The following is a 144,179-nucleotide window of genomic DNA, read 5'->3' as shown; positions in this document are numbered from 1 at the left end:
TAACAGACATCCCTGCCAAAGGAGATGCAACACCAGACCCGTTATTCACCAGTACAAGTGATCTAATCGGTGACATCAAGACTGGAGTCAGCCTGGGCTGTAGTGATCCTGCATTGGTGGAGATCACAGTCCTCAGGAATATGGGTCAGGCAGAGTAAAGTCAGGCCACTGAATTTTAGGAAAGCAAAATTCCTAAGTTTTGCTTTCTAAGTTCAGTAAGGCCCCCTGGAAAATGCCCTTGGGGACAAGGGGGCAGAGCAGAGCTGGCAGGTCTTCAAGAATGCTTTCCACAGAGCACAAGAATTCTCAATCCCCACACATGAGAAATCAGAAAGGTCTTGACTCATGGATGAGTCAAGACCTGGTAGTCAAAGTAAAAGGGCAAGAAGGAAATGCACAGTCAGTGCATTTCTGAAACAAGGAGAGGTATCCTGGGAAGAATAGAGGGATATTGCTTGTATGTGTAGAGATGGGGTCAGCAAGGCCAAGGTGTAGCTGGAGCTGACCTTGGCAAGGGACCCAAAGAATACTAAGGGCTTCCACAGGTCTATCTACCAGAAAAGAATGTAAAAAAATGTACTACTTCTGATGAACATGACTGGCAAACTGGGAACAATAGACAAGGTGCTCCATTTTTTGCCTCATCACTCTTCCCACACCTCTTGAGTGGGGCAAGGCAGGGACTGAAGGAGCAAAGTCCCTCCCACTGTAAGAGAGGATCAGGTTTGAGACCACCTGAGGAACCAGCTGAAACATGCCTAAGTCTATGGGACCTGACAAGATGCGTCCGAAAGTCCCAAGGGGCTTGTCAAGCCACTTCCCATGATATTTGAAAAGTCATGGCAGTCGGGTGAAAAAGGGAAAAAGGAAACAGCATCCATCACAGAAAAGGGTAGAAAGGGAGATCCTGTGAAGTACTGACCTGTCAGCCTCACCTCTGCGCCTGTGAAGATCACGGAACAGATCCTTCTAGGGCTCAGAGCAACCTGATGTTGATGAAGATGCCCCCTGCTCAATGCAGGGGCATTGGACTTTATGATCTTTAAAAGGTCCCTTTCAACACAAATAATTCTATGATCAGATACTGGGCATATTCTGGACCTTACAGTTTTCCTCCACCCATCTTCATCTGATAATAAAAGTACATGTCAAAAAGACAGTATTTGCCTAACACAAATACACATGAGGCAGGATTTTTGACAAAATAATACAGCAGGCACACACAGGCACAGGAACATGAAGCTGAAACACCATTCAGGAGATCAGAACTTACGCACAAGAATTTATGAAAGGCTCATAGTTGTACTAATGAAGTATCAGCATGGCCTCAATCCAAGTAAAATAAAGAATGCATGATGTTCTGCTTAGAAAACAGAAGGATTAATGTTTCATTACTTGTTGGACTTCTATGAGATGAAAACAATTGTTTCAGCCAATGCAGCAGAACAGTCTGCTGGCAAGGAGGATGTGACTGAATTAATGTCTTCATCCTCTTCACTCAAGAGCCAAGTGGGGTCTTCACAAGGAACTTCTATCAGCTCTATCTTCAGTTTACTGACTTCACTTCAGAAACAGGCTAGCCTTGAAATTAACTTTGCTATACTGATTTTCACAACTCTCCACTACACACACATCCACCATTTCTGAGATATTTTTGCTGCTCTCTTCCCTGAGGGATTTTATAAAACAAGCATTTTAACTCCTCAATGTGGCTGGTAAATTGGAATAAGATCTGACGGAGAGAGCAGAGATGGTTGGGGTAAATTCAGGCCATAAGAAAACAATTTAGAAACCAAATTATGAAACTTAAGCCAAACTGAAACATGACAGTGGTTACCTGTTGTAATCAGGGGAAGCAAGGAATGAGCTGACACAACAGCACAGGCTGCTCCACAGGTTGTTCAACCATATGCAAGAAGAAATACTGTAGATGCAAAATCTCTGAAATCACTCAGAGGAGTATTTGATGCTGACAGTAGTGAAATGTAGTGAAACAGGAAAGCAAGCAAGGAAATTGGTAGAGAAGGAGCAAACTATAAAGTCTCAGAGTCTTAGGAGAAGAAAAAGTGGGAAGTATAGTAAAAGCAACCCAATGAGTTCTGAACTCCCATGATTTCAGAAGGCTAATTAATTACTTTATTATACTATATTATACTATAGCTATATTACACTAACAAGAACTATCACTAACCAAAAAACCCGTGACTCTCTCCTGAGGTCCCAACACAGCTGTGGATCCAATTGGTCAGTGAATCCAAAACACCCATCACCAAAATCCAATCAAGCAATCACCTTGGGTAAACAATCTCCATACCACATTCCACATGGGCACAAATACAGGCACAGATAAGAATTGTTTTTTCGTCTTCTCTCTGTGCTTCTCCAGGAAAAAGCCCTGAGAGAGAGAATTATGTCTCTCTGTTCAGAGAATGTGAATGCCACAGGGAAGAGCAAAATAAGTTGTTGAAGATGAAATCAAATGAAAATTATTCAGCTTCTGTGAGGTAAAAATTTCATAAGAGCCTCCAGTCCTTAAACAAAGCACATCTAACTCACAAACTGTGCTAATGTATAAATGGCATGGACAAAGAGACTAAATCTTATGGTTCTTCAGCAACCTCCTCCACAGAGAGGAAGCATGTAAATTCTGGAAAAAGAGATAAAAATTACAAGCAGTGATGGTACAGATGTACAGAGATGAAAATCAGAGAGGCCATGGCAGAAAGTAACATACAACTAACAGAGAAAAAACCATGTTAAAGCTTGCATTTGTACAATATTAGCAAAAGGAAAACAAGTGATAAACAGATCTCTTAAGAGGCATTGAAAGCTTTTATTAAACATCACTAAGCAAGGAAGTGTTTAATGATTTTTTTTGCTTCAGCATCTATTAAAAAAACTGCTACAGATCAGGCAGTCAACAAAATTAATACCAGAAATATCAGTAATATTTAACCTCAGGTTAGAATTAATAAAGAATAAAATAGATAACCTATATAGTTTTTAGTTGGATGAAATTAATCCAGAGGAATTTAGAAGAACCCTTAGTGTCATCAGAAGTGGTATCTGACAGTTTGTACAGGACCAGGATGCTTCCAGAAGAGTTGTAAAGGCAATGATCATCTCAGAAAAGGGGAAAGGGAGGAGTCAGAATTATGGGTTGCTTTGTTAAACTTCAACTCTAAGAAAAAACAAAACTGACAAACCATGTGGGAGCATCTACCCAGTATTTGGGAGGTAGTTAAAATCCCACCCACATCTGACACGAACAGATCCAATGAAGTGTGTTTCTTTCTATGACAAAGACCTTGTAGACACACCAGGCAAGCACAGAAAACCACATACACTGACTCTGCTGAGGGGTTTAACAGTGTTTCATGTGACCTTGGCAAAAATAAGCTAGGAAAAATATGGCCTTGATGAAAATATTACAGAGTAACTGGGGTATTCATTGTAAAAACTGCATCAGTAGCTGCAGTGTCCAGCAGTACTGGCAGCCCAAAGGAAGGAGGACTGAGAGGAGAGGTAAGAACAGTATTAGCTGCTGTAAAGAGGAAAAGAATAACCTACCCTCCGTGCCCTTGGTGAATACCTCAAATACAGACATCAAATCACAGCAAGATGGGGGCCTGGGGTTTAGATGAGGAATAATATTACAGTGTTACACATTCCAATCCTTTCTATTTTCTCCTCATTTGCTGTGTAAGCCTTGGGAAAAAAAATCAACAGATGTCAACATTAGTTGCCATGAAATAGTCTAGTCGAAGCATATTTTTTGGCATTTTTAATCATGCTTGTGCATAAACCTTCACCACTCAGTGAAAGGAGAACCCACAGGTCTGAGAGGCTGGAGAGTTATATTCTGATTGTATTCTCAGTTCAGCACCTGATCTGCTGAATAACTTTTATATGTGCTTTGGTTTTCCCACCTATAAAAAGATGGGAATTAATCTTGCTGCAATCTCTGAAATGCACTCAATTCTACCAGTGAAGCCCACTACAGAACAGCTACACACAGGTTCCATCAGTTCCTCTCATGAAAATCAGCCTGTCTTTACCTTTTATGCACTAAAGGAATTTCATGATGCACTGCCAGCTCATAGGAATGGGCAGAGTGGGCAATAGTGCTTTGCTCTATGCAGTCTGTGCCACAAGACAAGCCATGCTGACGTCTGCTGCTATTGTGAGAAGACACCATAACTCAGGAAGTACCCAAAACCAAATGGCAATAAAGAGAAAAACACAACAGGGAATAAGATTCTTAGCAGTTGGGCAATAACAAGCCAAAGTGGAAAGTTCCAAGTGGCTACTTGCAAAAAAAGACCTTGCATTTTATCTGCTAAGCCTAAAATAAAAAATTTAAAAAAAAAAAAAAAAAAAAAAAATCAACCTCAAGAAGGCATGCCAGGGAAAAAAGCATCTATGAAGGGGCATAATGTCTGAGAGCATTAGAACATGTAGGTTGTAACAGGTTATTAAGCAGCTTGGCATTGAGAAAAGCCAAATGTTTGTTTCCAGACCTCTAAAAACTGCAGGCTGAAATATGACCATGTGTCTACTTACTATAGAATATGAGGACTCCCAGGGTTTGAACTAAAAGGTATGTCTTAGTCTGTGAATAATTTGAAATGAGAAGATGGCAAGTGATGGGTAAATCTGTGGCAGTTAACTTAAGCAAGAAGCTGTGAAAAGAACCCAGAGTAGTGCTGCTTGGTCAAAGGGGGAAAACAGGCAAGCATGGGGAAATCTGCCTGTGCCTCCTCTCTGAAGTGCCTGTACTTGGAACATGAAGGTTTTGTTCCCAAAGGACCAGAGAGGCAGAAACGAGAAGCCACATCCTGTGGCATTTCAGCTGCCTAGGAAGCAGAAGCCAGACCTACTCTTCTTTGCAAGTATTGCAGACTGGGGAGCCAAAAGGAAGAGAGGTCTAGAGAAGTAACATCCAGGCTCAAGTGAGCTGTGCTTTATCACCACCTTCTCCTCTGCTACCGTGGCTGGCACATCCTCTGCACTGTTTGCAAAAGCAAGGACATGATACCCATTTTCTTACCTTGTACTCCAGCCCAAAGTGAATCTGAATGTAAAACGTAGAATACTTGTTCCCATTTCTCACCTTTATTTTTAGCCCTTCTAAGTGATTAATAATGATGATTTGGAACCTAGGGGGGAAAAAAGAAAGGTTGAAAGAAAAAGGATGGGGAAAAAGAGAGAGGAAAGAAAGAGGTCACCTGAGCAGACTTTTTTTGTTATGGCAGAAATGAAAAAGCTAAAGGTCTTAGCATTCAAATTTCTGAGAAACCCGTGATGTTACAGAGGCAGTCTGTGCTCATCAGCCTTTGCTAAAATATTCACTTTGGCTCCATGGCTCCCCTGACCCAGGCTCTTGGCACCATGATAGCACCATAAGGATCCACCAGCTGACCCCTGGTAGGAGAGGTGGTCATCAGGCTGGTTTTCTGGCACTGACCTGGCTTATCCACTGGCTACCCTGCTCCCCATTATCACAGCAGTGTGCCCACAGGGAGCAGAACAGCTTTTGGCTCTGACCTTATTTCCCTGCTGTCTGCCCTAGGAACTCTCCTTTATTTGCTCTGTAACAATAAGTAAGTATGCAAAAGGATTTTGGCAGAGCTTAGAAATGGTAGGCACAATCCACTCTGGAAGAGATGGGAGCAAACAGTGTTCAATAACATGATGATGTTGGGATATTATCATTGCTAAGAGTGTCACTTCAAGAAGTGGCAAGAGTCATTCACCCCTTCTGTCTAAATAGGAGGACAATTAGGAAAAGTGAAATATCCTAATATCTTACACAAACAATCCTAGAAGCATCATGGCCCTCTTAAATGGCCATAAGTGCTCAGAAACAGAACTGTATATTCAATTTACATGACAGGGCTCAACCTGTGCCTGTTTGCTACCCATAATTTTCTTTTTCCTCGTGAAATATTTTAAAACTCTGTCATTCTTTACAGAAGAAGTGAGGGCTCAAAGATACCAAATGTGCAGGAGTTCATAGAAATAGTTGCTTTGTATTCCCATAAAGAGGAAGAGAGAGGCAGGACCTAAACTCTTCTTAGACACCAGAGAATCTCTAGCAGTCAAGACCCTTTACTGGACTGCCGTGTCCAGGTAACTTTTCAAATCAGATCTTCTCTCTCATTAGGCACTGAAGGCTCCAGCTGATCCATAGGAGAGCAGATTAATTCTGATACCTGCCCAGGCAGCTACCAGCAAAATCTCTTACAAACCCCCAGCTATGAGTTGAACAAGCAATGTTCAGAAATGCTTCAGCATTCACTTTTGAGAACAGGTACTTAAATTAGACAGGCAGTCAGAGAAGCATCAAAATAAAGGGCTGAATATCTTAAACACCAGAGTGCACTAAGTATGGACAGATTGGTCCTGGGCATCACACTTGAGAAATGTGAGCCCAGCTGCTTTGCATTCGTAACATCAGGACAGCTGACCCCACTCCACCTGGGCACAGGGAAGTGTCCCCTTTTCCCCTGGGGAAGGTCCTTCCAATAGCCAAAGCAGCCCAGGCCTGCTGAGGTGAGCATGGCTCACATCTGGGTTACTACTGAAATCCAGTGAAGCAGCTGCACAGGAGCTCATCCAAGAGGTCCCATCCAGGAGGAAATGCACAGCACAGTTAGAGAATGTCTCAGTCTCAGTCCTGCTGAACTGCTTTGTTCCAACACTAGGACAATGCACTGAGAGTTTTCCTCAAAAGTGAGACTAGAACATCCTGTGACTTATTTCTGGTGCCCCAGACCCTCCCTTTGCCAAACTCATCGCTCATATAGGACCAAACCTTCTCAGTACTCTGGAAGGGGAGGAAAAAAAGGATGAAGGTCTATCTCTCTTCTGTTTTCATTTCAAATTGCATTCAGTTTACATGAACACATCCTGCAGAAAAAGAAGCTGATGCTGCACGTGGAAGAGCAGGAAATGACTAGAACAGCTTATCCAGAGCAGTGCAGAGTCCAGCAGGAAGGGCTGAGATGTGGCTGCACTGCTCATGCTTTGACTGCAGCCTGTTGCCTGACCCTGGACATGTTATTTCACACCTCTGCCTCCTGTGAGCAGCAGGTGATAGTGCGTGCCTGTGTGCTGGCATGTTTCTAGACTGAACTCATAGAGCTCTCTCACACGTCCCTCAACTCCCCTTTTACCCTCTACTCCCTCTGGCAGAAATCTTAATGGAAACCCAGCAAAGCAGCCATAAATACCAGCACTTCTTCCACAGTACAAGCTCAAGCTGGCCTGAGAGCAGAATTTAGAATAAAATTTAAAAGGCAAGCATCACATTCTTAAACACAGCCCATGAAAAACAAGTGCCCAGCCCCTGGCACAGCTGGGAACTGCACTGCAGTTACTGCCAGGTGAGGTCAGTAACTTGTTATTTCAGTGGAGATGGGGAAGAAAGGGTAAACTTATGCCAAATTGATTCAGGTGTCACCTGGACTTAAGAGATTTCCAGTGTCCTCCAGGCTTCCTCCACACTCATCTCTGCCTACTTTCCTGCATCTTCTACAGCAGCTCCACCATAGTAAACAAGGTTTCCTTGTCACCAAGTCCTCCTCTTGCTCTCTTATAATGAAAAACAGCTGTGGCAGGCATGTCCAAAACAAAGCTTTACACATTCCTGGTGGAACTGCCTCCTCACCACCAAAACCCCCAGACTTTATATTTACTACAGAAAATTCAAAACATAACCACTTTTCGTCCTCCAAGCTGTAATTTCCTCCTTGACAAGCCTGTCAAATTTAAGATTTCACTTACTATTCTTATCTCAAGTATCTGCTTCCCCCCACCTCACCACTTAGAAAAGCTGACAGCTCTCCAGTACCATGAACATTGCTATAAGTAGCTTCTGTGGAGCGGAGTAGGATATTTTCCCTTCTCTGAAAAAGACTGTAGAGGGTTGTTTGAAGTAGAGATAGGGAAATCACCATGACACAAGAACCCTTCTGAACTGTACTAGACCTTCTCAGCAGCTGGACCCCTGTTTAGAACCAGGCAGGTGGTAAACACCTCTCCTCTCTCGAGTTTTATTTTGCATTCTGTTTTCTGATAGCTTTTCCCAGAAACTAGTGTGGCAAAATTCAGAGGGAAAGCCTGGAATTTGGATATTTCAGGCCCGATTCTGCAAGGAGAAGCAGTCTGGGTAATTTAGCTTAGGATTCAATACAAAGAAAAGAGATAGGGGCCATACTGTGAACCAATGAACATTTTACCCCTTTGGTTTGACTTCAAAAAGCCAGGCCTTGAACTTGGCCTTTGCACACACAAAAGCAATTAACTTGATTTTTGTAGATTGCACTCTGAAAAACACGAGGACAAACATGCAAGGACCTGAATGACTCTACAAACCCCACTGAGTGATCATCTGTAAATCTTGCTACTCACAAGAGGGAAAAAAACACTATATGCCAGCCACTGACATAGCCAAGACATACAGGATGAGTTCAGGCATGAGCAGTGCCTGTTGATGTGTTCTGTTGTAATGAAGTGGCTTTAAGAACCACAGTGATCTCTGAGTGAACTAGATCGAGTCCCACACAGCCCTCAGCTGCCACACAGGGGTTTCAGACAGGTCCTCTGATACCCAGTGGGGTATCTTTCCACAGATGATTACTGGTACCCACACCACCATTCTGCTCCTCTTCCTCCCCCTCCAGCTCTTCTCAGTCACTGTCAACAGCCTCAGATGAGGCTGTTGATGGAGCTTAGTAGAAGCCTCTCATGAGCAGGATCCCACTCCACCAGTCACAGATTGCAGTCTGCAAATGGTGAGGGGAGCACAGGGATGTATCTTGGCACAGTCTGTGCAGCCTTTTGCAGAGAAGGTTTCTTATTCAGGCTGTGCTCACCCCTTAGTCTGGCCTGAGCTTTAATACATACTCCTGCAAATTGCTCCTGCGGTCTTGTCTGCCTTTTGCTGCTCAATTCTCTTCCTACCCAGCAACCTTTGTTACAAGAACAAGGGCAATCTGAGCTGCCAATGGCCTCAGTGATAAGGAGAAGGAGTGGTCACCAGCCAGGTGAAAGCAGTAGCACTTCTTTCCTGACCTTTTTTGCCAGTTGATTGAGCTCCAAGCCAGCAATTTAAGTTATCAAAGTTTGATCCAATGTTATTCAAACAAGCAAGGGAAAGTCTGAAATCAAAGGCAAGCAAAGGAAGGTCAAAAAGCAGCCTCTTCTCCCATCAGACATTTAAGATCATTATTTCTTGAATAGCCAGGATGTTTTAAGACTACCACCACAAGGCTTGCCCTCCTTCAAGCTATCTTCAGGCAACAATTTCCATAACACTGGAATTCTAGAGGCTTAGAAAATCTTCTGTCAGCCTGACAGCCAAAAGTCAAGTTTTCCTGTCTTTTAACTCCTACCTGGTTCTCCTTCTCAGTCCAGCTACTTTGCTACACAGGCAGCATGATAGATCACGTACTATGGAGAGATCATTCCTCCTTGCTCCAGGTGATCCAAAAAATCACTCAGATAACCCAGGAAGCTCCATCTCACCAGAGTACCTAGAGGCCATTAGTAGCAAACACCAGCCTTCATGGGACTCTCTAGAGGTTGTACCTGCAGCTTTTTGTTAAGCAGGGAAATCCCAGTAACATCCACAACCATCTCAAATTCCACCTCCCAATGGGGTCCTTGGCCAATTTACTGCAGTGAGTTGATGAGTCTGTTGATGAGGGGTGATTTGGAAACACTTGCTCCTACCCACCCTCACAACAGATTTTCACAAACTACTGGCAAACCCTGATATCTGCATCCTTCCAGCAGAAAGAGGTAAATCAATATACCCAACTCTTTAGTGCCACAGCATTCCTAATTTCTTACCTAATACAAATCTACCAGTAAGAAGGAATCAGCCCATTCTGTGTTGGCAGGAGATGCTCACTTGACCTTTGGCTAGAGTATTGCTGTGGCCACAACCAGTCTGGCTGCTCCAATGCCTCTGAGCCACCAGTGGGCCAAGGTGGGTGGCCTTAGGGAAGAACTGAATCAGAGGCAGCTTCTGGCCACCAGTTGGCAATCAAAGCCAATCTTGGCAAAATCTACATAGGATGTGGTTGCTAATATTTTGGCTATGATTTCTTGTCTTACACACAACTTTATTACCTTTCAGTATAGATGCAGGGCCGCTGTATGATTTCTACACCACCCTACACTTACCAGCTCCAGCAACCAGCTGCACTCTCTGGAAGATTCCTCATAATTTTCCTGAGTAAACTATGGAGAATAAATAGGAAAAGGAAGAGAAGAAAAACATTTTCATGTTATCTATAGACACATCTGTACAGCAATTCCCTTTTTACTTACTCAGACCTATAACATTACTGAAGCAGAACAATCAGGGTGGATCTCTTTGGGAGGAAAGTGTGTGGGACACTTTCTGTGCAGGAAAAAAGTTTTAGATTAGGTCAAGGAATAGTCAAGACAGGGGGAAAAAAAGACTGCTTTGGTGATTTCAAACTATAATCATAATATGTTTCTTGATCTTTCATTACCCTCAAGAATTAAAAAATAAATGTGCAACCTCTTTTCTAAAACTTCATAAAACCCTATAATATATATTTACTGTGCTCTTCCAAAACCAGTCCATGAAGCAGGACTTGTCATGGCACAGAATGCTGTAGTGCTTCAGCAGTGTTAAACCTGCAGGTCACTTCAGTCCAGCCACAGTCCTGCAGAGCCATCCCTGCTCACACTTGGACCAGGTCTTGCCATTCTGCTGTTTTGGAAAAGTGTATGTATTAAATACATGCAAATAAGAGTGAGTGTTAACACACATAAAGAGCAGGAAAGATCCACTATTTTCAGGAAGAAAAGGGGAAAAGAGGTTATTACACTTCTCTTACCAGCAGCCATGTTGCTTTGCTGAGATGCAAGAAGCCGCTTTTACAAAGTGCTAGAGGTTATATAGTCACACCCAAAGCCATTAATTCAGGTCATGCTTGGAAGAGAGGCAAGAGATTATGGTAACCTTTGCTGAGGACCTTGTGGAGCTGTAAGAGTTTTAGGTCATCTAGCTTTAGAAATTGACACGTCCAAATACACACACACATGCAGTACCTGCAGCAGAACCCCTCCATCCTTGGAGCACCACGCAGGGGCAGTCCTCAGCCTACAGCAGTGGCCTGGAAAGTTTGCAGACAAGCAGGAGATCCCCAGTGAGATCCACCAAGAAATTTTCCCTCCATCTTCCTCTGGTGGCACAGCATAACACAGGGACACCAAGGCTGAGGGTGCTACCAGAAGACAGATTATCATCCAACTCCCAGCCAGCTGCTGCAACCCATCAGACCATATGCCAAGGAGTCACCGGCTCCTGTGAGACCCTGCAAAGAAGGATTTAAGTGATTTACAATGCACTACTAAAAATCAAATTTTTGCATTACCTCCTCCCTAAGCTTTCAAGAAATCAAAAATTTCCAACAATTGTTTTAGTTGTTATGGGTCATATTTCCCATACTCACCCTTAAATTTTTAGATGAAAGTTTTGATCCTTAAGTGATCATCTTCTTTGTTTAGCTAGGTGGAACTGTTAAGGTGAAGAATTGGCAGGCTAATTTGGCCAAGGATCAGCATTTAATATTTACTTTCTCTTGTAGAACTATGAAACAAAGGTTGAAAGAGGTTCTTGGTGTAGCCTAGTAGAGGCAGTAATAACTTCTCACAGTTCATGGCCCATGTGACAGGAATGTGCAGTAACTGTCCACAAGCGTGCTCTCATTCCCTGCCACAGATGAAGTGAGTCTGTTTAGACCCTTAGTGAAGGCAGGCTGCTGCTTCTGTTACAACAAAGATATAGGACAACTCCAAGCAGAAGTGGACAATAACAAAGCAAACTTTTGGTTGCATATCTTGTGAGATGAGAGCCAGGAGTGCTGGCCAATTGTCATAATTTCTCTAGAGAAGGTCCATTTTATTCTAGGATTTCAGGAGTGATATACATTTGTTTCTCAAAAAAAGCCAGTGCTGCCACAGGTTCATGCAAACATGCATGATATGGAGGACACTTGCTATTTCTCAGAATGCAAGAGCTGATGGGGAATAAAAGGGGTGGGAGCAGTGGTTAAGCTGCCAGGCAAACACATCTGAGACAAGCTGTGGGAAATATGTTTTTCGTGTGGATAGCACGTAAATTGAGAAACTCAGTGTCACCAGATGCTTTGAAGATTAACCATAAAATTTGTCTAATCTCTTTTCCAGTCAATTGAATTAGCCCATCAGGGTCTATTAAATGTGGTGATAGAAATGCAACCTCCAGTTCAGGAAGTTTTCAAACCACTGATTGCTGAAAGCTGAGTGTGCCTTATGGAGGAAGCATATCCCAATTTTTAAATTTTCCCTATTCATATGAGACACCCAATAGTGTTCTGTGTGAGTTGGTATTAAAGGGTCTTTCTACAATTATAGACCTCTAACTTAGCAGAATTTTAACCTCTCTCAAATCTCTCTCACTCAAAATGTGATCTAGCTAAAGGAAAATTAACAATATTGATAGCCAAGGAATTATGACCAAGAAAAAAGTTAGAAAGAACACACTTGTTTTGGCTCACAGGAAGAAAAATAGGACTATATGGTAAAACACTAACTACAAACTTTTAAAACTCAATTACATTATTCAAGTTGTTCTCTGCCTGAAGAAGAATATAAAAGACTACATTTATAAAAAGCAGTACTTCAGTTAATAACTCCAATAAAACTTATTAATTGTAAAGTTAGTTAAGCATTATAGTAGAAACAGATATAGAATCCTCTTCCTGTAGGATCTTCAGGAACAGGTGTAAACAAATCATTGTCAAGATGTCTTGATAAGGTCGACAGGGTGGTCCAGGTATGTTGATGCCACCTCTGCTCATAGGCAGAATTGCATGATTTATCATGTCTTTTCCAGCCTATGTGTCTAGGACACACATGGATTCATGATGCCAAGACTGAAATTAGCAAAGACTAAAGAATGATAAGTACAGACGAGACAATACACAAGGGGACTCAGAGCTGCCCTTAGAAAATGTTACATTTTATCATGTTGGCATTTCTAAAGCCTTGTGAGAATGTTCAAAAGAACTGCTATACCTCATTTGATAAACACTCAGCAATAGGAGAGGAGGGAAATCTGCACTGATGATGATAAGCTGCTCTGATAAGAGCAGAAATGATGCAACTCTTTTTACAGCAATATATGCCCAGTGTTCACTGTGATACTTTCAGTTAAAAATCCTTCACCTCCCCTGTTTCATGCCCACCAGGCAAAAAATACTGCTTTGCTGCTAGTTGAGAGTTGTGTGTAGGTTGATCATCTGTCTAGCACATGTGCTAGGCTGGCCAGCCCACATCGTGTTTGTTTGGCAAAGCAGATCCTGGGGCAGTGTCACAGCTGAGTCCTGCTGGCCTCCTCCCCGCTCAGGGCACAAACCTGTGCTCCTTGCTTCTGCCCACCCAGGAGATTCACTGAATTTACAGATACTCAACTACTCCCCCCATTACAAGTCCTCTGCCTAATTTGTCATGAGTGGGCATCACTGGAATCATCCTAGGAAATCAATTATTCAAGTAGTGATTGGTTCACCTACAGGTTTCAGTGGGATCCAGCTTTCCTCTAAGATGTTAAATGGAAGATTAAGGGGTGATATGACAATAGTTTAGATGAACCTACTTTTCAAAACAGAGGGCTTGTCATTACCACTGACAAATATAATATACTAATACCACAATAATAAATATATAATAAACACAAGTTGTCACATACTAGTATCTTAGAATTATTTGGGTATGCCTTAATAATCTAGATTGAACACCTCTGTCATGTGCAGGGACACCTTCTACTACACCAGGTTGCTTAAAACCACATCCAACTTGGCCTTGAACACTGCCTGGGATGGGGCTTCTCTGAGCAACCTCCTCCAGTGTCTCATCACCTTTACAGTAAAGAATTTTTTTCCCAAATATCTAATTTAAAACCTACCTTCTCTTTTAGTTTAAAACCACTACTCTTTGTCCTGTTGCAACAGTCTGTCCCCATCTCTCTTATAAGCCCCCTTTTAATATTGAAAGGCCACAATAAGGTCTCCCTGGAGCCTTCTCTTCTCCAGGCTGAACAACCCCAAATCTCTCAGCCTTCCCTGATAGGAGAGGTGCTCCAGCCCTCTTGTCATTTTTGTGGCCCTCCTCTGGACTGACTCTAGCAGGTTGGTCCTATTTGGGGGCCCCAGATGCCATATCCTGATGCAGTAACCTGACTAGCAAAGGAGTGCACATTTTTAACTTTATCCCAGGACTTTTTATATCATCATTTCTCTCTTGCTCTCACTGCAAATTGCCTTCAAAGAAATATGCACCAGACTCATGTGGACATTCTCCCTGTCCTCCAGCCATCTCCAGTTTCCCAACATCAGAAATGTCTCATTTCTGGCACAGGTTTCTTCCCCATGTTGGCAACAGTGGTGCTTGCAGGTAATAATCTATTAGCTATAATTAAATAATAGGTGCTGCCTTGGGAATTGGCTGCTATAATCTACTGTATTAAAAGGATGAAAACATCATTTTGGTCAGACAGTTTACAGGAGATAACATGATTTACAGGACAACAGATTCAATTATGTGCAATTAAATAGCTGGATTAAGTCTCAGGGCTTGATCCAGAATGTAAAACACTGAAGGTAAAACAGACAAGCAGGCAAGAAAGAAACCTTGTCATGGTCCTTCTCTCTGCACAATCTGCCATCTCCACTTGAGGCTGAGATGCACATAGATTCTGGCTCATCAGAAAGGAAGATGCCAAAAATTGCCAGCATTGCTGTGGGCAGCAGCACTCTAGCCACTTACAACAAAGCCAAATGACAGGCAGCTTCAGTTATTAATGGCTGCAAACACCGACCCTCGCACCACTGCTGTGCTTGCTTCAAATCTGTATCATCCTCTGCCTCCTTTACTGAGTGCAGGAAGGATGTGGTTCACCAAGAATCATTTACCAAATTCATTCCAATTGCTCTATTAATTATCCTTTAGCTTCAACATGAGGAAACAGTTTCTACCTTCTGCAGCAGGTCTATTTTTAGTGAAGCATCAATTTGCCTGTTTTGTTATCCCTCACTGTTAATCCTGCCCACACAACAAATCTGGCATTGATCACTTGTGGTAGACAAATATTTTTGGCTTAGGCTATGAAAGAGTCATAAGGAAGGTTGTACAGAAAAGGAGTCTTAATAACCAGAAAGAGTATCATTAGAAACCAGAATTCATATGGAGAAAGCAAAGTTAGCAGAAAGAAAACAAAAAGGAAGGGTGGGGCAGAATGTGTTCTTAGTATGTGTTTCTGAATATAAATCTACAAAAGTGACAAGAATCCCTTAGCTTCTGCAAGTGCAAATTCACATCAGGAAATTCAAGTTCATGAAAGAAGGTTTCAGTGTTGGATAGCATTCCTGGTGTTTCAAAGACAGCCCTGCCTGCTACCCAAGACCATCCCTTCCTACGAAACCATGGACCTAGCTCAACAGAGGAGAGCAAAATGATCTGTCAGTCTTGACAAGAAAATAGTGATGGTCCTGCTACTTGAAAGGGGAAAAGGACAGGGCAAAAGAAAACATCCTCCTTGTCTGTATTCATCTTGTAGTCTCAGTCCCTAATTCTGTGTTCTGTCCCTCACCCAGCCTATCTGACCAGACCTGCTTTCCTTAGAAAAGGTCTGAAGGTGAATCCAGAGCTGGACTAGATGCAACTGATGAAGCAGCATAAACTGTCCACACCATAGTGCTTCTGTTCCATCATCAGGATTTAATCATTAAATAATAGAATTGTTCTGTTTGGAAAAAACTTTTAAAATCATTGAGTCCAACTAAAATCTTCACAACTCGCCTTGTAATCTAGATCATCTTTGAGATTGCCCAAGCTGGGGAAGGTGAAAAAAAGCAGCATGGCCAGTTCTCTTTGACTTATATTCTCTATAATGGTGAAGGACAAAAGACATAGAAAAATGATAAGACTAACTGGAAACTTTATCTAAACCTCTACGTTTGTGAGCTCAGCCTGCTTTACAGAAGCCCATCCACAGCACTGACTCTCTGCTATGGGCTGTTAAGGGTTTAAGAGCCCTGGAGCACCCTGAGGTTACCGCTGTCTCTAAACCCCAGCCTGTGAGAAGCAAGGGGCCTCTCAAAATTAGGCAAACCAAAGAAAACCTGAAACTTGATGACTGTAGTTTATTGGACTCAGGACAGCAAGAAGCAGACTTGCCTCTGCCTGAAAATATCATTACAGGTCCTGTTATAGACTGAGGAATCCATAGCACAGTAGAAGGCAAAGACAGAGGCACCGGGAAAGGCAGAAGGGACAAAACTATTCATAACTGATTATTGCTGTGTGCATACATGCCTAACACTTTTATCCTTCAGTCATTATTTTGATCTATGCTAGCCTGGCATATGCTCTCCAGCCATGGTGTGTGCAAGAAAGGAAAATAATCCTCCTTTGATCAGGAAATCGCATATTCCTGACTGTGACTGCTGAAAGAACTCTCAGACAGGCCAGGTATTTAAATAGCTTGGAACTGGAATTTACTAGCAGCTTAGCAGTTAAACTGAAACACAGTTTAGCAGTTGGTAAACTTGGACATCTGCCAGTGCCCTAGAATATTAACCATTCCTGTAAGTCCATTGCATTTTTGTCATCTTGTTCTGGAAAACTGAGGAGCTTGAACCAGACAGACAAACAAGAGAAACTAAATCTCAAAGATGCCTATAATCTGTCCAAATACACCAGCTGTCTACAGCTATGAGTGTGTCCACCCCTTCAAATATAAACCTGAGAGAGGGAAGCTAAACCTTGTGGCAAGACATTTATCTTAGTGCTATGGTCCAAAAGATTCTTCAGGAAAGAAGCGCAGTTTGGGAGGCAAATTAGTAACCCAGAACAGCTCCTAAGACTGCTGTCAGTAACTAGGAGGAGCAGGAAAGGAAGGTTATGAGGCTCCACCTAGAAGTTTGCCCCAGAGCCCCAGGCCAAATGCTGCTGCCTCCTATCCACTCCTGAAGGTGTGGCTAAACCCAGCGTAATCACCGCGCCCTCGCCAGCTCTGTGCAAGGTTCATGGGCACTCCTGGAGTCCTCTCCCATCATCCTTTCCTCTGCATCAGCAAACAAAAGACTTGAGATAATACTGGCACAATTTTCTTCTGGATTCCCAAATCCATAAACACTAATTTAGCTGGCTTTTTTTTGTTGTTGTTGAGTTTAAGCAGAGAAAAACCGGCCTGTTCTTCCTGCAAAGAAGAGCTGAAACTAGTGGCAAGTTAGAGCAGAGAACTGTCACATACAGAGGATAAGCCAGGCCTCTCAGTACAGAGGTAGCGCCTGCTGTTTAAGGGAGGTTGCTCAGAGGCCTTCAGTTGAGTGTTCAGTTATGGTCTCCCTAAGTCATCATAGGTATGTCATCAGTTCTTGCATCCTATTTTTCCTCATCTGTGAAACAGGAGTAGAAAAATCTCTTATTTCTTTACATCTTTTTTTTTTTCCTGGTCAGATACCATATCCTAGAGAAGTTCAGGTGTGATTGTGGTCTTAGTTAAGATTTGAGGTCATGAGTTCACAGTAGAGCTCAGCTTAACCCAACACCAAGCGAGGCACACAGAGATCCCTTCCCATCTTCAGATTTTCATTTCTCCTCTTCCCAAGGAGCAGATACATCCATTCCCACTGTGCTATCACTGCTAGGAGGAGGGAAGCTTTCTGGAAATGCTCTCCTTCTACTTCAACAGAGCAGAGACATTTAGTCTTTGCTTCCTCCACAAGCACCACACCTAAACTATAAATCATATTTCAGAAGGGGGAGGATTTTTTTGGAGTTCTTTTCCCCCCATTTTAACCTTTTGCTAGGGTGTGGAAAGTGAATAATCCCAACTGAGCATTCCTTACTTAACAAATTTACAGTTGGCTGCTTAATTAGGAATTTAATAAATGTGACTTAATTATCTCTTAATTAGATTGCCTTATTAATGCCCATGGCCATAAGCCCTTAGGGCTCTCAATCTTGTTAGATCTCAAAAGCTAGGCTGAGTCAACACTTGAATAAACAGCTGCCAATAAAATACCTTGTGCTGCCAAAGGTGGCATTTGAATTTTACCTGATGATTCCCTTCCCAGGTTGAACTCTGTGCCTTTGCACAGTGCCAGCTAATCTCTGCTCTCAGAGGTTTCTTTTCTGTGTGAGATGCAAAGTAGAGAATAGACCACTTTTGACAGAGCTCACAGCAAGCAAAGTTTTAAAAATCTTACTGGACAGGCCATATTCCAGGTGCAGTAATCACAGTTCCCTTACTTAATTTTCACAAGAAACCTGTTTTCTCCACTCCTGAAGAGCTGTTGTGCAATGTTGTCTTACACTGACAAGGCCTGTCAAGAACAGATTTTTGGCACTTTCTTAGGTAGGTGAAGTACCTATAAAATGCTCCTTGACCATCTAGGACTCTCATTACTGTTAATATTAGAAGAGAAGCACATATGGACAGCTCTCACTTTTATTCCCAACTGGGTCTTTTCAGTTATAAGCAACTTCAACCTTTTCAGGTGGAATTTTGCCCTTCTGGTTTCTGCCAGAAAATTTTTTTGAAAGTTTGGTTCAGCTGTTTTTTTAGTTTTAAGACAGTGAGTAGGTGGGGGAAAATACAACTGTTGCTACAATTTAAAAGTTAAAATAAATATTCTGTCATCTTGTCTTGAGCAATCACTCACTTCACCAAGAAAAGGGAACCTTAAAGTTGGCTCACAGATGCACTCGTTAGTTTTCCAATGAAAACACATCTCAAATTAGCTGAATCACATCAATGCCTGCTGAGCTAACCTACCCAGAATCTGCTACTTAAAATCCAGGAACAAATCCAGAGATAAGTGTCTTAGGCAATAACTACTCAATAGCAGCAATGGTGATAGAGGTCATGGGCCTTGAATGCTAGAAAAGACTCTCTATTTTTCAGAGCCTGTTCTTGAGGTCAAAGGAAGGTGATTTGAAGAAAATATTACATCCAGCTCCTGAAGAGGGGAAGATGATGCTGGAAAAAAATCCTGTTCCTGATTATGGTTCAAAAAAGTAAAAAAGCAATCAGCATCTGCCCCCAAAAAATACAGCTGTTAATTCAGTACCGAGTAGAGCAGCAGAAACAGCTGAATCAGTGCACTGCAGATGAGGCAGCAACACCTGGGAACAAACACATGATGAGGTGACAGCTCAAAAAGGGTCTGTAGATGACAGAACAGCAGCATGAAGCCACAGGTTCAACACAAGGCTCTTATCTAGCTAGCAGAAGGAGAGGGCATATCAGACAATGAAAAGTCCCCTGCTTTTGCAATGGCTACCCCACTCCAGAAAAGGTTAGAAACAGATCTTTATGAAAATCCATGGATTTTAAGTTCTTGTACTCAGCAGACCATCTCTTCCCTTTTCAAGGCATACTGAGACTCGGTACCATGTTTTCTCTCCTGCAATGGGAAGTATCCATTGTTTCTTACAATGCAAAACCACTGCAGCCCTGTACACATTTTTGCCTGGCCTGGCAATAAATAAAGATGTGTTTCCTGGCAGGCAGTTTGTTTCTCTTCCAAGCCACCCTGAGTGGCTTTATAGCCAACATGGACTGCTGTGGCACAGCACACTGAGCAAACATCCTGAACAGCTTTGTTTGGGGTTGACATCTCTGACGGGAGCCAGTGCCCTGTGGAAAGCTGCAATGCCAGACTAACACTACCTTTAGAGCAGGACAGCTTCTGTTTTCCTTCCCCTTTATGACAGAGCCTTCTTGTGTTAAAACAGGAGAAGCTGTATTGTCAGGGATGGGGTGGGAAGCAGGAACTGGACATGAGAAGCCCAGCCACTTCTCTTGACTTCACCACTCTCCTCCTCTGCCTAAGTTAGTTGCCACTCCTCCACATTCCCTCTCTGTTGTACCCCAAAGCTGTCTAGGCTGTACAAGTCATGAGCTCTTTAATCCATGCAGCATCTCAATATATGTATGCTTTCAGCCTTATGCAATGGGGACCATTGCTAAAATATTTTAAATAATTAAACATCAAATAATAACCCCCATATTGTATAGGAGGGGCTGGTCAGCTTTTCTTCTTTCTATGTACTTGAAGGGTAAATGCTTTGTAGCACAATTCCGTGCCAGGGAAGTGCAACATTAAGGAAGCATCTCTTACTTCTTTGTCCCCAGATGTAAAATACCTCTGGCCTTCGTTGTAACAGCCACAGAAGGATGGAGGACACACCCCACCAGTAAGGTGTTTCAGAGCATGGCTGGCTCTTGTCACTGGAATTCATGTTCCTCATTTTCAGACACCTGTATCTGGGAGGAACAAGGTACAGCCACTCACCCCTCCATGCTCTCACCCATCCCACAGCTGCTGCTTTGCCAGCTATCCAGGCCCACATCTCCAGGCAGTCTCACAAGCAAGAGAACCTGGTGCTCTTTGTCAGCCTGTCCATGCAAGGACTGCTCTTCCTGAGTGGGCAGCCAAAATTCAACAGATGGGGTGCTTGACACAAAACTTCAAGGACCTGTCTCCTCTTCCTTCTGTTCCCTACTTCAACACAGCTTGTTCTACATAGCTTGCTGAACACTCCCCTTCTCTGCCCTCCCTGACTCTGGTGAATAAAGCTATGAGAGCCACAGAAATAGAACAGCCACCCCTCAGCTTATTTTCAGTTCTCCTGGCCCCTTCTCTTCTGAGTCAACATGGGAAGCCTCCCCTGACACCAAATACCAGTGACCCCCTTTTGCTGCCTGCACACACAGATCCCCCAGAAAGCAGTGCCAAGGACAGCCAGTAGCTCTCGCCCCACAAGTGCCAGGCCACCAGTACACACACAGGGAAGAGGAAGTTGTTATCAGGCCCCAGTAACACAAAACAGCTGTGCTTGGGTAGGGCAGCTACTGCTCACCCCTGCTGGGGGCTGAGCAGCAGCTGTGCTCCAGAAACCTTCTGCTTTAGCTTGTGCTCCAGATCCTGTGAATAAGGAGGCACCTCAGGAGGCCCCAATGAAATTAGCACCCAAAATCTTCATTTGCCTGAGCTGTTTCAGCAAATCAGCCCACAGACCGTACTAGCAGGGTCTTTTTCTGAAGACACCTCTTTCTCTTTGAGTTTTGCTGGCTCAAAAAGGGGATGCTGCAGCACTTCCCAGTAAGTGACAGCTGTAGATAAAATGTATTGGGCAGGCACATTGGAAACCTGGGAAAAAAAAAAAAAAACAAAACAAAAAAAACAAAACAAAAACAAAAAAAAAAAAAAAAAAAAAAAAAAAAAAAACCAAAAAAAAAACACCAAACCACAAACCTGTCCATCTCAGCCTTCCACTGACCTGCCTTGGCACCTCCACCCCACCTCAACTTGCAGCACAGGTTGCTCTGTCTGTCCCACACCCTTGCTCAGCTCCAGCAGTGCAATTCAAAGCCAGCTGCTAATGGTAAGGGTCTCTTGTGAAGCCTACATAAGCACCCAAATGAGGGATCTGCACTGGGAAAAAAGCCTTCAACAAGGCTGTTCTAGCTAGGTAATGAGCAGAAGACAAGGTAAAGTGATTTAGAACGCACCATCCCCAGAGGTACTGCTGTCTTCTACCCAGTGACTGTCAGGAGCATGGGAAGCTTGCAAAAGGACCCATGCAAAAGCACTTATGCAGTCTCCTCTCTCCCAGAGTACATAGGTGGCCCAAGCCAAAAGGTTGTACAGAAAATAATTTTCTCAATGTCAGCTGCTAAATGTATCTGTGTAAATATTATAGTAGTAGGTTAACAACACAGGCTGCATCCCCACCCAGCCCACATAGTATCAGCAGGCAGGCAGGTCAGCTCCAGCCCAGGTTTCAATTAAAGAGCACATTGCAGTTAAAATTGTCCCTGCTTGCTTTACTTTGGGGTTTAAAGGTCCTCCACAATGCAGCTGCTTTTAGTGCAGGTTTTTTATTAGTCTCATCTACATTATGGCCTCCTCAACCCACTAGAATGACCAGGAAACCCATGGAGAGAGAACAAACAGACACCACATGGCAGTCCTAGAAAAAGGTACATGGCTATTTGATAAGTGGAGCTTAGACTTAATTAGCAGTGCTAAAGGATTTGTAGCGTAATAAATCTCAGAATAAGAATTAGCGTCCCTCTGGCACTTTGCTGGTCATTTTTGGCAGGAAATGACAAGACATGAAGGAATATTAAACCTCACAGCTCAGGACTGGAGCCAGATTCAGAGATGTGGAGGAGACATCTCAGATTACTTTTTTTTTAAACAGGAGAGATCTTGCATTTTCCTTTGAAAAGAGCCGTGACATCTGTGTTGGCAACAGGTGAAGAATATATACTTCAAAGTTGTTGTGGGACAATTCCTAGACCAAGACATGCCCACATGAACACACATGTTGAGGGTGGGAAGGAACAGCCACAGTGGGCATCCACACACCATAGTGGGGACATGAGGCAACCTCACCTCACTGCTGCAGCACTCTCTCCTTAGTGACAGGCATCAGAATAGCTTTAAACCTAGGTTAAGTAAAGGACATGGCAATGTAGCAAATCTTTATCCAGTCCTGTGGGTGACTCTGTCACATGGATCTGCTCAGCACAGTGTTTTCAGCCAGCAACTCAATGGGGAAACAATTGACTTGAGCACAAATATAACATACCTCAAAGAATGTTTCTGTTCTGGTTTTTAATTCCCTCTGAAGACAGTTCTGTACAAATGCATTCAAAGGAATATCTTGCTTTTATCTGGCCAGCAATCATGTACACCCAGAAGCATGAAGAATAATAGCCAAGTCCAGTTATGGAAGGACTGTTCTTCACAGAAATGCCTGATCTTCCTTTACCTTTAGCATGCACACAGATCTCTGCAGCTCACATCATTCATTACTTCGTCACAGAAGAGTTCTCAGGTCATTCTTTCATTGCCAGGATTTTTCCTATGCTACATTAAGTCTGTAACAATTTGAACTCCTGTAGGGATGCTACTCCTTCCCTTCGGAGATCATTACAGGGTTTGACAGCTCTCACTAACATTTTCCAGCATTTCCCGCTGTCAAACAAAACTGCAAACATTCAACAAAAAGTACACTCTACCAAGCCTCGCACACACTGATAGTAGAACCAAGGCTCACAGCTGGAAAAAAACACATGGGTTGTCCTACTGCAAGCCATGTGCATCTGCTGCCCATGTGGAGCCCTCCATCCCTTTCAGCCACTGCTCCCCTTCCTGCTTTGATTCACATGGATATGATTTTCAATAGGTGAGATCATCTTTTGAAAAAGTTTTATGTTTGGCTATAAACAGGCGCCAGGACTGTGATTCAGGAGAGGCACGGAGGCTGTGTTCATCAGGCTCACTGTTTCCTTCCAAATGGGATGCTCACTGTGTGTCACAAACTGCTGGTGTATGAGATTGCTCTTTCCTGCAGAAGAATCTCTGTATTTCTCCTTGCAGACTGAAGTAGGATGAAAAGTATAAAACTTTCCACAAAAATTCCCAAGGCAGTTTTGGACCACAGGAATCTGCCTGACCCTCTGCGAGATGCTGGAGACTTAAACCCCAGCTCAGGAAAGCTCCATTAAAAATTGACCCACTCCAGGGTGCCATTAGCAGGGAAGGTCATGGTGTTCTGAAGATCTTTAGCCCAATAGTACTTCAGTCTAAATACTGAAGACATGTAGGTATATGTAAAAATCAATACATCGGGGAATAAAAAGCTGAAAACAACTTGCCTTGAGTTCTTACAATATCTCTGCAGTACACTTTGACCCAGCAATCAGGAGAATGAGATAGGACAGCTGGCTTTTTTCCTTGCAGATCAGACAGCTTTTTGCCTGGAACTTGTAGGCACTGGCTGTAGCACACACAGCACTGCTGCTGCTCTCTCACTGTTGGGAATACTCACCATGGATGCATGCAGGAGGAATCAGCCTAGAGTTGTCTTCTACCCGCAGTAAGTGCCCATAGCTGAGCTGGTCAGAAGTACACAGTTCATCCAAAGTTGCTTCCATTTACCCCCTGTCCCTTGAACAACCATCTTAGCATCTTCCTACATAACAAGCTAGTTCTGATAAAAGTCATCAGCAAGGATTTCAGCTACTCCCTAACAGTACTGCCCTTTACACCACTATCAGCAAAGCTTCCTCCCTGAGCAAACTCTCTTTTCTGGTACCTTACAGGCTCATCTGCTCCCTGGCATCACCTGGATCACACAAGGTACCACACCAAACTAAGGACGGTCTTGTCACTGCCTGATGCCACAAGGGTGCAGGACAAGCTGGCCACTGTGCACTTCCTCACTCCTCTACTGCAGTAAAAGGTTTCAGTTTTGCAGGAGCATGGTACAGCCCACGTTGGTCATTAGTCAGCTGCTGAGTTCAGCTTAACTGCAGTGACCAAGGATGAGCAAAGTTGCTCAGGAAAATGCCTATAGTGGGTGCAGCACTTGTGAGAAATCACAACATAGGTACTTTTGAAAATTCCTGCTTTGTAATCTGCAGCAGTGACTGCAGTCTCAAGATTTGAGAGCAGAATTTAGAATGTGGTTAAATCTTGATTGGTTGTTTTTGTTTTAAGTAGCCATGATAGTCACTTCTAAAGGTAAGCTTTTTCCAGATGAAAAAATACCTCCTCCTTTCTTTTCCTTTCCTTGACCAGTGTTACAAGAGTTATGTGAAAGATGCAACAGTATTCACACTCACAAGCTTTGGCTATATGATCTGCAGAACAGAACACGTTGTGTAAATCCATGACCCTCAAAAACAGTGGAATTGGTTTCACCTGTCCCAGATTGAAAGAGTTAAAATCATTTAACCACTTTTTGTGAAGACAAGTTATTTGTTTGCTTTTTCAAAGAGATGGTATAATCCAGTCCAAACAGCTTTAGCCCTCTTAATTTGGACCAGGAGGATGCTGGGCAAGTTCTGTGTGCTTGCAGAACCTCTCCTTTAAACATCGTAACACAAACATAACTCCAGCCAAAGCACAAGTTGAACATCACCCAGGGCTAAGCAGGAAGCCCCCGATCAGGCAGAGACTTTTTCCCAGATCCTTTGGGGTTTCCCTGCCAGAGGGAGGCTAAACAGACAAGCGCTTGTGGAGCCCCGCAGCACAACCTGCTGGCATTTCTCAGCCAAGGCAGGGCCGCTGTAATCACATCACCCAGCCCAGCAGCAGCACAGAAAGACAAGATCCAAGGACGTGAAACTACAAGGACATTGACCCCAAACGCTGTAGAGCAAAGACCAGCTTTCCCCACTATAAGCAGCTATCCAGCAAGCCCAAAAAGTCAAAGCAATCCCTAACCCTGAACTACCTAGTCCTTCCAGCAGACAGGAATCAATACAGCTCTAGGCTCTGCTGTTCTTCAGCCTGGTTTCTTCTAGAAAAACACAATCTTACGAGCCCATACTTCGTGCAAGATGAAAGCATTTGCTTTTGAACCCACGGGCCAACTTCAGCCAAGCAAAACAAAGGAAATTAAGTTTCATGAGACGCAGAGGCCATGGAAAGGAGGCAGCTGGAGTTGCCCTGGTCGGGGAAATGTCGCAATCTGAACTTGCTGTCACAGCTTAACTGAGTACCAAGCAGCCACCGGCTTGCAACAACTAAAATATCAGAGTATCGTCTACATTTTTGTCATACTAAATAAAAAACATGGCACTGTACCAGTTACTTAAAGGAAAATTAGCTCTCACCCAGCTGAACTAAGGACACTTGCCTTGACTGCATACCAGAGAACCCACAGTGGAAAAAGCTCTCAGAAATGCTTCAGCACAGAAGGTCTCAGGTTTCCTTTTTTGATGCCAAAAATAAGCAGCCACTAGACAAATTCAGAGAAACCAGCTCCATGCTATCTCCATTTCCAGACCTTCCTGACATTTTCCAACTACATGCAATAGCTGCTTTAAAGGTCCTGCTAAAGAGTTCTGCATATACTCTTCAATCCTCTGGACACTACATGGCATATTGCAAACTCATATTTACAATTGCAAAGTTCTTTCCTACTATTCCTTTAAATGTTTTAATATTTCATTATTTCCTTTCTTCTCTTCTGTCTAGAGCAGCATCCTTCTAGTACAGGTAATTAAACAAAAGGGAGGTGGCATTTAGAATTAATCAAATCTAAATTTAATTCCAGGATGTTCCTGTTTTAGGCCATACAACAAGTTGACTCCCAATATGCACCAGATATGCTTCACAGCAGCAGAATGTTGTTCTTGGCAGATGTCTTCTAGATAACCTGGTAGGACCCCATCTATTGTTATACTGTGAATTCTGTAAGCAAGCTTCCAAAGATGTTGCATTTTCTCCCTTAGCATACTATTAACTACTTCAACACTACACCATGAAATGCAGTAGATGGGCCACCATTTGTGGCTTCAAAAGCAAAACAATGGAAGCCATTCCAGGAGGATGATTTTAACCCAGAGAGAAACAACAGCTTGGAGGTAGAAACAACCAAGTGGATGTTTGCTGCTGGTGACCTCCAGCTCAAAGAGCCAGAAGGGAAGAAATCCTAATTGCTTTAGATTTGCAGATCAAGTCACCACTACAGAAGAGCCCTTTAGAAAACTGCACATGCAGCCTACCTTTCACAGTCCCATTGCTCCCCTTCATCAAGACTTACAAGTAGCTAGACAAAACACATCAAAGTTAACAATCTTTACAACTGGGTCTCAACGTACAAGTCAGAAAACACAACTAGCCTTTCTATGCCAAGGCTCCAGCCCAGGTTTTTATGATTTGGGTTTTTTTGTTTGTTTTTAAATGCCTAAACTGAGCTATTATGAGACCACTGGGCTGCAAAGAAAAACCTATTCAGCTGGCACTGCAATTTGAGCACCATGGAGATAGGACAAGCAGTAATGGTTTTAAACTAAAAAGGGTAGATTCAGACTAGATATAAAGAAGAAATTTTTCATTATGAGGGGGGTAAAACACTTCAAAGGGTCGCTCAGAGAGGTGGTGGTTGTCCCCTCCCTGGAAACCTTCATGGTCAGGTTAGACAGGACTCTGAGCAACTTGGTCTAGTTGAAGATGTCCCTGCCACAGCAGGGGGGTTAAAACTAGAGAACCTTTCAGGGTTCCTTCTAATCCAAATCATTCTATGATTGCATGGCAAACCAAGATCTCCACCTTGTATGCAGAAATGGACTGAGGTAAGACTCATTCTGGTGCTCATCCTCACTAAAGGCTCAGTTTCTGTTGAGAAAGTAATTCAGACCTGGAAGTGCAATAACTCAAGTAAAAACAAAAAAGACAGGCTGTGCCAGTATCTGATGAGGAGACCTGGATGTAAACATACCACAGCTGTGGGAACTGCATCAAGATTCTGATGAGCACTCACCTTCCTGTAAGGACCTGCTAAAAGGCCGCAAAGATTTTTATAGTGGTGGTTTCATTTAGCCATGATGTACTTGTACTATTCTCACTATGTCCATGCGAAACTCCCCAAGACTCTTGTAAATAGAGTTGTAACTCAATTCCAACTCTTGTAATTAAATCATACCCATGTAAATTATCCCCGAAGGGCTTTATTTGTTTTTAATATACAAATCTTCAAGTTCTAGAAAAAGTTCAAGACTTTAAGTAATGCCACTTTCCTCTCCTTTCCCTTCATAGTCTCTCAAAGAAATCAGTACAAGAGTCTAATACCTCTTCAAAGAGGAAAATAAATACCAATGCAACTTCCCAAATTTCCACGCCACAGAATCTGGTGTCCAACTTCAGCTCTGCAAATAGATCCAACAGAGACCAAAAGATAAAAGGCCACAGTGAATGCAAAGTTCATCAGAAATTTCCCCATTTGCAGGATAAGCAATCAGAAGTCTGATGATCATAGTTTGTGTTCGTGGAAATGGCTCAGGCAACTTAGGAAAAAAAACCAAAAATACTGCAGAGAACCAGCAGAAAGCTGCAACACTGACCCTTTATGTAGGAAGGCACTTCCTAAAGGCAGGAATTCACTACATAGACAGAGAAGGAAGAGCACTATTGCCTAGATTTGTCCTATCAAAATGCATTTATCCAAGCTGCCTAAACGAGGAGGAAAAGAAATGAGCTGAGTCTGAGGAAAAGCTCATCTTCCTACTTGGGAGATGGCAGGGAGCCAGCAGACAGCTCTTATCTCAGTATCTGCAGCAGAGCTCAAGACCACATGCTTAGGTCTGTGGTTAGTGACTCACCTGCAATTAAGGTGAAACCTGAAATCACTGTGTAAAGATAAATCTCTGGACTTGGTGGATGTAGAGCAGCATCTGCCAGACATGCTAACATCTCAACACAATCCCAAGCACCTCAACAGGGTACAACTCCCAGCTGTGCTGGGGGATGTTCCCAGCACCTTGTTTGCACAGATGCTTTATACAGGTGGCTCCTGGAAATCAGGAAATCAGAATTCAGTTCCCTTCTGCTCACGCAAACCAATTAATAGTAATCTCAAAATATAATAAAACTGAGACCCTCAAAAATTCAACCCACACCCTCCCCCGCAGAAACATGGAATAAATTTTGTGGCTTATACTTCAAACTTTCCAAGGAGGTAGACTCCCCAAACCACACTACCCCTTTACCCTGACAGATGCTCTAACCTACTGCCTGCTGGCATGCAGACAAGGTCCCTGCAAAAGTACTGCTAAATGCACCCTGATGCTGAAAACCTAGTAATCTCACTTCCAAAGTAATCTCTTTCCTCAACACCCTCTACTTGCTGAAGTTTTGCTCTCAAAATTTGTGTTGGGTAAGATTCAGGAAAATCTCTCCAGCCTATTTTGTTCAAACAACCCTTGGCTGTGTTGCTGCTTGTGCTCTCTGCAGCTGTTTTCACAGCACTCTCAACAGACAACAAAGTCATCTACCAAGCAGCCTTTTCCAGGGTAAATGCTCCCTCCAAATTCTAAACAGCCCAAAAACTTGAATAAATAATCAAACTGGAACTCAGCAGCTCAAATTCTGAGGTTTGCTTATTATCAATTCTCACTCAAGATTACATGCAAGCTGAATTAAAGAAGAGCCAACTAATTCAAAGTGAGAGACAAGCTATCAGTATGGTTACAAAAATCCCAAAACACCTCTATCCAGGACTTTGCTATTTGTATTTACGTTTCATCCAAATAAGATGCACTAATCACTGAAGAATACTTGCCTAAAAATCAAGTGTTTTCTACTCATTCTCTCAGCTGCAGATCTTGGGAGCCAAGTTGCAACTACATGTGCAATTAAGTTTCCAAAATACTAACAATACCGTGCTGGTCCTAAACTCAAAAGAAAAATCAAAACAGAGGCCAATGCTCTAAGTATGAAAGATAACAAGCAGTAAGTGGGTCTGCATACCTGGGAGACTGACAGCATAATGGTTTTAAATTATAGAAGCAGTATTCAGGAAGATGATCAGTATCTTCTGTGACATGGCCAAGCTTTCAGCAAGGTCTTCAAAGCCCCCACACTTGGAATACTGAAGTGGAGCTAATTTACTTAAGCCCTAAAAGCCATTTGCTTGCTTCTGAACTGGCAGGGACAGCAATGAAATGAGAAACACAAGAAGATCTGCCCTTCCAGGGCTCTGTTTATTAACTGAATATAAAAATAAGATCATTTAAGTGCAGAGGCACAGTAATCCACTCTGGTGAAAAGATACCTTGGGTTAGCAGTAAACAGAGTTTACAATACCTTGTAAACAGACCTCTTCATAAGCAAGAAGCACATTGAAATATGACACACACTGCATTAGAAGTCCCCTGTTGCAACAGTACTCCACACTTTTCATCTGGCTATCTGGGGGCACTTCACAAAAGGTGACAGCATCCTTTGCTCTGTTTTCAGAGGAGCACACGTGAAACTGATGAAACACAACCTGCACTGTAAACCGCTGAAAAGCACTATAGCATTTTCAGAGGATGGCAACTTACACCTTGTTAGATTTGCTTTGCAATGAACTATAATGGCCAAAGCTACTGTGCATTATGAAAATGTTAAAAATTATTCCTTTTTTTAATGGTTTTACAGCAACCTGTTGCACAATTGAATAAAAAACTATTATTTTTTCTTAATACAGTACATGGCATTTCTCCTCAACTGCACTACAAGTAAATTTGGAAGCACTTTCAGTTTGTGTTATAGGCAGAGATAGAAAGGAAAAACAAGTAATGCAGACTTTGATTCTCCTTTCCATCTCTTGCCTACTATTCATCCCCACCTCTTCACATCTCTGAGTCCACATACATTCCATTGATCAGGTAATCCACTTGTGTGTAATCTTTCTTCTTGTAGCTCTCATAGGCCTGCATGAGGAAAAGAACTATAACAGTTAAGAAAAAGAACGTACCAACTAAAAGCACTGCAAGTAGTGAACTTTCATCCACTAAGTACTGAGTCAGGGGCTCAGCAGCAATGAGAAGATACTCGTTGTCTCTGTGCTGAGCTTCTGTGAGGCCCAAAGCTGTTGTTTTGGCTGCATCTGTTGGAGCCATGGTTGTTGAAAAGACATCAGATGTTGACTTTAGCCCATGTTCCGTCGTAGTTGCTACTGTAGAGGTTGTAGTTAAAACCATGGCACCTCTTGTAGAGCCCAGAGGAGAAGCTGATTCATTCAAGGATGCTGTGGCTGTATTTGCCTCTGGCTTTAGCTCTGGTGACGTGCCAGCATGCACTGGATTCACAGAGTGAGAACTCTCTGTTGGGATGGGTGCCATGGTACGCATGGAAGCACTAGAAGATGTTGCTACATCCTGCAGGATGGGGGTGCTCAGTGTTGTGCTCAGCGTCTTCAGGTCATCTTCAGCACTGGTGACACTGTCAGGGTGAGGAGCACTGCTGCTGGTGGTACCCAACCTAGGCTGCTGTGCTTGGGTACCTGCTTCAGAAGTAACAGTGAGGGGAGCAGAAGTGGGGGACAATACTGAGACAGAGCTACTATTTCGTAACTTTTGGCTGGTCATCACCATCTGGGTGACATTGCTGGAAATGGGAGCAGAGATGTTACCGTGAGGGGGAGAAAAAGCAGAGGATGACATGGCTGTAGTAAAGGTATCAGAACCTCCAGGGGTGTTTGAGGCTTTGGCAATTGCTTCATAAGTGGTAGAGAAAGTTGCATTTGTAATGTTTATTGTTATGGCAGGGGCAGTGGTGGTAGCATTGCTTGCAGTTAGTTTTCTTGTACTTATTTTGACATCTCTCTTCTCAATCCCAGGCAAACGCCTCAAATGAATATTGTGAGCCTGAGCAATTAAAGAAAATGTGTTTTCCACACTGTGTTGGTCAATCCGTGCATTCAGCATCCTCTCTGTTTTCTGGAGATGGCTCTGGTGGTGAAACAGGGCTGGTTCCCATTTGCTGCTGACAATTTCTTCCGAAAGACAAAACAGATTACTTTTGTAAGAATAAAAAAACTCTCAAGCTTAAATCTAACCTCAACCCCCAACATGCAAAACAGAACACATATTCTGCAGTACACGCTGTACAAGTGGAATAAATCAGTCCTGAATTCAGCAAGAACATCAAAACTCAAGACCCCCCAGCCTTTATTGCACATAATTCCTTTGAGGTTTTTTGGTTTGTTTTTTTCTGCCACAGACCTCTCGTATTTGCCCAGCCAGGGAGTTAATTTCACAAAAGGGGAGTAATGAAGTAGAGAGCTACAATGCAGAAGCACATTATCAACAGGAGCAGTCTTAAAAATATCAGTTCCTGAGAAGAAGACTCATGCTTTCAAAGTTACACATCATCGACAAAGCCTTTGTGCCTAGATTCGTAATTTTCACTTGTCAAAACTGAACAGAAATTTCTACTAACACCTTCATACATCAGGATAATTTCCTTCACAACTAAGTGAGCTTAGATTTATAGTGACATAAATCCCATCTGCTTATCACAAGTCCAGTTGTTATATTGCAGAGAAACCTTTGCCAACCCAAAATAACCATGAACAAACTTTTTTTAAACTTGGGTAAAGTGAACTCTTGAAACAAACTTTAGAAGATCGATTTCCCAATTATACATAAGCTCCATTTTGTTATTGTGTCACTTTATTAAAACTGAATACCCTGGCACTGGAAAGTCACCATGAGCAATTGCTGCTCTGATTAAAGAAGCAGTCTGTTAACTCTGGAACAAAATCCTGGCAATCTGAGAGAAAAACAATGCCAGGACATTTTCCTTTCTCTGAAAAAAAGATATAAATACATCTGTTATGCCTTTATTTTCACTAGGACAGTGTGTGGTGTGCAAATGGCTTGAATGAATGAGGCCTTCAGCATGGAGACAAACTGTTACTCAGTGTTACAAAAGCTATTCAAAGACACATAATGCACTCATGCAAGTGCCAGAGTCCCTAGGACAAAGTGAAGCAGTTATTCCAGTGAACTGTACCTACATAATCACCATGCATGCATTTCACAACCCATCGTCCTCAGCTGAAAGTCTGTCAAGGGTTAAACGTAGGCATTTAAAGCAAAAGAATCGGGATCCTGGATTTCCCAGAAGGCTGAAACATGACTTTACCTGCAAGCAGGTCTTTGATGTCTTGTTCTCCAGCATTCTGGCACACACTCAGCTGGTAACATTGCAGGAGGAGGCAGTGATTTTGGTAGGGCACAGACCAATTACAGTCATGGCTCCCTGAAAACAGCAGAGAAAATGGATTGCTGCACACAGGATACCAAAGGCATTGCTTTGGCACTCTAATTAAAGAATTAAAAAAAAATACAAAAAAAACCCCACAACCAAAAGAACCCCCAAACCACACAAAATCCAGAAGGTCTGGCCTTAAAGGATCCTGACTCAGCCTTAGTGAAAATAAGCAAAGAAAGCCAATGAAACCAATATTGCCAATGTAGCCTACCCACCTGTTTGTCGTCTGGTACCAGCATCTCCTGACAACAGCAATTCACTCACCCAGACAGGGACAAAGTGCACTACAGTCAGGACCCATGTAAATTCACCTAGATGTCTTAATGAGGAAAATGACCATTAATGGCCATTAAAACCAGCATCTTTATTAAGTTCCTAACCATTTGAATGTCAGCTATTCATCCACCTGAGCCAAGGTCTCATTTTCACCACAGCATCACCAGCTTTTTGTAGGATCTACAAGCTTTCTCATCTGGCTAGACAGGATTGGGACCTTCATAAGGACAACTAGAAGACTCTTTTAGAAGTTTAATTCTTTATAAAGGCATCTTTGCCTTTAATTAGAATTAATTCATTTAGAAGTTTAAATTAAATAATTTAGAAGTTTAATTCTTTGTAAAGACAGAGGTAGTGAGAAGGCTTTTACCTCAACAGATTTAACCCTGTGCTTGGTTGCAGGACAAAGTGGTTTCTTCTAAGGCAGAAAAGACACACAAATACCAGGGAGCAAAGATTACTCATTCTAGTGCAGCTGTCTACAACAGCACTGCTCACTTGCAAACATCTGGCAGCAGGGAATAATTTCTTCAATTCAAGTGACCTAACACTTTGCACGCCATCAGTGCACAGTAACAGCAACATGCTGTTTCCTATGGAAGCTTGAAGGGCCCTGGGAAGCAGTTGTGCTGGATTCAATTTAACCAAAGCTGACAGAAGTTATTCAGCACCACACATAGCAGCTGTAACTGTAAATGCCTGTAAACAACTGGAATTAAAAAAGAAAGTCAAAGGAGCAGCAGAGACCTTCAAGAAGCAGAAAATGCAGCTGGAATTCCATCCAAGGGACAAGAACCTCACCTGTGCTCTGACAAGCCTGCCTGCATTGCTCTTCACTTGTAAGTCTGTTTATTTGCACTACATGGACTCCTCTCCCTTTCAGGACAGAAAACCTGTGTTCACATATACAGATGGAAATCAGCAGGAAGAACACAATGGCAGTCCACATCTTCAGGGTTGGCCTTACAGGGAAGCTTCTCTTCCCAGAAGAAATGCTTTCTTATATCAACTTCAGATCCACTGCAATATAGCTATTAAAAAAAAAAAAAAAAAAAAGAACCGTTTACATCCCGATTAGCAGGAATGGAAAATAAAAATGTACAAAAGGCAGGCAAGTATCATTACACATCACAAATAAGCAAGGGCTCAGAGGCAGAAGGAGTAAAGACCTTTCCCAACTTCCCAGAGAGGCTCCTTCTTTGGAAAAGGTACTTTGCTCTCCTTCCTTCACATCCCAATGGGAACTGCTTAAGTCAAAGCCATGTGTACAAAGTCAATCTCAAAGCCCAGAAGCATGTGGCAGCAAAGATATGATATCTTTGGACTCATTCTGGGACCCTTAATGTTGTGCCCAGGCTCAGCAGAAGGATTTTCACTGTTTGAGCACATTGATAAGGCGAACTACAGTCCTGGCCCTGCCTTTACACCAAGTCAGTCAAAACCAAGTAACCAAGGTTGATTTCTGCTTTGGTTTTCCTGCTCATTACAAAAAACTCAAAGAAATTTTGATTGAAAACAAGCAAAAACCACTACTTCTGGTCTTCCAAGACATTACACAGACACAGCTGTTACTGAAAAATATTCACACCCACAGTAAGCCTTCATTTCCCCACATAAAACAACAGATAATGTATTTCCTTCATTATTAATGCACACATGTGACTTGGACCCAATGGAGGGGCTTTCATCACTGAAGACACTGAAACAGCTCCCACTGACATCAGAGCAGATTAGTAGTTTCTATCTGGATTTACCCTCTTGGTTCTGAGGTTTTTGGAACTTTGTATGAACTTCCAAACATTTCAGTCTGAACTAGACCTATTGTAAGCCTCTTCCCTAAGTAATTTTTAAGGGCAATCTTCCTCCTCATCAGTAAAGCAAGCTTTAGTCACCATCCTGAAGTTATGAAGAGAAATGTGACAGCCTTCAAAGAGCGCTGAGATTCAGCTTTGTGTGACATCTCGAGATGGATGTGATGACTGCAAAGGCAGTTCACAACACAGAATGAGCAGCATGTGTGAATGGTATATTTATACAGTGAAGAACATATGCACATTACTGAGGACTGTTGGAAGACCCTAATTTAGCCATCCAGGCTAGAAATCTCAGTTTCAACCAAGAGAACTCCAGTTTCAACCATGCTAGTGAATTCAAGAATCTAAGAGCTATTTCTCCTCCAAAAAAGCCCCAAATAATGTTTGTTAGCTGTGACTCATATTGCAATATTTTGATGCTTTGTACCATTAAACTTCTGCTTCCATTTTTTCCTTCTGCTATATCCTAAAGCCCCAAACAGGGCAACAGAGTTTTAGCTTCAAAACCACCCTATCTGAAAAGGGATGAAAAATAAACAGCTACCCCAAGATTCTCAGAGGACACACAATATACAGGTCTACACTGGACCGTCAAAGAGCCAAAGATGGGGACAAAACCTGATACTAAAATGCAGTGCCCCAAATTCTGTTTTCCTAGTCAAACCTTCAAGTTCCCTGAGGTACTCAGGAGTCTCCTTCCTGCCTATTTATTCTAGAAAAAAAGAGTTATTTTACCTGTTGGAAACAGATAAGAGGATTTTTAGATCTTCTGCTCTCCCAGAGAGATGGGAAGCCCAAAATGACTGTAGGGCCCTTGCACCCCTCTGCAGCTTTCTCTCTGGAGCAAGTGTGCACAGCATCAGGCTCATTTTGTGCAAGCAGGTTTCTCAGTGCAGCCAGAAGTTCAAGTCTGCATCATCTGACCTGGCAGCTGGAAACATGTCTAAATCTGACCTGAGAACAGAAGTCTTGGCAGGGAAAGGCAGCTCAGCAGCCCCATCTAGTCCTGTGTACCAGCGACTACACCCGGTGCCCAGTGCCACCAGGGCCTCTCTCCCATTACACACTATGCAAGCAGAGCACAGACTGACTTTGCTCTTTCCTTATCACTTCTTCCACGTGCACCTTAGCAAAGTTGAAAGGATCAGGACAGGAGAGGAGATGACCTGTGCAATACCAGCACAGCCTTTGTAACATGCTACACCAGCACTGGCTGCTCAGGAAAGCAGCCCCACATTTTCATCAGAGAATTGGCAATACTAATTTGTGTTGTTCAACCAAGCCAATTTCCAATATTTCTCCCACTGCCCCAAACTGCAAGACACTTCTACAAGTTTGTCTCAACCTTCACCACATTCTTACTGTCACTCTTCACATATGTTGTAGATTAATCATTGAAAGCTGCAGTTGATAAGACTGGGAGCAAGGGGGAAAGCAAGGGAAAAACATTAAATATTCTGCCTAGAAAAGATTTTCCTAGAGCAGACAGCAAGGACTTACTTTAAACCCCAAATCCTTCAACTTAAAGCAACTAAATTGGGTTCCCTCAAAGGCACTACAGGTACTTCACCTCAGAGCACTGTTTGGCAACCTGCACTCCCACCACATGGTGCCAAAGTAAGTGCACTTTTTGAAAAGTTCACAGGTCATAGCAGAGATTCAGAAAATATTTAACCCACAAACATAGAAGAAAAAAAAAACTATCATTAATGTATTTCACATTTTAAAGAGTGCAGCTTATGTCCCTTTTCAAGGTCCAGAGTTTATAAGAAGCATTATTTTACAACCTAAGAAGTGACCCTGAGAATTAATTACCCACATAATAATGTATGCATACACTGTTTTAAATAAACTAGTAAGGAATAACAGCAATGAATACAAACACTAAACATTTATTATAGAAGTTTTTTTCATACCCTTAGTAATAATTTTGAAATTATAATAACAACCTTCAAAGAATAAACATCTTTCATTTTGAAACTGTAAATATAACAAATATAACAGGATTATAGCTATAAATAAATACTATCATTATTATCATTAAAATCTCAGGATTAATTAAGAAAAAAATTTTGGGAAAAATAAAATATTAATATTAATCTAAACCAACCCAAGAACTACATATATTTGCAAGATCAAATGATCACACCAGTAGCTAGAAGCTGTTGCATTAACATGCATCCCCTATGCAGAGATGCTTTGCATCCCCAATCACATCAATTTACTAGAAGTCCTTCCCATCACAGCTGGGTGGGTTCCACTTAACTGCAACAACTGCAGAGCAAAACAAAACCCCAGAAAATGACTCTCACCTCTTCCAAAGTACCTGGCAGCCTTTCTGGATTAGGTCAGCATTGGTTTGGGGGACATGTCAAGTTCACGCACAGGAGATTTGTCTCCCCTTTGCCTCTCACTAAACATGGTCCCCTCAGGGACCAACTGGCAATACCTCCCCTAAGGCACTCAATACAAGATTACAAGCTTAAAACTCGTTTCAACATCCTTTAGCCAACTATAAAAATCCCTTTACAGACTGCAGAGCGAGTGTGTGAAGCAGACAAACAATGCACAGACAAGCAAACAGTTCCTTTCCAAGACCAGTGAGAGGATAACCAGTTGCAGCCATACCTTAATGCACTACAGATGAGGCTTGGGATGCTCCAAGAAACTCCAGCTAGAGGTGTGGGGTTTTTTGTCCTCTTCCACCTTAGCCAATTCCATTGTAACAGGAGTTACAATTACTTGCAGATCACTTTTCCCAACTTAACAGCTGCCCTCTGTTATCATAATCAATAAGCTTGCGATAATAAGTATTTCTGACTTCCTGTCATACTTCCAGCCAGTTCCACATGGTTCCATCTGTACTCAGAGAGCCCTCTGAGAACCCACCCCCTGCACCTACATCCCAAAACAACACTAAACCTCCTTGTCCAAACTGCGTTGATCCATCTGGATAACACAGTGCAAGCACTGAATGCTACTGTTCCCCTCAGAAGTAATTTTGAGAAATTGGGGCAAAATTCACTTCTCAAGCACTACCTTCTCCACCTATAGAGCATCCCCAAGGAAATTCAAAGCCAAACCAAAGCAAAACCAAACCACAAAAGACAGCAACAAATAAAATCTGGAAAAAAAAACACACTCTGAAAAATACAAAGTTCACTTTTGTTATCTGTAGCTGTAACTCAGCAGGGAATAAGCATGCTGGCAAACCAGAATAACTTTGAGTCAACAACTGAAAGACTGATGACTTTGCAATGCACACGCATAACCAGAGGGCACTGCCTGCTGGGTTTCAGAAGAGTTCCTACCTTCTTGCTGATCTCACAGTGCTTAAGCCAAGGAATTTATACAAATTAAAAAAAAAAAAAAATTCAAAGAGCAATGACTGGGATGATGTTGCAAGAGCAGAGAGAAGCCCATGGAATGCAAATCCCTTGCCTCCACGGCCCCCTCAGAAGCCTCAGCTGTTCCTGCTTAAGCAGCTGCAAGGTACATGCAGTGACTGCACTAGAGTGAAGAGAGATAGGGAACTAGACCAAAAAAACACAAGAAGAGGGAATGTGGGTGTTAGAGATCACAGGTACAAAGTGTGCAAAGCAAATCATTTAGGGCAGCACATGCTCCTTTGAGCTGTCACTGAACAGCCAGTAGGCACTGCCTCAAAAGTCATACTCAAGTGTGCATGGACTAGGTATGAAATAAGGTCAGAGTTGCAAAGAAATCTTCTATCTTCAGTATAACAACAAAGCAGGGAAAACAGGGGTGGAATACCTTTTGCAGACAGCAATGCTGCTCTCCCATCAAACTGAGAAGGCATAAGGCCTACTTCCCACTTGCATTTGCTGCTGAACACTTGACATGTCAGCTGTCTGAACAAGTGCAACATTTCTCTCTTTGGAAAAACAGAATTAAACCAGATTTTGATAAGGCAAGACAAGCACATTTTATTTCATAAATAAAGGCAAGAATACAGGAGACAGGGAATCCGCGCTGCAATCCTCAGATGCATTTTACTTCCCAAGCTTCTCTCCAAGACTGAAGATGCACATGTAGATAAGTTTGGAGACAGAAGGGGCAATACCAAGGCACATGAGGCTCAACCAATGTCACCTGAGTATGACCAGATGAAGTTATATGATTCTCTGAACAGCAGCTTTAGAGCCATTATGTTCCTTTGGCTGCCCAAGAAAGTTATTGACAAGCTGCAAAGCTGCTCCTGCCAGCTTTACCCATCTTCATCTCTCTGTTCCTTGGTTGCCTACTTGGTTCTTCCCTCAGGGCACCAGGCAGACAGCTTATACAGTTGAGGACAATCCACACTGCCACTGTTCATGGCCATCACTCTTTGCCTCTGAAGAAATAAATGTTAAAGCCTAAAACTCCCAAACCAGCACCACCCATCCATCATCCTTTCTCACTCATATTAGTGCCATGTGCTGCAGTTCTGATGCTGAGAAATACTACTCAGCAAAACATTTTTCCTGTGAAAAATGATCAGACAGATATTTGATTTATGAAAATGTGCCTTGTTTTGAAATATCTGAAACAATCTAGTTTTAATATACAGAAAAGCAAGCTGCCAAAAGCTAACTGCATAAAGCTGTGGCTGAACAATAAATCTGTCAACAAAAATACTTTTAAGCAACAAAAATATGTACTACGCTCAAATGCAACCTTCCCTAGTCTGGTCTGCACCCGAAGCAGATAGAAGTTTTCAGACGTGTTGCAGTCTCATGGGAACTGGAGATCACATGCTGGGCATTTCACACCATGTGTTTCAAATTAACCAGCTTTCAACAAGACCCTCAAAGGAACCATCCCAGTGGGCCCCCACATGAACTCTGCAGCCCTTGAACTAACACAGAGCAAAAGTTCATCATGAAGGGTGAAAGGCCAGCTCCCGACATTGGTTCCTCTAAGTGCCTGCAGAAGCAGGTACTCTGCAATGCAAGTGCTTCATGCTTGCTGAGTGAGGCATGGGACCAGCACATTCCACATGCACAGAAATAAACCATGCCTGAGGTGCTACTGAATCCAAAACTGACAAGTGTGGAGCTAACAGGGACTTAACAAGCAACGACTTCAGGCTGAAGGTACAAATAACCAAGTGTTACTTCTGGAGCAAGTGCCAGTGTGTTGAAGTCTGGTCACCCATCCACCTCCTGCCCTGCAGAATTTTACCGCAGTCAGCAAATGCCTGGCAATCCATATCAATTCAAGTTTCACTGAAATGCTGTCTTCCACTCCAGATAATTCTGAGAAACCATTATGCTCTTCTGTAGGTTCATGTAGCTGAAATACTAATTTTAGGCCCATGGAAACACATACCTCCATCCAGAACACAAGGTTCTGCAACTTTGCTCAGGTATTTAAGCTTGTCCATGGTTTTCAGCAGGGTTACACACAGCAAAAATGTCACCTTATATTACAAAAGCATCAGGCAAAACTCTGGGAGCTCAGAAACTCAGGAAAAGTTCAGACAGTCTGGAAACAGCAAAAACACAACCTCAGTGCTATGAGTGAAAGGGAATGTCTGCTCAGCCCTAAAACAACTGGAAGAAAGGGAAACATTTTTGGCCATTTCTCATTTCTTCAAGGAAGTAAGATCTTTGTGCATATCCTGAACTATTGAAAACAAACAAACCTTAATAAAAAATTCCAAACATATGTGGCTCATCCTCCAGTTATCCTCACAAGCAAAACAACCTGAAGGCTCCTAGATTATAGGAGGTTTCCCTTATTTAAGCAAACAACTCAGGTTAAAAAACAAAGGTAGTTTCATATGGAGCCTCCCAGGTGAGATGCAGCAAAAAGACACTCCAGCTTATCTCAATGCAATGTGACACTGGGGAGGTTTTCACCATACATATATTAGGACAAAGAAGAGATTCTTCCTAAAGTCTCCAAGCCAGGAATACACTTACAGTGATACCAAGTAAAGTTTGTTGGCACATGCATCCCTGCTTTGTGATTTTGACAGCTTGAAAAGTGTGGAAATCACAGGGCAGGGTGGGTGGGAAGGCTTAGCCAAATCTATTTTTTTCCAAACAAAGAATCAAATGCAGTAGCAGGTCTCCTCATCCTTGCTGGTCTCCCTGTGGCAGGTTCTTCTTAGCCACCAAGTCTTCAGGTCATGCACCAATCTGAATTTAAACCTGTTATCAGAACCTAGAGGAAAAACATCCTTCCCTCTCCTTACCCTCATGAGCTGCCAAGGCAGCATCTGGAGAAGTGCCTCAGCCCAGCTCTTGGATCTCATCTCCTACAAACCAGCAGGGCAGCAGCTGTGCTCTCCTACCTTGTTCAAAATTCCGTCTTTTCCATTTCAGAGTAACTCTTTATTACAGTTTTGAGTCTTGATACTCAAAAACTGATTAATAAATCAAAGTAAAACAAGCTTGGTTTGAGCTTCTCAAAGCTCTTCCAGTACCCCAGAGCCCCTCACTCATGGAAGAGGGACTGCACAGGCAGCAGCAGTTTCTTCCAAACCTTTCTGAGCTCGATATAAAAGGTCTGCTTATCTGTCTGTCTGCTGCGGCTAACAAGAACTCCGAAAGTATTCCAGGGGGTCACCTGAATGTCATGGGCATCTACAGAAAGTCAGCTCATCCAGAGAGATTACAATTACCACAAACATCAGTTTAACTTGCACCATTCATGAATGTGAAAAGTGTTCTGTATTTGACTGGACAGATGGGGTCACAAATACAGATATCTCAGATGCCTCTGTGCTAATATCAGTCTTCCATTTTTGCTCAGCAGTACAGCAACAAACATAGAAAAAAACCCCAAACTTGAAACCTCTCTCTCAAATTTTAATACCTGAACTTGTAACAAAACCAAGAGGTTATTCTTACTTCTCCAGAAGCTGTGACCTAGAAGCAGCAGGAAGACTGAACCTATTAGAAACTTCTGGCTACTGTTTTTATGCCAAAGATGCACCAATCCTGTAATGAGAGTTACAGTGAACTAGAAAAGCCAAACTACCAACAAGACAGACCCTGGTTTCACCCTGGTTCAAAGATGAGCTCACCATACACTAATTATCTAGGCCAAGAGTTTCCCCAGGAGAGGTTGTCCAAGCTCAGACAACAAAAATAAAGGAAAGGACAAGGATGTGATAACCACACTACAAGCAGTAACTCTCACTGCTTGCTTCTGATTGGTGTTCCAAAGACTTCAGCTCCAGTGTACTCCAGTACAAACCTGTCCAATATCATCAGAGCAGCAGAACACCATTGTAGGTCAGGAATCAACACGTGGAACAGACTGTGACTGAATGAAATCAGATACAAAACAAAAGATGTGCCAAGAATCAAAGAATTCACACTTGAATAAACATGCACTTCTACCTATCAAACAACTTTTGTTTCAAATTGTTTGCTGCTAGAGACTCTGCAAGACTGGAATGAGAAATAGCTATAAATGCAGAAAAGGGAGAACCCAGGCAGCCCGCACTGAGGTACAACACTTCTTCAGCCTCATCCTTTAAACAAAGTTTAGGACCCTCAGAACTAGAGACCAGACTAACAAGTCCAGCTTGAAGGCTGAAGAGTCCCATTAGCTGGTTGTAGGGACCTCAAACCCATAAACCTGCCCCTGCCCTTTCAGCTGCTCTTGCTTCTGTTCAATTGTAATGAAGCAGAGGGGTTAAATCCCACCGGTAAACTGCCTCAGAACACAAGGTGAAGTGGCACCAATGCTGCTTTCCTCAAAAGCTGCAGTCTGCAGTAAACCAAGAACTGCCCTATAAACAGCAGAGCCATCCCTAAAGAATGTCAGGAATCTCAGAGTGACACAATGCATGTTTGGCATCATAACTGTCAACTGCTGAGAAGTGTGTTTGCTTCTTAAAATCATCCAGAAATCTGAAAGTTTCCAGAAGAGATCAGAGAAAACTCCAGACAGCAATGGGTCAGAGGACCAGAAGTCTTCTCTTCAGGTTCCTTCTCTATTTTGGGCAGTTTAGAACCAGCATCTTCTTGGGATGTAATGGAGAAGGGCACTTTCACTTCCATTGCCTAGAATTATATAATGAGATAAATCTGCCAAGCTGACAGCAGAGCAGAAAAACTGCACTGCAGTGAGGATCATGTGTTGAGGATTTAGGGGTTAGATTTGCGTTTATATGCCTTTTTTTTCTGACAGCCATCTGAAGAGGATCCTGCTTAACAAACCCTCTAGCACCTATAGGCCAAGATAGAGAACTATGTAGATGCATATTAACATCTACAAAATCAAACACTCTCTAACCATTTAAATTGTATACCCAGCATTTCAGTCTTTGCTTTTTAGAGCACTTCCCCCCAGCAGTAACATTCCTGGAGATGAGAGAAAATACTGAAATAAGTTTGTCCACGTATTTTATTTACAAATTCTCTCCTTCACCCAGACATCTTTTATGCAGCTGAATCTCTGTATGAAATTCTGTGTTATAGCCCTATGTTCACTGGATGGCATTCACTACATCTTCCTAAGAAACAACTGTAAATGTGAATGCCTGAATCAGCTGTTCATCACAATTTTGGAGCATGCCTTTTAACTCCAGAAGGGACCACTGCAGGTGTTATCTTACTGATTTACAGCAAACAAATCTGTCCCAAGACATGCAATAACTTAAGAGCTCATTCAGTAGAGGGGTTTGTTTTCAGTCAGCTCCCAGGGGACAGGCTGCCTACTCCACAGTTTGCATTACATCTGTTTCCACTTTCAGAGGGGTCAAAGACCAAGTGCAGAACAGATCACCCAGAAAGAATTTACTAATATTGCCAAAACCTGCAGAAAAAAAAAAAAAAAAAAGGCAACCAAAATCCCACAACTCACCAGCATTTTCTGTTTATATTTTATTTTTAAACTCTTTCATTCAGATATTCCTTAAGAGGATGGCTTATCAGCACTGGAAACACATTTCTGTTACAGCTGTTAATTCACCTATTTCATTGCATCAATATCTATCCAGCTTCTATACATTACAAGATTTTCAAAGCCTAGAAATCTTTGTTCCCTTTGCAATGGACAGAAAAGCAACAAACAAGAACCTATGAATACATGGGATTCAGTCAAAAGCTACTTGCTAAATAGCAAACAAACACAACTTCCTGCTTTTGCTTACCAAGTCAGCTGGTAACAAAAGCCATCTGCATTAGAGCTCAGAGCAGTCCACGTGCTTCTCAAACTCAAGCAAGTGTCCCTGAAGAACGCCACCAGCTGTTTCCACATTAGCATATCTGTCTTAGGCAGTAATTCTTTGAACACACAAAGCCCATGTTGAACTTTGTATGTGAGAATAAGTCTAAGAGAACCTGTGGAACCTGGGACCTGCACAGAATTGAGTTGTGTAGCCACCAGCAGGCTCATGACACTGCATCCCCTTGCTGGCTTCACCACCCAAAATGTGCTCACTGGAGTCAGGGATATCTCAGACACTGTCAGTGATGCATTTCAGCCACAGCATGTGCCTCCTCCAGCCACCTCAGAGATGGTCATTACAGCCACAACACATAGGTCCTGCCACTGCCACAATGGAAATATAAACTGCTGGCAATCCCTTAAAAAAATCATCATCATAGAGGAAGATATAATTTATGTCTCAGCAATGCACGCTTACAGCCTAGAAAGTCCGGGCTGCATCAAGAGCAGCATGGCCAGTAGGTCAAGGGAGGGAATTATGCCTCTCTACTGTGCTCTGGTGAGACCTCACCTGGAGTGCCGTGTCCAGCACATCTCCTGTGAAGACAGGCTGAGAGAATTGGGGTTGTTCAGGCTGGAGAAGAAAAGATTCTGGGGAGACCTCATTGTGGTCTTTCAGTACTTAAAGGGGGCATATAAAAAAAAGAGGGAGATGGACATTTTACAGGGGAAGAAAGTGACAAGACAAGGAGAGATTTAGATTAGATGCTAGGAATAAGTTCTTCACTGTGAGGGTGGTGAAGCACTGGCACAAGTTCCTCAGTGAAGCTGTAGATAACCCTTCCCTGAAAGTGTTCAAGGCCAGGTTGGAAGGAGCCCTGAGCAACCTGATCATCTCTGCCCATGGCAGTGGGGTTTAGGTCCTTTCCAAGCCAAACCCTTTTATGATGGGAATAAATGCTCTTTGCTTGCACATAGAGAATTTCAAGGTATCACTGGGCATTTCTCACCTGTCAGAATTCTCCATCTTTAATCCCCTTAATAAGCTGATCTCTGTTTATTTTATGGAAAAAAAAAAAAAAAAAAAAAACAGAAGGCTTTTTTTTCCCACCACGTTCTCCTTTTTTAATTAGACACAGGAGTTTCAATCTAGATGCTACTGCCAGCAAGACAACACACTGTAAAGCTTCATCAAAAGGACTGATGTTATAGAGGAGTTTTGCTGACACAAAAACACAAGCCAAACCTTTGTAATATGGGTTAGTCCATAGCACAACAGGGCATCAGTTCAAAAGAGCAGAGCAGAGGCAAGGTAGATCAACCCTCCCTTATCTCACTGGGTGGGAAAAGGCGTGTGAGACTGAGTCATTTGTGTATAGCTATAGGAGGAACTGATCAGAACTGGAATTGAAAATGTAAATCAAGTCTCTTGAAATCCAGCTTAGTGCACAGCTACAAGACAGTCAGCTTTTCCTATGAAAGCACATATGTAATAAGTGTGTCATTAGGAGCATCTCAGGAACATCCAGAAATACCTGCTGTGTGATTTGTCTTTTCAGATGGAGAGAGGGAAGAGGAGTGTTCCTATAACAAATTACAAACAAATCAAATTTCTATATCAATATTGATATTCAGGGCATGATGTACATGAAATGTGAAGTAAAGAGAAATGTGGAAGTAAAGAGGTAACACAAATGCATGAAGCAGCCTCCTCCCCAGTTAATGGCTGTTTAATCTTAGACAGACCCCAAATATTACCCTTCAACCAGTTTGCATTCAGACCACTTCTACCTTTATTTCCTGTACTTCAGTTTATTCCTGGTTGGTGAACAGCAATAACAGATTCATTTTGCCCTCACCCATCTGCACCTGCTCAGTTCCTGCTGACTTCTACAGAATTTCTCTCTACTAATTGGCTTGTTTTACAGCAGTTTCATATCTATCCAGAGAGACCAAAAGCAAAAATAATGATTTTGAGTGTAGAAACTTACCATACAAACACTTGTAACTGTTTTCTTGCTGTCTGGAATTATTGTGCCTTTGGGGAAAGCAAAAGCCAATAAAACACTGGATACAGTAGGACTACAGCTGAAAGCATAGGGAAAAAAATGTGTAAAATGTTATCGTATGCAACCAGAGAGATATTTCTGTGAGCCTGTCAAAGCATTTTCACAAAGAGGTGGAAGAGTGGAAAAGTTTATCCTGCTTTCTATATAGAAAAGCCAAACATAAAGATAGAGCAGAAGATTTAGCAAAAGAACATGCTTAATCCTATTAAAATTAATGAGATTTCATCCTGGTCTCCACACACTAGCTGTAGTAGCAGTTTAACTTAAGTGGACTTAAAAACAGATTTAGTTAAAGTGCAGCAAAGTCTCCTCAAGCTGAACAAATATAAATCCAACACAAACATACATGTAAAATTCAACACAAATTTTATCAGCCACTCTCCTTCATCCTTTTTTTTTTTTTTTTTAACAAATCTGAAACCGGGACAGTGAGACACATGAGAAATATATACTGACATGTTTTGCTGGACTATTGCATAAGTAGTTCTCTGGGCTTGGCACCAAGTCAGAGTCAGGTGGAGCCAGGGAAGGCAGTCCCAGTGCCCTCCTGAACAGTCATTTTTAGCAGAAGCAGTGAAGGGGACTTGCTGAATGTCTCAGTAAGTTAATAAAAAGGCTCTTGTACACAGACCACCTCACCTTCCCTCTCTGTGTACTTAGGGAATAACAGAGGTGGCTGTGGGGGCTTGGACACCCTATGGCCACATCTGCAGAATACAATTTAGCTGTCCTTTAGGGGACACAGCCCAGCTGAGTCTCCCCAAGCAAAGGTGCCAAGAGCTGTGGTGATGCACAGAGATAATCCAGGCACACCCCTGCAACCCGCACTGCCAGCACAGGCCAAACTTCCTGCTCAAATGGGGGACCAGCTGGTTCCTCAAGCAGGTGCAAGATGTACAAATGGACTGTGAGCCCTGCCACCCTGGGGGACAGTCCAGCTGGCTGCAAATAAACAAGTACCCGTGTCCCTGGCTCTCTGCCTTCTGCTCCTTTCTTCACAACACATTGTCCTGCAAGAAAGCAACCAACCAACCAAGCACCCAGCGTGCTTTCCAAATGGTTGACAAGTTACATTCAACAGGAGGAAAGGACATGATGAAGAATCCAGACCCACACACTGTCATTCCAGACCTCACATTCTGCAAAGGGTGTTTAAAGACCAGCCTTCCCACCATGGCAATGCTACCACTGGAGACAGGGTTCCAGTCCCATCCAGTCTGACAGCACTACACAGCACCACCTTGGTGTCAGTGCAGCAGCACACCTCTGTCTCAGCACTAAAACCCAAGATCAGAGCCTTTAGGAGGCAGTACCCAGAACAGCAAAGAAAAATAAAGCCAGCAAAGGAAATAGAAGACTCTCAGATGTTTTGGCACCTATGGTGATGGACATTCAAAACTGCCCTGAGGAAACCTCATTCCAGTGAAAACACAAGAACAGCAAAGCAGAGCCCTCAGCTAAATGCAAGGTTTCACCTACAGAACTACAGCAATGCACAAGCCAGACAGCAAAACAGCAAGCAGCCAAGTGCTACTTTACACACCAGCAAGACAGTAATGTGGCTCCACTGAGCATTAGAGCCCACTTCTGCAGGTCTTGCTACTTACTTTCATTGGATAAGTTGTTCACAGAACCATGCAGAAATGTCAATGCAGACATTCCTTCAAGAAGGGAGTCTCCATACCATGGAGGAGATAAGCTGTCCTTTCCTGAATGAATTGCTGCCCCACAAGCACCCTGAGCACCTCACTGGCATGCCAGCAGTCAAAAGCTGGAAGAGTTGTAAACCCAAAATGCACAACCAGGTGCTGCCTGCACTAATTTTCAGCATTGTCACTGTCCCTGCAGTGCCAGAAGCATCCACAGACTCCAGCTGCCAATTCACAACTCCTTCACTAACTCCCCCCAGTCTAAGCTGTAGGAAGGAAACCAGAAATGACTGGAGGGATGAACACATCAAATGCTTGCTACCATGAAGCAAGAGAGGGCTCACTAACAGTTTATTTCACAGGACTTCTTGGCTCTGCTATCAACCAAGTCAACAGCCTTCTGGGAGCCCTTGCCACATCCAGACAGGCTGGGTGTCATTGACATGTGGGGTATGACAAAGGACTACACCTGCAGAACAGACTGGAAGCTGGGAAGGGAACCAACCTTGCTAAGCCAGAGTACACAGCGTCAGATGGCATCCAACAACAACACACACAGCAGGGATACTGCCCTCCCAGTCCTTTTAAGGGCAGGAGAAAAAAAAAGTCAAAGGTCATCTGGTCTGGCTGCTGGTTCAGCACAACCCATAGAGTTTCACCCTACAATTACTGCGTTGGACAGGGGTGGGAAGGATATCTCGTGTACATCACAAATGAACTTTGAACCAGCTGTGTACAAGAGTACAGACACCTCCTTCAGAAAAGCATCTATCTGAACTGAAACAAGGACAAATGGCCAGCTGCTGTAGGTTGTCATAGTTCCTCAGCTGCTGTGCATTGCAGAGCAATCTGCAAGTCCTGGTGAATTGACTGCTTTTTCCTCCAGCTTTCCCATGCACAAACATCTCTGTTCCTTAATGTTCCTGCAACCTTCTCACTTGAAAATTTAGCCAGTAACATAGTAGTGAAAAGTCTGCTAGTACATTTCCTCTAACCCACTGTATACATCCAGACATTTTAAATACATCACCAGGTCTTCAGCATTGAAGTTTTTCATCACCAAAGCTTGAAATTTTGCTTGCAAATTACTCCCGTAGCCTTCAAAAAGCCTTTGCCAGGAGACTTCCCTTAGAAGGCAGAGGCTTCATGTTGTATGGATGTGCCAATAAGAATTTCAATAATAGCTAACCAGATGCAAAGTCTGTTTCTTGGCAGATGGGTTTATAAATCGAGCAGGGAATTTGCAATTAAAAACAAAAAATAAAGATGTCCTCACCAACATGTTAAGAGACACGTAGCCTGGAATTTCTTCTAAAAAAAGTACTAAAACAATACATGTGTGTATGCATGTATTATATATACATAAAAGCAAACACACCCAACACATGCACAAATCTACTACAGATATGAATGAAATAAAAAGATATGAAAGCTAATAAAAATGGATGGTTTCCTTCTAAACTATCCATTGCCAAATAATGGACTGTATTAACATACATAGTAGTGGCTGATCATGGTAGATAAATTAGATTAATACAAAAATACACACACTTTTGAGACAGAAACATTGCATCAACCTGCATGCTATAGCCTACTTTTCAAAGCTACCAATCAGTCATAAATCCTCTGAGGACTAAACGGCACCAAATGTTCACTATCAGCAAATTTACATTGCTCATCAAAAGTACATGGCAGTCTGTCTAAAGGCGGGGAGGATTTCTTGGGTTTGTCCCTCCAGTAAGCAGTCAGATAACTCACTTTATCAGGAAACAGCAGTGGTGTTGCATGACCAAGTCTGGCAGGGATTCAGTCAGCTAACATGTAGGACACCAAGGCACATTACTCGACTGGATCCTGCGACAAGAGTTTACTTTGCCAATCCTAGAAAACAAAGTCTGGGAGACAGAGGGGAAAGTTAAAGGATTTGCTGAATACACCAGAAGAAGATTCACTGCAAGAGGATATCCCCACAGAATGCCATATTTGTGAGCTTGTCAAAGAACAGTGTTCGTTCTTCCTGACACTTCCTGGACTCCAGCTGCCACCTTGCTAACATTGTGCAGGGTACAGTTAAATCTTCTGAAAACCTGTACTTCAGATGGGATAAACTGAAAAATATTTCAGTGAGATGCCACAGGATGCCACTTACCAGTGCAACCTCACCTGCACACACTCAACATTATTTATTTGGACACACAATGTATTTACATATCAGTGGTGCCGTGCCTAAGGGTGGCGACTCCCACAGACACCGGATCTTTGAGGTGGTCCATAGGGCCTAAAAATGTCATACTCCGGCGGTGAGTTACTTGCTGAGTCAATCACCTCTTCCCCGCAATGAAACCCCATTCTCCCCGCTCCTGCCTCCCCACTAACAAAACCATCTACAAGCGTTCACCGACCGCAGCGTTTGCTGCCGCGGGGGGAGGGCTGCAACTTACTGCAAAATTTATTCCCAACTCGTGCCACAAATGTACTCGCAACTTATGTGGCAGTTGACGGGAACGGCTGCCGAGCCGCCGCTCCCCGCTCGCGGCTCCGCGCCCCGCGGAAACCCCCGGCACGGCCGCTTGCCCGGCACCGCGTCCCTCCCGCCCGCGCTCCCTCAGGCCCAGGAGGAGTCACAGTCCGCCCGTAACTCACGACGTGGCGGGGCCCGGCGGAGAAGGCGGCCCCGGGGCGGGAGAGGCGCTCGGCCGGCGCTGGCGCGGCCCCGCGGGCAGGGAAAAGCAGGGAAGAGCCCCGGGAAGGGAAAGGCAGGACCGCCGAAGCCCCGCGCCCCCGCCACATGCCACGGCCGAACCCCGCCCCCTCCGCGCCCCATTGGCCCGGCTTCCCGAGCCCCGCCCCTCCCGCGCGAGCCCCGCCCCTGCCCCGCCTCTCGGCGGTCGCCCCGGAAAGGCCCCAGGAAGGGCCCGGGGGCGGGCGCTGCCCGCGGAAGTGACGGGACACCGCGGGCCCGGGAACGGGGGGTGCAGTGTGTGAATTACCCGCGGCTTAACACTGCAGGGATGTCTTTGCAGTTCTTTCTGGCGCACAGCGGCGAGAAGCTGTGCTCACACCGGGCTATTTTCCTTCTCCTCCCGGGTTTTGTGCACCGTACGCTCTGGCGTCACCGGCTGCGGGTGGTGGCAGAGCAGCGGGAGCGGCCTTGGCAAAGCTCCCGTTGATGCCGACCCGTTTTGCGCATGTTTCCGACGCCGGGCTGGACGCGGCTCTGAGCAGCCTGGTCTAGTGGTCTAGTGGGGAGTGTCCCTGCCCGTGAAGCCCCTTCCGTCCCAAACCATTCTATGGTTCGTTATCACCACCCAGCAGGAAAAAAAAAAAAAAAAAGAAAAAAAAAAAAAAAAAAAAAAAAAAAAAAAAAAAAAAAAAAAGTATACTGGCTAACAGCGTCTTGCTATCCCGGAGTATGAGAAACACACATTCCACCATAATCCAGACATAACTGTTCTCATATAACCCCTACAGTGTGCAAGTCTTTGCTTTACGGACATGCCAGTCCACTGCCCTCAGCATTGCTTAAACAGAGAATGCTGCTGAAATAAATACTAAATCGAAGACCAGAAATCAGCTCTTCAATGATCGTTTTGTTGTTTTTAGTGTCGCTGTCTATGGCAAAAGTTTGCACATCAGCAGCCCCCCCAGTGCTTGGGGCAAACCCTACCAGCAACAGAGCTTTGAATCATTTCTAGACCATGTACTGCTCATGTATATACAGACAAATACATGATATAAATATCTGAGCTGCACTCTGACACGTGGAGCTGGCTCCACGAGATGGCATCAGGTGCAGGACTTCAAGAAACCATGGGTGCCCATTCCTGAGCAAGCACACTGTCTCCTGAATTCAGGTCCTTTGGTTATTTCCAGATTGCCCAGAGAGGCATTAGACACTGAAAGGAATTCTTTACTGTGGGGGTGGTGAATCACTGGCTCAGTTCTCCCAGAGAAGCTGTGGATGCCCCATTCTTGTCAGTGTTCAAGGCCAGGCTGGATGGAGCCCTGAGCAACTTGGTCTAGTGAAAGGTGTCCCTGTCCATGGCATGGGGGTGGGAACTGGATGATCTTTACGATCTCTTCCAACTGAAACCATTCTGTGATGATATGAAAAAAGGGTCATCAAAAAAAAAAAAAAAAAAACATGCAGAAACCAGCTTTGTGCACACACAGACACAGTCCAGACTGTGAGATGCTTCACATAGTAACTGTACCATCAAACTGGGGAGGAAGGAATTCTTCTTCCTTCAAGTCATGTATGGATTTGTCTGCTACTGCTAATCTGGCTGTAGATAAAAGTGATGCCAAAATCATTCACATGTCCCAATGTAATTTTAGAACACAGAAATTTGCTTTTCAAAATGAGCAGTGAGGAAGAGGAGGCGGAGGAGCTGAAACCCTGGTCCATCAGTTAATTAAAAATAGACAAAATGCAAAGCTGGCATTAAGTAGTCCATTTAAAGCATGTCTATGTGTATACATTGTATTAGATATATCATTCCATCATTCATGTAGGATACCAGCATTTACTGAAATATTCCCTCCCCTCCTTTCCAGAGGAGGAGGAAGGGAGAAGGAAGCTCTGCCATGTAAGAGAATTAGAAGAGACAGTTTAAGGGGGGAGGGGGACTGTCTGCTGTAGAACAGATTATCTGGCAGGACCAAGCACAATGGTGGAGGAAATATTGTGAAGCTGTTGAGTAAAGCACAAGGGCATGTGGCTCTTAGGGTTGGTGTAGTGGAAAACAAGCACATTTCTGGGAATAACAGTCCCAGGAGAAATAAAAAATGCCCATAGAGAAGTCCAGATGCACAATGGGAAAGTATAGGCACTGAAAAAAAGCTGTGATTGCGCAGCCAAAGAGAATGGGCTGCCATGAACGTGCCCTCACTCGCCTGTCTCCCTACAATGCATGGAGAAAGTCAGTTGGGCTGTTTCATTTGAGACACCCAGAGGACAATCTTGAAGTGTTTAGAGATCTTTGCAACTTTACATGTCTCGTGTGAAAAGCCAGGGTGCTAAGACATGCTTGCAATAGCAGGTTTTCATAGAATATAAATGAGCTTTCAGTTGGTTTACATTTATTCCAGATTGTCAGGAGAGTAGAGATTATGGGATATAACAAAATACTATCAAAGGGTTTTGGGCTGGTGGTGCAGGAAAGGAGATTTTAGGATATTAGTTGAAACACAAATGGCTTCAGTGTAGTCCAGCTATGTCCCAGACATTAACCCATCCAGGGACTTTGCACTGGCTGAGCTGGAGACCAAAAGGCATATCTGTGTTTAAGAAATAACACTTTTCTGTTTTAAGAACAGATGGTGATCTGAATGGGGAATATTTGCTCTTCTGGACTATTCAAATAAACGTAGCCAGTTAATGCAAATTGAGGAATAGTCATACACCTCCCATTATGTCTAAGAAAATGTGGAACTACATTAAAACATATAAAAGGTTGAAACTCCCTGCCCTGCATTGTAATAGCTCATTTTGTCCAGTGCCGAGAGCGGTTCCCAGCCTGCTTGGGAAAGCTGTCCCCCCAGGGAAGCATCATCTTTCCAGCTCTGTGTGTGGTACATACAAGCTGCTGTAACAGTTTTAACTTGGTGTAGGCCAGATTCACCTCTGGTATAAACTCCAGTCTTAATTAAGCCAAGAACCTATTTAGCCTGCTATTATTTTTTCTGATAATCATCTTCTCATGAAGGACATGCCTGTGCCAACTCCCAGGCTGTGATTAGGGAAGAATCTGGCTAGAACTGTTGACAATATGTTTGCATAGTACTAAATACCATTTAATATGATCTATAAATATTTACACTTGGAGGAAGAGAACTGCTCTTTGCATAGTTTGCATGCTGGCATCTGCCAGACTGAATAAATTACTAATGAAAATCACATTGTGAAAAAAAAAAACATGATGATTCTTTGGAGCTTTTATTTTTAAAGACAGTGGTATGATAAGGAAATACATTCCTTGGGAATTACATTCTCTGCAAAATACCAGTCCTGGAATAGGCACTATTGCTCTGTGCAACTGAGGCAGCACAGACTGGAGGAGCACTGGTTTTCCTAGGCTGACAGAAGAGACATTTTAGCTAGGGAAAGAGAGTCCTTGTTCTCCAGAGGCCAAGTGTGCAATGGCTTGCTTTGGTGTAACAGTCTTGAAGAGAACTGGATTTCTTTCTGACCCTACATCTTTTCCAGCCTGAATTCAGTCCCACAAAGTCATGAGTCTGGCCAATTCTTCTAATTTTTAAGTCTTTTCAGAGCATTCTAGCTTCCTCAAGCAAGACACTGCGTACAAATCTTGACTATCATTCTAAATTTGTTTTGGTGTATATGAGGAAACATATGGAAATGTGAAACAAGTACCCTTAGAAGTGATAATGTGGATAAACTTCTCTAAATTTCACTGAGATTAACTCCTCATATTTGAGCAGAGGTGTTCCCATCCACTGATAGTAGTCACTTCAAAAATTTCATAATTAAATCCCAAAACCTCTTTTTAAACTTACTTTAAAGCCAAGACTCTCACGTAATTTAATTTTAACAATATAGACCAAATTAAAGAACTGGTCACAAGCAGAGACCATTGAATTGACTGGATTTTTAATTACTGTAAAGCATTAAATAAATGCAAACAGCTATAAATTATCTTCTCTGTGCATCTGCAGAACATTACAACATTGTAACATTACTTGGGACCCATCAGGATGCTCCTGTTTATGTTCAAACTCCTAGAGCTGTGCCACTGGCATCATATTACTGCAGTTTTGCCATGAAAAATCCATATCACACTCTGCCAGAAATCCTTTCTCTCAGAAGCCATGGGAATCTCTGAAGCATGAGTTACATATACATTATCTCCTCACAGAAGCAGCCTGAAAGATATTTCTAGCAGTGCACTGTCAGATGTGTATCGTACCTGACATTGTGGAGCAATGTGTTGCAATGTCCTGCACTCATCTGTCTTTACTTAGCTGTCTTACTCTCTTCCATCTTTTAACTAAGTCTGGCTGAAAATGGAGAGAACCTGGGACCAAAGAGAGCCACAAACTGCACAAGAGGTAGGGCAGAAAGGGAGTATCAGAAAACTGAAAATTGCTCTGGGGTCATAGCACAAGGCAGAAAGCAGCTCTTGAGAAGTTTTTAACCACAGCCCACTGTTTTGTCCTGCCAACACACTGCAGCCGGGAAAATCTCTTAGTCAAGCACAAATGCATGCTTCATCCGTAGAAGACATTGTGAAGTCTGGATGGGAGTGCTGTTGTAGCTTACCTCTGGCAGCTGTGCTCCATTTATGTGGCCTGGTACACACTTCAGCAGGCAATGCTGCCATCCTATACCTATAGATCCTCTATATATCTATACATCCTGTAGGGTTATATAATAAACCAGAACTGGAGCTTGCCAGATGAATTCATTCCAATTCCCAAGTGTCCAAATCCACTTTTGTGGGATTGTTGTGGGAATTGTTGTTGGCTGTCCTAGCATTTGGATTTCTCCTGACGCAGAGACTCCAACATCACCACAAGGGAGAGAATGTAGTGTCTTCCGCTTCTGGTTTGTAATGGTTGTGTTGAGAGAGATGTGGGACTTGTCCGATGCTTATTGTACAGACACACACAAGAGCTGGTCCTCACATGCAAAACACCATTCTGAAAGGGGGCAGACAGGCTTTGCTTCACTAATGGGGGTGGAAAACACTTCCAGTAAGTGAATTGATGGATTTTTCCTAAAGAAAAGTAAAACATGCTGTTGCTGGTCAGTACAACCTGCCTTGTCCACACAAAGGTTTTATGCACATCCTTCCTGACAGAGGTGTGACCGTACAGGGAAGTAGAAAGGCTGGGAGGACAGAGCAGAATGGCCACTACAGAGATACAGCTAAATTCTCATGAGAGCTGCTGCTGACCTGGTTTCTGCTCCGCTCTGTTCAGCTCATCCATAAGGATTTCTGACTCACGCTAGAATGCTTTGCACCAGCTGCTTCCTTTTTTTGCAGAACAGCCCAAGCTGGTGGAAAGAATGTATTTGGGAACAAGAGGTAACCCCTTCAGAAAGTAATGCTGGAAAAGCAACATAAGCAAGACTCCATAGAGTAGGAAAAGTGGGGGTTTGGGTGGAGTGGCAGAGAACAGGGAATGGCCATTATGAAAAGACAAAAAATGTAATAATGACAGTAGTTACCAAATCCTTGCCTAGAGCTTTGCCAGGGGGATTTTTAACTTGAGGGATTAGGATTGCATAAAAATAATAACCTGGAACTTGAGCCTATATCCTTTATGCTGAAAGCAGGGGTTTTCTTGCTTGAAATGATTGTCAATAATAAGGAGCCAAGCTCAAATGCTATTTTCCCTATTGAATGCACCACACCTGATTTTGGCTGCAATGTATTCAAGTCAAACCCGGGACTTCCTGCTTCAGTCCTCACAACACAAACCAGGATCTTGATCCAATGCCAAGAACATCTGAAGATTATGTACAGGTGAAGCCAGAACTGGATGAATACTCTGCAAATGTTGCTGTTGGTGTTTGTTTGCTTTATTTTCAGCCTGTGTGTTTGCAAGCTGTGGATTTGCCAGTGATTTTTTCCATCATTTTCTCTCTACTTGCCACCTTAACAGCAGCCTCCACCAAGTCACCAGCCTTCTGGCCTTAGACAGGCACAGAAATAAAAGGCTGTAGCTATTTGCATAACCCAAAGAAACAAAGATCATTAAAGCAATGCCTCACAGTGTTTCTGTCAGCCTTGTGTCTGGTGGCATTTCTGCAAGTTACCATTTGGACCACCACCTTTCCACTCCAGGGTTTATAGCTGCAATATTAAAACATTAGGTGATCAGGAGTCTGCACAAATTAACTCCGTGTGGAGCAGATATGGTTTTGGCTTGTTGTGCTACAAAAGAAAAAAATGGTTATTTTAAGATAAAGCCTTTTGACTGGATTCAGACAAATTCTGAGGCGTCCTTGCATAGAAAGAGGCACTTTATTATTACCAAGCCACCACAGTCTGTACCTGTAGATTTTGCTAAAAAAATAAAAACTCAGCCCAAACAAACCACATAACAGTCTAAATAGTAGAAATACTGATGGAAGAACAGGGCAGCTTCTCTAATGATCTAATAATACAGCATATGCATGAACATCCACATTTTTTAAACAGGGGTCCGTGGAATGTCCACAGGGGCTGGAGGACAGCAGAGCATTGTGCCAGTCTCCTCCTGAGATGAGGTAGGGCAAGAAAGGGCAGTTTAACCATTAGCAAACTTTCTGGTGCTTAGTTTCCTAAATATCATCTCCTTAGTGAGCTGAGAGCTGACCACTAATGGTGCCATATAAGGATTTCCTCCCCAGCCTGCCCAGGACACTGTGGCTTTCCCAGCCATGACCCAGGATTGACAAAAAGCCTCAAAGAAGGAGTGGGGTGGTGGAACGAGATAGCAGAGATAGCCTGAACACCCGTGGCGAATTGGACTGAAAGCCTGGAAAGCAGGCTAGACAAGGAAGTGCATGCACACGTCTGAGGGTGGCTTAAGGACTGATTCCCCTTTCCAGAACTTGCAAGGAAGCAGAAAAGGGTTAAAGTATCTTCTGCTCACTGCTTTTTCTGTTTGATTAACTTATTGCCATCCTGTCAGACAAAATGAATGTCTTTGATATAAGCCCACCCTCGTGCCACTTTGGTGACAGACCATCTCCTCCTCCTGCACCAGATCTTCTGCACATCTCAACAGAGCAGCTGCTAATAAGTACTTGGAGACTGTCCAAGGGGACAGTGTAATGCGGCAGCAAGCTGGCAGGGGAGCCTTGCTCAGTGCCCCACCAACGGTTGCACATTTCAGAGGCAAGATGGGATGTTTTGTGCCTGTCCCACCACTGATCTGCAACATTGTTCCAAAACAATCTGAGTTTCAGATTGCAACCTGTACTGCTTGCAAGGTTCCCCAGGCTGCTGGAGACAGAGAAAATGGGCCTCCATTGCTACCTACACTCCCAAAGACCTCTTCACACAAACAGTGCAGAAGAAGACTGTCACCAGCTACTGCTTCTGTTACCTTTCCTTCAGTTTGGTGTGTCCTTCTTCCCCTTTGCTCCATAGTGATACCTTCAGAACTAGCAAAGTGCTTTTCAACAAAATTCCAGGTGCTTGATCTTACAGCTGCACTACAATCTCTGCTCTTAGCAGTGTCTGTTCTGCCTCTCTAAAACTGACAGAAACTGTGCACTGCCTCCATCCTCACAACTACGTCATTTAACTCTGAAACTTGATGGTAATCACTTCAAAATGTCAGTTGTTTAGAGATTGCACCCATTTTCTTACCCTGAAACCACACAACTAGATAATGGTAAAAAAGTAGAAAAGTTTTCAAAAAAACATACACACTAAAGTATATCCATGTCCCTAAATCATCAGTGGACAGATATATGTCTTCTTTGGCCTCACTTCTTTTACTTCCATTAAGATGACAGACTTGATGTGAATGCAGAATGTGGTACTGCCTACTACAAGTAGTAGTCAGCCAACAACCAACTACAAGTATACAAAATGTCCATATTAATGGGGCAAGATATCTGTTGCCCTTTATAAGCATAAGTGTTGCTTTCTAAATGTGTGTTCTTATACTAAAAACACTCACATTCACCATACCAGAGATCACCATCTGTCAGCATTCATGTTCAGGTCTTCAGAGAATCACCCTGAAAACAGAAAACAACCTCTTGGCAAACATTGACTCATGCCAGGCCTTGGAGACCTGCTTGTCCACAGGGCAAATAATTGCCTATGTCTTGTGTATTTGCAAAAACTCAGTCATCAGAGATCTCACCTTGGTCATCTCTTTTTCATGTGGCTGTCCTGTCTCTGATGTCTTTCTGTTCATAACCAAGTTTAAACTGCCCTTGCAATGGCTAATCCTGTTGGCTCCTTGGACATAAACGTAGAGCTAAAACAGAATAGCATGGAAGGGGAGTTGTGTTGTGGTAAATGTAGATCCATGGTCTCCAAACATTTTTGATCTTACTATCAGTAAAAAAGCTTTGAATAGTTGTGTGCATCCCATGGTGTGCACACACCCTTCTTTGGAGACCACTGATCTTGTCAACAGCTAAACTTTCCTGCTTGTTGCTCTGGGCTGGCCCCTTTTGTAATCTCTATGTCCCAAATCAGAAGTGTGTAAACTCCTTTGGTCCAGATTTGGCTCAAAGGGTATTTGCTAGATGAGAGATGGAATCCACTACAAAGAGAAGTAAGGGTGTTCTATTATGGAAGGGGAGGGAAAAAGAGAGTTTAAGCAGGAGCTCTTGAATGGCTCCCTGAGAAACAGTCTTACACCAAATTCCACCAGGTCTCATTGCAATGGGTGCATAGTGGTACTCAGACTAAATCTGGTGTTCTTGTAAGAAGAAAGAGGATAGAGAGAGAAGAAAAGGATACAAATAATAGCAACAATCACACAATCACACTGTACCATCTGACAGCTGTGCCTAAGGGCAGTACAATACTTCCAGGTGGTTTAACTCTGCACAACTCCTTGAAGGCTCCAGAGAAGTATCTTCCACCATCAGTCATATAGCATGGGCTGGATTACTTGGCCAGAGGCACATTCAGTCTGAGTACTTTTTAGTATAGTAATGTGGAAGGACAAACTCCAAGAAGGGTTTCATCCTAAGCTGAAAAGAGGTGGTGTAGAGGACAGAAAAGTATAGGCTGCATCTTGGATAGGGACATGGTGAATGTGATGAAACACAAGCTGAACACAGATATATGGTGCCTTGCAAAAGACTTAGCAAAACCAGCTAATACAATTTTAGGGTGAGTTAACAGGAACTCTCTGTTGGTGCAGGGGGAAAACTCTGTTTTGTTGGGTACTAAGAATTAGTTCTGGTCTGGAAGAAGCCACGTTGATTGATCACTCTTAAGGGAAGGGGAGACAAAGTTGACAATTCGAACAAAGCTTCTTTTCTTGCCTTTTAGTCTCATGAATGTTCCTCTCTTGGAGAGGAAAAAATTAGAGCTAAGTTACTGGTCTCTGCGTTTCCCTAGCTCCTTTCTCTGCAGATAATAACCCAGTTCAGCAGCTGTTAGATGCTTCAGGACAGAAACCTAAGCCAGACATTTCATGCCAAGAGAAAAAGAACAGCAGGTGAGAAGAGAGCAGGTGGCTTGGGAGCTTGTCTCAAAGATCTACCCTGGAGAGCTGTTTATAGGAGGAATGCAGGAAAGGGAACCTGGGAATTATTCAGGGCTGGCAACTGGCAATCAGATGTAAAGTCATGAGTCATATCTCTGTGTTAGGCACCTCCTTGGTCTCATCAAAAGTGAGAAAGAGAGGACTCACCAGCCCTGATACTGCAAAAGCATAGAATCACATTAGAAAAGAAAAGCCCTTGATCAAACAAATACACTTACAGGCCTTTTTTTGTTTATCAGCATGAAGCAAAATGGCCACATGCCACTCCTCTGCTCGTTTGGTCGTCAGAAAGAACCCAGCTAGAGGAAGTTTCTTCACTCCAGGGAAAATGTTCACAGTTGTTGGCATAGAAAACAATGCAAACAAACCCCTGACATTGCATTCCCCTTTATCTGAGCCTGGCAGCATGTTATTTGAAATAACAAGGTAATGCGTGCACTCCTTCTAAACTCTTGCTTCTAAACTCATTGAGCAACAACATAACACAGTGAAAAAATCTGCCATTGCTGGCCCCTGAGCTCAGTGAGTGAGGTCTGTGGCCCTCCATTTGTTAATGGCTGCACACAGCCACTAGTTTTCCTTACATCCTAAAGCCACATCAAACCTTCAGCAGTCCAAGCAAGTTAGGCAATACTTTGGGCAGTTCACACAGTTACCCAGAAGGCCAGAAAAAACTTCCCAAGTTTTTAGCAGATCACAAACCACTTTTAGTAGTTTCTAACTTACCTACAGTAATATTTTATATGTGGTTCAATAGGTTAGAGAGCAGAAGGGAAAGTGAAAACTGGAGTTCCTGCAAAAGATGGCCAGCACCCTTGAAAGAAATAACTACATTTCAGGGATCATATTCATGGATTGCAACCACAGCTTGCAGCCTTCCCTTTGAAAGAGCTACAGCCTCTAAAAGAGCCAGGGAAGACACATGCCTCCAGAATGAGGAGGATGACCTGATGCAAAAAACAGGATTATTCAACATCCTTCCTGACTTCTGCTAGCTTGAGGTTGACTGCTTGCTAGGTGCCAGGAGACATTACTCATCACAAGAGAATTTGTTAATGAATAAGGTTGTTAATTTGCCATATATTTTGCAGATGTGCTTTCACATTGATTTCATTTTGCCAAGAGTTTGAGTTGTCAAGCTGCTTTTTTCCTCTTGGTTCATGTTAAGTTTCATTTGAGCTGGTTGTCACTGCATGCACTGGGTGTGAAGGTGCATGTATACCATCAGAGTCTGGCCCTCTGCACATTCTGCTAATGTTGCTTCTCACATGGTTCCATTTTGCCTGCATGCATTGCTGCAGGCCGCACAGCCAGTACTGACAAACACATTCACAGCCCGTGTATTCCCAGCCCAGGAGGTGCTGCAGTCTTAAAGCTGGTGGTAGAGCCCAGAGTCAAAAAGGCCTTGGAATAGTGGGCTCCCAGGATGGTTCTGAGAAGCCAAGAGCAGCAACACTGTCTGTACAAGCATGTCAGAGGGTGTTGAGTGGTGGCTAGTTGGACCAGCTCCTGCCAGTAAGATGCAGGAAGATAGAGCAGAGTTATATTGGTGGTGGTTCAAGGGTTTGTTCAGGACAGGAGGGAATAGGAGAATCCTAGTCTAGACCTGTGCGTGAGAACATGGGCTGATTTTCTGAAGGGAACAGAGCAATGCCATTTTATCCACACTGAGAACCTGTATTACTGCACTGCTACCTCTACCAGCACTGAAACACATCTGAGCAATGTGAATAGAAAACAGGGGAGTGAGCTAATCAGGGATCATTTCATCCAATAGGATATCATGCATCTTCTATAAATTACCATAGCAAGAGCATTTAGACTATGTCTGCTACTCCATGCACATTGTGCCACTCTGGCAAAGCAGCCATAGAACTGACACAGAAGAGGTTCCCATTCCAATCACTTCTTTTTAATACTTGACTACATATTTGCTGCTCTGGCTCCCCCCTGAAGTGAAGTTTAAAGTCATACTCTCCAGAGTGGCTGGGGCCCATGGGACAGAATTCTTATGTTCTCTGTTGCTGAGTTCTGAGGAGCTGAGACTGTAAGGAGCCAGGATCTCATCAGTACTTCTGCTGAGGAAGAGGAGATGCCAAGCCTATAATCTGTCATGAGGCAGAAGGGAGCCATAAAAGATGCCTGTTGCTCCAGGAGTCACTAGAACCAACCTTCCTACCTAGCTTTTTATCTGTCTCATCACAGCACCGTCAGGATAAATACACACCTCAGGAGAAAATCGTTTGTTGCTTTATTGAACTGCCTCTAGGGATTGATGTTGCTTTTGTCTTCTCACACATCTCTGCATTATTAATCAAGATAACCCACATCAGAGCAGTCAGGAGCCTTCAGGAGGAGGAAATACAGGGGAGGAACCATTGGAAATTAACTCAGATGCTTTGGACCTGAGTTATCTGTAGCATTGTCAACTCTGGCTATTTTGCAGTCATGAAATAGGATTTTCAGATGGTATATTTCCAGTTTCATAATAGTGATTTAGATACCTGAGCTTTCACCCAGCTTTCTTATTGCTATTGTCTAGCAATAAGACAGATTTACAATTCTTAGGATCAGAGAAAAAGCCTAAGAACAGGCATACCTTGTAGCCTACAGTAACCAGCAGAGTGATGTGTTTTTAGGAAAAAACAAACCCATAGTATTTCAAGATGTTTAATGTTGAACTAGTGCATATTATGCTTATGGTCACTGTCTCTATCCCCCCACTTTACTCTCCCTTGAGGTGTCTGAACCTTAAAGCCACTTCTTGAATCTCCAGCCAAATTCTCACTGAGCAGGTAGAACACCTCCTCCCAACCTATTTGTTCCACTACCACTGCCAAAGGGCACCAGCCCTGCTTCACCACCGAGTGACAGCTGAGCTCAGCCTTTTATCACTGTATCTGTATCCAACAACTTTCAATGGTCAAGCAGAGTGAATTGATATGTAATTAACCCCCTCTTGGTTATCCACAACTTATATTAGAAAATATTTGCACTCCTTGGCAATTCCTGGGCTCACAGTGACATAGCAGGGCTGAAAGCCCCAAATCCAATAGGGATTTACAAATTTTACTCTGTCTTTGCAGCATGTGTCCCAGGTGGGTGTTCCTGGAGTGTAGGTTGTGGGGTGTCATTTTGCTGAGGGGTTCTAATCCCTTGCTGAAGGCTGGCAGTCTGTCCTCCATTTTACCATGGAAAGCTAGGCTGAATGGACAGCTGTCCCTCTTCCCCACAGGTTTTGTTTCTGATCCAATGGAAGGCAGTATATATTACATCAAAATCTGGTGCTTCTTTTGCAGCTGTTTCTTCCTGACTCTGGCAGTCTTCATGCACGGCCATGTATTTCAGATGTGTAATGCAGCATGTCTATATGCCCTAGAGGGTGCTGGCTCCTGCCAATACCATTCCATATGGGGTTATTCAAGTGTAAGAGAGTCCCAGATTTCACCCCTAGCCAATGAACACTTCTGTTTCCAAGTGAACTTTTCAAATATTTCTTTTTATTTGGGGATGACAGTCTGCTCCCATGCTCTGACTCCCCAGACATCTAAGGAAACAGTAGCAGGTAGATGAGGTTCAGAATTTACCCTTGTAAACCATCTGAGTCAGCATCAACGCAATAAAACCACATCCCAAATCAGCTAGCAAGGTCTTCCCTCAGGGCTGGACTGCAGTAGCTGCCAAAGGAAAACAGACTGGCTTGAAGGTCTCCAACAGCACTGTCAAACTTCAGAGCAAGGACACAGATCAGTGGACATCCTGACTTCACCCTTTGCCAGTCAACCTCTTCCCTCTCTGCTATTCAACGCAGATGTAGATTTAGCATCAGCTGGCAGAAAAAAAAAAAAAAGTGTGCAGACTATACAAGGTCAGAGATTCCTGTATTTCCCATGACCTCAAGTCTGCAGAGTTTTCTTAAGCTTCATCATTTGCTACTGGAACCACTGCCTTTAGTACCATGTTATAGCTATTGCCACTCCTTCTTGAGCTGGAAGTTTTCATTAATGGCAATAGCCACAATAACAGACAACTTTCTGGGCATCTTGGGTTGTAGCTTAGGTTATATAGGACAACTGACTGCTGGAAAACTCTACCTAAACAGAGAGGCACCTCACGGGGGAATCATATGCAGAGTAATGTGCATGTTTTTTTCACTGCAGAGTGTTGTGTATTCACACATGAGATCTGGTGGAAATAAAACAACCTTGGCCTCCAAACCTGCATCATATTCTCATTTTATAATTATTACAGTCAATGACAAAATGTCCTCTCTCCCCTTTAAATCTGATCACTTGCTATGAAATAATTAATACTATCTCAAATGGTGCTTATATAGATTAAAAATCCCTTTACAAATTCATTTCTTACACCCGAGTTTGCAGGGCAGGGGTCCATTTGTGTCAGTATGAGATTGATTCAAATTGCTGCAGGACCCCACTGCTGGAATTGCAAGCCCTCTACCAAAGGAATCAGACCTCTCCCTTTCCACTGCACACCAATGTGGATTTCTACAGCTCCACATACCAGGCAGCTACAAAGCCCAGGGTGTGCTGCAGGTAGGAAGAGCTCAGCTGCCACCATCGGGACCGCTGGGGCAGGATAGGTGAGCACAGGATCTGCTCAGACCTCAATCCAAGCTAGGAACCAGGAAATCTCTTGTCAGGAACACAAAAAGGAAATAAATGAGTCTGCACGATTGTAAAGACTGTTAGATATAAATGAGAGGCAAAAGGGGGAAAGATGCCAAACCCTACGTAAGAGTGGTGGCTTGCAAACGGTTGTGAAAGAAAAGGTCTCCAGGAGGATGCACTAAGTTTTGCTTTCCCAGGGGGGTACTTTTTCCCACAAAACCCTGTAAAGACTGCAAGGACTTGGCTGCAAACCAAAAGGAAGGATAAGGCACGAGAGGGCGCCACTGGTTTGCTGGCATCTCCCACCTCAGCTGGCAGGCTTTGGTGTTCCCTGCTGACACAGATGCAATCCAAAGCTGACTGAACTGCTTTCCACCAAGTGCGGCGAACTCGGGATGAAGTGGACGGCAGAGAGATCTGAGCGAGATATGCTGAAACTTCTCTTCTGGGAGGGGCATGTGGCGTTGTAACATCCTTTGTGGGGTGTTATCCCAAGGACACATTTCTCCTCACGCACACCCCAGTACCGAGCTGGCTTCAACCCAGAGCCACCCTATAAAACATGCTCGTGGTCGATGCAGCACGGAGCAGCTGCGGCTCTGAGGCTCTTGGGTGTGGGGGGGTCACACAACACACCCTGCGGGGCACTGTCCCCTCTGCATCCCTCTCCCTCCACCCTCCTCCTGCCCATGGCTGCAGGAAGCAAGGCACAGCCTGGGCATGAAGGGAGCGAGGAGGAAGGATGGTGGGCATATCCATACGGGCTGCGAGTCCCTTTGTGTTGCCACTTCCCACACACATTGTGACAGCTTGGCTCAAAGTTCCGCCAGGCTGATGGTGCTTCCTGGCAGGGAGGAGGAGGGAACACTGCCGAGGGATCTGCAGTTCATCCTCCCCTGTCCTGCAGGGACGTGTCTGTGCCCAGCGAGACACTCTTCCCCCCGTGTATGGGAGGAGCAGTAGGGCTGTCACTGGCGAGGGAGTGAAGCGCGGGGGGGTGGAGAGCGCTCATTTGCAAATAGGGTGTAGGACTGCTTTTCCCTTCTTGGGGTACACCAAAGAGCTCACATGCCGCATCACACACTGGCTGCACTCAAGAGGTCGCAAACACGAGCATTGGGGAGCAAGAACTAGAGTGATCTGGACAGGGAGGACACTGCAAATAATCCCAGAGTCTCCTTGCAAAGCGTCAGGGCCGTTTTCGGGAGCCTGCACTCGCACTCTGGCAAAGGCACAGCTGGAGGGTAGCGCTGCAAGGGGTGGGGGTGTGGGGAAGGAAGGAATGGGGATCAGCTTGGAGCTGCATGGTGGCTGGGGTTGAGGATGGAACAAAGCCCAGCAGACAGCCAAGCTAAAGGAGTAAAAGAGCAAATTCTCCCCGAGGGATTTTCCTGCTCACCAAAGCAAGGCAGAAGGCCTCGCAAAAGCCTCTGGATCAGGCAGAGCTCTGGAGAGGACTGAAGGTTCCAGCTACTGCAGGAGGCTTTGAGGGAGAGAACAGAGGGGCTTCTCTTCTAAGGAACTGTATCACCACCTGACCACTTCTCACCCACTGCAGGCTACTGGTTGTCCTCACCATCTGCAGGGCACCCAGCCCCCCCCCCTCAAAGAACTGCTTCTTTGGGTTACTCTCAATACCAGCCTGACCCTTTAAGAGCAACAATGTTGCTTCCTCTGAAAGTAGAAAATTATTCCAGGTGAGAAAAAGCCCAATGTGACTACAACATGAACATTTCAGAAAGCATACCCAGCCCAGGTGTTTTTCCCCTTGTCAAGTAATGCAGCAGCATCTCACAGATCCTCTCTGCTCTCTCCCCTCAAAACCTGCAGGTGCTGTGTTATTTTCAAGCTGCATTTCTCTCCCTGCTGCTTGGTACCACCTCACCTGTTTTCCTTCCACCAACTATTCTTTGAAAAGTGAGGGCATCCAGGCAGCACCTGGGTGTGTCCCAACCTGCACACACTCTGCCAGATCACCAGCACAACAGTGGGATAGGAGATCCAGCAGCATAGGAGTTAAGCTATTCTGTTCTGGCTATCCGGGTCTTTCCCTCCCATCTTTTCCCATGAAATAATCAGCGGGGTTTAGCCTTGCAGGCATGCAGAGATCCAGCTGCTCTTGTGCAAGCAGGAGTATCCTCTAAGCTGCTGGGGACTGGCTGTCTGAAGGAATAATATCCGGGGGCACATTCAGAGTTGAAGGGTAGAATTGAAATAAGCAATTGGAGAGAGAGCAGAGAGGTGCAGCTTATTCCAGTGACCTTTAACACTGAGGCCAAGGCCCTAGTGTTTGCATATCCCAGTATTTTAAGGGACAGGATGGATTGTTTTCCTGAGGCCCTGACTTTTTTAAAAAAGCAAACATAAAGAAATACTCTTTTTTTGTGGAGGAGATAAGAACACAGCTGAATGTCATTCTCTGTCTCTCAAACTGAATTTCCCTGGCTCAGGAGATGGGTGGCACACAAGAATATGGACTAGAAAAGTGCATTTTTCAGCATCAGGTCATAGCAAGCAATGAGATGCAGACTTTATCTGCCTAGCTGGCCTGGCACCAGCCAGGCTGGGATAAGGCAAGAAAGGCCATGGTTTTACAGTGCTGTTAGCTCTCTTTTGTCTGAAAGAGTCTAGTAGTTGCAATAATAGAGAGAAGCATCTGCCTGGGTACCTGCATCCCCTTCCCTCTATGCCATCAAGTTACTAAAATCAAGTCATTCAAAGGCAGAGAGAAGACAGTCTGCTACCAATCTACTGCATGTTTACTGACATGTCAGAGCACACAGAGTTTGCAGCCTTCAGCCATTCTGTGCCCATTGAAATCATGAAATCAGTAGTTCAGATGGCATGAAAGAAATTAGAAAAGATAACCAACTTCTGCCTCCTTTCATAAAAAAAAGCTCAGAGAACTCAAACAAAGGCAAGAGACAACAGATTCATAATGTTCAGGGGGAACAGGAGCTTTTCCCATGATGTGTAGTGACACTGCAGAACTGCCCACAGCAGAATGTGTTGGATTCTGGACAGGAAAGGATGGACAGATTCAGGGCAGACAAAGGCACCATAAAATACAGAAACCATACATTGGTGGAGGCTGTGAAAACCCTCACACTCTGGGCTTGATCTGTTCTTGGACTCTTCTTAATGGATCTGCAATTGCCCACTGCCAGGAGTCTCTCACTGTACCCAAGACTCACAACTTTTACAACTGCTCATTTGGAGCACAGACACAGAATTATCAATGTTGGAGAAGACATCTAAGACTGTAAAGTCCAACCATTCACCCAGGACCTGCCATGTTCTCCACTAAACCATATCCCCAGTTGCCTTTTGAATACTTCCAGGAATAATGATTCCAAGTCACCCTGGGCACCTCTTTCAACACCTGACCATCCTTTCAGTAAAGAAATTTTTCCTAATACCTAATTTAAACCTCCCCTGAACAACTTGAGGCCATTTCCTCTCATCCTGTTTCTGGCTACCAGGGAGAAGAGACTGAACACGAGCTCCTTACAACCTCCTTTCAAGCAGCTGTAGAATGACAGCTATAGATCTTAATTGATCCAACCAACCCCCACAAACAACCTTTGCCCATGGGCCCAGGAGCCCCATTTACATTCATCCTTGGCCCTTCAATCCTGTCCTCATATACATTGTAGGAGTAGGCAGAAGGCTGTAAAACAACCAATGAGTGTCAAACTCACACCATAAAGCACAGGACACAAGAGAAAAACCAGGGTAGTTTGTGAGGGCAACAGGCCCTTGAGGGGGAGGAGAGCCCTGCAGCTGAAACTACACCAAGACTTGTCTGTCAACCAGAAATGAGACACTGTGGCAGAAAGATTAGCCACTGGACCCCACACTGCTTCTGTATTGGTAAGGGACACTTCACAAGGGCTGGATTGCTTTACTTGGTTTATTCAGCCAGGCAGGAGGATGGAATTGCCCTTTCTCCTGTAGGGATGGTGTTTTCCAGAAGCTAAAAACTGCTGTTTTGTTTTGAGTTGAGGTATCAGCTGCATCTACTGATGCTGTTTGGTTAGAAGGTCCCTGCATGGTTTTAGACTGACCTCAGAGCCTCTAATCTTGCTAAAAGTACCTGCTGCACTCAAATAGGCTGCTGGCAATGCCAAGGGGTGTTGGAACTGATTGCTCTGGTTTCACTAGGGCATCCTTGAGGCTGACAGCCTCAGACCTCTGTGAGATGTTCCAGCTGCAGCACCCAAATAAAATGACCAAGTAACCAAGGCACATGGAGCCACAGGCACAGCAAGAGTGGTGGGAGATCCCCCATGCTTCTGGATGGCTTGTGACCTCTTTTCAGAGTCTATTCTCCCAGCTCTTCATTGAAAATATGAATTGATTAAGTGTTGACAAAAGAAAATATGGTTGTGTCTTTTTTTCTCATCCTTCAAATGAATTCTCTTGGCATCTGTCATGTTACAATGGTATCAACTCACCCATTTCTGCATCACTTCAGAGGAAAAGCCTGGTGGTACTTGGCTTTATTTGTAATGAAAAAAGACCAAGCTGAGGAAAAAATACTTAATTCCTCATTCCCAAGAATAAAAAGGACAAGATTTCAGGCTTTTTTCAATTGATTTAAGCCTTCCCCATCACCCAAAAGAGTACATCCCCTTTTTCCATGGGGAGCTGACCTCTCAGGAGGGGGATACAGTTGTTTGAGGATGATGCACCTTTTCTTACTTGTCAGAACGGCAGCTTCAGTCCCCCTTGCTTGTTGTGCTCCAACAAAGTCATAACCCAAGGTCCACATGGCACTCTGCACTGTGCATACCACCTGCACGAGGGAGGGAATGGGGCATGCCATAAGTTTTGCTCAGCTCACCAACTTCAGCACTGAAGGGGGAAAAATTTTCGCACAGCTGTTGCCTTTTGTTACCAGTCCTGTGTGGCTCAAATACAGCTGTTTAATTAGCATTTGCTCCAGAATTTGGGTCTACCAGTTCCCCAGAGGCTAAAACATGGATTATCTAAGGTAGGGATTTTTGTGGGGTTTTTTACTGGAGGACTGGGAAATTGGCTGTTTGCAAAACTCAGTCGTATCAGCATGACACATGAAAATTTTGTACAAACTATTGGCCACATGACAGTTTGAACCCCATATCTTCCTTGGAGGCTGGTGACTGAGCTGGAGAGGAATCAACAAAATCAAGAGTCCATTGACTGACATCACCATTAATTCTACTGCTCTCTGAGATAAGGAAAGGATATTGTCTTGGCCTTAGCCAGGAGAGAATTATGAATGTTTACAAATGCATCTCTCCATGGCTGTCACCACCTCTCAGCAAAAAGAATAGCAGAAATAGAAAATATCCTTCAAATAGTGGCAGTGGATTGATTTTTAAAAAATCTTAGCAGTGCTGATTGTGGTGTCTTGGCAGCATTCCTTTGGAATTTGTTTAATAAAGTCTTTTAAAAGGCTGGACTGGCAGTAATACACAGCTCTGGACAGATGAACCCACCCCAAAATGAAGGCTGCCTGGCTGCAAAATGCCGCTTGCTGCAAGACTTCCACAGACCAGGCTCAGCTCCCTACCAACAGTCCCTGGAGTCTCAGGACCTATAGAATCCTGGGTCACGGCATAGACCTTTGGTTTGCTCTGTTTTCTTAAAGGAAAAAGAAGACACTGCATAGGGGACTGAGTGAAAGGCTTGAGCATGTGGGGGAGGTGATCAGTGATCTCTTTCTCTCTGGGGTGATAAATTCCTAGCCACCTGATGGTTTCAGATTTGCTGACATCAGACTGTAAGATTATTGGTAATTTGAGAGGCTGGGAGAGGCAATTTATAATGTTTTCACCGTGCACAGTAAAATTGTTGATACCTCTAATCGCCATCATAGTAAAAGGAAATATTAGCAATAAAACTTCACTCAGGATTCAGCACCACAGTGAGGGGGGTTTGCATGACATTCCTTTAAAAAAAATGGACTTCTCACTCTTTCGTCTTTTTTCACTCTCCAACAAAATAAAAATCTGTTTGCAGCATGGAACATGTGACAAAGATGAGCAGTCTGAGCTCTTTGAAAAGCAATGATACAACCACACACACAGAGTTGCCGTAGCTTTCTGCAACCAGTTATCATTAAGCTACGAGAAGCATCTCACATGTCAGTTTGCAAGAATTCCCTTAGAAAGTTAAATGGTGCACACTTTATTCATAATTGGATGCAAATTAAGATGCCACTCATGAGAGAGCTGAAATCCTGGAAGGGCAGATTGCACATAGTAAACATCAGGATTTGAATAATTTTGGAATATGCTGTTCCTTTTTATAGTTTGTTTCTGTCCTTTGCCACCCTGGCAAAGTGAATAAATCAGTCGCTTCCTCCTTCCTGGAAAGTAAAAGGGAAAGATTCAACAACTGCTGATGAAGAGCATTTGACAATCTGTGGATTGGAGCTGTTCAGTCCAAAATCTGAAATACAGGGATGTCAGCAGCTCCATAGGTCTTGGAAAAGGGACAACCAGCCTGAGACCTTGTGTCTTACTAGGCAGGCAGCCTTGCCACATCCTCAGTGGCTGAAGAAAAGCTCAGGATCTGCCCTTGAATTCAACTGTGAAGAGGGAGACACTACTGGAAAATACTTTCCTTGTGCTTGATGTGGGGTTGGGCTCTGAGGAGAATATACCCAACCTCCCTTGTGCCCTGAGGAACAAAATGTCTTGCTTAGAAGCCATGAGTGAGCATGGAAGAGATTTCCCTGTGTTTTTCCTTCCCAATCAGTGGACCACAAGAAAAGGTTTTGTGCCTTTCTTTCCCAGCCTTGTAGATGCAGACTGGCAGATTCCTCCCTTGTTCCCCCATACACAGAAATGCCTTTAGAGGGTAAGAAAATGCAGCAGCTTTCTTTATCCTAAGGGAGCCCTGGCATAAACAAGAGATGAAATTCAGGCTTGTCCCAGCCTTCATGGAGTAGCTGTTGGCCAAGGATCTGTTGCTGAGGGGAGACCTCTGAACCCACAAAAAAAGGTTGATTCTGCAGGCACTTCCATAATGAAGAAAGGTAAGATGAAGGTGGAGACCTCACTCAGAGCTTCTAGCTGGTCGTTAATCAGTAACCGTTTCCTTTCATGCCTTTCACATCCCTCAAAGTGCTCAAATCCACAGCCATCATGTCTTCCTGCCCTGATCCTGTGGCTGGGCTGTCAGTTTGCATGTGTATCCAACCTAGCATGATCAGTCTTGCCATCACTGCCATTCTGCTGTCATTCTCCAGCACATGACTACTGGATTATTTCAGTGTTGGTGGAAAAAACTCCAAAACCTGTCAACCACGGTGCTAATCAGGCACAGGCAAGGGCAAGACCATGGTCACCTTAGCAGGACAACATGGGCTAAGACTGGTCTGGAGGGGGTTTATAAGGACATCCCATCTGTAGGGTAACTTCCTCTATATGGATGACATCCGTAGAGTTCTTTGGGAACTTTGGGTCAGAGGAAAGGAAGCCAGGGAAGGAGGAGGATGGTGTATCCATACAGGTGTGCAGAGGAAGCTCCTCAGAGAGATGGGAGAGTCTCTCAGCCTTCAATATCAGGCTTCCCTCAAGCAAAGTTATCGCTTTAGCAGTAAAAGATAATTAGAAATAACTGGTATTTTTGCTGGAAGGCAAAACAATCCCTCTAAGCAAACAATGACAGGTCACACTGGCTTGTGCAGCCTGGAAATAAATGTAAAAGATAGAGAGGTGCAAAACTGATAGCTCTGCAAAATAAGGAAGCTCCTCCTTATTGCCTTGGATAAATATTGTCTTTTGGGGAAGTTTTTTGCTGTGTTTCACTGCAACTGCTGCCTCTCTTGTGGCTTCTTTTTATTAACAGGTCCAGGGGATTATAAAGCTGGAAGGCAGCAGGGAAAGTCCTCCCCACAGCACATGCACAAAGAGCTTGCAGGGAGATCAGGACCAATTTCTGACTTCTAACCGTTTGGAATCACTAGGAAGATGCTTTTCTCCTGGCTTGCTGGAAGAACCTGTTCTCCTGGGTGTGTCAGCCCCTTGGGGCATCCTGGTGTCTGGAAAAGGGTTGTAGGCAGAGGACAGTATGTCCTCCCCTGCTGCCTCTTATTTTAGGGAAACTTAACTAAAAATCTAAATGTAACAAAGCAGCTCCAAAAGCAGATAAACATTCTTTGCTTCATGAGCAGCATATAAACACACTGGTGTCACACATCAGCTCTCTGTGGCTGAGGTACCTTGTTCCTCACTGCAAGGCAGAAGCTGTTCCCTCACAGATGGGCAGAGCAATTTTTCAGAAGAGGCTTAGTAAAGGGCCTCACCTCCCCCAAAAAGGCAATGCTATCAAGACAGGACCCTCATGGATTGGGAACAAGAGGAGAGGCACACCTTCCACCTTCACCTTACATGTGGAGCTCATCCATGTGCCCTGTTTGTTTCCCTGTGCATCACCTCAGCAGGGTCTGAGAAAGTCCCTGCCACCTCAGGAAGAACAAATTGAATGGCAAAGAGCAAAGCTCAGTGTCTTTGTTTCCCACAGCTCAGGCAAGACACAGAAGCATGACTACGCCTGTATACCCACACACTTTGTGTTAGCGAGCCCACGGAGGGGAAATGTGGACACAGGATCCACACAGCAGCCAGGTGTCAGACACATCCTGCACAGAGTCTGGCTCGGTTTCCCTCCAGGTGTAGAGTATGCAGAGGGAGGTGTGCTTGTTACATTGCTTCTGTGGAACAGCTGAATGTGCAGCACTGAGAATTTCCAAGAGAAAGGATAGAAAAGTGGTGTCTGGGTATTGTGTTGTACAGACATTCAGGCACAAGCTGAGAAAAGGGGTGATACCACTAACACCGAGCGGCATATGCGTGAAGATGTTGGAGACATTTGTTCTAACTCCTTCCACCTCTCAGTCAGCTTTCTATAACAAGCATAGCAGCCATAGATACCTCCCTTGTAATAGCCTCCAGGGCACCACAAGCTCTCTTCTTTACCTATATCACCTTTGCAACTTGCCTTTCTTCTGCCAGTAGAAGTAATCACAGCCTTCCTTTTGACATGGAGAAGGTCTCAGAGGTATGATAATCTTTCAAATTTATGTTTTCCCCCTTTTTCTCTCCAGGTTTCCAAACATTCAGGACTGAAACTTGGAGCCTTTACCTAGTACAGCCATCAAATCCTGACTGTAAGCAGTTTTGCTAACCAAATAAGTGAATACAATTCTGCTGAGTAAATTTACTAAATTCCAGTAACTCTACAAATATATGGAGTCAGGATTACTTGTGGCCTGTCACAAAACAACCAGCTACTCATTGGCCAGATGCAGGTCATGCTACAATCCCATATTATACTCATACCATGATAAAAACAGGAGGTTGTTCCCTAGGTAGCATTGGTCAGATTCAGCCGATTCTTGTAGAGGAAGAATTATAAAGTTTAGGTATTTTAAACTGAAACATTCTTTTATCCTGGTTTAACCAATAAGCAGATTATTTTCCCCCTTTTTTGTAGGGGGGGTTCATATAGCACCGAATATGAACCGACACATGAGTTAATGTTAGGGTCTAGACTCGGCCAATTTTTAACACTGTTGCTAAGAAAACTCCATGCAGAAAATGATAAGCACAGCAGTTTCAAAAATCACAAAGCAATTCAAAAATCAGGAGCAGATGATTTTGTTTAGGTCTGGGTTCTTTCTGTAGCTTTTAACTCTTCCTCATTGCTTAAGACTGTCAATATTAAATTTGAAGTTTTTAACTGAAAGAAAAAACATGGAGAGGCTGCTAAAGACCAGGTTCTGCACAAAGTTCATAAACCTGAGAGTACTGATGGGTACATGAAATCACACTGTGATGACAGAAAAAACCTCCAATTTCCTAATAATATTCTTACTAGCATTGAAATGCCAAACTTAGAGAGAGGAAGAAATAAAGGTTTCTTGGGCATTGATTTACCTCATCTTGTTGGAAGTGCAGGTGAAGAAGATCAGCACAGTGGGTGGGATCTGGCTGGAATTTAATAAATTCTGCTTGAGTGCCAACAGGTGTTTCCTTTTCTAGATCCCACTGAGGAGCTCCCTGGCTCTCTTCCCTGAGGAGACACTGGTTATCTGAGCTGACTGACATTTGCAGTTCAGATTCTAGGAAGCATTACAGACAAGAAGAAAAAAAAAAAAGAAAAGCAAAAGACATGTGTTCTGATGAATGCATTTGGGTGTTATTTTGAGAAACGCTTATTCAGCATAAATGCTTATTCAGCTCTGTTGACATGGAAATGGATGGGTAGAAGGGTCTCAAGACAAGACCTCATCAGCACAACTTTTAAAGCCACAATGTATTATCTATATTCTGCCAGATTTTTTTTTTTGTCATAAAACATGTATCAGTATGTATTTGTTGTTTTGACTTGCTTGATTTTCCATAAAATAATTATTATTGTCATCATACCGGTTGAAAAACTTTGCCACAGATAGAAGTTTTGAGAAATGGTGACAAAACTGAAATAAAATGCAGTATGTCTGTAATGAGCAACTGTAACTGTAGCATTTTGCAAAGAGTGATGGCTATATTATGGGAGGAACAATCAAGATACTGAGTTTATATGCATTTATTTTTAAATGATTAATTGAATACCTGCCAGGTTTGTGGCCATCATTAGGTTTTGGGATCAATGGCTGCACCAAGGTGAATGAGTGGAGGCTGGGGGTGTGAGGTGGGACTGTGCACATCCCCTGGCTGCGTGCAGCAGTGTCTTGCCCGCTGCTGGAGTCAGCAGCCAGCTCGGCACAGCAAACAGCTCAGCTGCACAGCAGATAGGGATGAGATGGGAGCTGCAGATGGTCTTGTCACCCTGTGATGGGTACAGAAGGTAGGAGATACTTCTGCCCTAGGGACACTGAGTGACAAGATGTCACTTTTCTGTGCAGAGCTGCACTGTGCCTCACCTGGGCCAAGGAGCCCCAGGTCCAGTGCTCACATGGTCACAACATGATCCCAGAGAATGCAGTACCAACCAGTGCCTATGAGATGGGGGAGAAGTAAGTCTGCAAGGCAATTTATAGATGAGTAAGAGCCCTGCCTATGTCTTCCCATGGAGTAAAGGCAGATGAGGTTTTGTGTGAACTTGTCTCCTCTGCAGGGCCAGGAAGTCAGTTGTTCATTTTTCTCCCTCAGCTCTTTTTTTATATGTATGTATTTGTTTAATAATGTTTGAGAATTAAAAACAGGAGAAACCACAGTGCATTTTCTGCTGCCAATGAGCCAGTGACTTACCTGTAATTAAAGAGGAGGTAAAGTCATTTATTTGTTGATTCAGGTTGGGTAGGGAGGAGTACATTGACTCTTCCTTGCCCAAAGTAGTATTGGGTAAATGTCATTCACTCCTGTGGATAGAAAAAGTCACTCTTATATCTTCACTTAAACTGTAAAAACACAACCAGTCCCACAAAACAGATGACATCTAGGAAAGTTCTGAGTAGATAAATTCTATTCTTTGCAGCATTAAGTCACAATGTGTTGTTTCTCCCACCCTCAGCAGTGGGGGAAGTCTGCCCTACAAATCAAAATTCTTACAGGCTTAATCCTTAATACACAATACAGTCTCCATCACGTGAATCTTTGGTCCAAGGAATATGCAGTACTGCAGATAAAGACACAGAGATCCTATTAAAAGTTAAATCCCCTACTGTTCCTTGCTGTGCTCTGGGTAGAGGACATGCAAAGTGGCAGTACTGCAAGTGGACAAGGCTGAGACAGAATCTGTGGTCTTGAGGGTTCATTTAAGATAGGGTTAGAAAGCAGCATTTTGGACTCAGAAGCTAATTTGTTCCCTTTTTTCCCTTATAAGCTGTCAGCATAACACATCAATCCATGATTCTTCCCACTGGCGAACCTGACTGTAAGAGGTCCTGGAAAGTATAGTCAGAAGGCTCAGGTCACATCACTACAACCTACCCATTTCACTGGAAATATGTCCACCACTGGAAAAGGTTGGAGAAGGCTGGTGTTGACCAGTTATGTTAGTTTTGGTTTAGGAAAAAAACAGGCAAGCTTGTGTATATAAATGCTACTGCTATATCTCTCCCATTCCTGCTAGTGCTTCTAGCTTTGAATGGAGCACACCTTTCTCCTGAACAATATTCACACATTCCTGTAAGGAAGGGCACACTGCAGGACCTAACCAAAGAACATGCAGCTGGTGGGTGTGACAGATGGGAGACAGCAAGGTAACAGTGAGATAATTAGGACTGGAACCATAAACTGCAGCGGTGGCAGACACTATGAAAGACACTTGAATTAAAATTGGATGTTTGCTTATGAAGAGTTCATTGCTTCCTGCCTGTTTTCACCAAAAAAAACCAAGTTGCTTTAACATCACAGTTAGTTGCTATGGAAATGCTGATGCTACCAAAGATAGGACTGTGCTGGAGGGCTATAAAAAGTCCTGGAGACCCAGATGAGTCTGTACATATTTAGGAAAAGCCAGCACAGCATTTATTTTTGGCAGTAGCACAACAGCCCATTCATGTGACAGAATGTGACCCCAGAAGTGGATAAGGGAACATCACAATACAACAGAGTGCCATGATGCTGAGGTGGGGAGGGAGGGGTCAGAGTTAGGACTATAGGGAAAGTAGAGTACTTAAACCATTACCACCCTGGCAGTAAACCCAAAAAACACAAAGTAAATTTTAGAAAGAGGAACTGCTAGAAATGGAACTTGTCTGTTGCCACAAAGTTGTCATAGGCTTTAACAACCTTGTGAGAGATGTCTCCTAGATAATTTTAAATCTCAGTTAACAGAGAATCATAGAATCATGTAGGTTGGAAAAGACTCTTAAGATCAAGTTCAAAGCTAATGCTGCCAAATTCACCATTAAACCATGTCCCTAAGCGCCACAAGTACATGTCTTTTAAATACCACTAGGAATGGTGACTCCACAACTTCCCTTGGCAGCCTGTTCCAATGCTTGATAACACTTCCAGTGAAGTATTTTTTCCTAATATCCAATCTAAACCACCCCTGGTGCAGCTTGAGGCTGGATTTACATTGTGTTATCACTTATTACCAGGGGGAAGAAACTGGCCCCCTACCCAGAGACACCCTCCTTTCAGGCAGTTGTAGAGAGTGATGAGCTCCCCACCAGCCTCCTTTCCTCCAGGCTAAAGAACTTCAGCTCCCTCAGCTGCTCCTCGTAAGATTTGACTTTTCTAATACTATAGTTGTTGTTTACAGCTGGGATGTCAGCAGGTCATCATTATCATGATCATTATGAATACTTTTAGACCTGGTTAAAAAAAAAATCCCTTTTCAACCCTCCTTTTTCTAACTGAGCTTTAAAAAAAAATAGCTGAGCTTTTCTGCTTCTCAGCAGTTGAAAAATGAGGAATGATAGCCTGAGCAAAATTTATCTGACACTGTTGTCATCTCTCTGAAGGAGATGGATACAGAAGCATTGTTCCTATGAAAGAAGGACTTCACCAAAAACCAGCTGCTCACCAAGTTTATTAGGACACTGAGTCACATCACAGGCAGAATGGACAGGTCCACCAGAGGCATTTCTGTGCCCAGGAGTCTGCTCCCTGTCTGCCACACTGCTGAGGTCTGTGTGTGGATGACAGCTGGAAGCAGGCAGGAAGCCTCTGGTGCACTGCTCTGGCAGGGCAGGTAGGCTGTACAGTGGGTCAGCTCAGGCTTCACTTGATGCTTTTGAAATCTGTGTCATGATTGCAGCTTTCAGGGTAAAACATTTTTCAGAGGAGCTTTGAATCCTGGGCAAATGCACCTTTACCCACATGAGACTTCATCTGGGCTCCTATCTGTATTCCTATTCCAGAAACTGAATGGAAGATTTGCCTCCACAAAGCCTAACGCCAGCAGCATTTTCCTCCTCCACTAAATACCCCAAGGCTATTGATATCAGCCTGCAGTTCTGAGTGCCCCTTCCCCTCCCAGCACAGCTCTAACACTTCAGCAGCCACAGTCTTTACATATGTTCTGCATCCCATCCAAAAAGCAGGACAGCACTTTCTTCAGACACCAGTTTGTTCAGCACTGACTGAAAAGGGGCATAAGAACAGAAAACACTACTTGGGCTTTCAAGCAGTCACCAGTTTCACAGGCAAATCCATCACACCCATCCATACTCCTATAAAGCTTCATTTAAACTAGGCAAAAACAGGGAGAAATGCTAGGCTCACAAAAGATGTTTCTATAGTCCATAAAACCACATTGTCTGTGATATGACTGAGCAGTTGTGATAGGGATGCTGCAGAAAAGCCCCTGTGGTCTTCCCTGTGCTTTGTTTGATGCCCCAGCAATTTAGCAAGGGCAGAAATTACTCTCCACCCCGCAAGCTCAAGAGAGACCTGTAGCACTTGTATAGAAATGGAGAGTCTGGGGGGAAAAAAGGCAAGAAGGAAACAAACTAGATTAAAACCGAGTTTCTTCATTTAATAAATTGTTGCATCAATCTAAGATGAAACCTTGTAGATATAGAAGTCGGAGAACACTAATTACTCCAGTGCATGTCTTTGCTGGATGTTTTAGGACATGTGCTCTCACTTCTCAGGGAAAGACAAATAATGCCTTTGTTGTAAACTCTGGAAAGAAAAGCAAAGGCTTTTATTCTAAAGCTGCCCAGCAGCTGAGACATCCATGAAACAGCTAAAAGCCTTCTAACTTCTTGCTTAAATTTAGACATACTCCTATATATCCCAAATTAATGTGTTAGATTTTGTGCCAACATGTGTCATCATTTTTTTTTTTTTCTTCTCAACTTATGCATACATAGATGCAGGATTTACAGACAGGAATTATCTCTCCTCCTCCATTCCTGATTACCTGGCTGAACAGCCACAGCCTTTCTCATTTATTCATGTAAGATAGGATCTTCGCTCCTTGATCATCTCAGTAACCTTTTCTTGTGCATAATCATCACAGACAGAATTAATCCTTCTCAGAAGGGAGAGTAGAGTGTGGGGAGCTGTGCCTTCACAGAACGGTGTATATTTCTTTGCTTCCTGCATCCTTAGAAATAACTGCCCAGGGATCAAGAATCACTCTCCTCACCTTATGCTAAGGACTGGAATGTTTCCATCTGAAGAAAAAAAGTGAGTCACACCACTTCCTACAGAGGCAAGTAAAGATTCCTGGTTGGGCAAAAGGCAAACACCACTGGCAATTATTAGCCACAGATGTGTGTCATAATGATTTGGGTGGCATAGACAGACCTTACTTTATTGTTTCTGTTTCAGAATTGCAGTAAATCATTCAGAATGAAAAATGGGAGGGTCCTGATTTAAGCAGGAACCTGTATCACTGAAGCAGAGAAATAGGTCTGAAATGAAGCTGTGAGTTGCTGTGTGTTTTTTTCTCCTCCACCTTCTCTCCTTTCCCTGTCCTGTTGACCTATGAATTACAGAATTACAGAATATGCAGAGTTGGAAGGGACCCACAAGAATCACCAAGTCCAACTCCCATCCCGGCACAGCACCATCCATGTCATGTGTCACACCATGTGCCCAAGAGCATTGTCCAAACACGTCTTGAGCTCTGTCAGGCTTGGTGCTGTGACCACTTCCATGGGGAGCCTGTTCCAGTGCCCAAACACCAACAAAAGGCGAAGAACCTTTTTCTAATATCTAAACCAAACATCCCCTGACACTTCAGGCCATTCCCTTTGGTCCTGTCACTGGTCATCACATGAAGCCACACAGTACAAGTCCATTTATTGCTTGGTCCTATTTGCTGTCAAGCCTGCTTGCCTTTTAGGTGATGCACAAGCCAGGTAACAGCACTGCAATTTCTAAAGTATGCTTGTTTAAACAGAAGCAGTAGGAACTGTCAACTCAAGAGCAATCAGCCAAGTGTGTAGCACCTCGTCTACCCCTGATCTGGCTGGCCACAGTCTCCTCACCACCAAGGCCAGGCTTAGAGGCTCCAAGAAAGCTGCAGGACCCCCTGCCTGCTGTTAGCAGACTATTCATCTTCCTAACAGAGTCCTGAGCAACTCTGCCCATCCTGGCGGAACCAAACCACACGCTCATGTTTGCTAAGTCTACACAAAGAAATCCCTAAAACACCTAGCAAAGACAACACAGGCTCCCCTTTGAGGGAGAACTCCCTGCAGAACCACCATACAGAGGACTGCTCTCTCCTGCAGTAGCAGCCCTCTCATGTCCCCACTACTGGGCACAAAGGGCAGGAGGAAGGGTGTGTTGGAGATACAACCAGATGCTGTTTCCAGCAGAGGAAGGGCTTGCAACTCCATCCATCCATCTCTCGTGCCAGAGTTTTTTCTGCAACAAAGCACTAAACAAGATGCTTCTTGTGTCCAGTGTGGATTCCTACTCCCCCAATCTCTCTCAACTCCCCTTTTTAGCTCCTCCTACCCCTAGACAGAGAAGTGATCCACGTCTGGTGCTGCAAATTAAAAGGAGCTCCAAGCTTTGGCCAAAAAGAGGCAGACCTTTTTGTCTCAGAGGCACATAGGGATGCACAGAGCAGGCAGAGAAGGTTCAGCAGGTTTATGGCTCACTGATCTGAGATGAGATAGGCCTAAAAGATCCTAATTTACGGATGTACAATAATTTTCTTCCAGAAATCTTCACAGAAATTGCAAACACACACACATACAGACCCCATTTACACGATCAAGTCTTTATCTTTTAGTATTTACTACTGGTCCCTTTATATATTATATAAATAATATATAATTATTTCATATAGAAGCCTTCTGTTTTTTTCTGAACAATGCAAATTTTTCTTATATATGTAATGGCCATGTTGCTATTGCTTCTGCAATTCTTTTTACGAAAAAATCTGTGCAAGCTTTACCAGCAGTAGTGAAATGTGTCTTACACCCTGGCTCCCCTGAGAACCAGAAAGCATGTTAACTTCATCCTGTTAACTTCCACTCTGCTGTTCACAAGGCAAAAAGATATAACCAAAAATAATTCAGCTGCACAAGAGTCAAGTTCAAGGACCCTTAATTCAGCTCCTTGGATGAGAAGCATTCTTTTTCTGCAGCTTGTGTGTCACACCATAACAACATAAACCTTTAGAAAAGTAAAGTCCTACACAGGAAATCTGACATCATGCAACTGCTCAGTGGGCCAGTGTGCCAAGCAGAGCACGTAAAAATGCAGAGAATTTCACCACAGAGAGCCAATTGAGTCCTGCCAGGCTCTTTTAAAGTCATTAGCACTGTATTTCATGGTGCACAGACCCCAACACTGTGGTGTTGAAATGTCACAAGTGGTGTTTGCTTAACAGACAAGACAAATCTCAGATGAACCTTTAACTAAAAGTAGAAATGACATACAAAATAAACTAACAAAAATTTCCACCAATTTCGTACTTAAAACTTGAAATGTGTTCTGTACCTTCCCAGTCTTCCCTTGCCAGCAACCAGGTTTTACCAGATTTTCAATCCCACGCTCTCCTGTCAGCATGCAAAACTTCCCCCCTCAAATCAGATTCCCCACCCACCCCTTAAGTGTATAACACAATACTTGAGGTTCTTGGGACAAGCACTTGCCATTGTGCTCATGTGTCATTGGTTTTTGTCATTGTGCCAGGTCATATGAAAACAAAGCAATTTTAAGTACACTGGGTGCAATTGTTACAAAAATAGTTGAATGGGCTATTATAGGCACAGTGCTTTCTTTTAAAATTCATGCATTCTTGAGATATATTGTAGGATATACAATAGGATGTTTCTAAATTTGAGGTGATTTTCCCAGTCTGAATACGTGGGAATATGTTGCGTGGGTTTTAAAGAAAATAAGCTGATAATGCTTTGCAGCCTACCTCCTAATGTCTCATAGACAACAGATTAAAAACTACTGTTCTATATGAAACCATACCACTTTTTAGAACCCATTTGAAATTTCCTTTCTTACTTAAAAACCTGTAAAGATAGCAACCTGTAAAAGACAAAATACCACAAGCCTTCAGGTTGCTCGAAAAATCATGGTAAGTATGACACTTTCTGGAATTTCAGTCAATCTTACTAATTTGCTGCTATGTCACTTTTTTTAGATAAATCCATACTAGCAACAGATTGTTCAGCTTTGGAACTAATAAGGAAATAATTCAGTGAATAATTTCCAACCCCTGAATCTGATCTCAATTTCCTTGTCCTGGGTATGCACTCACATGGTGTAGAGTTCATTTTTTCACCTTTTTTTTATGACTCTGAGCAAGTTGCAAGGGGCCACACAAGCAAGCTGATATCCATATATCTGTTGACAGTATCTGTCATTTCCAGTATTGGATGTGACTGCCAGGGATAGGCTGGGCACATATATTGTCTCAGGAAGATAGGCTCTTACACACTCGCTCCTGGCTGACCTGCTGATATCTGTCTCAACATCTCCTACATCTCCTCCATCAGTCAAGTGTCATCCACCCCAGTCCCATCCCATGGTCTCTCACAAGATACAGCCACAGGCTGGTCACATCCTCACAAAATTCTATCTTTCTCCCTGAAATTGAAAATTGTTCTGAGCAATCTCAGTCCTTTCTCCTAACAATCCCTGCTCTTCTGGGCTGGTCCATGCTTGATGTTTTTCTTGCATTTGTGTTTTGCTTTCATTGATCCATGTACAAAACAGAACTTCTCTGCCTCTTTCTTCTGGATATAGTACTAGCTCTTCTGCTGTTCAATCCGGTAATTTCTCATCATATGACCAGAGCAATCAGGGCTATCACAGGATATTTTGGCTGCCAGTTTAATGTTGTGCTCTATCTCAACAAGCAGGCACAGGAAAGATCTCTGAACAAAAATGGGGAAAGCAGGGTTAGTGCCCCTTGGCCTTCCCTGAGGGTTTGTGCACCTGCCTCTCAGTGATACCTCGTTTTTACAAAAATTAAAGATTAAGGGTTGAAGCTTTGTCTCCTTCCTTAACCTGTAGCAAGCCTGCAGCCTTTTTTTTCTACCTGATTCACACTGGAGACCCATATAGCCAGAGGAACAGAGATACAGTGGCCTTATCACGGATGTGAAATGTCTGATGCAGACAACATGATTGTGTATTGACAGATGGAGCGTGTACTGTCACGCATAGTTATGTGACTTACATCACCACACTAGATGACTTACATCTTAATTTTTGAAACTTTTCCCTTTCTCAGGGCATGCTCTGCCAGCTCAGGCACAGTTCTTCCAAACAGCAGTTCATTGCAGCTTTCTTTGTAACCTTTCCATTTTGACATACACCTCACACTGACCGTGATATTGTCAGTAATGCCATGTTTGCGACTCTTAATTGAAAAATCCTTTTCCAGTTTGATGCACTGTGTTACAATTCAAAGAACATCTTTCATGACGTAGGAATCTCTTTCCTTGCTCTCTGTGCACAGTTTTCCTGTATTTTGTAAATGTTTTAACAGTGACCTGGGTCTGTTACAAGTTCTGCATATTTCTTGCATCATTCGCACTGATTGCCACACTGCTGATATTGTTTTCTGCTTCTCATATTTCTGCTCTCCATCAAGTTTCATTCTGTTAACTTTTTCCTAATACAGACAGCTATGAGCACCAAGTAATCTTTTCAGCACCTTTGTCTTTAGGAAAGACAGAGCATCCAGCATCTATCCGGTCAGTAAACTTTTTAATATCCCTTAATGATAGAAATAACCTCTTATTCCTGAACAACTCACTGTATTGTTTTCCCTTTGCTGTCACCTTGAGCCCTTCCATGGTAAATGACTTTTTTTTTCTTTTGGCAAGAATACTTTAGCACTTCCAGACTTTTCACAAAATGTCCTGCCTTGTTCCCACACTCCATCACACAGTGTGACAGTCTCATGTCACACATCTGGGTCTGCACTGTTGAGCAGTCTTTCCTGCTCCTCCAGATCACTGTCCCTGAAACATTTAACTTCCATTTTCTACAACCACACATCGTTTGTGTGTCCCATGATTCTCAAGGCTGCTCAGGCTCAAGAGGACCTTTCAATATTGCCTCTCTTTCCAGGTCTCTCACATTTTGTATTCCTGTTTTCTTGACAAGCAAGACAGGCTTCATGATAAATCCTTCATGACAAATGAAAACAATGACTAGAATAAGATTTTTTTATATATATATCTGCTCTTTCCTTGATGTAGGCTGTCACCATACTCTGTCCTTGTGCTCTTTTGTTTGACATTTAGCAGCCTAGTGTGCTCAGAGACACACTTGAAGCCTACCTATATGCCACAGCTGGATCTCTGCAGAACTTGTCATCAAACGTGCATCTCGTTAAGTTTCAGGTTTCAGTGCAAACACACTGTTTCACTGGATTATCTGAAACCTGCTCACTTTCAGAAGCCTTTGGCTTGTTTGGAGTGGTAACTTCAGGTGGAAATAATGAAAAATTTGAAAGTTTTGCTTGGATTCACCCCAATTTCACCCCAAAAGCTCAATTCTAAGCTGAATCTTAAAGGATTTAAGATAAAGCACAGTCATCTGGAGTCATGTGACATTAGAGATTTCCAGTAATGGAATAATGCTTGAAGCTTCATCATGTATATGTCACTGTAATTCTGCTCTCCTCATGTAGCTGCAGATCGCTTTATAACCAAATATAAATATATACATTTTCCAGCAGTACTTGATAATGAAATTCTGAACTGATAGTTCATACTTGATGAAACTGTTACTATCAAATGACTGCAATTCTGCCTTTTCAGATTGACTATTAGGACTGGCCCTTGCAATATTGTGCTCAGCCAGTTCATCTTGTTGATATAAATCTGATTTCACTCAGTGACATCCATTGACTATGCACCCCTTATACACAAGAGGGAAGAAAACAAATCTTCCACCTTTTGGACTTTTCCCTACCTTTGTTGTATCAAATAGGTCTGTGTGTCAGAGTGTTTCATGAATAAAACCTTCACCCAGTGCCATCCTGTCCCTGTTTAAAGTCAGTATCTACATGCTCATGGCTAAGGGCTCCAAGAAGTGCTGCCATTCTGAACACAGTTTGCAACATCAAAAGATTTCTGCATGGTTGAAAATTTCCACTGCACAGGAATTTCATTGTAACACAAGTGTGGATCTGTCAAACCAGCTCTGCATCTCCTTAAGCATATTAGCATCCAAACACAAAAAATACAAGCCAGTGTCAACAAAGCTCAAAGCTGAAGAACTAGCCTTCCTCCCCTCACTCCTGGCCTGCAGCCATGCTACTGCTGGCTGTGCTCTGTTCACACAGAATTCTGTGTCCTCAGGAGGGGCAGCAGGGGTACTAACTTACACAAAACTCAACTGCTGGGGGGCCAGAGGGGTTTTGTGGCAACAGGGTTTTTTTTTGGGCTCAGCCTATGTTTCCATTGCCTGTGAATTTCGCTCTCCATGACATTTCTATTTCACTCTTCAATACGAATGACACCAAGTTAAACAATAATGAGGGCAATCTTTTAATCATGCTGAACTGGATGAACTGTGGGGTTACTAGAGATCTCACGCCACCCTTACCAATGAAGAGGATTGTCCCTGGGCTGTGATCAGTCCCCTGCTAGATGTTGGCTTCTTTTTCCTACTGTCTCTCCTGCTCTGGTATCTTCATTTCCCCATTTACAAATCCGTGTGTACCACTGAGGGTCCAAAGAACACCAGTGCCAGGGCATGAGCAAATCTGTGTGTAGGAAGAAGGGGGGCGGAGCACTTCCAATTTCCAAAGTGCTTCTAGATCAGTCTGTGGCAAATAAGGTCTGCATTTAACGTTGCTTATATACACACACATATGTATGTGGGCAATCCTGGATGCACAGACAGACTGGGCAATGTGAGTCTGTAGAGCAGTGCCACAGAAAGGGCCCTGGGGGTCCTGGTCTGTGGGAACTTGGATCTGAGTCTGCAGTGCCCTGGCAGCCAGGAGGGCCAACCCTGTCCTGGGGACATCAGGCACAGCTGGGCAAGGGAGGGGATTGTCCCCTCTGCTCTGCGCTGGGGCAGCCTCACCTTGAGTGCTGGGGGCAGTTTTGGGTGCCACAATATAAAAATGACATGAAGCTATCAGAGAGTGTCCAAAGGAGGGCCATGAGGATGGTGAAGGCCTTGAGGGGAAGCTGTGTGAGGAGCAGCTGAGGTCACTTGGTCTGTTCAGCATGGAGGAGACTGAGGGGAGACCTCATTGCAGTTACAGCTTCCTCCTGAAGGGAAAAGGAGGGGCAGACACTGATCGCTTCTCTCTGGTAACACCTTCCTCGAGTTACAGGACTCGAAGAAATGGCCTGAAGTCACATCAGGGAGGTTTAGGTTGGATATTAGAAAAAGGTTCTTCACCCAGAGGGTGGCTGGGCACTGGAACAGGCTGCCCAGGGAAGTGGCCACAGCACCAGCCTGACAGAGTTCAAGAAGTCTTTGGACAATGTTTTCAAGGCCCTTGATGGGATCCTTTGTGTGTCCTGTGCAGGGCCAGGAGTTGGATTTGATGATCACTGGAGTCCCTTCCAACTTGATATATTCTGTGATTCTGTGATGTATATGCACATACATGAATGCAAGGTCCATATCCTCTCATTTATGTAGCTACTCTCATCTTCAGACTATCTCACAGTAATAAAAATATCCTTCTGAGTTAGAATAAAGGGGCATCTTCCCTTTCTAATATGCTGCAGAACATAGAGGTGTGAGCTTTATCTACAAGAATAAGTCTCCCCAGCCTAATTTGTAAGTATTGAATGAAACTGAACAATTAAAACCACTGTAGAAATTTTATAGAGGCAAATTTATGGACTCAGGTGAGCAAAATTAATGAATTCTTCCTGGGGCAGCCTACTATACCACCATTCTTAGGTTTCTGCTAGCCCTGCAGCTAGCAGAGCCTTGCAGCACAGTTGGAAGAATGGGAGAAGCTGCCGGGTGCTGCAGTTCACAGACTCATGTCTCAGTTCAAAGTCCCCTTTACCCATAACTAAAGCTGAAATGTGAACAAGGGGCAGATATACACTCCCTTGCCTGCATTTCAGGCAATGGACAGTCCCATCCAGAGTTAGTGCTCTCTGAAACCTGTGCGGGCAAACATGGGTCAGGACCTCATGTGGGATATCCATGGTAATTAGACTCTGGAGCTATGCTAGAAGCAAGGTGTTTCTGGACACCAAATTGTACTCTGGTCCATGAGGACCCCCCCATGGCTGTCCTTCAGTGCAGGGGATTTTCACCAGGCAGCATTATGAACCTCTCTGGCTCCACAAAACTAGACAGCTGGACTTCTGCAATGACCAGCTCTGTAGCTTAAGGTTTTTTGCACCCCACTGCCATGGATTCCTTACCTCTAAACTGGCATGTGCTGCCAGGCAGACAAATACACAAATACACTCCTCATTCACAGCTCAATGCAAAAATTCAGCAGCATTCTGGTTGTTGTGTGCAGATGAAGACATTAACAAAAGCAACAGAGCAGCAGCCCCACTTTCCTTCTCTCCCTTCTTCCCATCTCCATCTAACTGTGCTCAGGAATAAAATTTACAGCCTTAGTATTTGGAAATGACTTTTCCTTGGATACCACGTGCAAACTGAATTAGGTTTTAGTTTAAAAATGTTGTTAAGAAATTTAACAGCTCTGCAGAAACAAGTGCAAATCACCCAGTCCTCTACCTTCTTTCCCCAGTCATTGGGACAGCCATAAAAGTGCAATGAAGAACCAAATCTGCTGTAGTCCCTCTAGATGGAATTCAAATTTTGGAGACAACATTTCAAAAATGTAAAGGCTTCATTAACCAAGGAAGACTCAACAAGCAGGGATGAGCAACAATGAGATCTCCATAGCTAATGATAAAGTTTGTGTTGCTGGTGGAGATCATTGGTATAAAACGGAGCCCAGAGCACACATTCATTTTTGCACAGCTTGCACTTGAGAGCAATAAGGGATCAAACTATGTCAATCTGCTTTTTCACCTTGGCTTCCCACTTGTCTGCTAGAAATTCTCTGTGGCCAACAAGAGCTATGATTCTGGTTGTCCCCTGGTCCCTGAGAAACTTTTTTTGGAAGCCTTTTGGGCTAGGGAAAATGAGTCCGTGATGCTTCTGTCTTCCTGTTAATAATGAGACTTGTCAGCTCAGGAAGAATCACTGCTACTGTGTGGAGGCTGAGCTCGTGCCTGATGACATTTATGCTGCCTGTCCATGGGTAGCTCACTTTCCAGAGACCCAGTCCTCTATAAATCCTTGAAGGTACAGGGATGGGCTGAGTATAAATGAGTGCTGAAGTAAGCACACACTTCCCAGCTCACCCCAAGGGTCACTGAACTTACTGAGGTTTGGCACAAATGGTCACATTCCGACAGGTAAGGGGAATTTACATTATCAACTTCACCTTATCAACTTCTTAATGAGGAACACCTCTTTGCAAAGGGAGTTACAAGATTAATATTTTATGTCTGAGGGCCCTGAAAAAGGGAGTGAGTCACACATCCTTTTTCCATCATGCTTTGCAAGATGATGCAATATGACTTCAAGTGTCACAAAAAATACTCTTCTTTCTCCTCTTAAAGAAAAATGTTTCTTTTTCTTTCATAAAGAAGACTGAAGCTTTGAGTCATGGCAAGTTGAGCTCCTTGTGAAAAGTTGGAGGCAAGCATGGCTGATTTTCAAGGGATAAAACTAAACCTAGTGTTAAATAGAGGAGTTTATTACTAGTCCTAAAATTAAAATCATGTTAGTCAAAGCTTTTTGTCAATGAATAGACTATTTCCCTACAATGGTTTTCCAGATTAGATTGATTCTGTAATTGAAAATAAAATGATGCAGAGAAAAGTCAATAACTCTTCTACGAGGTTCTGATACTATCACCACCCTGTGTCAGTCAACAGCTCTTTGGTTTCACAGTTCAGTTAAAACTGGGATCCTATTGGCAGAGCTTGTCTAGGAGTGTTCTAGGAACAGGGCTATGTGATTATATTTCTGATACTGTGCAAGGGAGGAAGAAGGCTGGTTTATGCCTCTGGGCCAAATTCAGTTCAGTAATTTTCCCCGCAGGCACAACAGATATCCCTCATGCCAAGTGAGACCGCACATGCTGGTCCTTGGGAAGATTTTGAACTTGTAAACACCTCTGAAATAAACTCCAAAAGACTACATTGCAATAAAGAGATGTCATAAAAAATCCTAAGTAGAGTTTAGAATTGCTGATGTTCAGAGATTCTGAAAAGAATGATGCTTTTCCACTTAAATATTAAAATAAAAACTCAAACTTGTCACCAACACAGGGCCAAGTGGTGAGGGGGTGACTTTGTTATATGAAAAGCCCAGTGCAGGCTGCTGTGTGCACCCACAGTCATACTGCAAAATAGGGAGTTCCAGGTGCAGCATGTCCTAGATGTGAAAATGGACAAAAACATCCTACCTGCACCTTTTAAGGGAGTGAGGGGTTATTGCTTAGGTCAGATATTGTGGGTAAGTCTGCAGTCTGCACAAAGTAAGGATAGATAATAATGTTTACACTGGCATGATGGACTTCAGCAACTTCCAAATTTTTATACTGAGATCTTTATGCAGTAGCATTCCTGTTTCTTGTCAGGAAATAGCTCATGTCAAAATCCAAAAGTATTATTATCAACACCCTATCTACAATTTTGCAAGTAAAATGTTGTCTCATTTGTCTTTGAGGTGTTAATTACATTAGCACCTAAGAAAATATGATTCTAGGGAAAACAAACTACTGATCTGATCCAGAATTCGCTCTGCTGTCCTCTCTTGGTGGAGACAGGTATCTAGGCAATTCTGTTCTTCAGCCAAAAGTTAAAAGATCAACTGAAGACTTCCAGCAAGAAGCTTTGTGTCCTCTATTAAATGGGAAGGGTGGAGCTAGGCAATAAGAGTGATCCTTTCTGATTTAAGTTTGTAACTGTGCCTTTCTGCAGTAACCCCATGGGAACAATCACACAGATCTCTGAAAGCAGCAGAGCTTATAAAAGAAGTAGTGGGAAGGCAGGATGATACTCATGGCAGAGCTGACAGTGGTGACAGCTGTTGCTTAGGAATGCACAGAAGCAGCAGAATTACAGTGTCTAGGAGTGCTTTCAAGAAAGCAATGGCTGAGGCTCTGCCACAGAGACTTGAAAAGCTGAATCCTTAGGGAAGAGGAAAACAAACTGCTAGCATACACTAAATAAGCCCTTTTATAAGTGGTTTTGGTTTTGAGGGTTTTTTTTGGGTTTGATTTTTTTTTTGGTTGATTGGGGCTTTTTTGTTTTGGTTTTTGTTTTGGTGGGTTTTTTTGGTTTTGTTCTTGGGGTGTTTTTTTGGGGGGGGGTGATTTTTTTTTTTTGTTGTTTTTTGGGGTTTTTTTGTAATTTAAAAAGTAAATCGCCTGAGTTTTGAAGCAGGTGGTGTTTGTGCCTGGGCACTGCAATCAGGGAGCTGCTCCGGGGAGGAGGCACAGTCTGACTGCACAGAGATTAACTCCTTCCCTCCACTTCCAATCTCTCTGCAAAATTCTGCTGGAGGGGGAAGAAAAAACTCAATTTATGTCGCTTCCCCTCCTGTAATTAGCCAGAAGCACACTATGTTGTGACCTATGTATGGGACCTTCTGCGGAGGGCCCTGCTGGTCCTGTCCTCACCTCCTGGCATCCTGCATCCTCACCTCCTGGCATCCTGGAACTGGTCATTTGCAGCTGAGATGGCCATAAGCACTCGGAAACACCAGCCGGGTTTTCCTTCCAGCTCTCATCAGATGCTGCTCGGTCCCCTTAATTCTTTGGGTTAGTTCCCGTTTTCATTATATCTGCCTTTGTCTTGCTGATGGTGGCTGCATCTCAGTCCAGCCGAACCCGGACAGTACAGAGCATGATGCCATCCCAGCCACAAAGGTTTTGAAGTTGTTCCTTTCAAAAGCAGACAGGAAAGTATTTCTCATTCTAAGGAACAAGCTCGGGAGGTGAAAAGCAGATCAGGTGATTTTGCCGTTTAACTCTTTTCTAGGTGAATGAAGAAATATCAGTGTCAATTAAACACCAGCGTTCACACAGGCATTCCCACCCCAATCCCACACTTCTTGTTTGCCCTTCCTAAGCACTTTGTTCCAAAGGTTTTTGTTTAGCCGGGATGCTCAGGGAATGGCAGCATTTCATACCAATAGCTGCATACTGATACAAACAGAGCAGAAACAAAGGAACTGCCTCTTACTCGTTTACTACAGTCTTCACAGATTAAAACAAAAACTCAAACCAACAGCCATCCAAGACACCAAGAACAGGAACAAACCCTTAGCTAACTGGTAATTTCCACAGCTTTGAATTCTCGGTCTCACTTTCTCCTGTCATTCTCCGTGCTGTTTTGAAAGAGCAAGTTTGCAAGAACAAAGCACTGCAGAGAAGCAGATAGAATGCGTATACAGTGCCTTCTACTTGGCAGTCAAAACACAAGTTTTTCTCCAGGCTGCACTGGAATAACAGTAATGTACAGAGATTAGTCAACACATGATACCAAAAGCAACTTGGACATGCTAAAACAACTTCCTAGAGAACAAAGTAAAAAGAAAGTAAAAATTACACATTTTGCTTAACAGCTGCAGCAATTACATCAAACCCATCAGCAAGTATGAGATTTAATAGCCAGGGCATTGTCGCTTTCAATAAGCAGTATGAATATGTATCAATTGTAGGCTCAGGATAGAATTCCTTGAGTTGGGGCAGCAGGCATCTAAAACAGAGGAAGGTCAGCACTTGAGCCTTCTCCAGTTGCTTCAGTTTATCTCAAGTGTAGCAATTCCTTATGGCGTATAGGTCAGATTTAGATTCCTGTGGGACCCAGGGTTTATGCAGAGCTCTACATTATGCATTCCTGCCAATGATTTGGTGGGATTGTCACTGCTGTGTTCCCCACAGAATGCTTCTGCATCATACCACTGAGTATAATCTTACTGCACAAGGCACAATTAAAGGATGGTATGAACCTTTACTACTGCACATTGAGCTTCAGCTTTCAACGTGTGCGTGTATGCAGGTGTGGGCTGATTCCTGAATAGAAAGTGAGAAAGTGCAAATATTTAATCACTATTTCTTGCCAATCCTGCCCCTCTGTAGGAAAAGTGATGCAAAACTAGGACCTCACATTTTCACATTTTCCATATGAAAATCACAGGTCTCAGTGTAACGTAAGAGAAAGCTGAGAAGGCTAGAGGAAAACAGTAGGAGATTGAAAACCCTATGAGAAAGTGAGACCTTTTCTATCCTGTCTCTGTAATCTAGCTGAAGCATCTGCTATCCAAGTTGACATCAGCAGTCTAGCTAAAGAGAAATGCCCCTGTCCCTTTGCAGCTCCTGATGGGTTGCATCAAATGCTGTCAGTTCAAATTAAGCACTGTTGTTTTCTCTCTGTGTCCTGCCTGCTGCCTGACTTGTTGCACTTCTGCGTGCAGCTGCAGTGCATGTACCCTGGCAGAGGCAGGTAACTGCTCTGCTCCCTTGATAGCTTGAGGAAGCAGCATGGCCAAGCTGGCAAATCACCATAGTAAGGATCAGACTTGCTCAGCTCTGCCCATCTCTGAAACTGGTCCTTTCCCTCCCTGCTTAACTCCAACTTTTTGTTTAGACAGAAACATTGCAGTCTAGCAGCCATTCAGAACAGGAGCCTTGTGCTTGTGCAGGCCCTAGAAAACAGATTTCCAGACTCAGCTAAGTACATGGTCTCAAATAAATGGAGCAGCACTGAAAATAAGTGCAGTGCATCCAGCTTCTTCTGTACTGTATATTTAATAGTGTTCCATATCCAGATGCTTCTACTTTCTCCAAAGACTAGTTTTCTACTGATGTAAAACATCAACAGGGACCATTCAAAAAGTACAAATAGATACAATACTGAAGCAAGGATTTTTGGAGGAGATAAAAAAATCTCAAACTGTGAAGATGTACAATTATATTCTTCTGAAAACTGGAATATACAAAACCCATACATTTGGGACCCTGTGGCTTGTCCTCCCAGTTCTTAGATTAAATCTTTTTGGATCTAAGACCATCATGGTTCAACACCAGCTGGCAACTCAGCCAGACATAGCCACTCAACTCAATCCCCCACAGGGGGATGGGGGAGAGAATCAGAAGGGGAGAAGCGAAAAAACTTGTCGGTTTGGATAAAGACAGTTTAATAGGGAAAGCAAAATATTTTGCATACAAGCAAAATAAAACAAGTAATTAAATCACTTCCCATGGGCAGGTGTTCAGCTTTCCCCAGGAAAGGAGGGCTCCATCATGTGTAATGGTGACTTGGGAAGGCAATCATCATCCAACCCTTCCTTGTTCTTCCCCTAGCTTTATGCGCTGAGCACAATGCCATATGGTTTGGAATATCCCTTTGGTCAGCTGGGGTCAGCTGCCCTGGGTATGTGCCTTCCCAACTCCTTATGCACCCCCAGCCTCCTCGCTGGTGGAGTGGTGTGAGAAGCAGGAAAGGCCTTGACTCTGTGTAAGAACAGCTCCACAATAACTGAAACATCCTTGAATTTTCAGAGCTGTTTCCAGAACAAATCCAAAACACAGGCCCCCACTACCTATTTGTCGCTGTCGAGCAGGACGGAACAGAGAACTCCAGATCAGAAGGCAAAGAAAATGAGCTCTGATTTATTTCAAATATATCGCTCTATATATAGAGAACATCGAGAAGATTAATTTCATTGGTCTTAGAGTAAAAACATGTCACATCATTGGTGTGCAGTGAATGACGCACAGTGGCAGAGCATATCTATAAACAATGTGAATAACAAGATAGATTAGAGAATTATTTACATTCTCTCCCAACTGTTTCCCAGGCTCTTGCCTGGTTAGAAAACCTTTCTCTTTCTCTCTGACTGAGCTGAGAATATCCACACCTATTGAGAAGAACATTAACTCTACCCCAACAAAATCAGCACAAAGACCAAACACTCTTAATTTCCTCTCATCTCTTAAATGACATCACTGGACTGTTGAGCAAAAGAGATTAGATCACAGCAAACGCAAATTTTCCCTCATAACACACTGAAGATCAGCTTTGACATCATGCCAGACTCTTAAAGGCTACCAAATTAATGCTCTATTTCGCCTCAACAAACTAGCAGGCACTGGGATTCCAGGGTTTTTAGAAGCCGTGTGCTCAAGGTTTCAGACTGACTACTTCAGGAAGGTAAGTGTGGGTCAGAAAAAAACTTTTGCTTTGTTGTGGCTTGGAAAAACACTTTTATCTCTCCTGATTTTAGAGACTATCTTTCCTTTTCAGATGCTCCAATAACATTTTAGGGCTTCATCTGTTGGACAAAATGATTTGCACAGTCCAAGCTTTCTTCCTATGTTCATCCTGGAGATGTTGCTCTTTCAGACATCTTGCCTAATGTAGCCAATTGACTCTAGGTGCCATTATGCCCCTAGGTCCATGGGGGATGGGAATGTCTTCCCTACACCCATCTCACTGGAGCAATTCTTTGCCAGGGCATATTTTTGATTTGTCAAGACACACACTTCACTGCAGAGCTGTCCTTTGTTGAGCAATAAAGGAGGTTGCCTTCTCTTGCTAGTACAAAACAAGTGGCTCAGAAGGAAGTATCTCACAATTTATTCACAAAGCCTTCCCAAAAGAAAAACAACAGACAGAAAAAGTACAGGTTTAGGTCCCTTAAAATGTCCTGAGAATTATATACACTCTCTATTTGATTAGAATGTAGTGTGATACAATGGGAAACACCACTGGAGCCATAATGAACCCACAGGACATCGTGACAAGTTTCCAGACTAAACATGAAACCACAGTCTCTTGACTGTTTGTGTTTCTTTTTCCCTTGCATTTCTTCTCTGGTTCCCAGTGCATTAATTATCTTGTCCACAGACATGAAAATCTTCTAAATACTGTGAATACTGTGTTCTCTGCCTGCTCCCTCTCAGGTAGAGCATTGCCTTACTACTGAAGACTTCAAGAAGGTTTCTAGCCAGGTAAAGAAGTGCAACTGGCACTTGCTGGGACTTGCACATACAACCACACCCTTTCAAACCCTTTGGAAGGAGTGTCTCAGAGCAGGTTTTCCCACTGAGAGACATGATCTTCCACCTGTTGACCTCTGGAATGGAAATTAAGAAGGAATGTGTCTCAGTAGACCATGCAAATGTTGGGAGAAATCCTGATACTGCTGAGAAAATCCTCTACTCTTTTCTTTCAACCCTTCTTTCCAAAATGAAGAAACACTTCTCATTTGACACGTCTATTAAATTTAGAGACCCTGCTGCATAAGAAATGCTGATGCAATGAAGGATTCTGCAGTCTCTTTCCGGCACCTCACGATGCTAAAAAAAATACCAGACATTCACCAAAGAACATCAAACAGGTAATCACAACCCAGCTCAAACTGGTCATGCCATAGGGAAAACCTCACTTACAGCAACATGGAGATTGAAAACCAGTGGGCTTCCAATGTCATCATGGTATGGAGTATTAAAAGAGCTAGCCCAGATCCTGAAAACCCTAAAGCATATGCAGCAGAAAGATTCATACAGGCTAATTTACACCTGCTACTCTGCAGTTAGTTTGAATATCTCCATGGAGTTTTCCTGAAGGCAAAGACAGAGAGAGAGAATGTCAAAAATTTAACATACGTTGCAGTGTTTACTATGAGGGCAACTAATAATGATCCCTCTGTGATCATATAGCAGAATAAATTGTTTGGAAAGAGCAGTCAAGAAGTGTTTCTTAAAGCAAAGAATCTACTGAACTTCATTCTTCCCTCCAATTTTTGCACAGTTTTGGCACCTTTATTTAGCAAGTGTTGTAGTGCCTCTCACTGAACAAGAATTAGGTGTTAGAATAAGCTTCTGCCAAAAATGCTGACTAAACACTTGTGATACCAAGAAGATGGAGAAATGCAGCTGAGTGGCATCACATGCATGATATTAATTTCTCCTTTCTTCTTCTATCCTATTCCTAACCCTAGTCTCCACTATTGAAATAAAGATTGCTGAATCTACCAAGTACTCCCCCATATAGGGTCAATATCCAATTCCTTCTGTAATATGCTCTACTGCTTTATCAGTCCAGTCTTACATGTGTCATAACAATGCTTTCATCATTTTCTTTGTGAGGTAATTCATCAGTCTCCTAGACAACATGACAGTAGTACATAGGTCCAAAAATTAGGCAAGAGAAGCTGTATTCTAATTCCTCTGTAAGACATCTGGTAAACAAACCTGGCTCCACAGCTTCTCTCTTCACATATTTCAACTACCACCAGATATTTATCAAACCCCTGTAGCATAGCCAAGTTCTTCTTTCTTGAGTCCTTTTTTTTTTCTTCGTTGTCTTGTTTGAATGTAGATGCAATGCCTGGTTAGAACCAGTAATTGAGTACTGTCACTAGGTAATTTTTAGTCTTGTTCCACACACACTGAAGTGACCAAGCATTTAATTTAAATCCAAATGTTCCCAATTTTTTATTGAAAGTTGCTAAGGTAGGTTGGACACATTTTTCTAACCACTTCAAGTTGCTCTGTTTTCTCTTGGTTTCCTGTGGAGATCTTTCTCATTCAATAAACCCCTTCCTCTGGCAGAATAAAGTATGTTGGATCAGACATTAATTTTTTAAATGTCTGGCACTTGTCCTTATTAGAACAGAAATCAAATAGACCCATATAGAGAGTATTCCTAATTGTGTGTCCTTGTTTAACCCAAGGTTGTATGTATAAGCAGAGGCTTCTACAGATCTGAAGTTGCAACATGTTTTAGTTTGCCAGTAATCACACATTTGCTGGAAGTCTTCAGTGACATCTACACGAAGGTCCAAAACCAAGTGGAAATTAGAAATCCCATTACTCATGGGTTTGCAATTAAATAACTTATTCAAAGTCATGACCAGGACATGCATTCAGCAACTCTGAAATGCAGCCATGCTCAGGAACTTCAGGCCAAACTCTGTTATAAAACAGGGTGAATCCTGATGAATACAACTGCCTTGAAGGTCTCCTAGAGACCACTGGGAGCTTGCCACACCTGTGCAGCAATAATCAAAAGTAGATCCATCCTTGTCAATATTTGAACTGGAACTCTGTCATATATAAAAGCTGAAGTTAGTTGATAATTATTTCTGTAGGCAAGCAATAGTGTGTAAAAAATTTATAATATGGGCACTGGAATCAACATAATAGAAGAAGGTAGCAACTAAGAAGAAAATTCAGCAGAGAATTTTACGGGGATATAGTTTCTCATATCTTACTTATTACTGAAAGAAATGCACCAGGACAGGCTGGGGGGAACCTCCTGGAAAGCAGCTCTGTGGAGAAGGACCTGGGGGTCCTGGTGGACAACAAGCTGTCCATGGCCAGCAGTGCCCTTGTGGCCAAGAAGGCCAATGGTATCCTGGGGTGCATTTGGAACAGCGTTGCCAGCAGGTCGAGGGAAATGATCCTGCCCCTCTACTCAGCCCTCATGAGGCACATCTGGAGTTCTGTATCCACTTCTGGGTTCCTCAGGACTAGAGAGACTTGGAGCTCCTGGAACAAGTCCAGTGGAGGGCAACAAAGAGGGTTAAGGGACTGGAACATCTCACAAGGAAATGCTGAGAGACCTGGGCCTTCAGCCTCAAGAAGAGAAGACTGAGAGGAGACCTCATCAATGCCAGTAAGTACCTGAAGTGAGGGTGCCAGGAGAAGGGAGCCAAGCAATAGAACAAGAGGCAGTGGGCAGAAACTGATGCACAGGAAGTTTAATCTGAACACAAGGAAGAACTTCTTTACTATGTGGGTGATCACACGCTGGATTGGCCAGAGAGAGTGTGGAGTGTTCTTCACTGGAGATACTCAGGATCTATCTGGACACAATCCCGTGCCATGTGCTCTGGGGTGGCCCTGCTTAAGCAGGGAAGTTGGATCAGATCACTATGGTCTCTTCCAACCTGACCCATTCTGTGATTCTGTGAAATGGCCCCAAACAGACAAATAGTGTCATTGACTTATGACATTCTGGATTTAAAGAAATTGAGATTCAGTGTTAAAGCATGAATCTGTAACTCAAAATACTTTTTAGGTAGAATTAAGTACAATATTTTGCTAAATCAGGAAGCTAACTGCCTGACTGTTGACTTTGAAATGTTTCCATCACCTTTTAAAGAAAGAAAATGAAGTACCTTAGTGATTCTCCTACTCCTAAAATACTTTTCTTCTTCTTTAAATGGGCCATCACTGATAAATGCTGAGATGTATAAGGAATGCACAAAGCAAGAAATGGTGCAATGCAAGCACACATTTTGTTCTCCCTTTAAAACATACAGCTATTAAAGATAGAAAACACATATCTTAGTTTAGCTCCAGACCACTCAGAGATGGGTGAAATATTCATTCAGAAATTCAGGAATAAGTTCATGTACAAGAGAGAACAAAATGCTGTTGCTGAAAGGAATAAAAAAAGGAGGGGGACCTTAGATATGAAACATAAAATTCCTCAGGCTATTATGTTACCCACTTGTGTTAATATCCAATATTTCTTCTTTTAAATTGCAAATTGTATGCCCTGTATTTTAAGGCATCAAATTATACTGCCATATTGAGGATTATTTAAACAATTCCAGTAAGTAGGTCAGTCAGTAATTTACTCTTGGTTTATTAGAGGGTGCTAAAAGAAAAGAGCAACACCGTTATTTGTTAAATGAACAGCTGGACCCAAATTGTTGGGGGAGAAAAAGTCATTAGTTGAGGAAGTGTTTTGTTAAGATTTCTAGTATAATGAGAAGTATGGCAAAACCTTTGTTTACCACAAAAATTTATGTAGGGAGCAAACACAATTAGAGCAACCTCCTTTGCACAGCAGGTTGGATTAAGCATCAGGAGGAACAAAGCAACGAAGAGCTCTGATGACCCAGGGGAACCAAGATGGGGGATGCATTTGGTCTTGTGCAGCCTCATTAGACCAGGTTTTTCCACAGCCAGAGTGGAAAAACTCCAGAAGCTGCTACTGAGTGAAAAAAGAAGAAAAGGATCTCAGTCAAATTTCTTTAGAATCACAAGCAAGAATCATTCAGCTATGATTTTGACATACACAAAGGCAAAAAATTATTAAAATGTGCTTATGAAACCAGAACAGCCTTCTGGCATCAGACCTCAGATATTTACTTGGTAACTAGTCTCCAATTTCCCAGTATTCCCACTGGAAATTCTCTCCAGTACTGTAATGCATCAAATGAATTCTAAAGAGAAGGTATTGATTTTGATGTGTGGCTGCAGGTAAATATATAAGGCTAGAATAAAGCTATTAAAAGGCACTAGCTGAATGGCATAGAAGGGGTGAAAAGGGCAAAGATCTGGTCTTAAAGCTGACAGAACAAGGCCCTGACACACATTCTTCCTTCTGAAAGCAGCATCAGCAACTCCTCCATGTGAATACTCTGTGATGAGGGATTTTCATGGGTTTGGATAGAGATGGTGGTAACGTCCTGCCTGTGCATCATCATCCTCACCACCACGCAGAATGGACAATAGTATGCACTAATGCTTACCATTCATAACAGAGGTAAATGGTAATATTCTTTTGGCTCAGTTATTTTACATCAGTATAACTGTGCCTGGGCTGTGGTAATAAACCAAAAGTTTTGCTGATGTTGGCCTCAAGAGCTTCCTTGAATGCTTGCTCTCAGTTACAGTTTGTCTTTTCCTTTGCTTAGAAACCTTGCTCCATAAAAACAAGTTTTATTAATGAACCTAGCTCTAGCTGGCCTTCTTCAGTGCAAGAGACTGATTTCAAAAGTTCAGCTCCCTTTCCCTCCCTCACAAAGAAATTTCTTTTCATAACCTCTGAAGCAAAAACATAATTAAATTTCCAAATCACTGCTACAGGATTTTATGGGAGACTTAGCTTTCCAGAAGAGTCTGCAATAAATCAGAAAGGCTTTATTAAGAGCTAATTTAAAATATCCTGGTAATTTTTTTGCCCTTACATAAACATAGAGATCAAGCAAGATCATTACATTGTTCTACTATAGAAAAGAAGTAATTTGGGCAGTAAGTAAGAAATGGGTAGTCAGAAGGTCAGTACTGGGACAATCCCTGATCTCTAGTTCTCAGTTTTCTAAGTTCATAGCCTGTGGAGGGTAACAAGATCTTCCTATTAAATACTGGAGAACGTTAAGCAGTTACAGAATACAATTTTTGAACTTATTACAAGAACCAGCTTTCCACAGAAGGCAGTATGTCCAAGTCCCCACTGTTCAGAGCATTAGGAAACCTTGGACATAGGCATCTGCATTTTCAAGGGCTCAGGAAAACAAGTATAGACACAAAATATTAACTGAAAGTCAATAAATTAGGGTACCAGCCTGATGGGGGAAAAACATTTCATCAGAAATTCATTATCAAGGAAAGGAAGGAAAGCCCTAGATCCTTTTCTGGCACCTGTCTTGTAACAGAGTTTAGTAGCCCAGATACCTCAGACAGTGTTTATTGTGAAAAGTTTATTAGCCCAGATACCTCAAACAGTCTTGTAACTAGGAGTATCAGTTCCTCTTCTCCAGGTAACCAGGAATCAATCCATTTAGGACACCATGCATCACATTTCATCTGGCAATCCAGAAGCCAGCAAAAATTGCACAGCACAAATAGTTGTTTCCTGAAGAAAACACTCTGTCTGCCCATGGACTCTTGAAGTTCATGGCTAATCCTGAGGCACAAGCAGTATGAAGAGCATAGAGTTCGTGTGGAATCCTTCAGGTGGCACAAGCACAGACTGCTGTTTTCTCCAAATTTTGAACCTAAAATCATTCCTGACAGCTGTGGTGACCTCATGTGTGTCCAGCCCTGTGTCCTGCCCACAGGATAATGCATAGCTGACTAAACAAACCCAAACAAGAAATTCAACACCTTGCACATGGAATGGCCTGCTAGCACTGAGGAGAGGCTGACAGAAAAACTAACAATTCTCAATTCACTTTGAGATGAGGAGGATGACAGAGACAAAACAGGTAAACAAGTTTACTAGTGTCTTTTGCCAAGGCCATTAGAGAATATGTGTGCCCCTGCCACAATGTCTAAGCATGTCAGTATTTCCATGGTCAAAGGAATCTTGACCCAAGACAATCAAATGTTGACCACAGGAAGCCAAAAACTAATGCAGTCACCCAAGTTTGTACAGGGTACACAAACTATTCAGGCTCCACAGTCAGAGGGTGTCAGGCATCATGAGCAATGAATCACCTTTTTCACAATTCTCTCCTAAAATAGGAGGACTAAGAGTAGACTCATAAATAAGATTGCAAACAGCAGGAGAGCAAACAAGGATTCAGTAATCCCTTGTTTGAAAGCAAGCTTTACTCTGTGCTGCCCTCGCCCCCACAGAAAAGGCCTTGTCAGTCTGTCCTGTCTATAACTACCATCTCACCACAAGAGGTTACAGAGACACGGTGCATTAACAGATTCCCTCAGCAAAATTTCACTTCAGAAAATACTTTACTTCAAAAGAAACTGAAAATTCACTTAAAAATTAGATCATCTGGCCCAGGAGATATGATAAAACTTTTCACAACAAGAAACAGACAGATGAACAGCCACACTAAGGCAGCAGGATTTTGCAAAATGCCTGCTCTATAGTGTCTGGCTGATATAATGAATCAATAGATTACTGGCTTATGACCTGTGGAGTTTCCATTCCCTTGCAGAACAGAGAGGAATATGGGCTAGAACATGCTCTAGCAGAACAACTCAGTAGTACAGCACTTGGGCGTTAGCTACAAAATGGTGATGAAAAATACACCAAAAGTAGAGCTCCACCTAGAAATTCCACTTACTAGTATTTTAACCAAACACATTTTTCTGCCTCGAATAAACAAACATATGAGGAAAAAATGAACAGCTAAGAACTGCTTGGAATATTTTTTTTCATTTTTAAAGTAACAAATATCTGGCTTCTACACTGAAGACTTCTCACTTAAGAGGGGCCATTTGGTTTTTAAAAGCTTAACAGAGACTGTAACTAGACCACTGCTGCTTGTCAGATTTGTAATCTGAAATTCCATCCCCAACATAAAAGCAATTGGAAGAAGAATGCAAATGAAGTGTCTGCATTTCTGTGTGAATGCAGAAGGTATCCACACACAGAGCTCAGGTTCAGAGATGCAGCAGCCTCACAAGGGATGCCCACTGCCCAACCCGAGCATGGCCAGATGGCCAGAGCAGCTCTGACACAGTGCCTGGGAGAGGGGGCTTCGCAGGTAAGTGGCCTCTTTGGGGCAAGGATGATTAGACTGGCAAACCCTGTCCTACAAGCTCTGCCTGCTACACCTAATGGATGGATACTGGATGTAAAGGATAAAAGCCTAGAGAACAGGCTAATGGTTATTATGGGGTGTAACAGGACTGGCAGACTGTACAGACTGTAGCTTCACAAAGAAGCTGAGGCAGGGTAGGATCTTGTAAGCTAAAATCCTGGAGTTTATTTCAATAATTCCAAAAAAACCCCAAAACACATAATTGAAAGCATTAATCTGTTTGGTATATCTATACTTTCTGGACAAAAAAGGACAGCAGAAACCAAAAGCATACCTATATCAGATGTTAGGTGTTACTATGAAAAAGTTAAAGTGAATTTATATTATTTAACCATAATGAAAAGAAGACCAAGACCTGTGAGGGAGCTATAATAAAGAACAAGTTCTGATTTCAGTCGTGGAGTCCTTTAAAGACATTGCTCTTAAATACCAGGTCTAAGGTTTTCTTGAGGAGATGACTACACTACCAAAAGCAAAGCTGGACTGGGAAAAGGAAGGTTTTTCTTCTGTACTTCTCAGTTTCAGCACAGAAGCTGTTTCAATGCAAAGAATAAAGTTGCTGTATTTCTTGAGGCAGCTGAGGAAAACTTTCAGGGTTTGCTGTGAAGGTGCAGTAATCTCTGCATTCAGCACAACACTGCACATGCAGCAACATCTTTGGCAGCTGGGCCTCACACACAGTGCCCTTTATGCACAGGAACACTAGGCCTGATTAATGCCTGATCTCAAGCCTGGAATTCTGTTCATAAGACAGAGTCTATCAGACTACTTAGAAATTTAATAAGATATTGCTTTTACTCTTAAGGTTCCTCAGTGAAACCAGGGCCTTCCACTGACTTCAGCTTTCCCAGAAAAATCATTGCATCCTGCAGCCACCTACACAGCTGATCCCTGCCATGTCACTTACAGATTTGAACCTAGCAGCCTTTTTGGGGACTAATCATTTATTAGCTGCCAGCAAGTAGCTGTTTTTCCAGAGTAGTTGGGATGTGAACAAGTTGTATTGATAAACTGGGCTCTAAGCCCCTGAGAGAGAGCAGCCTCTCTCTGCTCATGGCAGGTCAGGCATATATGACCTCTCATACTGGCAGACATCTGTTGGGGAAGCAGCTTTCTGACTCGATGGCACATCATGTTCCCCTTTGTGTGAAAAAAAAAAAAACACTGACTAGAAAAGCCAGAGCTCCTTAAAAAAAAAAGGGGGGGGGTTCCCATTAATATTCAGAAGAATCAAGAAAAATTTCCCCTATCATCAGATGTTCTTTTGCATTCAGGTAATGGGAATGAGAAAGGACAGCAAAGCAGGAGAAGCAAAACTGATTTGCTTTATGCAGATATGTGCAAGCATCTACTCTGATCACTCCATCCATGTTCTCACTAACTCTGAACAGGGAAACTCCTTGTTTATCCTGGTGTGTCACTGACCAAGTTTTCCTGTGTGTCTCTACCTCTCCTCAGAGGCATCTTGGAATTCTTCAAAGAGGTAAATAGGCTTGGCATTTATTGACTAGCCTTCAGCTACACACTCAGCACTCTGAATCATGTGAGCCAGACTTCCCTCAGTCTTGGAGCACAGGCTGCTTCTTTGTCAACGCTTCATTAAAGCAGTATTTGCACACTGGACCCTCCTTGCTCCTGCTGGGGAAACTATACCCTCCCAGAAGGTTGACCCAGGTCTTCAAAACCCACAGAAATTTCAAGAAAGACAAAATTTTCAATCAGCCTTCATCTTGCAAGACCTATCACTGCATTGCCATGACCATGGTTACTTCTGTCAGAAGGCTGAGAAGGAATGTCAGAAAGTTACAGCCAATCAAAATGAACTTTTTTTTCTAGCTCATCTAGAAAGCTGGACACAAGTTTATTCTTCCTCTAAATTATGGGAAAGGAGGAGAACGTGAAAGGCTGAATTTCAGGACAATCTTTTACTTCACTGCAATGCAATTTTTGAACACTCTTAAGTCACATAGCAAACTTTTGAGGTAGACTTCATTAACTTATTGATAGGGTATGAAAAAGAAGATTAGAAGGACAATGAAATAACAGAGGGAGACAGGAGATTAGTGAAATGTTTCACATGCAAAACCAGAACTGCATTGAGGAATCTGTCATCCCAGCCTTTCACTATCCTCTAATGGCACCATTTCCAGTGAAGGATTTTGTGTTTTAATTATGCTCCCTCTGTAAACTGTTAGTGAAGTGTTACAACTAAGAAGAAAAGCAGACAGACAGCTTCTGAGACTGACCAAGAAGAAGGTGCTGTCTGCAGAAAAACGAAGTCAGAAGAATAGATGGGCATGTCTAGAACACATTACATTCCCTCTTCTCTGATTCTATCCTTCTGTCATTTCAAAGTATCAGCCCACTCACCAACTTCAGAGCTTGCAATCCTGCCTCCTTCATCTACCACTTTGTGGTTTCACACAAATGCCAAAGTCATCAGGATGGAGTCCTTAACAGAGGAAAAAAAACCAAAAACAACCCTGTCAAGCCAAAAAAAACCCTTGTTGCCAAGGCAAAGCCCAGTCCAGATGTGTTGGTAACTTCTCACTTGCCTGTATGAAAAAATGAATACAGATTAAATTTCTATCTCTTGCCTTCCATTCTGCCTCCAGGAATAACACAGTCTTTCCAAACCTTAGAATAGAGGCATCAAGCCTCCTCCATGAACTCCATGGCAGTAATCAAATTTTTTTTCCATGCTTCAGTCCCAGAAAGAGCTGAGAGGAGAGTGAAAAGGTTCTTTACAGTAATATATTTCAATGTGCTTTACAGCCACAAGGAAGCAGGTCAATTATGACAGCTCCTGAAGTGATAATAACTGAGGCAGATTTACTGCATTGCTCTTTGGAGTCCAGCAAGACTTTCTATCATATTTAGGGAAGACATCTTATCAAAGCTGTAATGCCATTGCACTGAGATACACATAGTTATCACAAGCACACTGAGGGAAAGCCTCAAAAGTAAGCACAGACAAATGATCTATTTTTCTTTCACTCTGAGTAAACAAATTATTTATCACAGACTTTAGCAGAACTCACCGTTACATGAACAAAGTAGACAACTGGGCATTAGAAAGAAAATTTTGAAAAGCAGAGATAGAGTGCCCACTTTGTGACATTTTACAGTGATCTCCGATTGCCAAAAGAGCAGAGCAACAATCTCTCTCAATCAGCCTAAGCTTAGCACCTTAAATGGATAATGATTTTGAAAAACCAAAGGGAAAGTCACTGAAAATTCCTCCTCTACAGAGTGAAACTTGCCTTGGACCTTCACGAACCTCTCCTGAGGCTGATCAAGTAGTTTTAGGGCCAATGTCATGTAAAATGGTGTGACACTCCCATCTGCAGAATTGTAAGGGTGATACAGCAAAGCAGATATGTAGCACTCTAGAGTTGAATCACCAGAGGAACACCAAGACTCCTGTATGTCTTTCAACATCAAATAAAACCAAAGTGGTTTTTCCCACATAACTCATAGCTGGTACTGTATCCAAATGTCTAACAAAAATTGGCTGGCTTTGGAAGAGATTTTTTCTGGCTTTCTTCCAAACTGTTCTCAAAACTACCTCCATAAGATGCAAGCCTTCAATGTAAAAGACATGCAAGAAAAAATGATGCTCAGTGGTTGCATATATTAAATCCTGAGACATTTTCCACTGTTGCAGGTGTTGATAGATCATCTGGTCCAAACTTACTTCAGCTCAGATTTTTTATTCTTCCCCAAAATACATAAATGAAGTAAAAAAGGACAGAAACTCCTCATCCTTCCCTCCCCTAAATTAACCTCTTGTATTCTTCCAAAATGTGTAATCAAATGTTAAAAGACATTATTCCCCTTTCTGAGCAAGTAATGAACACATAAACTCCATTTTGCTTGATGGAAATGCTGCAGAGATGCACTCAACTTATTTTCTGCCACTTGACAGAAATTCTCTAATTTTTTCCTTTTTTTTTTTTTTTTTTTTTTTTTTTCTCCAAGGAGAGGAAAAATTCTTGTGCCAGCCCTGGGATATGAAGCCAACATTACAAGAACACAAATTATCCATTTGCTACTGCACCATTGCTGGGTAAGGCAGCCTCTCCAGAAACAATAGCTGGGGCTAGAGGTACACATAGGGAAAAGAGAACATTGTGCTTGATTTACTGCCCTTCTCATGGGATTTACTCTTGGCAAAGTGCCTGTGTGGTTTATGTCAGAAGAGATACATGATTTGCATGTATATCCAGTGCTCACTGTGAGGTAACTCTTTCATGCTGATGGAGCATAAAAGGACATGAGCATCTCATGAATTAAAAAAAAAAAAACAACAAAACAAAACTCAACCAAAACCACACCTGAGAACCATCCTCCATCAGGAAAAGCCAAAGGCCTGACAGGCTCTGGTAAGAGAGGGAGAAAGATGAATACCCACATATCTCTCCAACAAATCCAAAAGCAGTGATGAGAAGAAAATACTGTTAGGTTTTGTAATTAGATAATGGCAGACAGTGTGAGTGCATGAAAATCTGCAACAAGAACATGAAATAGGCACATTTCTGGATCCTTTTTGCCCTTTTTCTGCTGTTTGGATCATTTCAGAAACAGACACTAATTTTTCCATGTGTGTATTAGTAGAAGTAATGTAGATAAATATAGATGGACAAATAACACTTTGATCAGCATACTCAGGTGGAATCAGATCAGTATCCATCAGAATATTCCATGATCCTGTACTTGAAAAACAAACCAAAAAAAAAAAAAAAACCAAAAAAAAAAAAACAAAACAAAACAAACAAAACCCCTCAAAACCAAAACAACTCCATCCAAGAAAAAAGCGCCCACCCAAATTTTTTTACAAGAACAAAGCTTGCAAGGTGAAATCTGTGGTTTTGCTCTATCACTTAACACACAGGTTCCTACCGCTGTTCACATGGCTGGAGACTGCTCAGTAACAGAACTGCAAATACCATCTCTTTGGATTCAGCAATCTGTAATGGATGAATGCAATTCCTTCTTCCCTTCTAACAGGTGTGGTCCAGGCAGCCCAAAGAGTCTGCATAGCAGAACCTGGTTCACTACTATTTACCATGAGAGATAGTAAGCAGTTCATTGTTTCTTCTGGTGGCCACTCAGGATTAGGTCAGGTGTAACAACTACCTCTGCTTTGTCTCTGTTTTAGAGGATTTGGGGGACTGAGAGCACCAGGCATTTTGCTGTAGTTTGTGGAACAAATTTTCTCTGAACTTGCAGAATAATCAGGAATGGGGAGTAACACAATGTATCGTAACTCCTTGGGACTCTGTAGCCTTGCACTGATTTGCCTGTCTGTGCAGGGAGGAAAAGGTTGATGATAAAAAAAATTACAGAATTAGCAGCCTTCCTTGTTGATACGACAAAAGAAAATGAAAAATTCAAGCCCATATAATGAATTTCTGAGTAACAATGGAGCTTTGGGAAGACAGTAACAATTCCTCCCTCCAAAGCATAAAAAAATCACAGAGATCAATACAGCTTAAGGGAGACACTTGCCAAGCTCTCAAAGTTTTTGTATAGCAGCCTTCATACAAACTGCACCCAAATTAAGCAAGCAAAGCAAAGACACAGAGACAAGGAAAAGCAACCCCAAACAACCTAAGCTGAGTTTGAAAAAATAAAAAAAAAAAAGGGATGGATTCAGGTACAACTCAAGAGGAAATGGAGAACGCTTTTACAACTGCCCTGGAAGTTGCAAATCATGGGCTGGCCTTGGTCCAGCTGGTCACCTGCTGCATGTACCTATGAAGTTAAAAGTGAGCCAAGGGAGTCAAACTTCCAGGATGTGCTACTACAAAGCCATAAGCAATTTTAAAAGCATCCAGAAGTGAGCATTTCATTCCAGGGAAAAAGAAAAAACCACACACCCTGCCCCCCCCAACAACAACAACAACAACAAAAAAACCCAACAAAAATAAACAAAAATTCAAACAAACAAAAAACCCAAAACAAAAAAACCCAAAACAAAAAAACCAAAACAAAAAAACCAAAACAAAAAAACCAAAACAAAAGGAAAAACTAAACAAAAAAAACCCAACAAAATTAAAACCAAAACAATAAACCACATCTTTATTTAAAATACCTTTTTGATACCTTCCTGTACATTTGTATAACATCTAATATTGTGGGTCCCTCATGCGATTGGGCTTTGTACATGACACTGTAAGAGCAGTAACAGACTTACTGAAATTAGTAAATTCATAATGAATTGGAAGGGCTTTGCCTCAAGGCTGTGAACAATACCTGGAGCCTGTTTTTCTTCAAGTTCCAACCTTTGTTTTCTGTACAAATACCACCTTACTTCTATCCGTACTTCTTACACAGAGACAAGTCAGACAGACAGACATTGGTGAAGGAAAGCAGGAACAAAGCAGTATTTGCTCAATAGCAAATCAGCATTCCTTGCTGAGAACAATAACTGCAGCATTCTTCCAAGGACTGGTGAAATCTATCAACATACAAAACTAATCTTAGAGAAGAGAGAAAAGAGAGAAAAACAGAAGGGTTTTCAGTGAGTTCTAACTGGCATCCAAACATTTGCTAAAGATGCAGAATTTCTTGAGAGAACTCCCAGCAAATGTAATGTGCATAGTTATTTGCAAATGAATTCTGACTGTTCCTTCCTGCCATGCAATTCTTCATAATTTCTTCTCATCTCCCTTTTCCTCTTCCTCTACAACTCGAATTACATTTTGGAAATGCATCCTTTATTTGAGAAACAGGATTTAATATCATCCTAATCAGCTCCAATTTTCTGGGGAGAAGGAAAAAGGAATTGAAATTATTATTGTTTCATTTGCTTACATATGTTCATATGTTAGAAGGGTGTAATAAATCTAGGATCCCTATTCAGAAAAATTTTATTTTCACCATTTTCATGGAAGAAAGGAAGGTTTTCTCCCTGAACATGGAGAATCCCCTTCCCGTACACAAACAGTTTTGGTTTCCAGGCACCTTTTCTAGCCTTCTGTGTCCATTGCCTTCTTTCTAAACAGCAAAATCCAGTTATTATTACAGATAGCACTTACAGCTGAACTCCTCAACCCTCTCCCAGCTTTTTGGGCTGGACACAGCCCAATGTGCACAGAGGCTGTGACGACAACATTGAGTGACAGAGGTTCCTGCACGTGAAGATAATGACATCATTTATATTTGATGGTGGGGAGAAACAAAACCCAAAACAGGACTTATGTAAACCTCTACAGATACTGATTAGCTGATTTCAAACATAAAGAAAAGGGATGATGTTGACATGCAGCAGTGGAGAAAATTTGCCTTTAATCATGGGCAGGCATCTGAGCTTTTATACTCAGCATTTTTTCACTGTGCCCCTACATTGGAGTCACAGAAGACATCCCTATAAGCATCAAGAAATTCAAACCTACACATTTTATAAATAAATATCTGCAGACCCTAAGTGAATACAAGGATGTAATTCAGCCTAGGGTTTCTGCAGCTGTTAATAAATCACTCAAGCTGCACTCTGGCAGCTTATGACATCAGCAGATCCCCTCAAGTGAATTACAGCCATTAATTTACAGAGGAGGCTATCATCTGTTATTGACCATCTGCTACTACGAATACATACATTTTTGACAAATTAATAAGACTTTGGTGGAAAACATCTTTTATTTTCTTCCTAAGTATAGTCAGTTGTGATATCCAGCTTTGGGTTTGTGACTGTCTGTCAAAACCAACTTGTGACATCAGCCAGAGGTGGTCACACCTTGATGGCCTGAGTCCACTTGCCAGCACCTCACAGTGGCTGGTGTTTAACATCCTGCTCCTGCACAGAGGAAAGGGACTGATCCTCTCACAGCTACCACAGGAAGGTATTTACTCACCCAGCACACAAAGGAAACAAATTCTCAGTGTGACCATGCCAACAGAAGAGTGTTGTTTGCAATGTGAAACCTGTTACCTCTTCACACATCATTTCTTCGCAGCAGTGAAAGTGATGGCTACAGAGCAACTCCTTGCCCTGCACAGAATATAAAAAAAAAACCACCATAAATGAAAGATCAGGCTCATTACACCTGATGATTTCCTTTGGCTCCTTCCTTGTAACACTCTCTGCTTCTGCATACTTCACCTCCACTCAGTGATACTGCTGGGCTCCTACGACTGTCAGAACTGAGGGTAAGGATTTGGGCACAGTATTTCCAGTTTAGAATTCCAACACAAGTTTTACATAAGGCAAAGCACAAGTCATGGTGTGCTTTAAAACTTTTATGGCATGAGGGAGCCTTAGAGCCTGGCAGGTGCGCTAAAGAGCCAGAACATACCTGACAACTCGGCTTTGACACTGGCACAGGAACACTCCCAGATGTCTGTGTCACAGCTGCTGATGCTGGGTCTCTGTAAAAGCACTGCAGAATAAAAGTCAGAAATAAAACCCCAACACCTGCATGGCAGAGTAGAACTGTCAGGCAGGTGATGGACTTTTCAATCATGGTTGTATGTTTGCAGTTCTCCAAATTACCCACTGCCACAGGCTGTAAATCAGATTTGCAAATAGAGTGGGCACACAGAACACCATTTGCTCAGCTAGAGATGCATCTTTTTCAGCTTAAGCTGGATTTGGCTTCATATCAATGGCAAGGTCTTGTTAGGGGTGGTTTGGAAGAGGGAGGCTCAGGGCTGGATTCTGACCCTGCAGCCATGGGCAGAGGTCTGGGCCCACACAAAGCCCCAGAGATCACAGTGCAGCAGCAGCTTCTACATGCAACTCAAGTCTAAGGTTCACCTTTTGCTTCTTAAAAGATATGGCTTGTACAAAACTACTCATCAAATTAATATTTTAGTAACTACAAATTTCCAGTAAAAACTGGATGACCAAAAATGTTTACAATATTAGAGCTGTGCTGTCATAGCATATATGGGATGCTGAAAATGTAAAAGCTATTCCCAAAGTGGGAAAATCTGCAAAAAGCAATTTTTTAAAATAACTGTAACAATTTAGGAAAACTACTTTGGGAATTTAAAACTACTGATTCTTGCCAATGCACGCTGAAATTTATCTAGGTCTTCGTACATGCTGAAAATCTTTTGTCTTAATAGTACCAGAAAAACAAAAAAGTCTCCAGAAGTCACAAAATCAACACAGATATCCTGAGTAACATGTGATTGAAATTCTTCCACCTTTAACAAATGATTCCATCATTCCCATCCTTTGATAACTAAGTAGAAACAACAGAGGTTTATTACCTGAGATTTTTCTCATGTTCTGGTAAGGGTCTAGGCTGATGTGGTAACATTAACTTAGAAAGTAAAACTAATGTTGAAACTAACCTAAACAGTTTCTAAATTGAAGTCTGAACATACTATACAAAATTTAATGAATTACCCAAATTGCATTTAGTGGGAGATAGTTGCCATGTATCTGCTGGTTTCCAAAAAACAAAACAAAACAAAACAACCAAAAAAAACCAAAAACCCCCAAAAAACCAAAACAAGCCACCCAAACAAACACAAAAAAACAAACAAAACCACAAAAACCCCCAAGCAAACAAAACAAACAAAATCCAACAATAACAACAAACATAACAAAAAGGCATAAAGGCATATTTAACATAGTAAACTTATTCTTGAAGCATCCTATTATAATTTGACCATGGTTTGATCACCCAGCTTTCTTACTTTCAAAGACAGTATTTTGTCCTATTGACTCAAAGGCCTACAATGAAAAAACACTACAATGCAGAAGAAATAACAAACTGTAATTGAATTGGAAATAGTGATTATTTTTTCATTAAGCTTCTGTAATTGTTACCAGAAGAAATAAGTCTCAGAAAAATGAATTCTGGGGGGGAAAAAAAATAAAAATTGTCCTTTCAGATGTAGCCAGAGCTTTGTCACCAGATCACCTGCTGGAAAGGATGTAAATAGGAGTTTTTCTGTGTGCTGCTTTCAATCACACTAAGGATTCACCAGCCATTGCCAGAGCTATAGAAAACTCTTGTTGCCATAAAGACTGAAGTCAGCATGTTCCAATCTAGTAATATCCACCCTTCCAAGAGGACTGTAGCCATTCCCATAAACCTACAGAGCAACCTGGGGCACTACAAAACAATATACACATATTGTTACTAAGATTATCACAGTGCAATGCTGCTGACAGTCCATTCTGGTTTGAATTAAATATCTTAGACATTGATAATTCACCTGTAAAAGTCTATCTTAACCTGGTTTAGCAACTGGGCAGGCAAAATCTCAGCTTCAGATGCAATTTCTTGTTATCAAATTAGAGTAAAATCAATTTGCCTAGCAATTTGGCTTGTTGAGACACATGGCATTTCCAAGTATCGTCTCACTGGTGTTATTAAAGCAAAATCAAACAAAGTCACATGCAAAATTACGTTCAATTGAAAACCTTTAGCATCCTACTATGCATAAAGCTGAGATTTTGGTATTCTGGGTGAGTAGCTGTTGACAGGATAGGTGTTACACGGAAAAGCTTTCCCTCTTCCACAATTGTTTCTGGTTGCCTTAGAATAAACAATCTAAAAGCTTTGAAAAACTTATAAAAATAAAGCTCCTATTCGAGAATACTTTGTACTGCAACAAGCCTATTGTACAACAAAATACAGAATATGCACCATGAAACATCACGCACATCGAAAAATTCCTGAACTTCCAGCAGGAAAACGTTGCCCTCCGAGCTTTCCAAGCCCCACGAACGTAGTACCACTCCAAAGCTACTGCATTAACAAGCTTTTTTTCCCCACAATCGCGTGTAATTCTGCCCGTTCCCGCCCTCAGGCGGTATCGTAGCCGTGCCTCCCCGCCCCGCTACCGCGACGGGGCGCGACACTGGCGGCGCCGCCTTTGTTCGGGCGCGGGGGCACGGCCGCGCCCCGCCACCGGGGGGGCGCTCCTGCCGCCACGGCCCCGTACAGGCCGCGACCACCGTCCGCCGCAGGCCCCGCCGCCGCTGCCCCGGACAGAGGAGGGGAAAGGAGGGACGTGCCGTTCCGGCCCCTCCAGCCCGCGGGGGCCATTTCTAAATGCCTCTGTCAGGCAGAGGCGCGGGGGGGAACAGGTGCCGGAAGATCTGAGTTTGCGGTCTCACTCCCCTCTCAGGCGGGGCAGGGGGAAACTGTCGCCTCCCGGACCCCCGAGACCAGCACAGCAGGGGACCCACGAGGCGGCACAAGGAGACGCATCCAGGCTCCATCCCGGTGCGCGCCCCGCGGCGGCGAGTCCCCCGTGTTTAAAGGGCAGCACCGCGCGGAGGGATCCCGGAGCGGGACTTCTTCCCGCACACACGGCCGTGCGGGGCGGCCCGGGCCTCGCTCCCCTTCCTCGGCCAGATCCCTCCGCCGCGCCGGGCGGTCATGGGCCCCGCAAGCGCTGCCGTCCCCGCTCCGCGGCCGGACGCGCTGCCCCGACTGCTCCCGCGCCGCCCGCGGTGAAGCGGCGGCGAGAGGAGGCGGAGGCGAGGAGCGGCGCGGGTGGGGGCGGGCTGTGTTTCCCTGCGAGCGTTGTATCCTTCCGCGGAGTGCGCTGTTGCGGGTGTCAGCGGTGTCCCTCCGCCGCCTGGAGCGCAGGGGCACTCGGCGTCTCCCCGGACGGGGCGAGGAGGTCGCGGGCTCCGCCGGAAGGAACAAGAAGAAACTTCGGGGCGCGGCGGCCAGCGCGGCGCTCGCCGGGCTCGGCAGGGCGGCGAAACGAGGGCTCCCCGCAGGGAAAGAGAAGAAGGCCGAGGAAGCGGCGGCCGGTCCCCGCCGCCACACCGCGGGGTCTCTGCGGGGGAGCCCGGGGGACTCTTTCTCGCGGGGCGCGGCGGAGGGATCTCCAGGCGGCTCTCCCCGCCGCCTCCCCCCCTGCGCCGCTCGCCCCTCAGCGCCGCCATCTTGGATTTTAATCCGCCATTTTTTTCCTCCCCCCACTTGGAATTATTTTTTTATCACTATCGCCGCTTTTTTTTTTTTTTTTCTCCCCCCTTCCTTAGTTTTCCTCTCCACTCCGCCCCTCCCTGGCTCGGTCTTCACTTTCCCCCCTTCAGCTTCCTCCCTTCCCCCGCCCCTCCCCCCCCCCCCCCCGCACCCTTGCCTTTGATGATTCATTTTCCCCCAGTGGCAGCGGGGGCAGCGCCGGCGGCGGGGGACCCCAGCGCGGGGCGGTGAGTTTGGGTCTCTGGGGAGGGTCTGTGTGTGCTCTGTGGGGCAAGGGAGGCGCCGGGGCCGTGAGGGGGCTGCGCCCCTGAGCGCGGGGGGGCCGTGAGGAACCGCGCCCGGGGTCCGGCAGGCGGGGGCGGCTGTCGGGGCGCTGATAGCGGCGGGCGCAGCGGGGACCCGCGGGCGGAGGGGCGGCCGCGGGCGGGGCCGGGGGCGGTGGGGGCCGCGCGGGGCCGGGGCGTGCGGCGGCGCCGGCGCGCGGAGAACGCCAGGGGGCAGCAGCGGGCGCGGGGGCGGCGCCGCCCGGGCCGGGCCCAGTCCCGCTCCCCTTTCCGCCGGCCTGGCCCTGCACTCTGGGCCGGGAGTTTCAGCCAGTTCCAGTAGTTCAGCGTCTGGGTTGATGGTTTTAGTGACCCTCTCGATCTTGCCTCGGTTCGATGGAATGACCGGACTAGTCGCCTTGGGGTTTTTTTTGGTATGTTTTTTTTTGTTAGGGTTGTTTTTTGTGATTTTTCATCGGGGGATACATGCCATTAGGGAAGGAGTAAAAGGCACGTATTTGTCCAACATCTGTATCTGAAACTTTAAAGTGAAGTTACCTTTAAGACGTTACTGTCGGAAACGCGAAAACCGGTGAGTGAGAGGGAGAGTGCGTGGTGTTTTGTCAGGGTGTGTCACAGGCAGTGAGAACCTAAAGTGTAGAACTTTGTGGAGTTTTCTGGTGCGTTAAATTCAGTGCAGAGCAACATGTTACAGGACAAGATGTCAATCTTAAGTTGTGCCAGGTGAGGTGTAGATTGAAGAATTTTTTCACAGAAGGGGTGATTAGACATTGGAATGGGCTGCTCAGGGAGGTGGTGGAGTCACCATCCCCGGAGATGTTTAAGGAAAGAATGGACGTGACAATTAGTGCCATGGTCTAGTTGACAGGGTGGTGTTCAGTCACACACTGGACTTGATGATCTCAGAGGTCTTTCCCAACCTAATTGATTCTGTGATGTGGGACAGCAATATGATCAGTGTTTAATAGTGTAGCTATAAATGCCTACTGGCACGTTTTTATCAATGACGTTAAAATATATTGCAGGATAAGTTCTCATGGACCCATGCCTTGTTTCCATAATCTGACCACTATAACTACAGATGCAGCTGCTTCAATTTTCATTAATACTGAACTTTTCTCTTCAGTTCTTTGCTTTCTTCCTTGCAAGTAACAATATGGGAGGAAATCAAGGCTTACTTGGTTTAAAAGTTGGATGTTATTGTTTCTTTATCAGGCTGTTTTCTTATTAGGACCAGATAGACACAGACATTTCTGCTTTATACCCACTGGAGCTCACAAACTGGAAATTCAGACTTATTTAAAGCAATTGCTTAATGTATTGCATACAAAATGAATGAGTGTGATGATGTATCCTTGTATACTCGGTAACAGGACAGATTAGGGCTCGTGAATGCTTTCTTTGCTCTGTTAGCGCTATCCTATTCCAGGACTACACTTCCCAGTGTGCTCTTCACTGCAAACAGCACATGCTTTAAGGCCCAAGTCAGTTGTCCAAGTCAGTATGGTACCTGTAAGGTGTGATACTCTTGTGCCAAATCAGAGCTGTGGTTTGAAGATGCAAAGAAGTCCCAGCTTAAGTGCTCCTGACCACTTCCCTGACCTTGTGTGTTCCCCCTGCCCCATAACAGCCACTCTTGGTTCAAGCCAACCGGGTTCAGATTTGTCTGGTGTCTCCCCTGATTCAGTGACTGAATCATTCAGGTCACTTGGCTCTGCATTTGTTTTGCTGGCACAGAGGGAGGATGGCATGGATGAGGGCATAAGCAGATGGGGGGGGCAGAAGCACTACTTTTGGAGTTACACTGGGAGTTACACTGTTTTGGAGTCTTCATTGGACTGTTTGACCCAGCCATGGTGGGACTGCCCCAAACTGAACCTGAACCTGTGTAAGTCACATAACTGCACACAGAGCTAATTTGGGTTATGGAGAAGTCCACAGAGCACTGGAATTGGTGGAAATGTTTGTGTGAATTGGCAAGTGGGAGGAAGGAGGTTTTCCCTCTCCTGGAAGCAGCTGAGCTTTTATATTGTCTCTATGACTGCTGAACGCTGGAGTTGTTGCAGTGACTTGGGGGAATCAATCACACAGGCTTTGGGGTGCTGTGCTCAGCCTCACCCTGAGAGAGCCCCCAGTGGAGGACATGGCAGGGCAGAGGAGGAGGAGCTGGAGCTGCTCAAGTATAATTTGCTCTTTGACGCTCATTTTGTGCTGGTAATGGATTGCTTCTGCGCCTGGATTAGCATCCAAATTGGCACACAAAAATTATGTGGCTGCACAAGAAAAAATGGGAATATACAGGCCGAGCTGTTGATGACAGACTGGAGCCTGGGTTTGGGTCGGTTTTGGATCCAGGTGTTCTCTCCCAAACCTCCATCCTGGGGCTGCAGTTCTGCAACATTCTGGACTGACCTGAGTCAGTTTTGACACAGTCTTACAGCCTCCCCATGCCACTATTAATCCGTGTTCAGTTCTGCACTGAGCTTATTCTCAGCACTAACTAGCTGAAAAGAAACACTCAAAAACATTTTTGGGGCTCCAGTTTACTGAACCTCCAGATTCAGTAGTCTCAAGTCTTCTCAACAAGACTTGATTGTTCTGAGTAGCTCCTTAAAGCTGTGGAAGTTTTCCTTCAGCTTTGATTTTGATCAGTCATTTTTATTCTGGTGATCCCATAGGAAAACTACTTGCACAGTTTTGCTCTGCTTCCTAAATTCCAAGGTCTTTTTACTTTTTGTAGGGTTATCAATAATGAAACCTTTGTCTTTTCTCTTGATACCGCTGAATTGTCCAGAAGAGCTGAGGCTGGGATTTTTGGGGTTGGTTGTTTTTTGTTTGTTTGTTTGTTTTTTGTTTGTTTGTTTGTTTTTTGGTTTTGTTTTGGTTTTTTGTTGTTGTTGTTGTTGGTTTTTTTTTGTCTTATATTTGCTTTAGGTCACTGTCTTGTTGAGGAAAACTTTCTTGCAGCTATTGTTAATTAAAAAAAAAAAGCAAGCAAGCCAAAATGTAGGTGTTTGAGTTCTTAAAAATATTTTTTTTTTAAAAATCCATAAATTGTATTTTAAAGGAGGTCCGTTGATTGTCTGTACTAATTGTGTTTGTGCTTCAGTTGTTGAATGGTGCTTCTGAATGTTACTGACATGCAAATAATGCTCAGAAAGTGTTAATAGATTTAATAAATTTAGAACCAAGTAAATGAAACTTGAGTTTTCATTTTTTAGAGTAGTGTTGCAATGAAATGCCAGATACCTCAGTGAGAGCTACCAAATGGAATTGAGCTATATTTTGGCATTTGAGGTAGTGTGCCTGTCAAATTACCATAATAGAATTGCTAAAGGCAGTGTGATTTAAAGAGTAGTGGTGTTATTAATAAAGGGTTAAAGCAGCATTGTGGTCATTTATATTGAAATACAAAAGGTCCCTTAGAAACTTTAATTGTGCTGGTAAACTTCACAGTTATAGGTAAACCTGAAGTCCTAAGTGGTCCAGGTGTAGTGTTAGATTTTGATGGCAGAGCTCTGTAGCAAGAGTTTTGAAGTATGTGGTGGTGTAAGTATATTTGAGTGTTTTCTTGAATGGGAAGATAGTATTCATCTCTGCCTTTTCTCCCTCAGTTCCTAAAGGACTTGTCAGTATGAATCTGATGTAGAAAGCAGTGAGAACAAGTCACATCAGAAGATTATATTAAATACCACATGTTGGTGGTTAGTGGTGCATCTCTTGCTTCTTTCAGATTTTCTGTTGGCATTATCTGCTGAGATGTTCATGGGAAAAGGAATCCTTGCTGTTGTTTCTGGCTTTTGGTATCATGTCTGGAAAGCTGGTTTTGGGTACTGGGAGAAGGAATCACAGAGTCACAGAATGGGTCAGGTTGGAAGGGACCTCAGTGGGGCCTCTGGCCCAACCTCTCTGCTCAAGCAGGGCCATCCCAGAGCACATGGCACAGCACTGTGTCCAGACAGATCCTGAATATCTCCAGTGAGGGAGACTCCACACCTTCTCTGGGCAGCCTCTTCCAGTGCTCGGTCACCCGCACAGTAAAGTTCTTCTTTATATTCAAGTGGAACTTCTGTGCATCTATTTCTGCCCATTGCCTCTTGTCCTATTAAGTAGTGGCTGAAGAAGCACACTTGCAGTCTTCAAGTTTGTAATTTGGCTGATACTAGAAAATAGAGGGAGCAGTAGATTGAGACAAAGGTTTTCTTGCTCATTAGGCTGATGAGCCCAAACAAATAATGATTTTTTTTTACCAGAATTTTGCTATGCATCGTTAAATGGCTTGATTTTGCTTGAGGAGGACTTAAGTTGCTGTCTGTATCAATCTCTTTTGGAGCAGAACAAAGTATTTTTCCTAATGTTTAGGACAGTTTGAATATCGTTCTGTGGCCACAATGCTTCTTACCTTTGCAGTGGTACCTTCCTTGTCATTGCTGTTATTGGTTAAGCAGAAGCATGTTAACACAGACAGTACTCACCCAGCCCAAATGTCCCTTGCGAAAGATGAGTTTCCTTCTCCGTGCAGAGAATGCCTTTCCTTCAGCCCACTGTGGCTACTGTACCTGTTGATTGTCAGAAAATACCACAGTAAGCATTTCCCCCAGACTGCTGGATACAATACAGGATTCACCTGCAGTCAGACTTCATGGTAGTTTCATTCACCTGTACTGCTTTTGAGCTGTAGCACAGCACAGCGTGGAGTTCAGTCCTGGTATACAAAGACACCAAGACTGAATTTCATGTAAGTCTTTAATGTAGTTTCTGTTCTAATGCTTTTCATTACCAATATTACAAAAACATGGCAGAATCAGGGTTAGTTAGAGTATAGAGCCCTGTAAAGTTAATAGATTGAGAAGTAAGAAAAACAAAGTTTGAGAGTGGGTTTGTCATTAAGTGTTTACGTCAGAGTCAGTCAGTGGCAGATCTTCACAGAGTTGCTCTTCTGACAGAAGTTCAGGTGGGATGCTTAACAAGGAAGTTTAAGGGGGTTGTTTGGTTGTTTTTGAGGTTTTGTTTGGTTGGGTTTTTTTCAGATGTATGTTATCATAAACTTACATGTGTGTATGTTATCAGGCAAACACTGTGAAATAAAAAAAAAAGCCTATCCAAGGGTGTTTTGGCAGTACTATGTATACTTTGTAAAAGGGCTGGGTCTACCTACAGTTGAATGAATAGAATTAATATTGAGGTTAAAGAGAATCCCTTCTATTACTGGCAGCAAGAAAATTCTTTATTTGCTGAAACAATCTCAATTCTTTTTCTTGATATTGATGCAGTAATTGAGCCAGCTTTTGCTCAGTGTGATTCTGTTACACTTTGTTGATAGTCTTTACTGCCTTTCTGTAACAATTTGTAAAAAGTTCTAAAACCTGTCAGTTTCTGGGTGATAAGTTCTAGTAAGATGCTGTAGCCAATGCATCTGTTAATATACAACACACTTGTCTTTACTTTGTTTCCCTAATTTGCCTCAATTTTCTGCATCTTTGTAAATAACTTAATTACAAATCATCTGTCCATAAACATTTCTTTAGGTAGTTGGATCACATAGGTGTCTAATAAAAATCTAGTCATTTACTACTCTTACCTGATAAAAAGCAGAATTTCTACAAAAGACAGTATTTCAAACATCTGTTAGTTTGTTGTGACTTTCTTCCACCAGATTGAAATGTGTGTTGCAATGGCCTGATACCAGCTGTGAGCAGAGCATTGCTTTTTTTATGTAATTACAGTAAAGTGAAAAGGCACAATTTATTTCTTTCTGAGGAAGCAGTAGGGAGGAGGGTGAATTAAAATCAAGAGAATTAATTCCTAATGTGTAAATGCAATTGTAAAATAATTGTATAAATCAGATCTTTTCCTGCAAGTTATACAGAGTGAGACACAACTGTGTACAAAAACATTATTAGCTTTCTTATAATTATTTATGCAAAAGACATTGAGACTGCAGGCAAAAACTAGCATGTGCTTTGCTAGACATTTATGTACTGCAAAATTGCAACTCTACTTGTGACCCCACTTAGTATTGGCAGTTGAACCAGGTGTGTTGTGACTGGTTTGTTTTGTAATATGAAAAAGTAAGAACAGTAGCCTGGGTCCTCCAGGTCATCACTGAGGCTTTCTTGAGCTCTGATTTTTGAATAAAGATGTAACATCTTTCCCCTAACCTCATTCCAAAAATGTCCATTTTCTGGTTGGATTTTTTCTTTTGTTCTTCCAAACTCTGCTCATCTTTAGTTCTTGGAGGATGCATGTAAAATAATCTTTGCTGTAGAGTTCCCAATAGGTTCTGGGTTTTATGTATTGGTAGACAGAATCTTAATTGGATGTGTATTTGAAAATACTATGGGTCTGGAGTCACATAGGGGCATGTTTACCCACGTGTATGTATGCTTGTACAGGTATATCTGTGGGTATAGCCCAGCTCTTAAAAATGAGCTGTCATTTGCAATTTATCAGCTCCAGAATTCCATCCTTGCTGCCAGATGCCATTGTAAGTTGTAGGACAATACTTCACCTGTTCACAGTTCCGTGTACTGGTACTAATGAATGGCTTTTTTTTCTGCCTGATGCAAATGCAGATTGCCACCTTTCCTCCCACCTTTCCCCACTTTTTCTTTGGGGGGGTGGGAGTAAAGGTGTGTTTCAGTTTTCTTTTACTATGATTATTATTATTGTTGGGGTATTATTACTATTTTTTGTTAAACTTCGTGTCTTGAAAACAGTTTCCCAGTAAGTTCTAATCATGTTTGTTTTACTTCCAGTAGGACTTGGAACTGAATTTATTCATCCACTTCTCCAAGCCTTTTGAAAAGTGACTAAATGCAACTGAGTCAGATTGTCTGTGGGTATGAAGTGGCTGGGAGAATCCAAGAACATGGTAGTGAATGGCCGGAGAAGTGGAAGCAAGTCATCTAATGACCACGCACAGACCAAATTGCAGCATGCAGGAAAGGAGAATCCAAAGATGGGCAAAAATGGAGTTGAGAGAAGATCAAGCAGATGTATGTACATGTTTCTGCTGCTTAGTGCTATGATTCACTTCCTAGTTTGCCAGCCAGGCTTCTGTCTTACCTTAATTCATGAGGGACGTCTACAGTCAGCATGGAGCTAATATCAGAAATATTAGTTATGTATGTATTTTCTGGATGTGTTAACTCCCTTCAGGAATATAGATTTCTTCAGATCACTTTAAAAGTCAAGTAAGAATAACTGTGTGTAACTTAATTTTGAACTGTTGTAATTATAAAATGCATGATTGGCACTAAGTGACAACTAGTATGATTTGAAGTGGATAATGTAATTTGAAGTACTTGCCCAGCTTTCAGTGAATACACTTGTAGAAGTAAGCCCCATTTTTTAATCAAGTCACATCAATAGCCATTCTGCAGTGGTTTTAAGGATTTTGGATTCTTCTTTTTGCTATTAGTCTGGGATGAAGGATTAAATGCAAATTAGTCCTTTATTCAGATGTCCTTTACAGTCCTTTATTCTGCTTCTCCAGGTACTTCATCATCTTCCTCAATTGTTGTGTATTTTTTGCCTCCAGCCTGTGTGTCTGTCTGTTCCTAAATGTAGCTGGGCTCTGTAATGTCCCTTAAATGATATCTCATTTTTGCTCTCTTATTTACAGGTAGTGGTGCTTCAGGATTTGAGGGACAAAGTCGTTATGTGCCTTCCTCTGGAATGTCTGCCAAGGAACTCTGTGAAAATGATGACCTAGCAACTAGTTTGGTTCTTGATCCCTATTTAGGTTTTCAGACACACAAAATGAATACTAGGTAACTTGTCTTTATTTTTCTAGAATAGAATTCATCTTCTTAGTTGATGTAAATCAGCAAAACCATGGAATTTTGTGCATTTTGTAAGAAAGAATGCAAATTTGTGAGTAGCTTCTGCCTTTAAAGCGGTGTTGCATGTGAGTCTGGAGCTCAGCACTACAAATGCAGCCTCTCACAGTGTTCCATCATAGGGCTTTCCATTAGTCTCCTGTATTTGTTCTGTAGAACAGGTTGGTAATAGGCATCATTTTCTAGCTTGAACAGTTAACTAATTGTAAGTTTGAAACCAGTAGTCATTTGAAATTATTCAAAGGCAGAAGCCAGTGTTTGCTAACTTTTCTGTTTATTCCATGAGCCCGGATGCTTTATTTCTCCTTCCTTACTCTCTTAAACATCAGAAGATGTAGCTCCTGAGCACTTCAATGTTGGTGCTACTTGATCTGAAGTTCTTGCAGACCCCTGCTGAAGGAATTGCTACTCAGATGTCTCTGTGTGGATAAGATAAATGAGTGTGCCAGCTGGAAACTTGCTTCCCAGAGTTGCACCTACTTTTGCACTGTTACACATCTGTTGGAACGCTTTGATTGTGAATTCTGTGTGGTCTCAGGATTTAGCTGTTTGTGCTTCTCCCTCTGTTACAGATGTATCACTGATGATAACTGTGTTCTATAGATCTCTCTTAAACTTGTCTGCATGCAAGATCTGTATTGATAGCTCAATGAGAAAACTGTATATAAACTATAAGTTTCTAAGGACAGGATTTGTGTGCTTACTACTGTGCAATAATAAGAGCTGGAGTTTCCTGGCAGCACATCATGAGAAACAGATTCTCAGCCCTTCGAACTGTTGCTGTGACTATTTTTAAAGGACAGTTCATGCACACAGTATCAGTTAAGCAAAATGTATGTATGCAACAAACTGACTGATTCAAAAATGACTGCTAGATGAATTGGTGCTGTCATATTACATAAATAGTTGCTGGTATAGCCTGACAGCATCAGCTGCACATGAAATTGCAGCAGTGTGGTCCTAATAACTGTAAAGACTTACCCCAAATAGATCTTTCCTTTTTGCTGGAGAGTGCAACATTCACCTTCAAGAAGGACATTGGAGTTTTTCCTGTTCCCTCCCTGCTATTGGTTACAGTAGCACATTGTCCAGGTAGATATTCTTGCAGTTCAGTTTGAAGTGTCTTTGTTTTTTCCTCAGTTAATCAAGCTAAGAATATATGCTGAAAGGAGTTTTTTGTTCTGTTGCATGAATGATAGTCTGCAGGTTATGCACGGGTTGTTAGTTCTTATACTTTTTGCTGTGGAAATGATGTAGTTGTTGTTTAATGACTACATAGTTGTCATAGTTGGAGAAGCTACTTTCATGAATGTTGTTTTATGTTGATAGGTTGTCAACTAAAATACTTATTTAATTACTGTTTTGAACCAAAAGGCTACACAAAGGCCACCATCATGTATTTTTTTCCTTTCTCAGACTTGGAGAACAGTTACAGGCAGTCTTCAAGGACAGTAGTTAATAATCTTGGAGCACTATGGGAAATATTTAGGTGAGGCTTACAATTCCTACCAGATGCACACCTTCTGCCTCTATCATATTATCCTATTAAGAAAGTTTCTGATTTTGTAATAATTAAAGTCCAGGCATCAGCATAGTTCTTGATTATCTTTTTGGGGCAGTGATGACACCTGCTTGCTACTGTGGCTGTGATGCTTAGATTATCTTTTTCCATTTAGTAAACTGTAGTCTTTCTAGAGCTCCTTATTATTGTTTTAATGGCTTTGAGGGAAGGTGGGGGGAAAGCAGGTGTGAAAAAACTACACTGCTTCCAAGAAGACAGGTGCCAGTACCCAAATACTATGATGTAGTAGAATTGAAGATTTGCATTTATGTTTGGGCATCTTCTGCTTCAGTGCCATGGAGTCATATTAGTTACATAGTTCGTGTATGGAGGTACACTTAAAATAAAACAGTCACTTATGGTGGCAAGCAAAGATTTCCTGTTCCCTTGTTCTGATTTGTTTGAAGATGCCCTGTGAAAGTGTCTGTGCCACTGTTCTGCTGTGCTGTGTTGGAAACATGTAAGAGGTTTGTATTTTTGCAGCCCATTGTAAGTTGATGATCACTTACTGAAGTTCTTCCCCTTAACTGGGAGGCCAGGTCTATACTTTTGTATGCATGAGTGTCTTCTCTGTGAGCACTTTTTCTACTTAATTCTTCCAGGTGAAAAGTTTGTAAATTTGATTTGTCGAGAGTATATTGATTGAAGAAAATACCCCTCATAGTAAAGTATCTAGGTTGATGTTGAAATTTACTTCTTTTCCACCGTCTTTATATTGAGTTAATGATCTTATGGTAGGATGATAAGAACATGACTCTTACTTTACATGCTGAGTTTTTGTGGTTTGGTTTGGAGTTTTTTTCTGAGTGTATAAAACTAAAGTCCTGCAGTTTGTGAATGCCCACCATCTTGGGAATAGGGTTATTGGCTCTGTAAACTGTCAAGTCAGGAATGTCTGAAAGAACTGAAGACTGTTTCTTAAAAGCTTCCAACTGAATCTCCTAATCTGTTTGTCCAGTGTTCTTCTAAAATGTCTTGTCACAAGGGATTTGAAGGACAGTGTAACAGTGTAGCTCTGGAAATGTCCTCAGTGGCTTTACCCAAAAGTATTTTTTGCATCCACTTGGATTTCCAAGAAAAAGCAGGATGTTTTCAGAGCTTCCAACCCTTTTTACAGGTCCAGTTGTCATTCTTTCCTCAATTTTGTAGCTCTTATCTCAACAGAAGAGCAGCTTAGCAGTTAATAAAAGAAACCCCATGTCTTAGAAAGTATGTTCTTGTCAAGTATCGCTGTTCTAAGAGATTTTGTTGCTTCTTGTGCAAATCCTGTTATATCAGCCTTTGTTTGTTGTGGTAAAAACAAAACTCATGTTGCAAGCTACACTTCCTGGGTTGAAGGTTGACAAACACTAGAGATTAAAACTGACACCTGTAAAATGCCAAGTAAGTTTTTGCCCGTTTTACCATCTCTTATTTTTGGGTGCTTTTCCCTAGACTGAGCACTGAATCTTGAAGTCATATGCCTTAGTGGCTAATCTGCTCTTTATACTATCTCACATACCAAGGTGTTACTGTTTAAACTTTAAGCCAGACTCTGGATCGGGTTGCTGCTGTTACCAGTCAGTGTTGTTTCCTGGGTCCCTAAAGCACCAGCATCATGCTGGGGAATACTGAGAGAACTTCCAGTGTGTCTCCAAATCTGTAAGTGGTTTAGAAAGTCAGATATGTTGTGGTCTGTTTGCTGCTTTTAATGAAGTTACAAAGAGGTGTGTGGTGTGGGTGGTTTTGTCTGATTACATGGGACTAACAGACCAAGCTTTAAGAATTTCCATGTTTTCCATTGGAAACATTAAGTGCTTGGGGATCATGTGCAGGAAGCTGCTTCTCTCAGCATTGCCTCAACAGCAGTCACTGACTTAGGTGACCAAACTTGGCAGGGTATGTCAGTCTTCATCCCTTAGAGTCACCACTAGGCAGTAGAGACAAAACACACGAAGCAGTTCCATTGCATTTATGAGCCTGTGCTGAATCTCCTCTGTGTTCTTTAGCTCATTTCAATATAATAATTGAAGGGTTTAGTATTCATCTTGAGTGAGGTCTGGAGGCTGAAAAAGTGATATGGGTTCTGCTAAATAAGGTTATGTGGCCATACAGTTCAGCTTCAGTGGTTTAGTGCTGTGGAGATACTGGATTAGAGGTACACAACTCTTATGTAGTGATAACCTGTTTCAAAATGAAGCTTTTACATTCCTCAGACCTCAGTGTCTGTGTACTTTACAAAATTGTTTTGATTGACTTTTGCACAAAATCTGATTTTTCCATTTTTTTTCTAGATTATTTTTACTGATAGCTTAATTCAATAAAGTCCTATACCTTGCTCCTGATTGTCTTCCTTCATTGTATATAAATCACACAGTGATTACATTGGAATCAACTGTTTTGCTGTTCCCAAATGTTTTGAATTAAAAAAAAAAATCACAACCAAGAAACCACCCTAAATAACCATACCCTGCCCCTCAAACCAACACCCACCACCTTACTTTTACAGTTTATTTGTACTTTTAGCTTCAACAAAAAGTGTTACATCTTCAAAACATGGAATGGCTTGCATCCAGTGGTCATGTTAACTGCCAAATTAAATTTACCATGTGGAGTGTCAGAATAGGATTAGAGGACAGTGTTAGGTTGTTGATTTGGGGGGGGTTCATGTCCTCCATATTTTATTTTTTAAAAGTCCTTCTTTGCTAAATTGTGAAAATTTTCTTTATTTCTGTTCTCAACTATACTGGCATTTTGACGACACTGGTGTGTATTTAGTGTCAGTTCAGGAAATTTAAGTAATATGGATTACTTTCTTCATTAAAAGTGCTGTTTTGAAATTTGGCCTTTAAAGAACATTAGTTTTTTTTCTGTATGAAAATACTGGCAATAAATGCTGAATAAGTTGATCATAACTTGTATAACTAGCTTTGAGGAAAAAATACTCGCACTACAGGGTTGGGCAGGGAGGAAGCCAAAATGTATGTTAATTAATTAAGTTGTTTATGCTTTAAATAGATGATTTTCAATTCTTGTGCTGCTGTCTTGAATGCTTAACAGGCTTGCAGTTTCAGCTTTCGTGCTCAATCTCTGGTACTATCTGAACATAAACTTGCTCTTTTCCAGAGCTGCTTAAATAGAAATACCATCCAGACAAGGTGCCTGTTGTTAAAAGGCTAATGAGTTTATATGGTTTTGATAAATTCACTCTTCTTGATGTTCCCTAGTCAGAAGTTAAGAAGCAAGCTTTGGAAGTAAAACTCTTTATCATGCACTGGTATGCTGTGTGGAGTTCCATATTGGATCTCTTGCAGGATCAATTTATCCTTTTTGTTCAAACTCACTGCTCTCAGTGACTGACACTGAGCAAGGTACTGTGCTTCTGAACTTACCAGAAACTCTCCTTTAACTTCCTTTATAGGCAAGCATCTCACTGACCTTTGGCTTTATACCTTGGAGTTCCAAGAGTCTTTAAGTACTCCTGAGGTAAGAGAAACTTGAGAGAGAAAGAGCTTTGCTTCCGCAAGCCATTTTCCTACGTCTTCCTTGTTGAGACCATGTCAGTTTGCCCTTAATTGGGATGAGATCATCTTCTATCATATTTTGAAACTGTAGTAGCCACAGCTTTATCAGATCTTGTTGACTAGAAAAAAATAAAAGTGTTTTCTAGGGAAGTGCGAAAAGTTTCTGTTCTGCAGGTTGTCAGAAAGAAGGGCTGATACTATTTCTTTAAAGACCCTGTCGTAGCTGAGGTTTTCATTCTTTGCTCACTTCTAACACCTGACTGTCTTGCAGCAGGCTTCCTGTCCCATGAGACCTGAGCTGTGAAGCTGCTTGCAGAGTCTGTGCCTGTGAGCAGATTCAAACACCAACGTGTCTTGTTCAGTTTCCATGATGGAATTAATTAAGGGTACTGTTCAGAGGAAGAAACCAAAAGTCTGGATAAATAATTCTGATTTTAATTGCCTTTTTTTACAGAGACTGGGTTGGCTGGTTTGTTCTGTTGGTTTCCTTGTGCTCTTTCTATCTCTCTTCTTTGAACTAGTCATTTGTTTTACTGATACTTAAAAGTCAGTTTCTTTGGCTCATTTTATATGTATACATTTAGCTTTGGGGCCTTTTCAGGCTCTCTTCATGGTGGAGCTCAGCAACAGTGTGTAGATTCTTCCAGCAGATGTGCAGGTTTTCGGGGGTTTCTTTGATGTCATGTGTAAATGTGGAAGCCCTGTAACACCAAAATGGTAGTATGCAAGGTTGCGTCTCAAAATCAACTGGCATTTTGGTTGCAAAAAACTAATAAATAAACTAATTAATTATACTCCTGGGACACGTGAAGTATCTATCAGCAGACCCAAATTCTTAAGGAACATTGGACTTCTAGGTTTTCTTGGCTTCTTCAGTGTCTCAAATGAGAAGGTACATTTTAAAGTATATATGCAGATACACCTGTGAAAGACTAAGGCTTTCATGAGGAGTCTGGACTATAGTATTCTGAATTTGCTTACAAAACTTCGTATGCTCTCAGTGCAATTTACATGTGTTGTTGAACTGTGAACAGCCCTCTAACCAGGCTCAGGGTGCACAGTGTTGTTCTGTTTCATCTGTTTGGGAAGCCTTGGAGTGAAATGTTGAGCATAATATTTGTTTCCAGCATCTTTCCATGCACTTGTGGATACTTCTTGCTTGTTTGAATTCCTGTTTATCTTTTCTCATTATCTCTTTCTTGTCAGTATGTAAAAACACCATTTTGATAAAAGTGCTGCAGAGTCTCCTTGGTATTAATTTTTGAACCTCTGGGTGCAGAGTCACATTCTTTGAAAAACCCAGTTCCCATTTGAAATGTCTGCCATGCAGTCCAGCGTTCATCTGACCTTGTAATGTCTTGGGGGTTTTAAAATTTCTTCATCCCTTGTTTCCAGCCATCTTTTTGTCCCTTGAAGGTCTTGGGCATACACTAACTATTTTACTTTGTATGAATGGTGTTACAAAAGTTTCTGCTAATCACTTAAATGAATTCTACCAGCAGTATGGTGCCTGAGACAAGAATCCATAGAGACACCTACTGAATGTGATCCATGGAGGTATGCAGTGGCTTTCAAGGGCTGGGGCCAGGTTTCAAGCTACCTAAGGTAGCTGGTCAGGTAGACATCAAGTCAGTGTTGTGAAACACCTAAAATATTAGCACTTGGGGCTGTAGGATGTACTTCAAATTGCCAGAAAATGTAGGGTGTTGATTCTTTTTCTGTAGGTCTTGAGAGCTACTGTTAAGCTTAGCATCTGCCATCCTTTTTTATCTGTATTTCTTTTCCACACTGGTGGCTCAGTTGGAATACTGCTTTCTTAGCTAGCCTAGACCAAGCCTTTTGATGATAAATAAGTATGATGATGTGTCTCAGCACATATATTGCCTGTCTCAGGTGTTAATGCAATTTTGAATGTGATGGCTTTTCTACCTACCTCTCTGTGCTCCTGCAGGTCACTTAGCTAAAAAATGGTATATTTCAACATGTAAAATACAGTGTAAGGGAATGGGCAGTCACTCATCTAGCCCAGAAAGAACAGACATACCTGAAGACCAGTTTTATCTGGAAATCCTGTGCGTTTTTCCCTCATGTGATATTTGCAGATAGAGGTGTAAGCAACATATTACCGTTACACGTTTGTGCAAATTGGTGAGCGCTCTACTTCTCCTGGTGTAAGTTCAGTTGGCTCCTTGCTGGGAAAGTTTGTTTCTGGTTGAAACTGAAAATGAGTGCAAGTCCTGTTCTGAAACTAGTCAGGTTCAGTTCAGACTGTGTGATTTTAAATTCCCTTCATGCATGAGGAAGCTCTGTGAGTTATGACTATCAAATCTGGGCAAAGTCTTTTTGGTTTTGGGAGAGCAGAGATATTTTTGTGTGTGACTGACAAGTTGAGGAAGACTTTGGTGTGCTGTAGAACAAAAATAATGATTGTGTCATCTCTAGTCTGAGAGGAGTTTTCTTGCATGATAAGGTCTCTTATTAGGTAGTTAGCTTTTTGGGATGACAATACATGTATATTCTTTAATAAATAACTTGATTTGAAACTTTGTGGCATGGTTTGTACTACAGTTGTAAGCAGGCATCTGTTTCTTTACTGATTCCTGCTGTCTTGTTCAATGTCATATCCCAGCCAGAAGAGAACTGAACCTGATGTCTGCTCAGAACTCCTTACTGTCCTATGTTCTCTGAAAGCCCACAGGTTTATGCTGATAAATTTTGCTGGATTCAAAAAGGTCTAAAAGGGTGCTTTGTTACTATGTCACAAGGAAGTTTTTCAGATGGAGATTTGAGAGGTCTATAAAAGCAGTAGAATGGAATGCTGATAACCTGCTGAAAATAATTCTGCTTTTAGGAGATCTGTCTTCATTGTATCAGGTGCATAAACACAGCATCTGCCTTCTAAGGAAGGAAATTGAATCCTCATAGTTGTTACTTATTTCTGATTAGACTTTTAGCTTTTTATGAAGTGAAACAAAATCAGGATGTAACACTTTCTTGTTTCCTTTATACAAGTTGCATGGAAAAGGCAAATCTTACATTGTCATTTAAAATAAGTTACTTGCAACATTCAGCATTCTAAGGTGACAATAAGCCAGTTCATATGGTGATTTTAAAAAATTGTGTCAGTGAGGAAGTTGATTGAGGTTTACTTCCATCAATTTCAAGAATTTCTCCCCCACCTTGTTTACTTTTGTAATGAAATACAGATTTCATTTGGCAAGTAAGAGGAAATAAAATCAGAATAGTAATGCACTTCCAGCAACAAGTAACAGCACTTACACATGTGCTCAAATGTTCTTAGTTTGTTTAGCACTTCTGTCATACCCTCTGTAAGCAAAACATTTGAGTTGTAAAAAGAGCTGCAGAAAACTGTTTCTCATGATCCTGGGAAATTTTTATCTTTTTGAAGAGTCTGCTGGGGTGTGGCACGCATTTAAAAATACCCACACCCCACCTCTGCCCCAAAGCAGAGCATATATGGGTATGTGCTCAGTCAAAGGCGATGTATAGGGATTTGACAAAATCTCTAAGTGCTGCTTTCTCTTGGTGGTTTTTCAGCTCTGAAGTGGAGCTCCCACTTCTGGCAGCCATGCAGGTTTTTTTTCTGGTACTTTTTCCCACTGAAGAGATGAAGGTTAGTTTCTCTTAAATCTAAAGCTTTAAGAAGAAGGCAGAATTCTCTGCTAATGTACAGGCGTTTGTTTTCATATTTACATGCCCAAGAGTTCCTGTTTGTGGGGGAAAATTCTTAAAATTGCACTAACTTTTGGAACCTTAATCTGCCACAGATGTAGCATCTGCCATGTGTTAGTATTTGTAGATACTTCTTGTTTTGTCATTAAGAGCTGTATTTTATATGAATGCACATGTTGAAGTTTGCAATCCACATAAACCCATGTAGTGAATTTATCAGTATAAAAAGTCTTTGGGTTTGGCAAAAGTTGGTCAGTGTCTTTATGCAGGGAGTTAAACATTTATATGGGTAGCAAAAGAACTGTGTGCTATAACTGAGGAAGAATTCAGAATGACCGATGGTGGACTGCAATAGCTTTATTTTTTATTTCAGATTTCGACCTATTAAAGGAAGGCAAGAAGAACTCAAAGAGGTGATTGAACGTTTTAAGAAAGATGAGCACTTAGAAAAAGCCTTCAAGTCCTTGACGTCAGGTGACTGGGCCCGGCACTATTTTCTTAACAAGAACAAAATGCAGGAAAGGTTGTTCAAGGAACATGTAGGTGTATTTGTAATTAATGTGCTTTTTCAGATGGGTGAAAGGCAAAGAAAAAGTAAAAATTTCTTAAGAATGTAGCAATAGTAAAGCAATCGAGTGCTCTGTTATGTGTTGTTTTACTGTTTTTTATGAGAAACTTCCTTTGTTTTTTAAAGCCTATCCAGACACACCCTCCCTTTTTTTTTCTTGTTAACTTGCATTACCTTTTATTAATAGAGTGTATAAAGGAAGGAGTTTTTCCCCTTCATCATTTGTTTGTATTGTGATTTGTTTGGGGTTTTTGGGGTTTGTTTTAGGGTTTGTTTTTTTTTTTTTTTTTACTTACAACTGTTCTAAATCAAATTGGGTGACAAAGGAAGATAAAGGAAAAGGGAGTAGCCTTGTTACCTCAAAATCCCCAGTTGTTATGGGTATAGGGGCTATACCCATAAGGGTTGTTCCTCCTCCACTTCCCACACCCCAATTCCATTTTGTATGTAGCAGAACAGTTTTTGATTCTCAAAGTTCAAAGCCAAAAAAATCATAGTACCATTTGCTTGACAAAAAAAAAAAAAATTGCTTCTTCAAGAATGAGTCTACTGTTTCCAGGTACAACTAAAAAGAATATGGCCTGCTTTAAAATACACCAAATCTAGTAATGTAAGAAAGATTTAGCAGGAAAAGTTATGCTTTGTTAGAGTGGTTTCATTAGTTGGACCAATTTTGTACCACTCTAGGTATCTTTAATTTTCTTAAAATCTTTGGATAATCACAGTACCTGTGTGAGGATTCCTGCAAGTCACTGTGAAGAAATAAGATCAACATAATATGTATAGCTTAAATGTATAGAAACATAAAAAGTATAGAAATGCATTTCAGCAGATAGCATTCTGCTCCAGCATCCATGTTGTGTGTGTTTTTGTACAGTTCACTTTCATTATTTATATAAGAAATTCTTCAGTGCTTTCATTTTGTCTGTAACAGACAAATACTGGGTTTTTGCATTGCAGGTATTTATTTATTTACGAATGTTTGCAACTGACAGTGGGTTTGAGATACTTCCTTGTAATCGGTATTCTTCTGAGCAAAATGGAGCCAAAATCGTTGCAACAAAAGAATGGTAAGAAATACAGTTTACTGTTGTGTTCTGTTTCTGTCAGTTTTTTGAAAGAATCTATAAATATATATCAAAAAGTGTGATTTAGAATTGAAACTGCAACCAGTGAAATAGATTTGTATTGTTACTTGAAAATTGAATTTTCTCTCTGTTTTTGCTAAGTACTTAATACAGGATCCATGCCTCTGGAAGGTAGGACATGCCTTTGTATGTCAATATGCCTTTCTATGTTTGGGTTTATGCATATAGTGTTCACTATACTTTTTTTTTTTAATCTTGTTTTCAGTCAGAGAATTGTTTTTCTCTACTCAGGAGTTGTTAGACTTCCATGAAAAACATGACTTTATGGCAGATTTGTTACACAGCAAATAATTGTGGGAGAAATTCGTTTTTTGCCTTTTGTAAAGAGGTGTTGTTTGTGTATTTTGATTGTGCAAGATAAATCTCTCCTGGAAGCAGAAGGCTGGAACCCCAGTGTGTCCCATCTCATTTTGGCACATCTGAGTTTCATTATAAGCATGTGTGTGGCAGCACCAGCAGATTCTGGCTTAATTCAGATTTTAAAATCATTTCAAATGTAGACACCAATTGTATGAGCTTTGCTTTGTGGCAGTACCCATTCATACCAGCACACCTAAGGTGAGGAAATGAGGTTATGTTCACACTGGGATTGAGTGGCCAGACACCCTGCTGATGGCAACACAACCTCCATGTGTTGTAGAGGAAACTTTAAATATGGTGAGGACAGTTTCCACCTCTTCATGACCAGAGCTGAGAGTTCCACAATCCTGATACAACCTAAAAAATACTGATTATGTTTTGGGGGTTTTTGGGTTGGTTTGTTTGTTTGTTTTTTTGGTTTTTGGTTTGGTTTGGTTTTTTTTCTTTGTTTTGTTTTGGTTTGGTTTTTTTTGGTGGTTTTGTTTTGTTGGGTTTTTTTGGGGTTTTTTTTTTGTTTTGTTTTGTGGTTTTTTGTTGTGGTTTTTTTTGTGGTTTTTTTTGTGTGGTTTTTTTTTTTGGTTTGGTTTGGTTTTTTTCTTTTTTTTCTTTTTTTTTTTTTTTGTTGTTGTTGTTTTTGTTTTGTCATTGCTGTTGTTTGAATTCACTCCTTGGCTGATTCTTTGGGGTAGAAGCTTTGCATTTAAGTGTGTTGAAAATAGATTAACTTTTCATGCTCAAAATCTAGAGTAGCCTGAGAAGTGAGTGAGACAGGAGGTCTGCATCTTAACCCTGCTGATATCTGGAAACCTGTCAAGAATCAAAACTAGAGATTAGAGTTATCAGCACTCTCTGTCAAAGGAGAAATTTGCACTTAAATGGCTTTGCTTTTAGTTCCTGTCCTTCATATAATTTTAGTATCTCCATGGTCATTTCTGTCAGAGTAATATGGAATGGCCACTCTGAAGAGCAGTGGAAACAACACCCACGCAAGAAAATGGAAACTCTGTGCTCCTACTAGGCTGAGTATTCCGTGCCTCTGCACTGCTGTAGTCATGATGGCACATGGGCTGTCTGCACACAAAGGCTTTGTGGTTTTGTTGATTTTTGTAGGTGTCATTCCCCCTCCTCACTCTTATTTCAAGGACCAGCTTCATGCTGAAGAACTACTTGTGAGTGAGGAAAACATCTTGCTTGAATTCCAACCTTTGTTAGAGTCACTACTGGGCCTCATTTAAAAAGCTGTGGATCTCAAAGCATTTTCATTATGCTGGGTTTTCCTGGTCACAGGATGAAGTTCAGGAAACACAAGCAAGAGCAGCTGGAGGAAGTAAAAATTTCTCAAGTGGTGATGGGGGGAGGGAGTGTACACAAATGAAAAAATCTTGCTTTTGGTTTTAACAATTGCAGAAGCTGGAGTAATCAACTCTTGCAAGCAGCCTCAGGAAATTGTAGAAACAATGGTCGTAATTGTTTCTGACATCAGATTTGATGTAATTGATTCGATAATAACTTTTCTGTGAAATTATTTTGTAATTTTGGCACATGTCGTCTTATTTCTGCTACTCTTTTTATATTAAAGGAAACGAAATGATAAAATAGAACTACTTGTGGGCTGTATTGCTGAACTGTCAGAAATGGAAGAAAACATGCTGCTGAGACATGGGGAAAATGACTTCAGTGTCATGTATTCCACACGAAAAAACTGTGCACAACTATGGCTTGGTCCTGCTGCATTTATCAACCATGGTGAGTAGTAAGTATAGGAAGCGTGTTGAAGAGCATGAGGAATTCAGAAGTGTTGTATGTGAGCCAAACAGCACAAGAACTTGGAGAAAAGTGTCTGAATCTGGCATACTATATTAATGTAGGACAGAATCATACTGGGATTTTCCCAGCCAGAGCTAATCAGCTGTGAAACTCAGAGAAGGCTCTAGGAAGCGATGCTGTCTTCCTTGAAAGAGACTTTGGAAGTAGCAGCTAAATTAGTGGAGCGTATTTTGGGTTACCTTGAATTCCTTGTGAACTCAGTCGACAGTAACATCTTCATTAGGTGAACTTTTTACGGCTCTTTAACCTTTTGCAGAAGCTTAGCTGATTGTGTTGCATTTGTATACCAAAGGAAGAGCAGGTAGGATTGAAGATGAAACTTTACCTTAAAGAGGATGGAAAGTGGACATTTGTGATAGCATAGGCAAGAGCTCAGAAACGCAGCTATACCAAAGCAGGAGTCTTTTGATGTATGGCTTTGTGCAGTACTAACTTAACTCCCAGTATTTAGTTGAGATTCTGCAGTCTTTGAAGTCAAAGTGAATCCTTACTTTAGATATCTACAACTATTCATGTTTCAGGTCTTATCCACAGTTAATTGACTTTATCTTTTGGACCTTTTTCAGATTGCAGACCTAACTGTAAGGTAAGCAAGAAATCATAAATAAATCAAGTACCCCACTTTTTATTTCTTTATCCTTCCAACTTTTCTTCTCCAACTGTTTTACTTTTATTTGTTACTCAGATACTGTGCAGCTTTAATGATTAACCTTTTTTTTTCCCTTCCTGTCATCCGCTTCTCCAGTTCGTATCAACAGGCAGAGATACAGCATGTGTGAAAGCTCTAAGAGATATTGAACCTGGAGAAGAAATCTCTTGTTACTATGGAGATGGGTTTTTTGGAGAAAATAATGAATACTGCGAATGTTATACCTGTGAAAGGTATGCATTTATGTAAATGGCTTTCAAATTGAATTGGGCATATTCATGATTTATTTTGCGAAACTGAAAGTCCTTTATTATGAGTACTCAGATTTTTGGACACAAAATAATTGCTTCCTACCTGTTTGCTGTAATGATTTTTCTGTGTTGTTACAGAATGATGATGATTCCTGAGAACTCTGTGTTGTCTTAATCTGTTGATTCTCCATTCTGGAGATTAGCCCAAAATGAGACAGAACAAAACAGGGGTGTAGATTCTTAAAAATATTTGTACTGAATAAAGTAGAATTGGAAGGAAAAGCAGTTACAGCTTGTACAAGACCATTATCCCCAACTTTTGCTCTTCTTTGCACTTGATAAAGCAAATTCCATTAGTGTTTTATTTGTGGACCTGAAGTTCTCTTCTGCTGGGAATGGGCAAAGTAGTTTTTCACCCAGTGTTCTTAGAACTTGGGGGTTTGTGCATTTGTAATTATCTACTGGTTTGGACTGTATTTGCTTCTCTCTGTCCATCATTCAATATTTGTTTTTCACATGTGCTGTCCCAACCTGGTTTCTTCACATGAGTTGAAAGAATTCCATAGTTGATTTTTGCCATGTTGAAATTTCGGCTCACTGTGAGCAGGGAGGCTCAGCATCATCTGAGAGAGCTTCACTCAATTGCAAGAGGAGCTGCACAGAACTCACTGTTCTGTTAGATCTAACTGTAGGAGGAAAAACCCTATAAAGGACAAAATACTGCTCATATTGAGAAATAGCTTAGTGCACCTGCATATAAATAGTTTAATAATCCTACTTCCATTTTTATTAGCTACTTTGGTCACTAACGAATCTTGAAATTAAAGGGAAAACACTCTGGCATGGACCTCCAAGCTCATGTGATATTATGTCTTTCCAAGTGAAGGATGTAATCTCAGACTTTATCTCGAGAGCTGCTAGTAAAAATGTACTTCAGTCCTGGAGACTCTAAAGTCTTGAATAAATAGACACCAGAATTGTTCTTGCCTTGTGACATGGAGTGGTGTGGGGTTTTTCTCAAGTTCTTTTGATCACTGATTTCAGTGTAATATGGGCATACTTTCTTTTTCAGGATAAATTACTTTTCTGTGTCTGAAAGTTTTCATTAACTTGTTAAGTACATGAAAATGTTATTTTTTTAAAGCTAATGTTTGGGTCATTCTAACTTTAGGAATCTGCTTTTCAATTACAAAACTGTAGTAGAGGCAGTCAAATATATATTTTATTTTGGGAGGAGTTAGGACTCATTTTTTTGCTTGTTTCAAGACTGATGAGGCAACAGTCACTTTGTATACCACAAGAAATTAATATTTAAGTGTCTCAATTTTAACTATGCTGTAAAGAGTGTTAATTTGCAATATTAAAATGCTGGGATCTAAGGATCTCTGGGTATTTTTGGAGCAGTGGGAGATTTGGCACAGTACAATTTCTTTCAAGCCTCCACAAGTCATCACCAGGAAGATTTGCATCTCTCTACATATGTCCATGTACTCTTCCTAGGTGATCCTGCTGTTCTTGCTGGCCAGCTGAGACATTTAGACATCCAAGATGACAGGTAGAGGACAAAACAGCCCACAAAATAGTAACAAATTCTGTGGCTATTGGTATCATTGATCCAGATACACCTGGGATCCAAATTACTGTATATGAAACAAAACTCTTAAGTTTACATTAAGATTTCTTAATACCTTGTGTCCTCTTTTTATTTGTAGACGTGGAACTGGTGCTTTTAAATCAAGAGTGGGATTGCCAGCACCTACTCCTGTGATTAACAGTAAATATGGACTGAGAGAAACAGACAAACGATTGAACAGACTTAAAAAGTTGGGTGACAGCAGCAAGAATTCAGACAGCCAGTCCATCAGCTCTAACACTGATGCAGATACCACTCAGGAAAAAGGTAATGCAAGTAAGTAAGGAGAAGAGCTTAGAGTCATTAAAGGCTTCACAAAAACATGGAAAACTTTCACAGTGATGGAATTCCTCTCTTAGTGTTGAGATGCTTCTCACATACTGGTCGCTAAAACTAATTTATTCAAGAATCTGAAGGCAATTTAAACAGCAAATTCATGGGTTTCCACAAGTATTTGAAGAACAATAGGTGGTACGTTCTTCTTTTGTTTTCCTTTTTTTAATATCAAAAGTAATTATTTATAAACATGTCCGTTAAAGTCCTGCCAATAATTTCTGTATTTCAAAATACAGTAAACTACCACAGGCAGTAGTATGGTTTAGGAAAGAAAACTTGCATAGTTTGAATTCACAGGAAGAGAATTTTTAAATAAATACTCTTAGTAGATATTATTAAACAAATAGTTGTTTCCTTTAGAGGTCTTTTAAATTGGACAGCTCTTCTCTTTCCACATCCAGAATTGATAGTTCAGGCACCTCTTGTGCAGTGAAAGTGCACAGTTAGTAATTTCGGAAGAAATTGGAAGGGATTTTTGTTTGTAATCTTCCTGCAAGACTTCTCTCCATGGAGTATAGGGAGTATGATTTATTTGTTTTCCCCACTTCCCCACCTCCACCAACCTCAGTATGGGCAAAATACAAATTATTTAAACTTTGATTTAACTGTTAAACAGGTTTGGAACTTTGTAAAATACTGCAGTTCCATCTGTCTCCTGTTTGCTGCTGTGATAGTAAAAAAATGAAACACAAAAAACATAAAAACCCAACCAACGAATGAGAAAAAAACCTTAAAAAATGTCCCCAAATCTTTTTATGATTTCTAATTACCAGTATTTAGAGTTGCACCTCTGTTGAGCAGACAAAACTCCTTTGCTTGCCACAGTAGGCAGTAGTTTCACTGAAACTGAAAACATTACATTAGATAAAGGTGTTGGGGGTATTTTCTTCCTTCTCCATGAAAAAAATCCTGGAGATAATATTAGATCATGCTGACAGTCAGATTTTACTGGAATAATACTCAGCAAAAGCTGTGAATAATGTCAAATAGATATATTTTTTTTAATTGATAGAAGAAGAAATTCAGTAAAAACACAGCTTGGTATACTGGGGGTAGTGAGGAGAAGTATATCTAGAAATGTTGATGTACTTGTGGCCTGTTTGGCAATTCCTTTCATGTGTTGATAAGTTGCAAGTTAAGCAGTCTCATTCCTTACTACATACTATCTATCTTGTCTCATGGATTATTTTGAGGTGCCCCAAATAAATGAAATAACTGTAGTATTTGGGAGTGGGAAATTCAGGATATAGTAGTGTCATACAAAACTGCTTTTTTTCTTTTTCAGCTAACAGAAAATCTTCAATTGGTGTAAAAAAGAGCAGCAAAAATCGAACATTAACCAGACAGTCTATATCAAGAATTCCAGCATCATCAAACTCTACCTCATCTAAACTAACTCATATAAATAATTCCAGGGTACCAAAGAGACTGAAAAAGCCTGCAAAGCCTTTACTTTCAAAGATAAAGCTGAGAAATCAGTGCAAAAGGCCAGAGCAAAAGAATGCTTCTCGAAAGCTTGAAATGGGAAATTTAGTTCTCAAAGAGCCTAAAGTAGTTTTGTATAAAAACTTGCCCATTAAAAAGGACAAAGAATTGGAGGGACCAGTCAAAGTTGCAGTCTCTAGTGGATGCTTAACGAGGCATGCAGCGAGAGAACATAAACTGAATTCTGTGAAAGGTGCTTATGAGCATGGTGGTATTGCACCCTGCACATACATCACGAGGAGGTCGATGAGAACAAGGATGAGTTTGAAGGAGACCTCTGACACAAAGCTTGAACCAAATACATTGGATAGCTATAAGAGTAACTTGACTGGAACACAGTCGGACATTGCAGAGCAGCAGTCTCGTGCGTTAAACGACAACAATGTGACTCATGGACCATCACATAAAGGAGAGGGTCGGTGCCAGAAAAGTGATGCAGGCACATCAAAAAAGAAATCTCGACAAGGAAAGCTTGTGAAACCATCTTCAAAAACAGAGGAAACTGATACTATGCACAACACACCTGTGAAGGATGAAGTACCAGATTTGATTAGTTCTCATTCAGAACTTGAAGAGAGGAATAATGCGGTGGACACACCTGTTGGCTTTAAAGACTGTATCCCTGGGTCTGGTGGCTGCTCTGTAACAACTGACAATTTTAAAGCAAAAGATAGCTTTAGAACTGCAAAAAGTAAAAAGAAAAGACGAATCACGAGGTATGATGCACAACTTATCCTTGAAAATAGCTCTGGGATCCCTAAACTGACTCTTCGTAGGCGCCATGATAGCAGTAGCAAGGCAAATGATCAAGAGAGCGATGGAATGAATTCTTCAAAAATAAGCATAAAATTAAGTAAAGACCATGAAAAAGATAATAACTTATATGTAGCAAAGCTAAATAATGGGTTTAACTCAGGATCAGGCAATAGTTCAACAAAATTAAAAATACAGCTAAAACGAGAGGACGAAAACAGAGGGGCATACCCAGAGGACCTTCATGAAAATGGTGTGTGTTGTAGTGAAACTCTCTCCCTTTTGGAGTCAAGAATGGAAGTAGATGATTATGGTCACTATGAAGAGGAAACAGCAGATGAATCTTCATCAGAAGAGGATGATGAAGAGGAAGATGACTATGATGATGAATTTGATGACTTTATTCCTCTTCCTCCAGCGAAGAGATTAAGGCTTATTGTTGGCAAGGATTCAATAGATATTGATATTTCTTCCAGGAGGAGAGAAGATCAGTCTTTAAGGCTCAATGCATAAGCTTATAGGTCTTAAACTGACCTGGATGTCATTTCTAAAAAAAAATTTTAAATAATTAAAAAAAAAAAAAAAAAAAACCCCAACAAAAATTCCATTTGATTATTTCTCAACTAAAGAACTTTCTGAAAAACTTAGTGGCAGCACTTCTTTATTCACCTATCAACATAATATTGTAGAAAGTGTACAGCATACTGACTCTTCTTAAGTCTGATTTGTGCAGATTTTTATTGTACTTTTTAATAGCCTTCTTATGTGCAATTCTGAGTTAGAGGTAATGCTCTGTTGTAAAATAAAGGCTAAAGCAAAGTTACGAAATTGTATCAGATCTTTCCATGCAGGACAGTGAGAATACAGTGTGGCTACAGAATTATTTTTGATCAGTAGGAGCGTTAGTTTGCTCTTACAATATTTGACTAAACAATTTACAAAATCATAGTAGCAGCATATTAAGGTTTTCTAGTATATGTTAACATCACCAGCAATGATCTACAGCTTTCCGATTTTTTTGCTAGATGGTTTTTCCCCCTTCGAGTTTGTCAGTTTTAACACTGTATGCTGTCCCAGACGTACTGTTTGTGGCCTTTGTTATAGTAGCAAACTGTTGGTTGGAAGTCAAATTGATTTCTTTAAAAAAAGAGAAAAAAATATGAAAAGGTGTTGACAATTTGCTGACTTTTTAGTACATTATATGTACAAGGGTAGCAGTATGCAGAATAAAGTTTGGATATGGTGTATTTATTGCTTGTTACGTAAATTAAACACCTTGTATTTAACACTTTTCAATACTTTTAGATAAAATTGTTCTTTGCAAGAATGATTGGTGCTTATTTTTTCAAGAATTTGCTGTGAAATAATGTGATTACGACGGGCAACATTTATCCAATGAACTGCAGTTATCCTAAATTGGTTCTTCATATTTTTCTGTTGCACTTGTAAAATGCTACAAGGAATTTAAAGAAAAATCTATTCACTTTAACTTATGATAGTTTTATCAAATTAAAAACAACTAAGTCACAGCTTTTGTTCTGTGGTAACCTAAGAATTGTTTGTCTTTTAAGAACCAGTTGTAAAAGAATGAAAAAATATGTATATGTTGTAAATATTTGTGTGTTGTGAGAAATTTTGTCATAAGAAATTGAGATAACTTGCCAGAAAGGTTTTTAAGTCTAGAAATACCATGCCAATAAAATAGGAAACTGTAAACCTAGTTTTAAACTCTGCATCAGTTGGAGTTCTTCGCTCATACATAATTCACTTAATACTTCAGAGTCTGCTTTATAATAATGAAGAGCATCAGGGTGATCTTTGGCTCTTTGGTTTTTAATAAAAGAATGTTAGGAAACTTCTGGGCACAATGGACTGTTTGTATGTATGAATCAGCTTTCTAAGTAATTTTTTTCAAAAAGATCTGAAACACCAGAGTTGACATAACTGTGTATTGCTTTGGTCTGTAGTATTTGTGTTTCTACTCGACTGTGGATTAAGGTTTCGAGTTTTTGTATCTAGAGGTGTAGAAATACAAGTTTCATGCTAAAACAGGTGCTGTTGGGTCAGCTGAACCCACTGTTGGCTGCTCAGGATTTTCATGTCAATTCCAACTCTCTCTGCCCTAAAGATCAAGAGCTTGAGTTACATGGCCACTGTGTTACCCAGTGGTGAAAGCATTAGTGGTGAGAATTAAGTGTAGAATTGAACCTAAGACTTGTAACTTTGTCAGTCTTTGGGAAAGGCCTTGTGTCATGCCAGGGTGTGCATGTTTTTAGAATGCGGGTGGATCTCTCTGTGCAGTCCATGGCTCATACTTTCACACCTTGGCCTTCAGTTCAGGAAAGACTGCACAGATACTTTGGTGAGTATGCTCACAGCTCTAGTGATTGGTCTTGTGGGGTCTTTAATTATACTGTATCATAAAATGGGTTAAAGGAGAGAGAGATGGGTTATTAAGGGCTTGCCTTAAAGTCAGAAGTGTCCAGGAAACAGCTGGTGACAAATGACACTAATACAGCTCTTTCTTCTAGAATTCACAGGTGTTGTGACTGGATGCTATGCTCTACAAGCATTTCTGGCTGTACCAGCGAAAGCTGAACATAGTCTCTACGTACTTTTACCTGCAGCCCTTCTGTGTCCTGCTGCTCCTGCTTGCAGGTTCATACTCAGTGCTCCTCTGGCAGCCTCGGTGGGTGTAGTGGTGGAGGGTTGGTTTGCATAAATGTCATTCACCTGGATGTGTGAGGGAAAGGGGGTCAATGTAGCAACTAAACAGTGCCCACCATTGTAGGTACTTATGACCAGTGTGCTCAAGAGTGAGGTTAGGGCTTGCTATACCAGCATCAAGCAATGAGAGCAGATGATAAAACAGAAGAAATTTTAAGTGAATCGTGCCCTTAGAGGAAGAAGCTGTTTTCCTGGAGTGGATGATCCTCCTAACTCGTAGTTCAGCCAGCCCCTTAATGAGAGTTGCTTTCCTTTTCCTTTGGTGTGAAAGTAAGTACAGTAACTCTGGGCATCAGGATCTCTGGATTGGTCTTGTTCACTGAACAACCTTCCTGTCTTGGAGAATCTGGAACAAAAGCTCCTAGTCATTTCCATGGTCACGTCCTGCTGTACAGATGTTTGTGTTACAGATACCTTGAAAACAAATGTGTTCCCCCAAGTGGGGCAGGCGGGCAGGGCTTCCACAACCCCAGTTGTGCCCCCTTCCCCTGATGCAGGAAGTGGGCATTTTTTCTTTTTAAATCTATATGTGGAATGGTGCATCTCAATGTTTCCGTAACCTTGGTAGCAGGGGAAAGTGTATGTTTGTCACCTGTATGAGAACCTGACAACCTGGCCATGTTTCTTGTCCAGATTGCAAAGCACTATGGAGTTCACAGTGCTTTGACTGTCAGAGACCCTGTTTAGGTTTGACATCTCATTGCCCAGAATACTGGTAAGAAAAGCAGCCACAGCTGAGTAGGTTTGGGGTGACCACAGCACCTTTTAGCAGGTTGAAGAACTGGAGGAAGTGTATTATAGATAGGCTTTGCCACCTCGTTGTGCATTATGTGTAACAGGTTGTTCAGCTATAAAAGAAACACCCCAACCACTATGAAAATGGCAGGCTGGCTGACTGCAGATTTGGGAGCATCCTGTCACATGTAGTTATGCTCCCAACCCCTTACATAGCCAAAGTATGTTCATGTCTCTTTTTGGCTGGGTTTTTTTTCTGGTTTCTTGTGCATTTTGCCTAGTACTGCCAGTTTACCTTCTT

General features: G+C 42.3%; 2 protein-coding genes across 16 annotated transcripts; one reads left to right on the top strand and one right to left on the bottom strand.

The window, feature by feature from the left end:
* Positions 1-29,576: 29,576 nt before the first annotated feature.
* C6H11orf24 (chromosome 6 C11orf24 homolog) lies at positions 29,577-113,324 on the bottom strand. 9 transcript variants are annotated; one of them, XM_053981596.1, is made up of 9 exons: positions 110,910-113,324; positions 110,469-110,605; positions 109,314-109,378; positions 75,682-75,791; positions 74,365-74,549; positions 69,127-69,230; positions 33,741-33,970; positions 32,535-32,651; positions 29,577-31,380 (listed from the first exon to the last, which is right to left on the bottom strand). In XM_053981596.1, the coding sequence occupies exons 7-9, from the start codon at positions 33,886-33,888 to the stop codon at positions 30,236-30,238; spliced, it is 1,410 nt and encodes a 469-aa protein (XP_053837571.1). In that variant the 5' UTR covers positions 33,889-33,970; positions 69,127-69,230; positions 74,365-74,549; positions 75,682-75,791; positions 109,314-109,378; positions 110,469-110,605; positions 110,910-113,324; the 3' UTR covers positions 29,577-30,235. The 9 variants fall into 9 exon arrangements, with proteins under 9 accessions (XP_053837571.1, XP_053837570.1, XP_053837573.1 ...); XM_053981595.1 differs by having other exon boundaries at positions 109,314-110,605; XM_053981598.1 differs by having other exon boundaries at positions 74,365-74,500; positions 109,314-110,605.
* Positions 113,325-114,224: 900 nt separating this feature from the next.
* On the top strand, positions 114,225-142,144 carry KMT5B (lysine methyltransferase 5B). 7 transcript variants are annotated; one of them, XM_053981590.1, is made up of 10 exons: positions 114,225-114,748; positions 121,567-121,803; positions 122,433-122,580; positions 131,780-131,945; positions 132,935-133,044; positions 135,062-135,228; positions 135,876-135,895; positions 136,055-136,191; positions 137,922-138,109; positions 139,464-142,144. In XM_053981590.1, the coding sequence occupies exons 2-10, from the start codon at positions 121,650-121,652 to the stop codon at positions 140,927-140,929; spliced, it is 2,556 nt and encodes an 851-aa protein (XP_053837565.1). In that variant the 5' UTR covers positions 114,225-114,748; positions 121,567-121,649; the 3' UTR covers positions 140,930-142,144. The 7 variants fall into 7 exon arrangements, with proteins under 7 accessions (XP_053837565.1, XP_053837560.1, XP_053837561.1 ...); XM_053981585.1 differs by having other exon boundaries at positions 137,922-138,118; XM_053981586.1 differs by having other exon boundaries at positions 121,564-121,803; positions 137,922-138,118.
* The last annotated feature ends 2,035 nt before the right edge of the window (positions 142,145-144,179 follow it).

Source organism: Vidua macroura, chromosome 6 (genome assembly GCF_024509145.1).
Source record: "Vidua macroura isolate BioBank_ID:100142 chromosome 6, ASM2450914v1, whole genome shotgun sequence".
NCBI lineage: Eukaryota > Metazoa > Chordata > Aves > Passeriformes > Viduidae > Vidua > Vidua macroura.
This window is presented reverse-complemented; position numbering and strand designations above follow the sequence as displayed.

Excerpts from the sequence above, each read along its gene's own strand:
- C6H11orf24 (XM_053981595.1), bottom strand. The coding sequence starts at position 33,888 with ATGTGGACTGCCATTGTGTTCTTCCTGCTGATTTCCATCTGTATATGT. Across the intron at positions 32,652-33,740 it reads GCAGGCTTGTCAGAGCACAG|GGAGCCATGACTGTAATTGG; the intron begins GTGAGGTTCTTG and ends TGCTGTTTTCAG. Across the intron at positions 31,381-32,534 it reads CATCAAAGACCTGCTTGCAG|AAATTGTCAGCAGCAAATGG; the intron begins GTAAAGTCATGT and ends GTCTTTCGGAAG.
- KMT5B (XM_053981585.1), top strand. The coding sequence starts at position 121,650 with ATGAAGTGGCTGGGAGAATCCAAGAACATGGTAGTGAATGGCCGGAGA. Across the intron at positions 122,581-131,779 it reads ACACACAAAATGAATACTAG|ATTTCGACCTATTAAAGGAA; the intron begins GTAACTTGTCTT and ends TTTTTATTTCAG. Across the intron at positions 131,946-132,934 it reads AAAGGTTGTTCAAGGAACAT|GTATTTATTTATTTACGAAT; the intron begins GTAGGTGTATTT and ends TTTGCATTGCAG.